Genomic DNA, 117,855 nt, shown 5'->3' with positions numbered 1-117,855 from the left:
GTGTGAGGGGCTGCTGGTGAGCTGGGCCAGCGAGGTGAGGCCCATGGAAAACCCGAATGATATCATCACTGCCGTGGAGCAAGGACAGCACAAGGTCAGTGTTGACAGAGACAGCAGAGCCACGCAACTAACTTTCTGTCAGAGGACACCCCTCAAACCCAGGCGAGCCCAGCAAGTGCGTGAACTGAGGCCGGCCAGGCGCCGGGAGGGCCTGGGGATCCCGAGGACCCAGAAGGGGCGACCCGGGAAGCGGCATCCTCCTGACCATCTGTACAGGAGGACCGAGAAAGGGGCAGGGGCCAAATTACAGAAAGGGCCAATTTCTCATTCACTTGCTTTTGTGTTTTTAAGTGGGGGATGGTAGGTTCCGGTAACTGATAGTCAAGTGAACTACCAGCTGCGGCTGCCTGATTTCTGAACACTCCATGTAGCCGTGTCTACGAACAGAGTCCTTTAACGTTTCCAAGCCTTGCCAGTGGGAGATAAGCTCCATGCACCTGCATCTCATGATGGGCTGCTGGAGATGGAGCAATTGGGGGCGGGGTGCTAGCAAGGATGACACCAGCCAGCTTCTGTAGATGTCTTCCAGTGCCCCCCTCACACCTCACGTCTCCTTCAGCGTCCCGTCTCTGCAGTCCTCTTCCCCACGAAGCTACTTAAAAAGATGATCTCTGTATCTTGCCTCTACATTCTCACCTCCCATTCACACTTTACCCTCCCCCCTGGCTTCTCTTCCCATTTTGCCTCCAAACCTCTCCCACCAACTTTCACTTACCTTCTCTATATCACCAACCCTAAAGCATCTTTTTGGGCCTGATCTTCCAAAACCTCTGGGCAGCAGTCTAAGAATTAACATTTGAGGAGGGGGGTGGAACTGATCCTTAATCCCTTACCTTTACCTTGAAAAATACATGCACATAATTTAAAAATTCAACCTGTAAAAAAAAGTACACAAAAGTTCTCAGGAAGCCGATGTGGCTCAAGCAATTGAGCTCCCACCTACCACATGGGAGATCCTGGTTCAGTTCCCAGTGTCTCCTAAAGAAAGGGAGCTGGCACAATGGGCAGGTGTGGCAAGCTGATGCAACAAGCTGACACAACAAAAGACACAAGAAGGAAAACACAATGAGAGACACAACAAAAGCAGGGAACGGAGGTGGCTCAAATGATTAGGTGCCTCCTTCCTACGTCAGAGGTCCAGAGTTCAGTTCCTGGTGGTTCCTAAAGAGACAAGACGAGCAGACACAGCAAGTGCAAACAACAAGGGGTGAGGAGGAAAAAAAAGTTTTCCCAACCCCGGATTGCAGACCTTTGTGCATACACGAGTTTATTATGAGTCTTCTTTTCCTTGCCTTCCCCACCAGTGGGAGCATATGTATGCAGTTTTGTATTTTGCTTTTCAACTTCATATAGTCTAAGATCATATTCTCTCCTATTTAAAATTCTCCGCCTGGACTTCTGAGGTACTACACTCTACTGTTTTTTTCCTGCCTGGCAGGCTGCCCTTGGCCAGCACCTCCCTCACGCTGACTGGTTGGAGTTCCTCAAACTTCATTCCTGGGCCCTCTTTTCAATTTACTTTAATTTCTCCCTAAGTCACCCCGTTGACTCCCAAGGCCTTAAATGCCACCATATATTTGGACAACTTCTAGCTTGGACCCTCTCCTCTGAGCTGCCAGCTTATACCATATGCCATTTAGCTGGCGCCCTCAAAATTACTTCCAAGTTAACCAACACTCAACTCATGATCTTCCTCCTACATCTGCCTCCTCCTCCTCCTCCTCTCTCCCCACTAATTACCCAGTCACGGAAATATTATACCCTAATCGGATTCTGAATCTGTCCTCTTTCTTCTGTTGGCCAGCCTCCTGACTGGTCTCCCCCATCCACTCCTGCTCCTCTTGAACCCACTTCCCACACGTTGGCCAGAGTGACTCAGAACGTGCAGATCTGATTACATTAGGCCCCTGCTTAAAACCACTTCTTGTTGCTATTAGGATCAACTTTAAAATCCTTACCCTGCCCCTTGAGGCTGGGCTAGATTGGGTTCTCACTCATCCCTCACCCCAACCACAGAGCTCTGGCTTCCTGAGTGCTAAGCCCTCCTTACCTCAGTTTCTGTCTGCCCCAAACCTGCTTTTCCCCTTCTCCTTTCCCTGTGTCCTGACCGCCTTTACTGGCACCTCAAAAGTCACTTCCACAACCCTCAGGACCGTTAGTGCTACCTCTGTAATTAATCAGTGAGAGCCTACTGGTGTGGAGGGCAGAACTGACTGCCTTGTTCACTACACTGGACCTGGCAGCTAGAAGTTGCTCAGTAAAGACTGAAGAATGAATGTTAGTTTATCAAATGACTTGCCATGCTAGTGCCTACCTCTGCCTCTTGGCATGTCCACAGTCCCCTGCCTGGTGCACAAGACAACACAGGGGTTGAGAACTTGGGCTCTGGAGCCAGATGCCTTGGTCTGAGACGAAGCTCTGCCAAATTACTAGTCATATGATCTTGGACAAACTACTCAATCTCTCTGTGCTTTTACATATGTATTCTCATATGTAAAATGGCAATGATTGTACCTAATTCACAGAGGATTAAAGGAAAGATATAAAAAGTACTTAGCACTGAATCCAGCATTTTTCTCAATAGACTCCTCCCATTCGTTTCTGGGCCATTTCAACCTTGCCTTCCTCTCATCTCCTACTGCCCTGTACTCATTAGATTGTTTTTTTTTTTTTTTTAAAGATTTATTTTTATTTATCTCTCCCCTTCCCCCCTCCCACCCTAGTTGTCTGTTCTCTATGTCTATTTGCTGTGTGTTCTTCTTTGTCCGCTTCTGTTGTTGTCAGCAGCACGGGAATCTGTGTTTCTTTCTGTTGCGTCATCTTGCTGTATCCACTCTCCGTGTGTGCGGCGCCATTCCTGGGCAGGCTGCACTTTCTTTCTTGCTGGGCAGCTCTCCTTAGGGGGCGCACTCCTTGCGCGTGGGGCTCCCCTATGCAGGGGACACCCCTGCGTGGCAAGGCACTCCTTGCGCGCATCAGCACTGCACGTGGGCCAGCTCCACACAGGTCAGGGAGGCCCGGGGTTTGAACTGTGGACCTCCCATGTGATAGACGGACGTCCTAATGCTGGGCCAAGTCCACTTTCCTAGATTGTTTTAGGACACACATTATTTCCAGTTAAAGTTCCCTGAGAATAGGTAACTTGTTTTGTCTGCTGCTTCATATTCCCAGATTTTTGGAAGAGTGGACTCAGTAAATATTTCTTAGTGTATTGGGATGAGGAAAGCCTTCCAGTGGCTGGGGAAGCTAGCTTTTATTAATTTTTCCAGGGATAACCTACACGTACAGAAATTAAAGGTGATTTTTAAAATTTTATTGTTCAGATTTCTTAAGTTTGCCCACAAAATCCTCAGATTTTATTTTTTTCTCCATAGTTAAACATGATGGTTACAAAATATAAAGAGCTTTGCCTAGCCTGGCAAAAAGAGTAAAATGTTAGGATAGAAGTTATTAGTGCAATGATTAAAACAATATTTTAAAATAAGGGAGTGGATGTTGTTCAACCAGTTGGGTGTCCTCCTACCACACAGGAGGTCCCTGGTTTGGGTGCTGGTGCCTCCTAAAGATGAACAAATGCCTGCACACAACTGCTCCCCTCTCCCCCCAACAAGCAAACACCTAAACGAGTAGATGCCACAAGCCAGCAGACACCGCAGCCCACAGGGAGATGTGGCTCAGGCCTTTGGGCGCTCCCCTCCCGTGTGGGATGTCCCGGATTGGTTCCCAGTGCCTCCTGGAGAAGGCGAGCGAACAATGAGCAGAGACGGGAGAACCATCTGGGGGAGGGAGACATAAATAAAAATAAATCTTTTTTAAAAAGAGCGATTTTTATAATAATTTTTAAAAATGGAAATTATAAAACTTCTCATTTTATGTATTCTCCCCCTGCCCCCCAGAAACCTAGACTGGAAATCATGACTCCATTTTCTCTTTCAAGTAAAAAAATATTGGAAAAAAAAATTGAGTCTGAGTCTGAAAAGAGAAAAAAGCTCAGAATGGACCCAGGTGTCTGATCCTCAGAGGCCCTGGACTGGGGGTCTGCAGCTGGACGCCCCCTGCACCGCACAAGCACTCTGCACGTTCCAAGTGCCTGGTCTGTGTGGGTAGGATGCTTAACCTCCTTTGGATATGCTGGGGAAATCATGTTTTGCTCAAATTTGTAAAAAGAAATTGCTTTGAAATAACAGAAAATAATGAACTTGATTCAGATTAAAATGTACAATTTCCAAGAAAACCAAATAGTAATAAAATGCCTCTGAAAACTGAAATTCTATAAGGGGAATTCACCTAGAAAACCCCCCAATTCCTAGAGGGAACAATCACTATAACCGAGGACTGTCAGCTACTCTGCTAAAACAGACTGTATCCAACTCAGCACGTTCTATACAAGCCATTTATTTGAAATGCCAACTATATGTAGGATAAAGTCAGTGTTACATGCTCCTCAGTAACAGTAGAAAAATAGAACCAGTGGAAACCTTTGTACAACTATAATGATACTCAAAAGAGAAATGTTATCGTTTTACAATGCTTCACACAGACGAATTCAAGTTTGGAGGTACCTAAATAAAAATACTATATATTTCTTTAAAAAACACTATGTACAATTGAAGCGTAAACAAGTTTTACAAAGTACTGTTTATGCAGGTTGTAGAAAACACTTGCATAGGACATGAAATCATTTTAAGAAAAATTTCTGAGCCTTTAGCATTGAAGGCACTTGACTTTAGACCAGTAACAGCACAACCACAAAGAAATGTAGTGTTATAGAAGATACCACCTCTCTGAAGTACAGATGTGGTATATAAATAGCAAGTAGAGTTCAGGAATCTTTTATCTTTTCAGCCACACCACCCAAGAGCAGGATGCCCAGTCATGTGCAGGTGTATGTATACAATGAAGCTTCCAGAGCCTTTCTGCTCTCTTAGACAGAATCCACGCAAGCATACAAACACAAAAGGCTATTTTCAAGACAAACACTTGGAAGTGTTCTTTCTATGGAAATGGCCACAGCATTATAATATTTAGGAAATGGAAAGTTGATACAATATTAGGATTTTTTAGAGGAAAAAAAATTAAAAGACTTGCCAATACAATAATTACATAACTATTGCAATCTATATGACAAAAAGACAACATTTCATAAAACATTGTTTATACAACAGTGTTAATGGAAAATAGTAAAAATACCTTTTAGCAGTGTGCACAGTAACTCTTTTAGTAAGATTAGCTGTAATGAGGTTTCAAAGTAAATTACTTAGTAGACAAAGTAAACCATTGCAGAACCGGGAATAGCACCCATCACTGCTGTTTGAATAACTAAAGAAAGTTGAAAGTCAACCAAATAATTTTAAAAAGTCAAATGAGCATTTCCCTTTGAATTCAGTCCTAAAATAAAAACCTTAGTGTCTTAGAATTGCAAAACAAATACCTCACAAGTGTTTTCATTACACTCATTTTTCCCTAAAAGGCAAACAAAGGGTATGAAAATACATTATTTGCCTAGTTTAGTTACTGGGAATTGTTCATCCTGCCCCTCCGGAGACCACCACAGGATGTCAGTTCTAAGCCCCATTCTGCTGCCACATTGTGGTATTCCCCTTTACATTCTGCATCACAACCTTAATTCAATAGTACACCTACTATGCCCACTGCTAGAACTTGAACAACAAATCAAAAGAAAACCCAAGAAAGGATAACTGTAATAAAAACAAAGATTTTTTTTTTTTTTTGAGAAAGCTCAAACAAAAATTAGGTAAGTTTCACAGACAGTTCTACAGGAAGACTTTAATATGCAGGACTCATTATAAACCCTTAAAATCTGTTTATCAAAATGTCAGGATAGCTTAGGACTTGTGCCTTAAAAAGCTAAAGGCGGGATGTGAGAAAGGATATGATACACGAAAAATTGAAACAACTACATTTCAGGAACAAATTTTACTTTTGACGCTGCTTTTTTTTCCTTTAGGAGTCACAGGGAACTTGAACTTAAAATTACTCATCAAAATCACAAAACTAAAATATAAGAAAAAGACCAACAGCATCTTTAAGAAACTTGAATTTTCTCTTTCTACTCTACAGTCTAAACGGTAGTTCTCCAACCTCAACACACTTTTAGTGGGTGGGAATGTGGTGATTGTCTGAACAGCCCGATTGTCCAGGGCCTCAGAAGGAGATCTGGTATTTTTGTGATTTGGTTCTCATCAAATTTCTACACCAAGTAAAATGCCAGTTCCTGTGCCCTAAATTTCATATTACATATCTACTTTCTTTTTCTGAGAGCAGTATTACTCAGATTTCACATTTATATTAATACAGCAATAAAAAAGATTTATGAGATGGGTTCGAGGCACATAGCTATTCAACCTATCCTATATTTATACTCCACAAGATACATTAAAAGTCCACTTATACCAACCCAAACACACACAAAAAACCATACCTGTTTTCCTTCTGCAAGTCACGTAAGTCCACAATCCCATGGATCAAAGTAATGTTTCCCTCTATACACATAATTTAGCCAGGTAAACTATTAAACTATTAAAAGCAAACTTCACAAATTAAAATATGAACAGTGGCCACTTATGAATGTGTGGGATCAATAGCTCTGGTCTAACATTTTTAAAAACTAGGTAAAAAAGTAAAAAAAAATAAAATAAAAAACCAACAGAAAACAAAAAATTTAGGTCAGAGATGAGAACATTATTTTTCCTCTCACCCAAATTAGGTCTATTCATGCTTATTTGCAGGATTAGCATAGTACAGTCTGATTCAGAATATAAATTTAAAATGATGTAAAAATAATTCATGTTAGCACACATAAATTCACATTAAGGAATAATGGAATTAACTTTTCTGAAGAGAGACAGGCTGAGATTGGGCTTCAAAAGACATTATCAACTATTACAAGAGGCAACCCTCCTAAAAATGTGAACAGCCTGGTTTTTTTTCTTTAAAAAAGCCTTGAAGGCAATGCTTAGCCACCCTTACAGTAGATTAGCATTAACTTGGGGAGATTGGAGCTCAGTATGCAACATCACCAACATCAACAGATGCACTAGCAGCAACTAACTAGTCTGGCAAGCAGTTTGCCGGTGTATATAGACATACTGACATGTTTCCCATTTGAGACTATCTGCTGTTAGGATTTTTTAAAATGTCAGATTATTCCTGAGTGTATATCCACAGGGTAGAGGAGGAAAAGACTTTAAGAGAAACTACAGTTTCGGAAGAAATCAGAGTTGTTGACACCCAATAGAAACCTATGTACTTTTAAAAGTGCATGTAATTCATTTATATGGTAGCTTATACAGGCTCCCTGGCCCTGCATAGTTTCAGAGAGAGTGATTTATAGTTATATAGACATAAACAGAAAAGAAGTTTTCAAACATCCTTCCTATGAAGAAATGTTCAGAAAAACTCTTTTCTTCTAAGTGCTACAGCTGTGTTTATGTTTGTAAAAATACAAAGTAAATGCTCAAATAATGTTGAAGTGATTTAAAAACTCAAATACTAATATATTTACATTGGAGAGTAAGAAAAAAACAGTCCTTAGCTCATCCATTGCCCTTCCAAAGAGAGAGGATCTTAAAATATCCTGTGTGCTGCAGTGGTTCAGTAAAATGCCCAAACCAGCATCCCCAGTGGAGTTCAAGTAGGACATGTAGTGTTTAACCGGAAAACATTTTCTTCCTTTTTTTTTTTTTTTTTTTTGGTGCATTATACATTTTTTTAATAGGACAGCAAAATTCAAACATACTTTGAGAAACATTTAAAAAAATGCTTTTAAACACTGAATGAGATCCATTAAGACTGAAGCCCTTTTGTTTTTGTTTTTTTGTTCCTATTGAGAGGATGACAACTGAAGGCAGCAGCAGGCATGTCACCTTTCACAGCTGGGGAGTCGATTCACAGAATCAGAAATCCAGGCAGTAAAATCTTTCAGTTAATTTGCTATTTCTAATTCCAAGTAATCTGATCTCTTAGAACCTGACTTAGTGAGACTCTAATCCATACTACCAGAACCTTCAGTGATTCTGATAGAGTCCACACTGTGAAAAAAGCAACAGCTTTAGACTGGTACTACAAGAAAGGTTTTTCTCCTTCCACTCTCTTTACTGAATGAGAAAATTTCAGCATCCTGAGTGGACTCCAGCTGGAGGAATGAAAACCAGCTCCCAAGACTTATTAAAAAAGAATGATATGGGATTAATGGAAATTGAGCAGGAAGATTTCTGAACTAAAATAATTACTGAAAAGAGAGAAGCATTTTGATGTGCTGTTCTTTGGAATTTCTATAATTAAAAAATAAACACAAAACTATTTCTTAAGAAAATACATCTTAGTGTGCAATCCAATGCACATGGAAATTGGGAGAGGAAAAGTAAAATGCAAAAAAGTATGAAAATACAGTTCTTTAAATGTGGCAATAAACTTTAACATACTGATATAAAATCAATAGATAAAATAAATGTACAAGTGCAAACAAATTCCATCATTTTGTAAATTGAAAAAAAAGTGCCAGCTTGCTTGCTCTTAAAAATGCTTCCCCATACAATTTTTCAAACACAAAATAGACAGACGGCAGCATTCAAAATAACCCTCTTAGCATGCTATGTCTAATAAACATATATATACAAAAACTAGAATAAAATAATGTGAAACTGAGTTATCAGCTGGCATCAATAAACTGGTCCATAAGTTGTTGGGTTAGATCATAAAAGGACGTTTCACATCTCAGGCACAGAGGACTTGGAGGTTGCTCTCAGAGGGCAGACTTTTTGTAGAGGAAGTCTGGCTTGCTTGGTGACCTCCTTCCTCTGCTTATTGAATCTTCCCTTTCCAAGTCTGTATTTCTCTGAGCTCCAGGGCCCAGAGACTCACTGTCTGATACTCTCCTACTGGATCTCTCTTCTGGAGCTTCAGGGCTACATGCAGAATGTGAAGGTCTGTTAGGAGTCAGCCCAAAAGTCAAGTCAGTTTCTACTGCTGTTCGACCCCTGAAGTGGGCTGGACCATTACCGGCATTTTCTGGGGCTGCCAAAGGAAAGTCTGATCGCTGGGGAGGTTGTTCAATGACATCAAGATGTATTGACTCATTCCTTTGTTTGTGTAGATGTCCATCAGGAGAAAGTGGATATTCTCTCCTAGCTTCTTCCTGTTTTTTAGGAGAGGCCTGGCTAGGTAGGTAGGCTGACTTTAAGCCACTTGGTGATGCCTTATTGTGGCTATACAAATCGGGACCAAAATATCCACCTTGTGAAGGGGAAGGAGTATGTCTGCCAGGAGCGGGAGTAGAAGGTCTGCAAGCAGCATTTGAGAAGTCGTAGAAATCTGGATATTCCTGATGATTTTCTCTCGCATCTGTTTTTTGCTCTAGTGTGTGTTTTTTTCGAGAAGTATGTGTATGCCTCTGTGGAATACATGACACATGCTGGGGAGGTCCCGGTCCTACGTCGGAAACTGACTGGCTTAATTCTGTGTCTACAGCAAGTTCTGGAAGCCTTCTATCCTTGAGTGACAATGTGGATACACCCATGGCGATATCTGGCATGAGATCATTTAGAACAGGTTGTGTACACTGCAAACAGAGAAGGGGATGGTTAAAAAAAAGTCGATGAAACCCTCTTTGTAAAAATAATGTTCACTGATTGTAAGAATAATTCATGCTTATATTTAAGAATTATAAAAATACAGAAAGCTATTAAGGCAAAAAACACCCCAACTTTTCCCACAGAAATCACTATTAATATTTAGAAGGTATTTTTCTCACCCTTTCTCCTTTTGCATATCTATTAATTTTCAGGAAACTTAGTACGTATATAACTGTCATTAAATTGTCTTTGTAATCACTAGTGTCAATTGCTGTGTAATATTTTGTTGCAGTGATGACCCATGACTTATTTAACCATTTTCTCACTGCTGGGCATTCAGGTTGTTCCTAATTTGTCATTATTATAATCAAGACTGCAATGAACTTACAAATAAATTACCTTTAAAGGGAGTTTTATTTTAAACATGAAATAGCAGAACTTCCATAATTGCAGACCTGAAGTCAGGTCAACAGGAATCTGGTTTATCATATATGTTCAACATTTTTTTTTTTAAGGTACTGGGAGCTGGGGATTGAATCTGGGACATCATATGTGGGAAGCCAGTGCTCAACCACTGAGCCACGTCCGCTCCTGGGACCTCCCATGTGGGAAGCAGGTGTTCAACCATTTGAGCCACATCTGCTCCCTATTCTTTCTTTTTAGGGTTGGTGGGGGGTGCAGGGCTTGTGAGGCAGGAAGAGTAGGTAGCAGAATTTAAGAAGGTGAGAAGGGATCATACTTTGACTCAATGTGTACACTAGTCCATAACTTCTAATAAGCCATATTTGAATGAACCTTCCCTGAACTATAAGTATCTTTATTTTCTTTATATTAAATGCTACCAAGTAAGAAGACTTAAAAATAATTTTTTCCCCTAGAAGTATTAATATAAGAAAGAAATTCTGGGGAGCAGATGTAGCTCAGTGTCTGAGCATCTGCTTCCCATGTATAAGGTCCTGGGTTCATTCCCTGGTACCTCCTAAAAAAAAAAAAAAAAAAAGAAAAAAAAAAATTCAGCCTCCAAAGTGGTATAAAAGCAAGCAAGGACTTCTTTTAATATCTACTAGCACTAGCTACTGGGATTCAAAGCCAAAGAAGGGCTTGCCAGAGAGAGAAACATGCAAGTGGACTGAAAATCTGCCCATTTTCTGAGTGGGACATCTTTTGCCACAATGTCCCTGATGGTATACCTAGCCATAAATACCTTCCCCTTCTTGTCCCATCAAAGTACTCTGTGGAAGAGTGGATTCTATAGAATAGTAGAATTGCACTTAGGCACAGATTCTAGATATGTGCTTGAATAGACCATTATGAAACTGGTATATCTGTCTGTATTGTCAGTAATCCCACTCCTTCCTAATACTTGCAATTAAAATAAGAATAAGGAAAGGACCTCACTACTTCTACCATATATACCTCTCATCTCTCTTCTCCTTTCTTATTCATCTACACTACCTTTTCCATGCTCCTTAAATCTAGACTTTTGTCTTGTCATTAACACTTCTGGGCTCTTGGGACCAAAGGAATTGCTTCTACTAGTCCTTAAACTATTTCCAATGAGTTACTGAAGTTGACTTACCCCTTGTTTCTCAGATGTTAGTGTTGCTGAGGCAGCAGCAGCAGCTGCTGCTGCTGCTACCGTCTGCCTCCCCAGTCCTGTAGTGTTTGTACAATCAGGTGGTGCTGCTTTGACACTGGGTAAATAGATTGGCGGAGGAACAGCTTTAGGAGCTGTTCTGGAGTGAAACAGTGAATGATTACAGGGATAAGAAAATGAACGTGATGGATGCTGACTGGAAGGTCTTTGTTTCCAACCTGCTTTGAGCTGGTTATGAATTGGGGTAGCTGGAGGGTGGTATGGAGGTGGAGGAGGAGGCAAGGGTGGATGGAAGGCCACAAAAGAGTCCAGATCTGTAAACATGGTTTCTGCAGTCGGGGTACTATTAACTCGACATCTCCCAGATTGCCTCATTGTCAAGAGTGGGCTTTCATCCCCAAAACGTTCATCAGGAAAGAATTTGTGAGGATTCTAAAAAAGATTAAAAAAAAAAAAAAAAAAAAAAGTTAGGACATTTTTTATTAGATTTCCTAGATGAAAATTTATAGGCTGAAAGAGTTAAGTAAGCTACCTTTAAAAAAACCACAGTCAGCAAGAATAAAAGGCACCACCTATTTTTCTAGGCCAGAAGCCCAAGAAAAAAATTACCTAAATAATAGTATAAAAGGAAAGAGTGTAACGTAAAATACTGCTATGAAGAGCTTCTTGACTGAATAGTCCAGCAAGCAGGTCAGTAACTTAATGCAAAATTTTGTAATAATGTGAAAACAGGTAATAAAATCTAATAGAAATATGTTTGCTAAGGAAGGGAAATGAACATTAAACATCAAAGGAAGAAAAGTTGTACAACTAAGGATACTCCTAAAACTTTCCAACAAAACATCTGCACACTCTCAGTCTGAAATACATACTATAAAATATTTCTTACAAATTAAATAAGATAATTTGATTAAGTTTGATATTTTAAAAAACGTTATATGCAAATACCTAAATTACAAAACTTTTGGATAATGTAAGATAATCAAATTAAGATATAATTTAGGGAAGCAGATGTGGCTCAAATGATTGGACTCCTGCCTACCATGTGGGAGGTCTGGGTTCTGTTCCCAGTGCCTCCTGGGAGAGATGAGCAAGACAGCAGGCTGACGCGATGGGCTGACACAAAAAGATGACTCAACAAGAGGCACACAGAGGAGAACACAATGAGAGGCAAAACAAAGTAGGGAGTAGAAGTGGCTCAAGTGAAAAGGCACCTCCCCCCCACGAGAGGTCCCAGGTTCAGTTCCCGGTACCTCCTAAAAAAAGAAGACCAGCACACAACAAAGAGACATAGCAAATGCAAACAACGAAGGGGTGGGGAAAAATAAATAAAATAAATCTTAAAAAAAAAAAAGATGCAATTTAGAATGGCAAAGGGATTAGAAAACCAAACTCTATATATTATAGAGATGGAAACCATGACAAAGAATGAAAATAAAGAAATTAAAAATGGGCTGCTGCTTTATCTTAAGAATACCCCAGAATGTTTATCATTTTAAAGACTCAGGCTAAAGGAGTTTGGAGTCAGTGGCTCCAAACCATGCAATCACTTGACAGATGAAAAGAAAATTTATGTTAGGCTATGATTTAGTGCCTATGATCATACTGCTTTACAAATTCTATCTTAACTGCAAAGCCAATGCTATTGCTTTTGTACCTCATAATTACTAGAAATGAGTGATTTTTTTCCCTGCTAGGTTAAAAAAAGCACTCATTCCTTAATTCTCACACTTATAGGGTCTGAATCCTTGTGCAAAAATTTTCTTGTATAAGGGGGAGGATGGAAAATAGAGGGGCATCCTGAAAATCTAGAAGTATGATAGTAGTCCAAAATCTGAAATCTAGTGATGAAACCCAGGAAAGAGTGGAGTCAGAATTTTCTACTTCCTGTCAACTCTTTTGCACATATACACCATGGAACTCTAAACAGTCACCATTTTTATGATTATGTGCTATCAGATACATAGTTGCTTTATACATACCACTACTTGTCTTCACAACAATCCATTTTACAGGTAAGGAAACTGATGCTCAGAGTAGTTAAGTAACTTTGCCCCAAGTCAGTTGACTAGGAAGCAGTGGAGCCAGGATATAAACCCAGTTCTCACTTCAGAGCCTGTGCTCAGTCCCCCTCATCATGCTACCCCTCATCAGGGGGACTTTGAGATGATCTAAGATTCTTGAGGCAGCAAAAGAGCATGTGCTAAGAAAAAGAGGCATGCTATGAGTGCTCCTTGATATATCTATACTACTCCCTGATCAAGCTCCTTATCTTAAATACAGTTAAATGCTATTTCCTACCTGCAAAAGCTCTGCAGCAGCATCTGCAAGACCAAATTCTCTCAATACTCGAATCTGAATTTCATAGCTGACAGTGGCGCCTTCCCCACAGTTAAGCGCATAGGCTCTCTGCACCTGCTCAGTGTGTCGTAGTTCCTGAAGACGCCTGACCATGTCTTTCATAATGAGGAGACGAGGAACTAGAAGAAGAAAAACAGTGTTTTGGCAAAGTTCATGAGCTACACAAAAGACCCCTCAATGAACACAAGGGAAAAGCATGCATTTTGTATCAGAATCTCCTTGCAAAAAATTCTGATAGTACTTTAATTTCTTGGCAAAATAAGAATTTATATACCTCTAATTACTTTTCAAGGTTTTAAAATTTCACTGTGCCAAAAAGGCTCTTGAACATAACCAAACAGTTCCTGAGTTGTATTTTAGTTCACAGTCCAAATAAAATTTTATTTATATACAGTCTCTTCTGAATCTCAGGAATATCATAAGTGTTTTAAATATATGTATTTTTATTCAAGAAATCTTTAAGTCCTGACTATGCACCTGGGATTAGATCAGGTATTAAGAATACACAGAATGGAAGACATAGTTCCTGTCCTCTAAGAACTCAGGCTTTAGTGAAGTAAACTAAGTAAAAAAGTCTATTACAGGGTCATAAATACCATGGACAGAAAGATACATAGGATGTTGAAGGGATTCAGAGGAAGGGGCACCCAATCCAGATTAAAGGCAAGCAAGGAACTGTTCATAGATGAGATGAATCCTCATGGAGTCTTGAAGAAAGAGATGAAACCAGCCAGGGGGACAAAGCGGGTGAAGGCCTTCCAAGCCACAGGACCAGGCATGTGTAAAACATGCATGCGAGAGACAGCATGGTACAAGTAGTTGGCATGGCTAGAGCTTAGGGGTCAAAGGTACAAGCAAGAAGAGTACTGAGAGAGAAGACTAGAAAGATGGGTAAGGGCAGATCCTGAAAGTCCTTGCATGTTACAATAAAGAGCTTAAAATGTACCCTGTGTATAAGAGATCGTCATTTGTGCAGGGGAATGACAGGATCAGAGCTGTGACTTAGTAGGTACAATCTGGCAGAAGTGTAAAGCAGGGGTCAGCAAACTATGGTCTGCAGGTAAATCCAGCCTTCCACCTGTGTTTGTAAATAAAGTTTTACTGGAATACAGCTACACCCATTCATTTAGGTACTGTTTCCAGCTTTTTTTTTCTTTTTAATTTCAAAAAATGTAAAGAACAATCATGCATACCATACAGGATTCCCATACATCACCCCACCACCAATATCTTACATTGTTGTGACACATTTGTTACAAAGGATGAAAGGACACTGTGATAAAATCATTGCTACAACCTATAGTCCATGGCTTATATTTGGTGTATTTTCCCCACACATCATCCTATTATTGACACCATGTATTAGTATTGTATATTCATTATAGTTCATGAGAGAATATTCTTATATTTGTACCATTAACCACAGTTCACCATTCACCACAGGGTTCACTGTGTTATATGGTTCCCTGCTTTGTACAATCTATCCAAAGCAACAGTTGTTTTTGACCACAGTGGCAAAGTAGAGTAGTTGCAAAAGAGACATATGGCCCGCAAAAGCCTGAAATATTTACTATTTGGACCTTTACAGAAAGTTTGCTGAACCTGGAGTAAAGGACAGAATGGAAGCAGGATTAGGAGCAGGAATGCCGGTTAGGAGGCTACTACAATTCCTGAGCCTGGTTATTATTATTTTTGGTGGTGGGGGGGGATGGGGGAGGGGAGGTACTGTTTATTGAGTGCATATTACTCATGGTGTTTCACTAACTCCTTACAACAATCCTAGAAAGGAGATACTAACCCCATTTTGGGGATGAGGAAATTAATACTCAGTGATGTGAGGAGCTTCTCCACCAAGTCACACAAATAAAGTGGTAGTGCCAGGCTATGAGTTTATGAGTTCACTTCAATAAGCCTTTCATCATTACAGAGTGGTGGGCAAGGAAGAGAGAAGGCTAGAATGATACCACAATAAGGCCACACTGGCTAAACCACAGAAAGACAAGTCTTATTTTTCTGAGCATGCTCAACTGTGAATATCTTTGGGCTTTTGCAGTTCAGTTCTAAGATTAATTTGTGGTAATATTCAATTGCATTCAATTGTAGTAACTTAACCCAATAAAAACAGAGCTAATTACCAAGGCTTCAAAATCTGTACAAATCAGCTAGAAATTTTCCTCTTCATACTGTTATCCTATGTATGCTTTAAGTAAACACACAGTGGCCAAATCTAAGGCAACAGCTAATTAAAGACATTAGACTAAGAGTAAAATGTGCATGTTCAACTAAAAGCTCTGTCCGTGTCTTTTATTTATTTTTAAGTGAAATACAGAGGAAATGAATGGAATCTTTCCCATTAATGCTGTAGTTTGTGATGGCAACTGGCAAGAGCTATAAATTTCTGACCACTGGATCATTGTTATTTCAGAAAAAAAGTGGCACTAATGCCCTTTGTGGCTGAAGTTAACATTAACTGTGCTCAGCTACACCTCTGTCTATGGCCAATTTCCTCAAAGTCATGACAGAAGCCTGTATTACAATAAGTTTCGTAGAGCAGATCTTGGGTATCTGCATCTCTAGGAAATCAATGGGAGTCAATATTTTTGGGCATATGTAGATTCAGAGAAGTACCTGACCCAGACAGAAGTTTATATTACCCTACCAAAGGTCTTATAATATGAGAAATACCCTATGGTGGTGAAAAATCTGAGTTCATCTAAACCACTGGTTCTCAATAGGCAATGAAATTGCCCCCAGGGCACATTTGGCAATGGCTGAAACATTTTTGGTTGTCACAAGTTGGGTTGGGGGCTGAGGAGAAGGGGTGCACCTGGCATCTAGTGAGTATAGGCAAGGGATTCACTGAACATTCTATAATGCACAAGACTGTTCCCTACAACGTAGACTTTTCCAACCCTAAATATCAATAGGGCCAAGGTTGAGAAACTGCTCTAAACTGGAAAACAGCAATCATAGCTAAAATAAAGTAGTTATTCTTTATGGAGAAAAATATATAATGGATAGTGACTCGTGGAGAGAATTAGAATATATAAAGGGGTTCAAACATCAGCAATTACAAAAACAATAAAATGAATCATTTAAATATAAATTCCTCACCTGGAATTTCATTGGCTACAACTGAAGGAGGACTTGACTGGTTACTGCTGATCTGCTGGTGGCTGATCATGTGACAACACTGTGGCACAGCATTATTGACCATATAAAGTGTGTCTGGCACATTGGACATTCTAACCATTCGCAAACGCACAAGATCTGTTTGCTCCACCATCATCTCGTCTAGCACTGACTGAAATAATAATTCAGTATTATTAGAATTAGTCAACCTTTCCTATCTTGGATAAATCACATTGGCAAGGGGATTATTACCTTTGTCATATAAAAAGGAAATTAACTTATTGTTCCTAGTTTATAAAGTTTAAACCTCTTATTTATTTTTTTAATCCCCCCCTTGAGGCTTTTTTTGTTTGTGGTCTGCTCTCTGTGTCTGTATTTATTTTTATTTATTTCCTCTCCCTGCCTTGAGGCTTGCTTGCTGTCTGCTTCTGTGTCCACTGTGCTCTTCTGCGTTTTTTGCTTGTCTGTCTTTTTGTTGTGTCACCTTGCTGAGTAGACTCCCTGCAGCGCTTGTGGGCTGGGAGGCACTCCACGGTGTTTGCAGGCGGGGCGGCACTCTGCAGCCCATGCAGGCCAGGTGGCTCTCCTCAGCGTGCAGGTGAGCCTGCCTTCACAAAGAGGTCCCGGGACGTGAACCCGGGGCCTCCCATATTGTAGACGGGAGCCCAACTGATTGGGCCATAGCCACTTTCCAAACCTCATGAGTTTTTAAAGAATCTTTTTAGAACATCTTTGAAAAGAAAGAATCATCTTCTAAAAAGTCTGCTTTTAATTGAAGTATTTAAAATTTGATAGAGGAATATAAAATTAATCAAATAAAATATACATAAAACAACAATGCATGCATGTGTTAAATGTCAGATCCAATGAAAAATGCTCAAAATACAAAATATCAAAGATACAAAATTTTTCAGACCTATAAAAAATTCCAATTTTGTTAAATTAGTTTCAAAAGAATCGATCTTACCAAACTGCAGAATGGCCAAAATGAGATAATGTATAATGTACATTATTTACATTTACTGGGGGCAATTATCTACTTATGTATGAACACGGCCATCTGAGAAACATGGAAGATCCAGGGAGCATTGCCTGATTAGCTTTCTGCTGTCCCATTTTGAGCCAGAAGAATGGAGGTGAGGTCTAGCTTATTACAGATCTTTTATTACCAGACTCAGCGTTTTGTTAAGCCTCAGCTGCTTGAGTGACTTTCAGCACTAAACTAATTTTTAGAAAGACCAGACCCAACCATTCTGTATTGTTCCTATGTTTTAGCACTATTTAAAATGGCAATGGGGAAGTGGATATGGCTCAACAGATAGAGCGTCCACCTACCATATAGGAGGTCCAAGGGTTCAATATCCAAGGCCTCCTGGCTTGTGTGGTGACCTGGCCCAAGCGCAGTGTTGCTGCGCGCAAGGAGTGCTGCCTCATGCAGGGATGCCCCACAAGGGTGCCCCTCATGCAAGGAGTGGCCCCTGCACAAGGAGAACTGCCCTGCACGAAACCGCAGCCCACACACGGAGAGTGGACACAGCAAGATGATGCAAAAGAAAGAGACACAGATCCCCAGTGCTGCCTGATGAGAATACAAGAGCACACAGAAGAACACACAGTGAATGGACACAGACAGCAGACAAGGGGGAGGGGGGAAATAAATAAATCTTAAAAAATAAATAAATAAAATGGCAACAACTCAATAACAGATTATCAGTCTATTAAAAAAATAAGGTAAATTTCCCACAAATCCTTTCATTTATCTTAATTGAGGAACTCTGAAAGTGAAAATGAGAATTTTTTAAGGGAACTTAATGCTACACCCAAACAAATGGTTTTGAATTTAAAATTTGTTTCAGAAACCTTACTGTAATTTCTGACTTTCAAAGACTGTCAATCCCTTAGAACACCAACCCTCTCGCCCCACTGGCAAGTTCCTATGGTTGAAAGCATCTAATACAAATTACAGTATTTCATTTCACAGTACCACATTTTCTAGGAGAGTTCTTTGTTATAATTTACATAAGGCCAACTATTTCCTCAGGTCTGAAACTTTATCTTAGTTATGAGCACATATTCAAAAACTAAACACAATTCCTAACAGTCAACGATTATAGCAGTATGTTACAAGAAATCACAGCATTTTTTTTTAGTTTACTAAGGAAGACAACATGTGTGCTATCTTCTTTTAAAACATTTTCCCCATCTTCAAAACAGTTACAACTCTTTTGGTAAAATGAAAATTTTCTTTCCAAGTTAACGTTTTGCAAGGTAACTTAAGTGAGAAAAATAAAATGCATTTTAACATGATCCAAGCTTTAAAAAATTTGATAATTGAACAGTTCAGAAATGTATTCTGTTGAGTAGACAAATCAGAATTTACTTTCACTTTCCCTATTGGACATTTTGGCTACTTCCAAATATTTAAATTAGGCCACAATAAGCATCTTTGGGAAGACAGTTTGCAATAAAGTAGTCTTAATATCTTAAAATGGATTTTGTTACCTTTGCTTCGTCCACATAGGGAGAGAACAGTCGAGGACGAACATATATACCAGCATTTTTTTGCCGTAACCAGGCATTCGATTTTCCACCTTCTGCTGTAGGAAGCATATCTGATGGAGGAGTGCTAATCAAGCCCCTTTTCATCTTTAAAAAATATATATACACACATATATTTAGAGAAACTACAGATTTGTGTAGCACACCAAACTACTAAAATTAAATTATTTATACTTACATACCAGAATTTCGAACTTTACCATTTAAGTAAAAATTTAGAAATATATGTGGAATTCAAAAATACCCCAACTATTTAATACTATTTAAAGGATTTGGTAATATAAAAATACTATAATTTTCAATTTTCGTTAACAAAGGAATGAATTAAAAAAAGAGATTAATACTTAAAAACTGTAATGAATTGAAATAACTTTCAGAACTCTTAATCAAAATCAGTTTTTATTTTTTTCCTAATTCAACTAGGAACTGATTCCACCTCTGCTCCCCACCCCAAACAAAACAATTGCAGGAACACCTGCTTGGGCCCGTATCTATAGTATGAGGATGCAAGTCAGAAGAGTATGGTAGTTAAGAGCAGGGCTCTAGCAAAAGGCCAACTTGGTTTAGACCGTAACTTTCCATTTAACAGCCATGTGACCATGGCATCTCGTTTTACCTGGGCCTCCCTCAAGGGCCCCTTTATGGTCCTGGAGATGGGACACTGCACAACTATGTGGTGGCCCTCCTGTTTCCTCATCTATAGCAGGTAAATATAAATCAAGGAACTATAACTCATAAGGTGGCTATGAGGATTAAATGAAGGTAACGCAGATAAAAGCCCTTGGCACAGTGTCTAGCACATACTCAGAAAGCATTAAGGTTAATGGTCATTATTAGTGAACCTCTACTGGGGAACTGCATGTTAGGCACAGAATTAAGAGTGGAGATATATACATATATTTCTTCTAAGACTACTAAACCAAAGTTCTAATTTATTTTTCTAAACCAAATATAGGGTTCTATTTGGTTTGAGTCCCAGATTTTGAACAAAACTAAAAGTTGTTTCTCCAATATTCCTCGTTAATAAACATCTAACTGTAGCATCAGATAAAATGATTTGTAACTGATAAAATATAACATTACAAAGTATTTAGAAAATAGAAAAAAAGCCCTCATAACTATTACAACTGTAATAATGTTAATGTATTTCCTTCCATCAAATAAATTTTTACAAAAGTGAATACTATAGTACATATTTTGCATCCTTTTTTTAGTTTTATTTTAGTCATTTCATCATTAGTATTTTCCATGTTGCTATATTAGTCTTTTTAACCATTGCTCAGGGCAACAAAATATTCTGTTGTGTAGTCATATTATAATTTACTTTTATTCCCCGTTATTAGATATTTACATTATTTCTAAATATGTAAATAACAAACATCTTTGTGTACATATATGTATATATGTGTGTATATTTAAAAAAATATATTCGGAATTATTTCTTGAGGGCAGCATTTAAAAGTAAAATGAGCGGATCAAAGAATATGAACATTCTGTTGGCTCTTGATAATCACATTTTGCATAGTTGCTATTCATGTGTATTACTGCAACTGACAATGCTACCAGTGCCAGCTGTACTTGCCCTACAATAGTAATATTATTTCAAAAATTACTGCTTAATAGGTGAAAAATAACTTACTTTTTAATTTTGCTTTTTATGGTATGCATGTTTGTGACTACTAGTGAGACTGACCATATTTTCAAATTAGAGATTCCATAAATATTTAATTGCTTTCTTCTAGTTTTTCCATATTTCAATTTAATATTTAATTCCTTAATCTAACAGGCATTATTAATTTTGTGTACAGGTGAAATGAAGGCTTAACTTTAAACAAATTTCCTCCCTCTCCTGCTAATCAGTTATTCCAGTACTACATTGACTTGTGAAAAGTCTTTTATTACACACTTAATTCTTATATAAGGATCTTTTTCTGGGCTATTTTGTCTTCTCTGTTATGTTAGCATCACAGTTTAAAGGATCAGAGTTTTAAAATATATATTACAGTCTAGAAAAGTTATTCTTCCTTCATTATGCCCCTATAAAAATACTTTTAAAAGTTCTTTATTTTTCCAGATAACTTTTATAATGTTTCTATATGGTTTTAAAAACTATTGTTTATAAGAATTACATTAAATTTATAAACCAATTTGTGAAAAATATTTATTATATTTTTCCTGTGGATAATATACAGAGTATCCACTAATTTGAGAAATTCTGTTAGTTTAAAATAGTCACTGATTTTTTAATATTATCAAAGTAACATGATCAGTTCCACCATTAATTTTTAATAAGGTCTGAAACAGAATCATAAGATTCATTCATCCTTTTTTACATTGATCCAACCTTCCTCCTTCCTGCTCCCTAACAGATCTATTGCAGTTCTTGAAGTTTCCAAATGTATTTTCTACCTTTTCCTCTTTGAATAAGGAACTACTTGTTCTATGCTGGTAAATGACTGAATTAACTTTCCCAGAAATATACTCTTGAAAAGACAGACCAATTCACCCACCGAACTCTCATTCACCAAACATTTGTACATGTGTAAGACACTGGTGGGACACAATATTAAACATAACAGACAACTGTCTCTGTCCTCATGGAACTCACAGTTTTACAATACTCTATTAGCAATAAAATTATGTACAATGATAAACAAAAAACAAGCCTGTACATTTTGGTGTATTTTCTTTTCATGAAAGGAAAAAAAGAAGAAAGACACTTACTGCATCACTTAGGACTTCATTGTTTATGGGTAAGATGTGTTCAATTCGCACAAAAGGTAAGAGAGGGGAAAGGATCTCTCTAAGCTCTTCGATATCCAGATCTCGTCTTTTTACACCTCTTTTGTTCACACTATGAGCAGTGCCACTCAATAAGTTCGGCTCTATGAGACAGAAAATGAAGTCTCCAACCAAATCCAAATTTTCAGAGAAAATTTCTTTTTCTATAGTACACTGTCTATAACACTCTAGTAAACCTAAAGTACATGTTTTGTAAAAGGCTCTAAATTATTTTATATCATAAGAAGTTTAATAGAGAAAAAGAATGGTGTCAACAGTACAGTAACATTCTTTTTATGAATGTTTTGCACTAAAGATAAAGGATTCTTTTCAGTATACTAACTTAAGAGGAGAAAAGATGAGAATCTAATTAAAATCTAGTTTAATCAAGGGTTTTCTGTTAGCTTTCTCACTTTTGCGGCCAGTTTTCAGTACAATAAGAGCATCACAGGACATATGCTATTTCTGGTGACTGTCAGTTACCAGTATACTTACCAAGCTGCTGTATGTAAACAGCAATTTAACAAGACATTTTGTTTTAGGGAAGCTAATCTTTTTTCTAGAGCAGGGGTTCATAACAAGGGGTCTGTGGACTTGAATTGAAATTCAAAAAAACATTCTTGTAGGGACCTGTTGGTGTGGGTATGACATAGTTATTAAATAATACAGAGTATAGTGTGGACATAGTAAGGGGTCCATGGTTTTCACCTGATTAGCAAAGGGGTCTGTGGAACAAAAAAGTTTAAGAACCCCTGTTCTAGAGCCATTTAAAATAAAATTGTTTCAAGTGTGTAGAAAAGGTATTTTCCTCGCTTTGCTATAACTTGGTGTCGTACTTCTATGTTATAAGGCATTACTTTTCAAAAGCTTCTTTTCTTAAAAATAGGAAAGCCCTGTTTTCAAATGAAATCTTAGAGGAACCTCCCAAATACGAAACAGGAAAACCAGTATATATGAGATTCAGTGGGGCAAAGTGTAGCTTGGATTGCTTAGCTTCTTTCTCATTCCCATAGAAGACCCTTTCATTCTAACATAGTCTGAAAACTGTTTTAATGGAAATTTTATCAAGGATGATCATTATTTGTCCAGAATAAATACATTTCACAATTACCAACCTTAAATCAATGAACACACGTATGACCTATAATGACTAAGTAGGGTTATACATATCAACATTTTAAAAACTTTCCAATTGTAGTAATTTTTCTTTTTAAAAAATTCAAATCTGAGAATTGCTAAAGGCTTTTTGCAGATCACAGAGAAATAAATCAGGAGAAATAAAGTAGAAGAACTGCTTATATTCCCTACTACTTGGGTAGTAGCTCATTAAAGGGAGACTATAAAAAGGTTCAAAGGCAGGTTTAGCATGAAATGTGACAGGATAACACTATAAATGTACTAAAAACCATTGATCTGACCTCTTTAAAATAGATGAGCTTCATGGGATGTAAATTACATCTCAATAAAGCAGTTAAAAATTACAGAAAAGGGTTGCCAGGGGGCAGGGGGGCATAAAGAGTTGGGGGGATTAATGGTTAATGGGTGTAGGGCTTCTGTTCGGGGGGGATGATAAAGTTTTAGCAATAGAAGGTGGTGAGGGTACCACAATCTTGTAAATGTGATCAAGCCCACTGAATAGTATGTATGCTTGGGAGAAGTTGAGATGGGAAAGTTCATGCTGTATATATGTTCTCACAATTAAAAAAGCAAAAAGAGCAACTAAAGAGACAGTGACAATTAAATGCAATATGTGATCCTGGACAGTACCTAGTTAAGGAAGGAGAATAGGCTCAAAGGAATATTATTGGGACATATGAAAAAACTGGAATATAGATATTAAGATTATATCAATGTTACATATTTTGAACTTGATAATTACAGTTAAGACATGTATCTGTATGTAAGTGAATATCCTTGTTCTTAGGAAATGTACACGGCAGAATATAATATATACAACCTACACTCAAATGGTCAGAAAATATACCGATCAATAGACAGAATGATATGACAAATGTGAATATTGGTGGATCTGGGTATCTGAGGAGGGTAGAGGTACACTGGAGTTCTCTGTCTGGGGTATGCATTATTTTTGCAATTGTCCTGTAAGTTGAAAGTATTTCAAAACAAAAAGTTAAAAACAAACAAACAAGGCAGGAAAGGGAAATCTGTATTTAATTTTAAAAAATAAAATGTAATATGCTGGGAGGAGGATAAGTAGGTGTCTAACTTTAGGCATAAATAAAACCTGCTGTAGAAGCACAAGCTTTCAAAGCTGAAAGCCTACCTACCACAAGGAATGCTTCCACTTCTGCAGAACACCCAGCTGGAAATCATTTGGAAGTATTGTTTTCCTTCACCCGTCACAAAATTTTAAAATAAACAACAGTATGCTTTTTTTTTGGTATTCCTGTTTTTTTAATTGAGTTACCTCAATATTCACCATTTTAACCATTTTAAATAAGGTGTACAATTAAGTGGCTTTTAGTACATTCCAATGATATGCAACCACAATATTTTAAATGCAGTGTACTTTTACCAATATGCTTTTGTAATATTTTAATCATTATATGAAAAAATTTATTCTGTCTGTGAATCAGTCAACATTTATTGCTAAGCACAGAGAAACATAAGTTCACCTTGCAAAATAGAATTTTCTGATAGGTAGGTTTCTAACAAACTATATCCTCTTCTCTAAAGGATTTCCCTGATTTACATTAAAAGTTCTTATTTGGACCAGGCAATAGTATCTATTTTCAAGACTGATACGCAGCATGCATTTCAGTAAGACTTTGAGAAATAAGAACCAGGTGGCGGACTTGGCCCAGTGGTTAGGGCGTCCGTCTACCACAACCGCGGGCCTCCTTGACCCGTGTGCAGCTGGCCCATGCACAGTGCAGATGCCCGCAAGAAGTGCCATGCCATGCAGGGGTGTCCCCCGCGTAGGGGAGCCCCATGTGCAAGGAGTGTGCCCTGTAAGGAGGGCCGCCCAGCGCGAAAGTGCAGCCTGCCCAGGAATGGTGCTGCACACACGGGAGAGCTGACAAAACAAGATGACGCAACCAAAAGAAACAGATTCCCGTGCTGCTGACAACAACAGAAGTGGACAAAGAAGATGCAGCAAATAGACACAGAAACAGACAACTGGGGTGGGGGGAAAGGGGAGAGAAATAAATAGTCGTTAAAAAAAAAAGAGAAAGAACAACCAAAAACTTATGATGCAAGCTAATATTCTGAGCTTACCTCTGTCTGCAATTCTTTTCATCAACTGATGCTCTCCCCATTTAATTAGATATTTAAGGATATCTTGCTCACTTGCCTATAATAAAAATGGTTTATATTTATTTTCGTGAAATTAGACAGATGGCTAATTTCGTTAATGACATTTCCTAAGTCATAACTGTAAATGAAGTGTGTAACTTACCACTTTTCACTCATTACATTGGCCGCTTGAAATTTCAGTGTTAAATCTGTAATCTATTAACAGCAAATACACAGCACCTCATTAACTTTCACTCTTGGCTCCAAATTTTTATTATTTCCATCTTTATTTTTGCTTTGTTCTGTTCGAGTCACCTATTTTAAACTTATTTTATTTTACTATATGGTTTGTGCATAGCTGTCAAATTTTTTTGGAACAAGATGGAGACAGATAAAAGTAAAAGTATAGGAATATAGATAGAATTACTATGATTTTCTGCAGAACAGAAAAAATAAGCATGGCAACTTGACCATGCCTGATTAACTTGAGTTTTGGCAGAAGAGATTACACTCTCCACAAGATATTCTACTGACTGGTAAAGGACTCTTCAAAGATAGCTTGTGAAATGTTAATGTACCCCTCAGATTTTTGTACTTTTTTTTCTTTAAGGTACCAGAGCTTGGATTTCAACCTGAGACCTCGTATGTGGGAAGCTGGTGCTCAATCACTGAGCTACACTGGCTCCCCTGGGTTGTTTTTTATTTTAGGAGATGTCAGGAATCGAACCTGGGACCTTGTACATGAGTAGCAGGTGTTCAACCACTTGAGCTACATCTGCTCCCCTGTACTTTATTTTAAAACAGAGTAAATCCAGGTTACTCTCCATGTTTTTACTTTCTAAGAAGAAATGCAAAGCTCTTAAAGACAATAATCTTAGTGAATTGACAAATCCTAATTTCCATTAACATAAGACATGCAGTTTAGGTAAAGACAGTGAAACAAGATTAATGAACAAAGATCCCCAATATATCAAACCCAATTATGACATCTGAACTGCAATCAATGCAAGGTAGGAAGAAGCACAGATGCAAGTGGATTAATTAACACTTCACTGAATTTCTGAGATAGTAACTTTTATAATTTTTCTAGCACAAATACAAAGAAAAAGGAAAAGGTTTGATGGGTTTATGTTTTCATAGCATTAAAATTGCTGAGCAATTTTTGACATAAAATTGATATAGCCAATGTAAAAAAATGAGATTGAACATACTTTACCTGAAAATATTTTATGTAACATTTAAAAGCTATTATTAAAGTACCAAATTAGACTGACATGTAAGTTAAGGACACAGCAATTTGCTAAAAACTGCTTCTTATTAAAAATACATAGTTGAAAACATTACTATACTTTGGCAGAACACATACACTGAGTTTTTATAATGATTTATGAAGATCAGAATTTTATTATTATTTGTACTTGTGCTGCTCAAGCAATTATCTACAGTCTACATCTGACACTCTACTAGTATTAAGAGAAAGAGTTCTAGTGACTCTACATTAATGGAAGTCAAGAAAATCGCTGTTGGGGTATGCTTCTGACCTTGCCTACTGCCTCATCCCCTTTGTGGTGTAGTTGGTTGGGGCCAACTACTGTGCTTGTGCATAAGTTGAGTCATAGTAGCAGTGTGAATGAAAGGCCAGTGAACACAGAAGGTATGGGTGGGTTGTTCACAGCCTGTTTCTCACCCCCTGCCCTACCCTAGATGGACGAATAATAGGGTACGGATGGACTGCTTGGTGTACATATGAATGACAATGAATTTGAGAGGTGTATAAATGATTACCTGTAGGTAGTCAGACTGGATAGCAGTAAGCAGATGGTCTTTGCTGAGTTCATAAAAAATCTCCGAAGTCATGACCTGGGAAAATTCCTCACAGAGGAAATGTAAAGCTTGTCGGTGCACCCATTTAGAGCCATATGGATGAGAGCTCCACTTGAGGATGGCAATTAAGGTATCTAAAGAGATGCTCTCAGCAATGATATCCTCACAGCCTAAAAGAGAAGGCAAATACTTCTTGAGATTAATCAAAAATATTTATTGAACATCAGTGTGCTAGGTACTATACTCAAAAGCAGCAATAGTACAAAAGAACTGAGGGAGATAAATAAAATCTCATGGAAATCACCAAGACTTGGTGGGATGGGGTACAATAGATTATGACACCTGTAGGAAATCTGCTGCTCTATAGATACAGATCTGGAGGAAAAGGCAGAGAATCCCACAATTTTTCAAGAAAATAAACTGTGTTTGCAAATCCAGCAACTTTAATAAGATACTATGGTGGGGAGCATTGAACCAAAGGGGGAAAAAGAATACGGTTGTGGGAACTGGCTAGTCAGAGAAAAGATATGGATGAAACTGATGGGTGAGAGAATCCAAACCCAACAAGAAGGTAAGAGGGCTGTCAACTGTGAAGATATCTAAGTATCATCCGAGAGAAAAACAAAACATTTTACACTGTTGATAACTTAACTCCTCAGAAAATAGACAAAATATTCAAATTTTATCATCACCTGGACTTAATTCTAACGAAGAAGAAATAGGCTATTTAACTGAAATGGACCAGGATCTTGGCAAAAATATCTATGGAGTTTTAAGAGCTCAAGAAAGAGAAGAAGAAAATCAGGACAGTCAGCTATGCTCCTTAGAAAAGACCATTTTAAAATATAAAGATAAAATATAAGTAAAACTGAGTGAGAAAGATGGCAAAAGGGAAAATTGCTAAAATAAAGAAATTTTTTATAAGTAAGTTTACTATGAAATAAAAATTTTAAAACCCACAACAATCCTGGGATAGGGGTGCTGTTTAAATAACATTAACAGGGAAGGGAAGCATACGTGGCTCAACTGATAGAGTGTCCGCCTACCACGGGGGGGGTCCAGGGTTCAAACCCAAGGCCTCCTGACCCGTGTGGAGCTGGCCCACGCTCAGTGCTGATGCGCACAAGGAATGCCGTGCCATGCAGGGGTGTCCCCCACTTGGGGAACCCCACGTACAAGAGTGTGTCCCATAAGGAGAGCTGCCCCATGCGTAAAAAAGTGCAGCTTGCCCAAGAGTGGCGCTGCACACACGGAGAGCCAATGAAGCAAGATGACGCAATAAAAAGAGACTCAGATTCCTGGTGCCACTTACAAGAATACAAGTGGACAAGGAAGAACACACAGCGAATGGACACGGGGTGAAATAAACAAATAAATAATAAAATAAATCTAAAAAAAAAAAACAAAACAACACAGCAAATGTTTGATAGGCCTTCATGAGACAGAGGAAAGATAACTAATTTCTCTGTTGTGCTAAGAGCAGGTCTTGAGAAACAAATGCATGTTAAAATAAGAGGGAATTTGACTCAATATTAAGAAATTTCTAACAATTAGAATTGCCTTCCTCTCTACCCCACTGGAAAAGTATAAGAGCAGAGACTGGCTCATCCCATTCGCGTTAGAGTACAAAGAACTCTTACACTGGATGGGGAACTAAGGTCAGCTAACCTCTAAGCTGCTCACATCATGAAGAAAAAATTAGTTTTAGAAAAATAACAGTAAACATGATTTTTTAGCCTAAACATTAAAATGAGATCCTTACAAGCAACACTGAGACTATCACAATGAAATCTGCATGTAAATGACACCCAAAGGCATGTGCTGATGAGAACTGTGAAATATGGAAATGTTAAGAACAGTTTTCATGATTTTATAGTGAGCCTTGAATACCAAGAAGAAAATCAGCACAGGAGGAAAGAACTCATCCAGCAGCCAGTAGAGGACTTTTGTTGGTCTGTTGTTTTCAAACAGGCTTTGGAGTACAGATGATTAAGATGAGTTAATCTGTTAGATGGGTTTGGGAAGGGAGCAGGAGAAATTAGTAAAAGGTGGCTATTTAAAAGAATACAGAATCCTACTAAATGAGGATTTTTTGCAGAAGTGAAGAAAGAATTAAAGTTAAAATTACCATATATTTATACTTCTGATGATTACAAAGGAGGAGGATATGGTATAAAAAATGGGCTTTGAAATCAAGAGAGATTAGAACTTGAAATTCCAGCTCTGCCACTTAGTAAAGAGTCACCTTGGGCAAATCATTCTTTGAGCCTAAAATGTTCTCATCTGTAAAACTGGGAAGCTATTTCCTATCTCAGAGGTTTTTGTTTTGTGAGATTTAAATGAGACAGTACCCTTGACATACTTCTTTCATTCAGATATCTTGGCATATCTATGCACTAAGCACTATGAACACACAGCTTTATCTTTTTACCTCATACTTTCACAGGTGATGTAATCTACCCCCCCCCCCCCCCCCCCCCCCCCCGGGCCTTAACTCCCATAATATCTCAACCCTTTAACTTTCACGTCTATAGTTCCAACTCAGATCTCTCTCCTAACTTGCTGACTCTCCTTCAACTCACCACTGGACGGTTCTACAAAGATATTCCACAGGCATCTTATATACAAAAGCCAATTCATTTTCTCTGGGAAATGCAGTCCCCGAAGGATATCAGATATATCCATCACCAAAGCCTGAGATCTGAGTATGTTATTGATTCCTCCTCCTGAAGTTTATATCTGATCACCAAAACACTGTTAATTCTATTTTTAAATCCATCCCCTCCTTAGAATCTTTACAATACCATCATTTCAGAACCTGATACTTCTCTCTGTATTATTTCAATAGCCTAAAGGAATTCCCAACTCCACTTTCTCCCTTCCAATCTGTTCTCCATGCTATTGCCATAATGATCTTTGAAAACAAATGGTAGTATGGATTTCTCTGTAACAAATTATTTAAGTTTCCAAATTCTTTAAAATGAAATCCTAACTATAATACCCCTGGTGATCTGCCTCTGCCTACTTCTAGAGCCCCATCTTTGCTCATATTCTATTCTTTAACCACATTACATTATATACAATTTCTAAGCACTCCACCAAAATCTTTCACTTCTAGGCCTTTGCAAGATTGCTCCATTTTTCTGAAGTAGTCTGCAGTTTTCAAATGTCTCCCAGGTTTCTCCTGTTCCCCAAAGCCCAAGTCAGGTGCTTCTCCTAAATGTTTCCACCGTATTCCATGTTTCTCTCTAAAACAGCACTAAACTCTCAGTATTATATCTTTCTTATACATTTATCTGACTCTTCCACAAGACTAAGAGCTAATGTGGGATAGAGAGCCTATCTTATCTCTCATCAATTAATTAAAAACAAATACAACATGCTCCAATCAAAGTGGTAGAATGATGTTTTAGGGCTCTGTTCCTCCACAGAAGTTTTCGACATTTGAACAGCCGGAAAGAACTGAAAGACACATCTTTCTCAAAGCTACAGAGTTACTATTAAAGGACTGCAGTAGCAGGGCAAGCACTGAATCAAGAAAAAGTACACTTTAATTAAAAGCAGTAGGATCCTGTGGTGTCCTGGCTGGCTTCTCCGCCAACTCTTTACTAGTTTGGCCCAGAGCTAGCCCATGCTCCCAGGGCAGGATCCTGGTCCCAGTTCCAGAAGAAGAGTAACCTTCATGCACATAATGGGAGCATGTATGTCTGGCTCAATACGTGTGCTGGCAGCCTGAGTGACTGAACCAGGACACTCATCCAGGCTCACCGTAGCAGAACCTGCCCTGAACGCAGAAGGCAGCTCACAGAACTCTCTTACAGAACACTGTGGGAGAGCATTCAAGCCGTGGTTGCTGGGGATGAGGGACTGATTGACGGCTGTAGTACATATAGTACAGTGCCCAGGACCAGAAGGAAACTATATCCTAAGAGGGGACATTTGTATCTGTACAAATGGGGGAATTCCTAGGGCCACAGGTGCAAGCCCCAGGTAAGATGCAAGCAGAGAAAGGATCAGGGAGGCCCCTATGCTTTGGTCTAGAGCTATTCTCTAAACTTATGAATAAGCTCTGAAGAAGAGCACTTACACAGGTCAATCTGCGAAGATTTGGAAAGGTGTTTCCTCTCCAACCCCAGTCCCTTTTGTTGTCATTGTTAGCTCCTAGCATTCAAAGAACATTAGATGCTTCAGTGTCTAAATTCCAGCAGCAACCTATTAAAACATCAAAATGTCCAGGTTTCAACAAAAGATTATAAAACACACAAAGACGATCAATGAGAAGGACCAGACCAGGGACATACCAAACAAAGAATTTTAAAAAATGGTCCTAAATATGCTCAAAAAGCTAAATGAAAACATGGACAAAGAACTAAAGGAAAATCAGGAAAATGAGAGATGAGAGATAAACACAAAGAGAATATCAGTAGGGAGATGGAAATTATGAAGAAGAACCAAACAGAGCTGAAGACCATAGTAAAAGAATTAAAAATTGCCTAGAAGGGTTTATTTTTTATTTTTATTTTTTAAAGATTTATTAATTTATTTCCCCCCTCCCCCGGTTGTCTGTTCTCTGTGTCTATTTGCTGCATCTTGTTTCTTTGTCCGCTTCTGTTGTCATCAGCGGCATGGGAAGTGTGGGCAGCGCCATTCCTGGGCAGGCTGCACTTTCTTTCGTGCTGGGCGGCTCTCCTTACAGGTGCACTCCTTGCGCGTGGGGCTCCCCTATGCGGGGGACACCCCTGCGTGGCACGGCACTCCTTGCGCGCATCAGCACTGCGTATGGGCCAGCTCCACATGGGTCAAGGAGGCCCTGGGTTTGAACCGCAGACCTCCCATGTGGTAGACGGATGCCCTAACCACTGGGCCAAGTCCGTTTCCCTAGAAGGGTTTATAACAGTGAGATTTGAGCAAGGGAAAGAATCAGTGAACCTAAAGATTAAAAAAATTGAAATGATACAGTCAGAGAAGCAGAAAGAAGAATGAAGGAAAGTTAAAAAGTCTGAAGAACCTGTGTGACACCATTAAACATACCTCTATACACACTGTGGGAGATTCAGAAGAAAAGAGAATGGGGCAGAGAGAACATTCAAAGAAATAATGGCTGAAAACTCCCAAACTTAATGAAAGACATGAATATACACAACCAAGACATTCAATGAATGGCAAACAAGATACACCCATACAGATCACAGTGTGACATAATTAAATTTGTGAATACCAAGGTAAAAAGAGAATTCTGAAAGCCACAAGAGACAAGCAATGTGTCACATACAAGGGAGCCTCAATAAGTTTAAGTACTGATCTCATGGGAACCCACGAAGGCAAGAAGGCAATAGGATGACATATTTAAAGTGCCGGGGAAGCAGATTTGGCTCAACAGATAGAGCGTCTGCCTACCATATAGGAGGTCCAGGGTTCAAACCCAGGGCCTCCTGACCCATGTGGTAAGCTGGACTGCGCACAGTGCTGATGTACGCAAGGGGTGCCATGCCACGCAGGTGTGTCCCCTACATAGGGGAGCCCTATGTGCAAGGAGTGCGCCCCATAAGGAGAGCTGCTCAGCGCGAAAAAAGTACAGCCTGCCCAGGGTGGCGCCGCATACATGGAGAGCTGATGGGGAAAGATGACGCAACAAAGAGAGACACAGATTCCCAGTGCTGCTGACAAGAATACAAGCGGCGACAGAAGAACACACAGCGAATGAACACAGACAGCAGACAACGGGGGTGGGGGGGGGGGGGGTTGGGGGGAAGGGTGTGGGGAAGGGGAGAGAAATAAATAAAAAATCTTAAAAAATAAAGTGCTGAATGCAAAAAGTTGCCAACCAAGAATTCTAAATCTGACAAAACTGTCTTTCAAAAATGAGGGAGAAATTAAGACATTGCCAGATGAACAAACGTGAGGGAGTCTATCATCACTAGACCAGCCCTACAAGAGATGCTAAGGAGAGTTCTGCAGGTTGAAAGGAGAACAACAGATCGAACCTGCATGGAAAGGGAAATGACCAGGGTCAATATAAATGTCAGTACTACTGTATTATTGGTTTGTTAACTCCACTTTTTACTTCTTACAGGGTTTAAAAGGCAAATGTATAAAACTTAATGAGAAATCAATAGTTTGGGCTTCAGAATGTATAAACATGCAATTTGTGAAAAGAACTACCAAAAAAGTAGGGGGATGGAGGAGTGTAAGAATGTAGTTTGTGTATACTAGTGAAATTTAGTATCAAAGAAAATGTGATTTTAACTGTTCAATAAGTTTGAAAGTATTTCAAATAAAAGGCAAAAAAAAAAAGAGTAAATTTATAAAGCTTATAAATATAAGCTTATATTTGTATACCAAACTGTGTTTAACTTTGAATATTTAATTTCTCGAAATACTTTGAAGAAGATATTACTACTACTCTCATTTTGCAAATGAGAAAACCGAGACTCACTAAGATTAAATAATTTGTCCAAGGTCATACAGCTGGAAGAAGAAAGTCATAATTAAACACCTTTCTCTTCCCCCCTAAAAATATTTCCTCTTTTTCATGTCTCTAAACTTAGGTCAACGCTTATTACAATGTCTTCATCTAGGACCATTTCTCTCAGGAACAGATAAAGACCTAATAAATATATTGAAGATGGTGATATAAACTCAAAATGTCAAAGGAAAAAAATTAGGCAGAAAATTGGAAGATGGAATATATATATTTTTAAAAGATTTATTTTATATTGTCAAAATTAGTATTTTATTGTGGTAAAATATTTCAGTTAGGGGTAATTTGAGTTTTGTTAAGATTATCAATATATGGAATGAAAATGTATATACAGAAGATAGAAGGCTATGCTGGCAGGGCAAGGCTGGCAAGTGGAATGCCAAGAGGCTTCAAGCAATTCCATTTCCTTGGTAAAGCCTGAACCAGTCTTTTAAGTCCAAAAGCAAAATTACCACACTCAAAGGTAATCAGATTCTTGGTGACAAAGTGATACTAACCCAAATCACAAAAAACCAGAATGCCCAATTCTGTGCTGTGTAGGTATTCATTTTTAGTAAGCAAAATATCACATATATTTATCTCAGCACTTCTCAAACTATCTCAGATCAAGGACAAGTTTTTTGTTTTTGTTTCTTCTTAAATTTTCAATGCTATGGACCCAAGCAATAGTTTAGTAAAATTCAGAAAAAAAGAAATGCTATTTGAATATTGTGGCAATGTCAAATCACTATAAAGGTTTCTAAATGCTTCCTCTCAATTTCTGTACTTTTGTTACGGCACACCCACTTGAATAGTGCTGCTCTATCTAGAGTCCCTTTTACTTTTCTAGTGTCAGGATATAAGGAGGTCAAACTAGTCTCCACTCATTTGGTACTAATTAATTTTGTTCTCCTCAGTGGAGTTTACTGAGTCCACTTTATTTAACTATAAATAAAGTAGTACATATCTTATACTTATTTAAAGACAATTAAATGCCACAATCAGAACTTTTATCTTTTTAAACCAGAACTTTAGAACTTAAGCCATGAATCCATATATGACTGATTATTCAGACATACTCAATACCACCAGACTCCTGACTCTAGACCCCAGACCCCACCCATGGGCAGAGTATACTGCTCCACTCCTATACTTTGGGGTTGGTCATGAGATTTGCTTTAGCCAATGAAATGTTAGCAGATGTGATGTGCAAAAGGCTTGAAAAGTACTTGTGGGAAAAGGGTTTCCTCCTTGCCTTCTGCCAATGCCATGCAAAGAACATACTGTGGCTAGCTTGTTGGTCCTAGGTGAGAATGAGTAGCTTGGGGAACAGAATGACCTCTGCTGCAGTGCCTCAAGGTAATCCACAAAACTGTGAGAATGAAATAAATGCTTATTATTATATACCACTGAGGTTCTCTGGTTGTTTGTGACATAGTAACAGTTGACTAATAATACATCACATAACTTCTTGGATGAACTCAAAAATTTTTATTAACAATTTCACTGGAATAGCAAAACTCTGCCTTTAGACATTTAATGGTCAGTGCATTCTGCTCAGGCAGTATATTTTCAACAATGCTGTTAGGGGGTTGGCAGACAATAAGAAGTCATTTGCTTAACCCTTTCTCCTACTCTCTCACAGTAGAATGTTTTCTTTTTAATTCTTAATGTGGGCAATAATGTTTTGTTTTGTTTTTAAAGTTAAGTTATACACCCAAAATGAATGATCAAAGTGGACTATACACAGAGTTCAGATAAAAAGGACTAAATCAAATTACTTTGAAATTTAATAACAAATGACTGTTTTTGCCATGTTAAATAGGATCACTTTCTGATTTCATTATAAAAATTGTCTTCCTTTATTTCTGTGGTAAAATAAGCCTCAATGTTGATGGATTTCCTGTGTAAATTGTCAGGATCTGTCTTTATTCCTACCCTTATATTTGTTTCACTAATATCAGTAGGGAACCTTTTTTTTTCTTTTTTAAAGAATTTATTTTTTTATTTATTTGTCTTCCCCCCCCACCCCCCACCCCCTGTTGTCTGCTCTCTGTGTCCATTTGCTTTGTGTTCTTCTGTGGCCACTTTTATTCTTGTCAGTGGTACCGGGAATCTGTGTCTTGCAGTGTCAGCTCTCTGTGTTTGGGGCACCACTCCAGGGCAGGCTGCACTTTTTTCGTGCTGGGCGGCTCTCCTTATGGGGCGCATTCCTTGCATGTGGGGCTCCCCTACACAGGGGACACCCCCTGCGTGGCACGGTACTCCTTGTGCACGTCAGCACTGCACTTGGGCCAGCGCATCACACGGGTCAGGAATCCCTGGGTTTGAATCTTGGACCTCCCATGTGGTATGCAGACACTCTTATCTGTTGAGCCAAATCCGCTTCCCAGTAGGAAACCTTTTGACTGGCTTATGTTCATCAGGAAATGTATAAGAAGCTTTCTGGAGTCAGTTTTGTGTTAGGGCTAGGGTAGAAAGAGGAGGAAGCAAACAGGCAAAGGGGGGAGGGGGAGGGAAGGAAAGGAACTGTGGAGGGAGATTACAGATTGCCAGGCAACTTAAAACAGTGTATCAAGTTTAGGGCAAAGGCTGGCCTTAGATCAGACACTGACTACAGTGGCACCATAGTTAGAAACAAGACTTCAAATGCACACAAACTTGATATAAAGGTTGCTTCAATTCTTATCCACTAATCTGTATGTGACTGATCCCAAATCCTGAGGAAAGGAATTATGAAATCTGGAGGGAAGTAAGGACAGCATGATGTAGTAGGAGCATGGGCTTTAAATTCAGGCAGTTATATCACTAACCTTTGATATTCTCATTTATTACCCTGTAACAGATCACAGCACATTTGCTGTCTCACATCTTCACGTACAGGCTAAAACAATGTTAAATAATATTGTGGAGACAATATGTCCACTAAGACCACTATTTTTCTAGGCTAGAAATCTGGGATCAGCTGTGCCTGCCTTTAGCCTCTGTACCTAACTAGTGACTTCAAAGTCAATGTGTCCTACTGATTCTTCAAAATGCTCTTGAATTAGCCCCTTCATTTTCCATTCATAATAACACCTTTGTCCAAATCCTCAGCACTTCACACATCAATTACTGAAAAACTTCCTATTTGTCTTCCTTGCTCCAGTCTTCTAATACATGCTGAACACACTGTTGACAGAACAGCCTTTCATTTTAAAACACTATCATAACATCATCCCTGTAGCTCAAGTTTAAAAAGGCAAACAAGAATTCCAGATTCAAGGCAGAAATGGAGTGTCAGACATACAGGTTAGAAGACAAGTAACCCTATGCCTCAGAGTTTTTAATTGCCAGTCCTTGAACTCTGCTAATTCTGAGAGCTGATTGGATAAATGCTCCTCTCTACTATTCTTCAGGGGGACAATTCTGAAGAGCATTCTACACAGCTCTTCAAAGGATTCTGGCAGGGTTGAACTCCAAGTGCCTCCAGTGACCAGCTTTTGTACTGCTTTCCCTCCTTCCCTATTATACTTCTCCCAATTCCCACTCCTGTCACGGGATTACTTACCAAATAACTAACTGCACACAGCCCTTTGTTGTGGGCTATGCCTTCAGCATGGGAAATAGGGGAATGGGTAGGGGTACCCAAAAAAAGTTAACTAAAAACAGAAGTGGCCTTAGAAAACAAGACTCTCAAATGAGATTCTGGGACTACATCACTTGCCGGTCAGATGGTAAAAAGTTTCCCATTCCTAATGGTAAGTGCAGTGGTCATAACCCCTGCATGCAGAAGCATGACAACATGACAATACTAAGAGTTTGTTTTTTGTTTTAAAGTCAGCAGCAGACTATAATGAGATGCAGGTGGAAGGTGAAGTAAAAGCTGAGCAGTAGTGGGGGCACTTGAGTGGTATGGGAGCATTAGTAATTATAAGGACTGTGATGTTGTCTGGCTTTAGTTAACTGCTATAGAATGCATAAAAAAAGAAAAGTGGCTTGGGTTAGCCAAGTTTCAAGTCAAGGCATTCTGTCAAAGTCAGAAGATTTCCAGGTCAGTATTTAAAGAAACTTTTATTTCCTGCAGCTGCAGGGCAGACTGTGCCAAAATTCAGGCTCAAAATTTAATTTTAAGGATATGAGAACTTACAAAGAAACCTGACAAGCCTTCTGTGATAAAATTTGGGTCCTGATGGGAACAGATGGACAAAGAGACCTGAATGGAGATATTTGGATAGATGAGCTCAGGATGTTAAACCACAAGAGAACAGCAAGTGTCTGAAAAGATAATGCTTGTGCTTACCAAAATCTGCTCCTCCTCCTCTCATTACCTCCAAATCAATAATCAGGACCAGGTTCATGGCACAGTCTGAGAGGGAAAATACAGTTCCTATTTCCAGGAGGAAAGAGAGTACACACACAAATAATTGTATAACCTGGCTATATTGTACTAGCAGGTACTGGTGAAACACATATGGAGTAGATCTTGAAAGTGCTGGCAATGCAATGCAATGCAATAGAACAGGAGGGAGGTTCATTCGGAATCCAGGGATTTACTAGGGCATCTTTTGATGCTGCTGTGGCCAATGATAATGGAGACTGGGCAATTGTAGCATCCATGGATAAAGAAACTAAGAGATCAGGTACCTCTGGTGTGAAGGTATGCCACCTTAGCTGACAGGCAACCTAGACATGCTGAAATGTTGGCAAAGAGTAACAGAAATCTAAGTTGGATGACCAAAGAGGGAGATTGCACCGGTTTGTACTCTGTCAATTTGCTTAAGCTAGATCTATGTTTCTCGCAGTCTCCATCCCTGTATGGCTCCAAGTTAGAGTTGGCCAAAGAGAAATGTGTCAGATTTGGAAAGTGGAGGTGAAGCAGTAGCCACTACTCTCTCACTCCTCACAGTCCCACTTCAGTGGCTGACTGTGCTTGGTTTGTTGGGTTGACTGGTTGACTTTGGATTCTAGCTTCTCTCCAAATTGTATAAGGTCTAATTCCTATAATAATTTCTTTATTTTATAACTCAGAGTTGCTCAGCTTTTCTGAATGAACTCTGACTGACAGTTATGATGAGAACAACAGTTAGCGCTTCCAACTAGTTGTAATAGCTGGGACTATCTCTAATTCCACCATTTTAACTGATTTAGGTCTTTTGTAGAGATGCAGTTGGCCACCACCTTTGAAGCCTCAGTGACAAACTGGACTTAATGAGAATACAAACTAATTGGGAGGATGCAAAGGGTAGGGTGAATTAAGTATCTCTTGTGCCTACATCACATCCTCCTTGCCATTTACTGTAGTTTCACAGGTGTAACCTAATAGTACCTTGCCTCACGGGTACTTTACACTCTTGCTTTTTGCTGTGGAAATTGTGATATCTTGGAGTAGGACACCTCTTGTACATTTGCAAACATTGAATACAAAGGAGCTAATATCCTAAAAGGAACATTTCCATTGGGGGAATGGGAGCTGGTGGATAAATGTTCTTTCTTCTATTCCTCATGTGGACAGTTCTGAAGTGTATACCATATAGGTCTTCAGAGGGGCCCAGCAGGATTAAGCCCCAGTTGTACATAGCAGTGATAAGCTCAGCTACACACCTGTATTGACTCCCTCTCAATCCATTTCACCATTCCCAGCACTCCACTCCTGTTTTATGGAAGTACTTCCCCACATAAATTATGTGCATGCAAGCAAGTGTCCCAGTCTTCTCTTTCTGGAGGAAACCCAGGCTAAGATAGAGCAGACACAAAAATTTCCAGACTTGAGACTGGTCTACAAGAAATAGATGACATTATATTTAATTACCATTCTGGATTTTGGTTAAACCAATGGGCCATCCAGACCTGGATTTCAGGTCTCCTCTGTAGCCCTTCATTAAACAAAACAAAACAAAAATCATGCTTAGGACTAGATGCCGAGAGATACAGTGATAAGCAATAGTTGTTTTTTTAGTACTTAATTCCTTTTATTGTAAATTTCACATAAAATTCACCATTTTACCATTTTAAAGTGCAACAATTGAGTGCCATTTAATACATTCACAGTGTTGTGTCACCATTAACACTATATAGTTCTAGACCATTTTCATCACCCTAAAAGGAAACCTTGTGCCTTTTAAGAAGTCAACCCCATTCCCCACCTTCCCTCAGCCCAACTATTAATCATTTTATGTCTCCACAGATTTGCCTATTCTGTATACTTCATGTAAATGGAATCATGTATGTGGCCTTTTGTGTCTGACTTCTTTCCATTAGCAAAATGTTTTCTAGGTTCATCCACGTTGTAGTATATATCAGAACTTCATTACTTTTTAAGGCTGAAAATTCCACTGTATGGCTACACCAATATTTGCTTATCCATTCATTAACTGATGGACATTTAGATTGTTTCCACTTTTTGGCCTATTATAGTGAATAATGCGATGTACATTTGTACACAAAATTTTGCATTAACCTATTTTCAGTTCTCTTTGGGATAGATCTAGGAGTGGAATTGCTCAATCATATGGTAACTCTATGTTTAACATTTAAAGCAGCTGCCAGAATGGTTGCACAATTTTACAATCCCACCAACAATAGATGAAGTTTCCAATTTTCCCCATTCTCATTCACAGATATTATTGTCTGTTTTGATTAGAGCTATCCTAGTGGATGTGAAGTAGCATCTTATTGTGGTACTGATTTGCATTTCCCTAATGTCTACTGAATTTGTGCATCTTTTCATGTGCTTATTGTCCATTTTCATATCTTCTTTGGAAAAATGTGTATTTAAATCCTTTTCTGTTTTTTAATTATTTGTTGAGTTGTAAGAGTTCTTTATATATTCTGAATACTAGACCATTATAAGCTATGTGTTTACAAATAATTCCCCCATTCTATAGCTTGTCTTTCATTTTTTTTAAAGATTAATTTATCCCATACACCCTGCCCTCGGCATTTGCACCATTGTCTCCTTGTTGTGTGCTGTGTCTCCTTGTCTTCTTTTTAGGGGGCACTGGAAACTGAACCCAGGACCTCCTACGTGGGAGGGAGGCATCCAATCAATTGAGTCACATTCGCTCCCTGCTTGTTGTTTCTCTTGTTGTGTCTCCTCAGTTGCGTCATCTTGTTGCATCAGCTTGCCCGTGCCAGCCTGTCGCTGTCAGCTCGCTGTCTTACTCATCTTCTTTAGGAGGCACCAGGAACTGAACCTGGGTCCTCCCATATGATAGGTGGGTGCCCAATGGCCTGAGCCACATTTGTCTCCCTTTTCACTTTGACAGTTTTTTTTTTAATTTAAAAAAATTATTTTTATATCAATATTACTCAGTTAATACAAGATAGTAACTACAATAGCAATGAATCTGCTTTGGTCAGGGGTTACAATCCCCCCCACCTCCAACAATACAGTTCTTGATTTCAAGAAGATAAACATCTCCTAGGGGAGGAAGAAAGGAAGTGACCTCAACTCTATGCACTATGTGCTGTAACAGGAATATAAAGGGGGCTACAGTAGACAATAGGGAGCAGCCATCCAAATTCTCAGGTTGGGTGGGAATGGTAACCTGATGGCTTTTCAGTTGAGGTGACACCTAAAATAAAACCTTTAAAAGAATGGAAAAGGAACAGTGTTTCAGGCAGAGTGAAGAGCATGCATCTGTGTAGGGGCTGCTGAGGGTAAAAATGATTATAAATAGAGTGAGTGGTTTCAAAAAATGGTTATAGAAAAAGAATACTCAATACAATTTGGTTCCATCACAAACTGTAGTTGCCTGTAATCCATCAGTATGATAAGATTTGTCATGCAATGTTTCAAATTTGAGCCAAATCTAGAAACGAGGTCATCAAATTTGCTCTAAAAAATCAAAGTGCTTGTTTTAAATGTTTGGTCACATTTCTGTTTTTCCCAGTTAAATCATATGAAACTGTGGATATCCAACATTTTTTAACTTATGAAAATAATGTTAGAAGATGAAATAATGTATTAGTTTATTGCTACATAACAAATTACTACAAATAGTGGCTTAAAACAAACATTTATTGTATCATATTTTCTGTGGTTCAGGAGTCTGGGCAGCAGTCAGTTGGATCCTATTCTTAGGGTTTCACAAGGCTGTAATCAAGGTGTCAACTGGATTTGCATTCTCAGCTGGAGGCTCAAGTGAGTAAGAATTTGCTTCCAAGCTCATTTGGGTTGGTGACAGAATTCATTTCCTTGTGACTCTCTTGACTGAAGGACCCGCCTTCTTGCTGGCTGTTGGCTGGGGGTCATGGTCAGCTCCTAGAAGCTGCCTGCAGTTCCCTTGCCATATGGATCTCTCCATAGGCCCTTTCACAACATAGCAGCATATTCTCTAAGCCAGTAAGCAAAAAAAAAAAGTCTCTAGCATTATGTGTGCTATATCAAGATGATGGCACAAGTTTTAATTTAAGGTAATGATGGAAATGACATGTCTAACTTTACTACTCTGAAGAGTGATAAGAAATACAATCAATATTTTAGGTAAAGATGAATCAGTTTGTGGGAAAAAAGGCGGGGTTTTCTAGGTTTTATTTCTCATACACTTTTGGCCAATGCTCAGAATTTGGACGTCCCTACTGGGTATAGAGGCATAATGTAGAGAAGTGTCTTAAAATTATAATTTATATTTATCCATGTGGAAGTACATCTCTTAAGTTCCCCCCTTTTAAAGATTTACCTTTTATTAATTTCTCCCTCCCCACTGTTGCCTGCTTCACTGTCTGCTCGTCTTCTTTTTTTAAGAAGGCACCAGGAACCCAACCTGGGGCCTCCCATGTGGAAAGGGGTGCCTACTCACTGAAGCCAGCTCCACTCCCTGTTTGTTGAGTCTCTCATTGTGTTTCATCACCATGTCTCTTGGTTGCATCATCTCACTGTGCCATTTTTTTAAAAAAAGATTTATTTCTCTCTCTCCCCTTTCCTGCTCGCCCCGCCCCCCCCCCCCCACAATTGTCTGCTCTCTGTGTTCATTCGCTGTGTTCTTCTGTGACCACTTCTATCTTTATCAGCGGTACCCGGAATCTGTGTTTCTTTTTGTTCTGTCATCTTGTTGTGTCAGCTCTGTGTGGGTAGCACCATTCCTGGACAGGCTGCACTTTCTTTCACGCTGGGCAGTTCTCCTTACGGGGCGCATTCCTTGCGTGTGGGGCTCCCCTACATGGGGGACACCCCTGCATGGCAAGGCACTCCTTGCGTGCATCAGCACTATTCATGGGCCAGCTCCACATGGGTCAAGAAGGCCAGGGGTTTGAACCACAGACCTCCCATGTGGTAGGACGACGCCCTATCCACTGGGCCAAGTCCACTTCCCTCACTGTGCCATCTTGTTTTGTCAATTCACTGCATCAGCCTGCTGAGTCAGCTCACTGCTTGCTTGTCTTCTTTAGGAGGCAGGAGGAACCCAACCCAGGACCTACCATGTGGTAAGTGGGAGCCCAGGTGCTTGAGCCATATCCACGTCCCAGTTTTTGTCCTTTTTAACATCTCACAAGATTTTCTTGCAATGGCTAAATCCCAAAAGGCATTACTATTAGTGTAGAACAAACCTATTTTAAGTATCTTTGCTCCTTTTCAATATATTTTAAAATTTATGTTCTGAGATAATCTCTGGAAGGATATACAAGAAACTATTAACACTGGTTCCCTCTGTGGAGGAGAAATGAGTGACTGAGGCATAATGTGAAGGGCAGGAGACTTGCTGAACACCCTTTTGTATCTTTTGAATTTCGTTCCATGTGAATACATTTTCTGCTAAAAAAAAATTTTTTTTTTAAAGACAAAGAAACAGGAGGCTATGGAAGTTTGTTGGGAGTTCCTTCCCTCAATGCTCAGTATAAAATAAATCACTGATCACAAAATCCAAGCAAATGCTAGAAAGGAAATGAGAAGATTCTCTACTTCAAGAACATTACTCCTTTCCAAGAGGAAAGGCAATCACTGAGATTCATGTTGCTGGTGTGTGAGAACATATACTGAGTGTTTGTATTCCTTATTCTTATATAAATTTTGCCAAGCTGTGTAAGAAGGAAAAGTAGGTAGAGGGAAAGGAAGCTGAAAACTTTTAGGGAAGAACTTTAGTAACTTAGTAAAAGAGGAGGCTAAAGAACACAATTGATAAGATAAAGAATTTAAGACTTCCCTTTAAGCCTTTGAAAAGGAAAAACAGTAGGATTAAGCTTAATCCTATTTTTAAATAAGCCCTTAAGTATATTCAATGCTTAATTGAATGTAGGTTTATATTTCTTTAATGCTTACTTTATAAATTAACCTTCTCTAATAAAGCATTTTTAATGTTCATTCTTAAGTGGCTTTTTTTGGAGTGAGAAAAGAACAGTAAAAAGGAAAAGCATTCAGGGGGATATCAGTTCTGGAAATACACATCATACAACCCTCTGCTATGTTACAATGCAGGGGGATCTTAATTCTGGGACCTACAGGATGACAAACTCCCTGAAATTGAACACATTCTTATGTGCAGGAATCTTCCTGGAAGGGACATGTAAAATACAGTACTAGAGTCAGATTTAGTAGAGATTCCATTTCAAATCACATGATGTGAGAATTCTGCCCTGAGTTTTTTACTCAGCTAAAAAACATAAATAATACCATCAACCTTATCAGGTTAGTTTGAGGATTAAATAATATACAAACATAGCCCTTTGTACACTGATTAATTCATGGTAAACATTAAGTGAATGGCAGCTATTACTGTAATTAAGTTTCCTTGCAAATGGTATCCACTGTACCAGTGAATTCTAATTCAAAAGCAAACACTACATTCCTTACACCTTTACTACTACACCTAAACCATTTTCCCATCAGTGACAAACAGTAAATTGGTATCTTTAATTCATTATAATAATAAAGAAAAAGCCTGAAGCTTTTAGGGTAGAGCTATATAATTTTGATTTTAGAAAACTTTTCAATACCTACTGGTTGGTTACCTCTTAAATATTATCATATGTACCCTTTTGTGGTGCTTTGGAACTGTATGCACCCCAGAAAAGCATGTTCTTAATGCTAATCCATTCCTATGAGTGCACACCTATTTTAAGTAGGTTTTCATGAGGTTACTTCAGTTAAAGTGTGGCTCAGGGTGGGTCTTAATCTTAATGGAGTCCTTTATAAAAGGGATGAATACAGGCAGATAGAGAAAAAGTCACAAAAGCAAGAGGCTGAAAGCAAGGAAACACAGACGGGAGAGACCAGCAGATGCAGCCACGTGCTTTGCCATGTGACAGAGGAGTCCAGGACTGCCAGCAGCTGGTCTTTAGGAAGAATGTATTGCCTTGATTTGGACATTCTCACAGATTTAACTGTAAGCATGTAAGCTAATAAATTCCCATTGTTAAAGTCAAGCCATTTTATGGTATCTTCTTGTAGCAGGCCTAGCAAACTAAAACACCTTCAAAATAATGCAACTTATAAATGATTTCATCTCACAGAAATCATATTCCCTCTTCCCCCTAAAGGGGAAAGAATAGATCTGATAACCCTGGGTAAATGACAAATGTTTTCAAACCTCAGTTTATCTGTAAAGGAGATAATGCCTACCATAGAAGATAATGTAAGTTAAGTGCTTAGCACAGTGTTGGCAAATAGGCACTCAATAAATTCAACAGAGTAAATGAATAAATACAGGATGAAACTGTGGTAGACTGAATTATGTACCCCAGTTTGGACATAATTTTAATCTTAATCTGCATCCTGTGGTTGTAAACCTACTGTAAATAGGACGTCTTAAAGATGTTATTTTAAATTCAGCTGTGGCCCAGTTGACACTGAGGGTGGGTCTTAATCTAGACTACTGGAGGCCTCGTAAAGAGGGCAGGGATTTCAGAGAAGGAAGGAAAGGACCTTGTCATGTAGCCAGAGGCAAAGCTATAAGCTAAGGAAACCCAAGGATTGTGGCAAGACAGCACCAGAATACTACCAACCCGAAGAGGAAGAAAGCCTTCTAGCCTCCAAAATTGTAAGACAATACACTTTTTAAATTTTTTTTAAAGATTTATTTATTTATCTCTCCCCTTCCCCCTGCCCTAAGTTGTCTGCTCTCTGTCCATTCACTGTTCTTCTGTGTCCACTTCTATTCTTGTCAGTGGCCCGGGAATCTGTGCCTCTTTTTGTTGCGTCATTTTGCTGCATCAGCTCTCCTTGTGTGCAGCACCACTCCTGGGCAGGTTGGACTTTCTTTTGCGCTGGGCGGCTCTTCTGACGGGGGGCACTCCTTGCACATGGGGCTCCCCTACGCGAGGGACACCCCTGTGTGGCATGGCATTCCTTGCGTGCATCAGCACTGAGCGTGGGCCAGCTCCACACGGGTCAAGGAGGCCCGGGGTTTGAATCGCGGACCTCCCATGTGGTAGGCACTTTATCTGTTGATCCAAGTCTGCTTCCCAAGACAATAAACTCTTGTTTAAATAAATCAATCCATTGTGAGGTATTTGTCATAGCAACCTGGCAAACTAAGAAAGTTTTAGTAAGTTTTTGATCTGTAATTTGTAGCTTTTATCTGCTTAGAGATGTTTATTTTTTTTAAGAAAATCCCACCATATCCATATGGTCTCTGGATCCTGCAGCCAGATCTTTCAGAAGATACAATGAAGTCACATAACTTGTTATGAGCCCTGCTTGCCTCTTTAGCTTCATTTCTTGCCAAATGTCTTTTATCTTTGCAATCCCAGTCCTCCCTCACTAATGTTCCTTGCTCTCATTTATCTCTAAGGCCTTTGTACCTGCTGTTATCTCTAATTCCCTTTACCTCCAACCTTTATTTACTTAATTCCTACTCATTCTCCTGATAGCAGCTTCTCTGGAAAGTTCTTTTTTTTTTTAAAGATTTATTTATTTATTTAATTTCCCCCCTCCCCTGGTTGTCTGTTCTTGGTGTCTATTTGCTGCGTCTTGTTTCTTTGTCCGCTTCTCTTGTTTCTTTTTTTTTTTTTTTTTAAAGATTTATTTATTTATTTAATTCCCCCCCCCCCCCCCCCCCGTTGTCTGTTCTTGGTGTCTATTTGTTGCGTCTTGTTTCTTTGTCCGCTTCTGTTGTCGTCAGCTCTGTTGTCGTCAGCGGCACGGGAAGTGTGGGCGGCGCCATTCCTGCAGGCTGCACTTTCTTTTCACGCTGGGTGGCTTTCCTCACGGGCGCACTCCTTGCGCGGGGCTCCCCCACGCGGGGGACACCCTTGCGTGGCACGGCACTCCTTGCGCGCATCAGTGCTGCGCATGGCCAGCTCCACACGGGTCAAGGAGGCCCGGGGTTTGAACCGCGGACCTCCCATATGGTAGATGGACGCCCTAACCACTGGGCCAAGGTCCGTTTCCCGAAAGTTCTTGATAATGTCCCCTCTCCCCCACTCCCTGTATTGGGGCTTAGGGCCCCTCTTCCTCCTATGTGTTCCCTCAGCATCTAGTACTTTTCTCTGGTAGGGCATGTTATACCGTAACTGCCTACTGGTAATTACCACTAGACTATCAATTCAATCTCAGGGCCTTGAATACAATAAAAGCTTAATGAGTATTACCAGGTTATATCTTTTCCCTTTAATAATGTGCCATTTTTGTGCCTTTATTTGCTTGAAAATTCAGGCAGCTGGTAGTCTCTCAGTTTTACAGACTTATTATGATGCTCAGTCTTACTATACTGTATCCCATTACTTCTAATTAATTTAGTACCTCTGAAAAATTGATATAAAATTATATTTCAGGAGTGGTGTTCACCAGTGAGGACCTTTCCATCTCTCCAGCAAGACCAAGACAAATAACTTATCCCTAAGCACATTAATCAAGTGGTCATACTCAATCTATATTGATAGAAAAAAACAAAAAACAAAAACTTCCTAAAGTCCAGTAAACTAGTGTTGAATTAATATTTGCAGGTCATACAAAAACAAAGAATCTAACCTTTCACAAAATGAAATAAAATAAGTGTAGGAACAAATAGGCAAATCATAGAAAACAGTTCCTTTCCTTACCAAGATTTTTATACTCTTTTCTTTGAATCTCAGTTTAAAAATTTAAATGTAGGGAAGCGGACTTGGCCCAGCAGTTAGGGCATCCGTCTACCACATGGGAGGTCCGCGGTTCAAACCCCGGGCCTCCTTGACCTGTGTGGAGCTGGCCCATGTGCAGCGCTGATGTGCGCCAAGAAGTGCCGTGCCACACAGGGGTGTCCCCCGCATAGGGGAGCCCCACGCGCAAGGAGTATGCCCCGTAAGGAGAGTCGCCCAGCGCGAAGGAAAGTGCAGCCTGCCCCCTAATGGTGCTGCACACACGGAGAGCTGACACAACAAGATGATGCAACAAAAAAAAGAAACACAGATACCCATGCCGCTAACAACAACAGAAGAGGACAAAGAAGACACAGCAAAGAGACACAGAGAACGGACAATGGGGGGGGGGGGGGAAGGGGAGAGAAATATATAAATAAAACAAATCTTAAAAAAAAAAAATTAAAAAAAATTTAAATGCACCACCACCTTAGCTCAATAAACCAATACTCAATTTAAAACATCATACTGCAATAAGAAATGAAGACTTTAGATACTTAATATTTTTATTGTTTACCCTTATAAACACAAAAAACCATCATTCCAGGGTTTAAGATGAGTTATGAAATATGAATTACGAATTTTAAAAAAGCTAATTATACAGTTTAACATAGAAAATTTTCTGAATCTTCCATAATTAGAGAGATAGAAGCTCAGATGTCAGTAGGCTTAAAAACCAATGTGTGGGAAGCAGATGTAGCTCAAGCCATTGGGTGCCTGCCGATCACATGAGAGGTCCCAGGTTTGGTTCCCAGTGCCTCCTAAAGAAGACGAGCAAGACAGTGAGCTGACCCAACAAGATGATGCAACTAGATGATAGAACGAGGAAACAATGAGAGATACAACAAGCAGAGAGTAGAGGTGGCTCAAGCAGTTGGGTACCTCCCTCCCATGTGGGAGGTCCTGGATTTGGTTCCCACTGCCTCCTAAAAAGAATATGAAGAGAGAGCAGAAAATGGGGGTTGCGAATAAAAAAATCTGTTTTAAAAAGAAAAAGAAAACCAATGTGATGCCCATGTACTTTTGAAATAAATTACTTCAAATTTAAAAAGGCAGTTTTGGCACAGAGTTGTTAGAGGGGATGGTTTATTTATAAATAATACTGGGTATTCAAACATACTATCTAAAAATCTTCTAAAGTACAAAGTATACAAAGAAGCTTGATTATGGAGCACAGAGTAGTTGCTATGCAAATGCTTATTGTTTAGAAGTCCATGTTTTGAGCAGAAGTGGCCTGAGAAGATAACAACCTAAATATTTTTTGCTTCATGTGGTGGTTTGAAGCTGTATGTACACTGTATATACACTAGAAAGACATGTTTCTTAAAGTTAATCCATTCCTGTGGGTCCTGTAAGCAGGACGTTTTAGTGAGGGTACTTCAGTCAAGGTGGACCCACCTCATTTACGATGGGTCTTATCCCATTACTGGAGACCTTAATAAACACAATGAATACAGAGAGAACAAGCCACAGAAGCAAGAAGGTGAAAAGCAAGGAAACCTGGAAGGGAAGGGAGAGACCAGCAGATGTAGCCATGTGCCTTGCCATATGGCAGAGGAACCAAGATCACCTGTAGCTAGTCTTCAAGAAGAAAATACCACCTTGATTTGGACATTTTCTCAGTCTCAAACTGTAAGTGAATAAATTCCCATTGTTTAATATGAACCACTGCATGGTAATTTGCTTTGAGTAGTCTAGGAAACAAAAACACCTCATCTGGGAAGTGGACTTGGCCCAATGGTTAGGGCATCCGCCTACCACATGGGAGGTCCACAGTTCAAACCCCGGGCCTCCTTGACTCGTGCGGAGCTGGCCCATGTGCAGTGCTGATGCGCGCAAGGAGTGCCGTGTCATGCCACACAGAGGTGTCCCAGTGTAGGGGAGCCCCACGCGCAAGGAGTGCACCCCATAAGGAGAGCTGCCCAGAGCGAAAGAAATGCAGCCTGCCCAAGAATGGCACCGCACACACAAAGAGCTGACAAAACAAGATGATGCAACAGAAAGAAACAGATTTCTGGTGCTGGTGATAAGGATAGAAGCGGTCACAGAAGAACACAGTGACCAGACAACCGGCGGGGAAGGGAGGGAAGGGGAGAGAAATAAATAAATCTTTAAAAAAATAATAAATAAATAAAACGCCTCATCTTTAAAATGGGAATAACGGCTACCGCATAAATTACTGAAAGGATTAAGTAGGGTATTCCACTTAATACCCCAGGTTACTCCAGTGTCTTGCACACAATAACAGCTAAATAATATCATTTCTAGTCTCTAATTCTTGCATTAATTTCCTTCTAGCCACTTTCAAAATAAGTAGTAGATAGAATGCTTGTCTGGTCAAAGTGCTTCTAATCTGGATATTTTAGAAGATCAGAGCAATACTGGTTTTAAAACAGAAACTTCATATATCCCAATAGCGATTTTGAAAATTAGGATGTTTGTACAATGTAGAGGTTCTTCCTTCATCATTTTTCCCTCCTCAATCACTATGCCATGCCCAATCCTATTTTCCTTATACCAAATAACCTGCACCCTTGAATGCATTCATTTTTGTATCTGATGGTGGAAGACGTAAATGGAGTTGTCAAAACATGACTGTGGCTGAGTTAGAAAAAAATAAAAGTTGGGACTTTAGGAAAATACAACAATCAAAACCATTTCTCTTAGTGTTCTAAAGAGAAAAAGGGACTATAATTAAATCAAACTACAATGGAGTAGGAGTTTTACCAAATAGCCTACCATGGAAAAGCTCAATTTATGAACCATCTTTTTATGATCCTGTTTTGCCACCTAATGTGGACTGTTCCCTGTAACTCTAATCATATGGGTGCTGAAGCTGAATATGAAATATAATATGTATCACTGGTTTAAAAAGTCTGAATTTGGTAATTATTTTAGACTTTGGAAACTTGCAACAGTGTTGTGAAATGATGCATAAGAGAAGTAAATGCAGTCTTACCTTTAGAAATTTCCTACTAATGAGTTAACACAATCGAGTTTTAAAAATATTCATTAAGGGCCTCTGAACTGTGAGCCAAGCATAGAGCTTGGTGCTGGCACACATAGGAAGAGGAGTAAACAAATTCAGGTTGAGAAATTTATATGGTTACCATGTGGCAGAGCCAGGAATGGAAGAGATTTAAGTCCAAAGTTCATATTTTAAAAATACCATTAAATTTGGGCATTGTTATGTATCTCTGTACTTTGTGAAAAAGAGAAACCCATTCTCCATGCTTCACAGGGTTATTGTGATGATGAAAAAAATATATGTTGAGTGTTTACCCCGAAGTTAGTACATAGGGGCAGCCAAATAATGATAGCTTCAATTCTCTTCTCCCTGGTATAGCATCTTGTATAGCAATGGTGTTCAATAAATGCTAAGCCAGAATAAAAGAAATAAGTTGTTAAGATCTTGAGAAGACTATATATGTCTTATTTTAGGTCTACTGGTACCAAAAATTTGGATCAACTGATGCAATTAACTACCCTATTTTACTCTGAAAGTCATATACAACTGGTGATACATGCAGAAATACAGTGACAAAAAGATATTTCAATAATGCAAACTAAATATGATACCATAAGTTTACAAATCTTTTTTTTTTTTTTTAAACTGAAGTGTTCAATCCCTTTATTTTAGTTTTGAGAACAAATAATGTTATCACCCAAATTCAAGTAAATAGATTAGTCCCAGAATCAGGACTATGTCTTCCTTCTTAGATTTGTGTTTTTCCCACTTTTAACAGTGGGCAGGTAGGGAATGCCAGGGGGGAAAATGCAGTGTAAAGTTTTCTATATCCTTAATGCACTTTTTCACTCCTCCCATCCTTGGGATTTCAGGATTGCAGAGAAAAGGTTTTGCTTAATGCTGAGAAAAGGCTTCTAGATGCAAATACCACATAATTTTAAACAAAAAGGAGATGATATCCAATAGACTATATTTCAAGTGAACTGTATATATTTTAGAAAGAACATTTTTGCCTGGCTGCAAAGTGTCTGATACAACCAACCATGATATTCATTTCCACCCACTGTCTTAAAAGTACACAAATAAGGGAAAATAAACAATCTACTTTCAATCATTTTCTTTGTTTTCAAGAAATAAATATTGGTAATTCCTTACAATTTTATTTTCTTTAATAAATCGAACAGGACAAGAATATTTTAAATTTAGTAATACTTTATATAAATGGACAAAGAAGCAGTGAGTTGAGAAAGTTTTCTTTGAAATTTAACTTAAAACCATGAGTTTAATGGTAGCGCCGATAAACTGTTTAAGCCATTGCCAAACTAACTTTTTTTACTATCACTTTTTTTAAAAAGGAGGCACTGGAAATTGAACCTGGGCCAAAACAAGGGAAGTAGCACATAAATTTGGCCTTGAAGGTTAGGGCAGAATTTGGCCATCTAGTAATCTAAATTCCAGGCAAAAGAACAGTGTGAGCAGAGGGTCAGAGGTGAAAGACTTTGTAGTCCATATGAGAATGGTTCAATTTCTAAAATAAAATACGTAATGAAAGTATGAGTAGAATTCTAAGGTATAAAATTTAGAGTGAAAACTGTTTTCAAAATGCTAGATTTCATTGATTAGAAGTATAGAACCTGAGAGTAATTAAAATTACCATTCATGAAATAGATTAATTCTTCGCCTGTATTTTGTGCTCAACTGAAACTTGCATTTACTATTCTTGATCTGTTGATAATGGTCTTAAGCTTGGCTCTGTTATTTTCTAGCAAGTCCATTCAGACTAATGTGCTAAAGAGGAAACAATTACAGACAGAAGAAAAATGAACTGCCAGAGCAACTGAACTGAAGCAGAAGGAAGAGTGCCAACATGGGACAATGAAAAGGATGGGAAAAGGGAGGAATGGATTAGTGGAGACAGTTTAGTTTTTGCTATTTTGCATTTGTTTCAAGTTACACATTCTTGGAAGCTAATCAAGTTGCTAAGGAAAAAAAAAGTAGGCCATAGCTTTAATTATGGTAGATTTTTAATTCAGTAAAATATAATCACATGCACTATGACCAAAAATACCGACAGTGCATTACATTACAGAGTCCATTTTGAAACTAAAGTCATAAACAAATTTCCTATTTCAGAGATTGGAAAAATAAAATCTGTAGTGTAAAGTCTACTTTAAAATGCTTTGCAATGGTATTATATATGTAGATGCTGGTGCCAATTTTGGGCTATTTTGTTCTGATGTCAACAGTACTTATGGCATGGAAACATATATTTTTATGGCAGATGCCTGAGTTGTTAAAGTTCATGAGAAAACTCATATTTCTTCTGAAGAGTGGATTTTTCCTCAAAAAACTATCAATCAATAATATACTTTCATTATTGTTCTCACATTTTCAGAGCTGCTTTATTTTCAATTGATAGTGGTTCCCTGAAATTTCCTTTGAGAGGTATTAATACTAATATTGGCTTCAGATTTTCCTACTATTTAATCTTTCTCTGTAAATGATATTCCTTTATGAGGACATCTAGTTAAAGAAACCCAAGTAAAACTTCGTAGTGAAAGAATTATTTCAAAACAAAAAGTTACCATTTAATTAATATTCAATTATTTAACAGCTATTTACCCAGTATAGTCTAAGGTCATTGTGAAAAGTTACAGTGATCAAACACTTGGTTCTTCTTTTTGAGGCTTTTCCAATCTAGTAACCTATTTGGGAAGTTTGGATTTTTATACGCTAGTCTTTTTAACATGGGTACTTTTATCAATCAGGTTTCTATGCTCCAACTGCAAAAAGCTACTCTAACTGGCTTAAAGAAAGGAAATTTATTTGAAAGATATTCTTAGTCCATATAGTTGCTGGGAAAGTTGGAGACTGGGTTCATAAAATACTCAAGAACAAAAGGCGGCTGAAAATTGAGGGCTACTCCACAGAAAAAGCCTGGAAAGTACCTTGTGCTGTCGCAGAACCCTGGCCACTATAGCTTGTGCTTCTGTCCCTGGATAGTGAATGCCATCATTTGCACTACTCTCACTAACTTCACTTCTTTTCTACTAGGTGTTCCTGTCCCAACTTATTTCTCTATAGTCCCTGCTTCTCTGTGTCACCAGCTCCCAATTCATAGTCTAGGGTGGTAGTGTCTGGTTGGCTGAGTCCTTGGTTACATGCTGAAGCCTACTCATAGAGAAACAAGAAAGCAAGTATTTGACCGTTCAGGCTTTTATACTGAGAGGTGGACTCTGCCTTCAATGAAGACCTATTGTGAGGAGTTCCCAAAGCTAGGAAGAAAGTCCTAAAGCTGGGCTGCCAAAAATGTCAAATGACCAATACAGTAACATTGGTCTATTCAGCAAGGAATGGTTAAAACAATACAAAGCTCTGTATTTCCCAGCTAAGTACTCTGAAGCAAAGTCTGAGTGATGACTTACGTCCCTGCCCCGTAAGGAGATCCGCCCAGCATGAAGGAAAGTGCAGCCTGCCCAGGAATGGCGCGGCACACACAGAGAGCTGACGGAGCAAAATGACGCAACAAAAAGAAAGGCACACACCCTGTGCGTGGGGCTCCCCTACGCGGGGGGATACCCCTGTGTGGCACAGCACTCCCCGCACGCATCATTACTGAGCATAGGCCAACTCCACACGGGTCAAGGAGGCCAGGGGTTTGAACTGTGGACTTCCCATGTTGTAGGCAGGCGGACGCCCATTCCATTGGGCCAAGACTGCTTCCCCACATTTTTTAAACCTCCCATCTGGGTCCACATTTTCCCCACATGTGCTTAGCTCCATCCCAAGCAGTTATCAACAAATCAGGCTCAAGGCTAAGACTCCCCTTGATCTGACATTTCAATCACTAGTCTTCTGTTTTTTCCTGTAAGTAGGCCATAACCTTTGACCCTTACTCCTGGACCTTGGATCTAATATTGCTTCCTTCTCTCATCATGCTCAAATTCTTAAGGCTTTGAGTCAGAACTAGTATGAGTCACAATTTCATCACTTACATGTTTGGCTAGCTATTAATCTTTGAGTCCCACCATATCCACAGGCTATCAGGACAACCAAATGAGGAAATGTAAAGCCCTTTGCAAACTGAAATTATAAGCAAGATCTCAATGGTTAATATCCTGAAAAAATAATATGATAAAATAACACAGTTTTTTGGGATTGTGACCTCATCCAGATCTCTCTGATTCTTGTGGGCACTGAAGTCTTATCTTTATTTTATTCTAAAAAAATAATTTTGTAATCAAAGCAGCATATGCTTATAGTTTAAAAAGTCTAGTAGCAATAAAAAGAGATTACTTTAAAAACAAACGAGGGAAGCGAACTTGGCCCAGTGGTTAGGGCGTGCCTCTACCACATGGGAAGTCCGCAGACCCATGTGGAGCTGGCCCATGCGCAGTGCTGATGCATGTAAGGAGTGCCATGACACGCTAGGGGTGTCCCTGCCTAGGGGAGCCCCATGCGCAAGGAGTGCGCCCCCTAAGGAGAGCCACCCAGTGCAAATGAAAGTGCAGCCTGCCCAGGAATGGCACCGCACACACAGAGAGCTGACGGAGCAAGATGACGCAACAAAAAGAAATACAGATTCATGTGCTGCTGACAACAACAGAAGCGGACAAAAGAACACGCAGCAAATAGACACCGAGAACAGACAACTGGGGCTGGGGGAGAAGGGGAGAGAAATAAATAAATCTTTAAAAACAAACAAATAAAAAAAAAAAACAACCCCCGGCCTTCTCTATTCACTTCCAGTCCTGTTCCCCAAAGGTAACTAAATTCTTCTGTTTCTTCTGCTATTTACCTTCCTGTATTTATAATTTTAGTAAATCAATATTCAGTGTTCAATTTATGATGACTATTTAAATGCTGTTCACTGCTGAGTCACATTGTATACTAGAAATACATTTTCATTCACATGTAATTTTAAAAAAATTTTACTGTATTTATTGCATGACACCCTTCCCCCAGACAGTTCGCTTGTCTGCCTGTTTGCTCGCCTTCTCCAGGAGGCACCAGGAACTGAACCTGTGACATCCCATGTGAGAGGTAAGTGCCCAATGGGCTGTGCCATATCTGCTCCCTGCCAGCTGCTGCTTCTAGTTCTGTTGTGGTGAGAGGTGACACCTGCTCGTCTTCTTTTAGGAGGCACTGGGACTGAACCAGGACCTCCCATGTGGTAGGTGGGTGCCCAAGTGGCTGAGCCACATCTGCTTCCCTGCAATTTTTAATTTTTCTTGTAGGTATTTTCCTTTTTTCTCATTTCCTTCATTTTCCATAAACCTATTGCTAATTCTTCAAAAATGCATCAAAATATTCATAAATGCTCTATCAATGTGATTGATTTCTTTCTATTACTAGATACCTCCTTCTTGGGAGACTTTCACCCTTCTAGTCTAGATGGGTTGTCTATTAGACTTGCTGCACAGCTGTTACCTAAGATTTCCCTTTGCTTATTACTTATGTTGGACTCCATTTTCTGGATCCTACCCTGCTTCTTTTTGTGTGTATGGTACCTGGACTTTGTATGTTGGAAGCTGGTGTTCAACCACTGAGCCACATCAGCTCCCCATAAGTTTTTTTTTAGGAAGCACCAGGAACTGAACCAAGGACCTCTCTTGTGGGAAGCAGGTGCTCAACCATTTGAGCCACTTCTGCCCTCCCCCCGCCCACCACTCTTCTTTATTCTTGGATTACTTCATCATTTTATGGGACACTTCTTCCAGGGGCTTCCTCAGTAGGGATGCAGGGGAGTTAAAAAAAAAGCTTTAAAAAAAACACTTTTATTTCCTTTACTTATACTTATGCATGATTGACAGTTTGGATAAGTACAGAATTATGTGTTTAAAGTAATTTTTCAACAGCTTTTGTAAGTACTACTCCACTGCACTGTAGTATTCAATGGCTACTGAAAAGTTCGGTATCACTCTGATTCCTATTTCTTTGTATGGAACCTAATTTTCTTCTCTTTGCAACATTTAGAATCTTCTCTTTTTCCCTAGTATTCTGAAACGGTTGAGCTTTTAAAAGATGGAAATGCCTTTTGTGCTGGCAATATCTCACATTACTCCTTATATAATTTACTCCCTTCCTGTTTGTCTGTTATATATTTCTTTTTTATTTTTAAAGGTTTATTTATTTATTCCCCACCCCCTTGTTGTTTGAGGTCGCTGTCTGCATTCTGTGTCCATTCACTGTGTGCTCTGTGTGTCTGCTCAGCTTCTCTTTAGGAGGTTCCAGAAACCGAACCTGAGACCTCCCATGTTGGAAAGAGGCGCTCAGTTGCTTGAGCCACCTCAGCCCCCTGGTTTGTTGTGTCTCTCATTGCCTTTCCTTTTTGTTTCTCTTTGTTGTGTCATCTTGTCACACCAGCTTGCCTTCTCCAGGAGGTACTGGGAACTGAACCTGGGACCTCCCATTTGGTAGGTGGAAGTCCAACCACTTGAGCCACATCCACTTCCGCCATATATTTCTAAAACTACTGTTTGTTAAGATACTAGACCTTTTGGATGAATCCTCTAGTTTTCTTTCATTTTAAAAAAATGTCCATTTCTTTATTTACTTTCTAGATTTTTTTCAACTGTATCTTTTAATCCTTCTGTTACATTTTTTTAATCTCTGCTACTTTATTTCCAAAAGGTTCCTTTAAAAACTTAATAGCATTCTATTTGTCTCACTGATGTAATAAAATGTCCTTTTATCTAAGAATCTACTGATTTTTTGAAGCCTTTTTTTTTTAAACAAGGTGCCGTATCTTTTAAGATTTTATTTATTTCTGTCCCCTCGTTGTTTTTTGTGCTTACTACCTATTCTCTGTGTCTTTTTGTTGTGTGCTCGTCATCTTCTTTTTTTTAGGAAGTACGGGGAACCAAACCCAGGAGAGGCACCCAATGGCAAGAGTCACCTCCACTCCCAAGAGCTTCTGTTCCCATTTATTATCTGTCTCTTTGAATATTTTGTTCTTTTCATTTGACTTATGTTGCAATTTGGAAGTTTTTTTCAAGTGTCCAGGGATCCCTGCATGTGTTTTCACATTTAAGAGATGGCTATTTGGAAGCTCTATTGCATAAAACAGGCTTACTGACTGTCTTTTCTGAGGAACAACTAGAAGGCAAGCTGGATTTCCACTGTGTAACTCCTGAACCTAATTTCATTGTAGAACCCTGAAATATTATTATCTATAGGTCTATATATCATTTCTAGAACTTGAATTGTATATGGCTATATGGTATTAGAGCATTTAGTTTGCAGACTTTCACTTAATTCCAGATTTAAACCTTCAGTAGAAGTTATTTTCAGATTTGAAACCTCTGTTCAATTTCTTTAGAAAATAAACTGTAAGTCTTCTGTGCTGGGGGTGGGGAAGGTGTAGTAGAGTGAAGAAAACTGGACAGGGGGACAGGATTTGACACCTGGCTTTAAGTGATATTTATGCAAGTATGGACAAAGGGACCACGGACAAAAAATGGGTAATGAGGATTCAATTATGTTTAGATGGGAATTTTAAAAAGGATGTGCTATCTTAGGGGGAAAGGGAATGTTTAAAAGAGAGTTCTCAGAAAATGAGCTCGTTTTATGGAGAAAAATAAGACCACATCCCTTTATAATACTACATATAAAAGTTAAGTCTAGGGTAGGAGAAAGGGTCCAGCTGCTCAGAGTTTAGACTTAAAATTAAATCCTCCTTTTAGGCTGTATACCATGCTCATCCTTGCTTTCCAGAGTACCTGGTATACCCATGGCCTGAGCATTCTGGAGTTCCGAGGACTCTCCTCAGTAGCTCCCTTTATAGGTTATAGAGTTAAAAATTTCTCCTCTCTGTTAATACAATAATCAGTTCTCTGTTTTTCATCTTCCAAAAATGTCAATAATACTTTTTCCCAAATATTTTTTTTCAGGTATCTTTGTCCTTGAGGGCTTATACTTATTTTATTCCTTCACTATATTAGTAGGGCTTTGGAGGAAACAAATAAGCATGTGTTTAATTTGCTATATGTAAAAAGAAATCAAGTCAAGTTAAATGCCAGCCTGTAGTTGAGGCCCCATTACCTACTAATTCACCTCCTTAAGTAACTGCCTACCTCTCTGAAAACAACACATTCTTTTTGTAGGTCAAGCACTTTCTCTTTTATTCATTTGCCGAACTACTCTGCCTGCCTGCCTATATTACCTCTTTTTATGATGCTCTTGAAACTATTAAATTATCTTCTCTACCTTGAAGGGCATAGCTAGTGTCAGGGTCCCAGCCTTCCTTGATAGAATTGGTTTCACTCTCAAACTAGGCTTTATCTTTAAAGTTAAATCTACTTTGGAATAAAAGATTACAGTCATTAAATCAAAAACATTTACTGAGCCCCAGGCATTGGAGGCACAAAGATAGGAACAATATGGCGCTTCCCCTAAAGTTACCCAATAGCCTAGCCTCACAGCCTTTCTTATCTGTCTCATCTGAGTCAAAGAACACAGAAAATGATTTCAGTGACTGTGGTCACTTAAGAGTTAGGTACCCCAGAAAATCATGTTTTTAACCTTAATCTATTCCTGTGCATGTGAACCCATTATAAATTAGGCATTTTTCAGATGTTATCTTTAGCCCAACTGAATCCATTTGGACTTTAATTCAGATTACCACAGTCCTTTACAAACAGAATGAAATTCAGACATAGAGGAAAAAGGTACAGAAAACAAGCAGCTTGGAGTCAATGGAACCTGGAAGAGAAAGCAGAAGATGCCACCCTGTGCATTGCTGTGTGACAGAAAAACCAAGGACCAAGGATTACCAGAAGTTAGTCCCAGAATGGCAAAGTCTGCTGAGAAAAAAACATTGCCTTGCTAATGCCTCAAATTTTGGACTTCTCCTAGCTTCAAAACCATGATGCAATAAATTCCCATTGTTTAAACCAACCCACTGTATGGTGTTTTAGCAATTAGGAAACTAACACAGTGGTCATTTTCTCAATTCTCCCAAAAATGATACACAATTAGTAACATGCTAGATGCAAAGGAAAGAAATTAATTAAATTTAACATAATGATGCCTCAGGGTATTACAGAGTATAAAGCCCCTGCAGAACTGCTCAGAAAAGCCGACTGTAAAGTGACAAGTACCCAGATACTTAAAGTAATTTGATAAGTGAGTGATAAGAGATATATGCAACAACTTACTAAAATGATAAAACTACATGAAAATCTTAAAAATCAATACAATTATCTAGCAAAAAAATCCTAAAATCTCTTTAGTACTGTGTTTAATCAGTATACTTATTAAAATTATTTTCTAAAAACAAAGTTGGTTTTAGAAAGACTATGGAGAAAGATTTATACTGTGATGATGATTATCACTTAGCAGCTAACATCTATTGAACTATGTATCAGATGCTATTCAAGTCACTTAACATATGTTATTTCCTTTAATCCTCATAATCCTACCTTACAGGGTTACTATTCTTCTATTACAAATGAGAAACGAAGGTCTAGAGAAGTTCAGTGACTTGCTTAAGGTCAAACAAATTAAGACACAGTAGAGAAGAATTCAAATCCAATCTCTCTTCCAGAACATGAGCTCTTAAGATTTATGATATAAAGTATATCCCCAAGTGACCAAATATCTCTCTCTCATGGAAAAAAAGAGATAAAAATTCTGTTAAAGTTATGTTTGTTATGAACCCTAACATGAGCATGGGTATGGTGGAAAGAAAAGGCCTACATAAACACAAACAAAAAACCCTAAACCCTGCCTTTTTAAAAACAAAAGGAAAAAGAAGAGCTATATATACCCAAACTTAAGAGAATATTTGTAGGTTCTTTTTCTTCTTAAGTAAACAAGACTTAGGTAACACGTTTTATATCTTTAAGTATAATGAACTAAATACAATTTCTAGCTAAATGATGAAAAAATTTTAGCTCACTTGGATAAAAGAACTCAAGTAATTATTACCAAAGAAGCAAGAGCAGGCCCACAATTTTACTTTTCATTAAAAACTTAAAACAAAATAAAATTATATTAAAGATTTCTCAATTTTTTAAAACAGCAAAATTTTGTTTCTTATTTAAATATGTCAAAAGTAAAAACAATCCAAGAAAATAAAATATTATGCCTTTTTTTTGGTAAACTGCAACCTTCAAATTTTTCTTCAGAGGCATTTTATGGTAGCTGAAGCTATTAGGTTATTTTTTATAACATTTTCCTGTGTCTGACAACAAAATATTCTACTATTATTAATAGAGTGATTCTTATTTTAAAGTAATAAGTAAAGAAAATATCCTAATGACATTTTGATTATGGTAATAAAACAAACCTAGTACTATTACTAGAAAAGATAACGGTAAAATAAAATTTGAAGAGATTCTTATGTAAAAGAAATCTCAACTTTTCCTCTCCCATGTTTATCAATGCTTCTTTTTAACTCTTTGCATTTTACTACTAACATTGTTATTTAATTGGGGCTTTATTTTCTTCAAAGCCCTATTAATTTGTTGATTGAGCAATAAAATACACATTATTCTCAAGTTCGAAAAATGTGCTTGGGGAGTGGATGTAGCTCAAGTGATTGAGCACCTGCTTCCCATGTACTAGTTCCCAGGTTTGATCCTTCGTACATCCTACAAATGAAATAAACAAAAAAACTCAACCCTCACTGGGGAGCAAATGTAGATCAGTGGTTGCTTCCCATGTACGAGGTCCTGGGTTCAATCTCTGGGACCTCCTTTAAATAAATAAAAATTTTAAAAAGATGTCCTTAGTTTTCCTTATTTAAATCCATGTCTTTTTATCCAAAGCATTAACATTCCATTCTAATCGGCAACTTCGAACGTGTTTTTTAAGCAAATACGCATTAGTTAAATTTCTCAAATAATCCCATGTGATATAGTTTGTTTTTATATAAGACCATAGAAAACTCAGTATGCATTCTGTCAAAACAGTAAACTCTCTTAGCTCTCCCACAAAAGGTCTCTTTCCAGCTCTGAAATGCTATGATTCTGGCTTTTACTAACAGATACTTATTTTAATGTAACTTTCATGTATTCATTAGCCTATAACACAAAAGATATGCTATCCTACTTAAATTTTTGTTTAAATTAAATGAAGAAAGCACATAACCCTAGCATTCACTGTGTCACTCACTGTAGGATATTCATGATTTACAAGTTGAGTCTAAAAATAAGATACAGGACATTTTAAAATTTAAATCAGAAGTCCTACCCAATTCTCTAATTCAAATAAATTTGTATTCATTGTGACTACCTTCATTTTTAAACGAATATTTCTTATTCTACACCTTTAAGCATCAACAAGGCACTAAATGTAAAAATGAGAATCTAAGTTACTCAAAGAGCCCAAAATCAAGAATAAACTTAAAATCTGGGCAACCTGGTTAATCCAAAGCTTGGGTGAAGATAGGGTATAGATGAGTGTTAGGTAGCATACCTATCACATTCCATTATGGAGGAAAGAGGTTCATCTACTGCTGTTTAGTCACTAGTTTTGAATCCTTGGTTTTAATACTCAATGAAGAGCCTCATAATACTGACCTTCATTTCAGCCTCAGATGACATAATTACAAGTTAAAAAAAAAAACTTACCCTGTCACATCCAAAACACTGAAATCATACATGTCAGTTGTGTTTTCAATTTGGAAGACAAATATGTAATTTTGGAAAACAAATTTTAAAATCAGAATTTCATACCTTGTGCAAGCATGTTAAATTCCAAGAAGAGTGCTATATGGTAAAGTTCCATGGCTTCTTCTGCCCTGGTCATGTTTGGCTTCCCTGCGACGAGAGCCTGAACTTCACTGAGGCTCCCAACAGAGGGACTACAGTGCAAAACTGAGAGGTCCACCACGTCCGTATACATACAGTGTAATATAACTTTTGCATATTTTTTTGGTATAATGGACTCATCTAGTATAATTCTTGTGGGAGTTCTCAAAGTTCGGTCTGTGATTTCTTCACCGGTCCGTATTCTCCTTTGTAATAAATTTCGAAAAAATGGGGACCTGGCTGAAATAATAGCCTTGTGAGCTTTCAGTTCTTCATCTAAGCAGTTTTGATTTCCGCCAAAAGCTTCAACCAGTTCAGAGTCTGAAGAAAAACTAAGGACAACATCATAATAACACATGTAATCAAATAGTCCACGCATATCTACATCAAGGGAATTTGGTGTTCCAAATTCTTCACTAAGCTGAACGAGGATATCGACATTTTGAAACCTTGAGTCCTCCATTCCAAATTCTCCTGTATAAAGGTAGTGTAATAAAGCAGAAAACATGGGCATATCTATACCAGCTGTATTGATATCCATTATTATCTCTGCTCCATACTCGGGTGAGGAAGAAAGCAGTGTTTTAAAAAAAGGACACCTTGCCGCCAAAATAGCCCGATGAACAGGAAAACAAGTTTCTTGAAATATCAAGTCTACATCAGTACAATACTTGTACTCATAAAGATCGGCCATATCTTTCTGCAATGTCTGGGCTTCTGGTCTAGCCAAACTGGCTTGTAGAGAAAGCTCCTTTAAGGCTGAAGTTCCCTCATATTCCTCCACTAATGCATTGACATCTCTAACATCCCACCCAGAGAGAAGTTCTCGCATCTGCTTGGCATGATCAGCAGACCTATTAGATTTTCGACGCTTAATAAACTTCTTTTTGAGGGTGGCAAGGCTAGAGGTTCTCTTTTTTTTGTCTTGTGGTTTCTCGTGGCCATGGTCAAGGCTATACAATTTTGATTCACAACCATAGCCTTGCTGAGAATAGGATGATGTTCCTAAGAAGGAAATGAAACAAATGAAAATGTTTCTTTTTTCTTTAACATTCATTTTCAACATTAATGTATTTCATGATAAAAGATTTTGCAGACAGTCATGAACCATACAAAGGAAACTGACTTTTGTTTTTATAAAGGAAGATAAAAAGTTTGAACAGCCCAAAATTTTATATTAAATAAGAAATAATGACGAATATAGCGAATTACTTGAATTAAAAAACGCTTGTTTCTCTGGCTATCAAGGACTGTAGATATTTTTGTTTTGTTTTGTTTTTAAAGATTTATTTATTTTACTTAATTCCCCCCCCCCCAGTTGTCTGTTCTCTGTGTCTATTTGCTGCGTCTTGTTTCTTTGTCCGCTTCTGTTGTCGTCAGCGGCACGGAAGTGTGGGTGGTGCCATTCCTGGGCAGGCTGAGCTTTCTTTCGCGCTGGGCGGCTCTCCTTACGGGTGCACTCCTTGTGCGTGGGGCTCCCCTACACGGGGGACACCCCTGCATGGCAGGGCACTCCTTGCGCACATCAGCACTGCGCGTGGGCCAGCTCCACACGGGTCAAGGAGGCCCGGGGTTTGAACCGTGGACCTCCCATGTAGTAGACAGACGCCCTAACCACTGGGCCAAGTCTGTTCCCCCCAAGGACTGCAGATATTAATCATGAATTTTTAGGATATAAGAGCTAGACAGATTTGTAAATTAAGATTATTTTTATATAATTGGGAAATGTTTCTTTCACTTCTTTCTTAACTACATCAAGGCTGCATTGTATGGGCTATAGAGATTGGTAAGGATAAGTATCATATTAAGTCAGATCTATATCTCCTGGGGGCAACACCTAGATGCCACAGCATTATTATCTATAATAACTTTTCACCAACAAAGACCACTGAAAACAAAATTCTATTTATATTCACAAAAGAATATGAAGTTAGAAAAACAGAAACAGTTACCTATAAAAGTTTGTTGGGCTTGTGAATTTCCCCCTACCCTCGGGGAACATGAATGAGGATAGTTAGATGCATTAGCACCCATTTTCTTCAGTCACTCAGGCATTCCATCTGCTGATTCTTCAGAGTATAATTCCAGAGGCCTTTATGAACCTTCAACCCTGGATCCAGCAGCCTCTTTTCATTCATTTCTTGATATGAAACAAAAATAATTTTAATAGTTTTTCCAAATATATCTCAAATCACATAGTTAACAAAAAGCAGCTACCAAAAACTGATTTAACTTGCAAATAATAACATACTGTTAAAATCACAATAACCAGAAAATGTAAGAAATTTTAAAAATTGACTTATATATCCATGTCAATTTCAATTTGGGGCACAAAATGTACCAATTACATACTTTCAAAGACAGTAAGAAGTAACATGTCAGATGAACTTAAATATACAGTTATAGAAAGGGTATTTTAATTCACAAGGAAAAGTATTTGGACTTTAAAAAATGCTCTAACTTTTTAAAAATCCTTAAAATCCAACCACCAGCCATTATAATCTAATGTTCTAAACAATTTACAAACGCTTAAGAGATTATCAGTACTACATACACTGTGAAAATGGAAGGATAAATGGTTTTACTAACCATCTTGATTTGCTTGAGTTTCCATTTTATCCAGGGAATTATAAAGAAGAAACAGAGGTTAACTGAAGCAGGCTGACATACCAATAATCTTTTGCAGTGCTGATAAAACCCTCTACCCCAGCCTGGGAGGAAGAACTGTAACAGTGTTCAAGCTGACACTAGCAAGGTCTGCTGATGGCCACAACCTTACATTAACATCTTGCTTGCTAATTAGCCAGCTGGGCCTCAAGGAGACCCTGCTCGAATAAACCCTAGCTAGCCCTGTTAGTACATGGATGCATGTACCAAGCATAAATCATGTCCCCTTTATCCTGATTCCCCCAACACCTTCCCTTTGTCTCAAGCAGCCATAAAAGCTGTTTGTCCAACTCAAACTTCTGAGCAGAAACCTCTTTTGGTGCTGTTCCTACATTAATACAACTTTAGCTCAACAAACTTGCTCTGTGCTCCCCCCCCCCCTTTTAAGTCTGTTTATTTTACAAGCACTTAGGTTGATATTAGTACTATACATACAAAGAACAGATGATTGATTGGTTGTTTTCTGCCTTAGATATAACTGCTTAAATTGATCTTCAATCTTTATAATTGGGCATTTTACCAAAAGGTAGACAGTTAAAATTAGGTATCTTTAGGCTAACTGTTCTATAGTAACTTTGAAATGTTATTATAAATAGAGTGAGCACAAGGAAATCAGAAAGTTTTATCCATCCTCTTCATAAAGCCCTGAAACAAAAATACTGTTTTCTATTACCTGATGATATGACTTAACATGGACAGGGCAGCATATAATTAAGAAATAATTTTAACAAAAATAGATTAAATTCTGTACCATAGAACCTTAACTCTCAGAGATGCTAGCAGTAGGGGGGGGGAAAAACACTTTGGGTCCTAACAGAAAAAACAGGGTTAATAAGAATACTTCTAAACCCTTATACCATCTGGATAGATCTGTCTAAAAGGGATACTGAGGGATAATAAGAGAAAACACAATTTAAAATCTATTATTGGGGGAAGCAGACTTGGCCCAATGGATAGGGCGTCTGCCTACCACATGAGAGGTTTGCAGTTCAAACCCTGGGCCTCCTTGACCCATGTGGAGCTGGCCCATGCGCAGTGCTGATGCGCGCAAGGAGTGCCCTGCCACGCAGGGATGTCCCCCGCATAGGGGAGCCCCATGTGCAAGGGGTACGTTCTGTAAGGAGAGCCACCCAGTGCCAAAGAAAGTGCAGCCTTCCCAAGAATGGCACCACACACTGAGAGCTGACACAAGAAAGATGACACAACAAAAAGAAACACAGATTCCCTGTGCTGCTGAAAAGGATAGAAGCAGTCACAGAAGAACATGCAACGAATGGACACACAGCAGACAAATGGGGGTGGGGAGGATGGAAGGGGAGAGAAAAAAAAATCTTAAAAAATAAAATCTATTATTGGAATTGTTAGGAAACCAATTAATAGGCACTTCATCTAGCCTCAAAATGAAGGATGAAGTGTTTTAACAAATAGGAATTAAAAACACATATACACCTTATCACAAAAAACCTGCTAGAAAACAGACCTTGTGTCAAGTTTCTTGGACTTTATTTTCATCTCCATGACTGACACTGCATAACCTTTGGAATTAAAGTTTAAGAAAACCACTCAACATTTTATGTCTTCTCCAATCTTTTTTCACAATGATATGTGAAAATTTATCTATGCACATAAATATCTACCTACAAATGTTCAAGAGAAGACTGGGAAACTTTTAAACTATGCATTTCTTCTCAAAATTATCAGGGAATACTTTCATTTATTTCTCAGGTAACCAAAAATCTATGCCAAATGGAGCACAGTACCATATTATTGATTTCTTAATCTAATCCACTGCCTTTAGAGATGCTGGAAATGGCAATTATTCTAATCTCTCCAGGGAAGTTTTCTTTCCAGATGGGAGGGGCGAAAGGGGGAAAGGAGGAAAGATGGAAAAAGGGAGAAAGGCGGAAAGGGGGAAAAGTGGAAAGATGGAAAGGGTTAAGGGGGAAAGGGAAAGGGAGGGCTTAAAGGGCTTGGAGAGGCCTAGAGGAAAAAGGGGGACTAGAAGATTGACAGATCCTTTTTTCTAGAATCATCTTTTTTTTTTAAAGATTTATTTATTTAATTTCCCCCCCTCCCCTGGTTGTCTGTTCTTGGTGTCTATTTGCTGCGTCTTGTTTCTTTGTCCGCTTCTGTTGTCGTCAGCGGCACGGGAAGTGTGGGCGGCGCCATTCCTGGGCAGGCTGCTCTTTCTTTTCACGCTGGGCGGCTTTCCTCACGGGCGCACTCCTTGCACTCCTTGCGCGTGGGGCTCCCCCACGCGGGGGACACCCTTGCGTGGCACGGCACTCCTTGCGCGCATCAGCACTGCGCATGGCCAGCTCCACACGGGTCAAGGAGGCCCGGGGTTTGAACCGCGGACCTCCCATGTGGTAGACGGACGCCCTAACCACTGGGCCAAAGTCCGTTTTCCCTAGAATCATCATTCTGAGGAGCAACCCTGTCTATAGTTCACATGGCCAACCACAATCCAATGATGTGACTGGCTTAAAATAAGCTTCAGTGATTGCAGCAGAGACAAGAAAGAAACAGAACAAAACTGAATGCAATAGGGAATAACCCACACCATGAGGAATTAAACAACAACAACAAAAAAACCCTACTCTTTCCCATATTCCCACCCCCAAATCTAGGCTAGAATTTTCCAAAGAGTTTTCCCAAGTTTTCCCAAGATTTAAACAAAGCCACAAAGGTTTCTTTACTTTAGGACATTTTACTACCTTTAACATGCATTGTGGGGAAGCAGATGTGGCTCAAGTGATAGGGCTTCTGCCTACCATATGGGAGGACCCGGGTTCGATCTCTGGGGCCTCCTGGTAAAAAAGGAAAAAAAACAAAAGAGAAAGCGTGCCTGTGTGGTGAGCTGAGTGCCCACGCAGCGAGCCGAGTGCCCGTGTAAGTGAGTCACATGGCAAGATGAAGATGCAACAAGAGAGAGACGAAGGGGAGAGTCAAGGTGAAGCGCAGCAGAAACCAGGACCTGAGGTATTGCAAATGACAGGGAAACTCTCTCCACATCAGAGGTCCCCAGGATTGAATCTCGGTGAAGCCTAGAGGAGGAAAAATGAGAAACCAAAAAGAGAAACAGATACAGAAGATCACACAGCAAATGGACACAGACAGCAAAAACAGGAGGGAGGGGGAAATACTTAAAAACAACAACTACAACAACAAACAACGTGTACTGCGAACCTTAGTGCATTGTAAACCTCCAAAAGGAAGTATCTGGCATAATCTAAGGGAGTATCTTTGCTCCACAGAGCATTAAAGGAATAGACTTGTGTAACACACTTTGGAAAATGCTGATCTTTGCCATAAAAACACTTTACTGCTTTATGTAGTAGCGAGAACACTGGGAATCAAGGTATCTGAGATAGAGTTCTCTCTGTCACTAGTTCATCATATTTACGGAGGAAATCATACTGAACTTCTATGGGCCTAACTTTCTGCAACTATAAAATAAGGGACTAAAACAAGGACCCTATAATTCAACAAAGTTGTATATGACTTTAATTTGAGAAGTAAAAATGAGGAATGGAGTTATTTCTATATTATATGTTCACCTAGAAAGGGGAAAAAAAGACAAACGGGGAGCATAGGGCAAGAGAGAAGAGAACAAACTTCAGTTAAAAACAATGTCCTTGGGAAGGGAATGTGGCTTAAGTGATTGGGCTCCCATCTACCATATGGGAGGTCCCAGGTTTGGTTCCTGGTGTCTCCTGGTAAAGGAAAGCTGGCCCATGTGGAGAGCTGGCTTGAGCAGAGAGCTGACACAAGATGATGCAACAAAAAAGAGACACAGAGGAAAGACAATGAGAGACATAACAAACCAGGGAGCTGTGGTGGCTCAAGCAACTGAGTGTCTCTCTCCCACATCGGCAGGTCCCAGGATTGGTTCCCAGTGTCTCCTAAAGAGAAGACAAGACAAGCAGACACGGAGGAACAAATGGACAGAGCAGACAGTGAGTACAAGCAGTGGTGGGACAGGGGAATAAATAAATAAAATAAATCTTTCAAAAAAAAAAATGTTCCTTCTCATATGCAATGCATGTTTTACCTAACATGATGATATTTATGGCAGGTTTGCTACATGCCAGACTCTGTTATAAGAGCTTTTACATGTATTAACTCATTTAATTCTCCCAATAACTTTTTTTACTAATGAGGAATCTAAGGCTGAGAGATTGGTAACTTGCCCAAGGTGAAGGAGCCAGGATTACTTTGTTTCTTTGTAAATCTTCAAGTTCTATTCTTAGACACAATTCAAGACTCAGCAAGACACACTGCCTTTTGAGGGTATCTTTAAAAGATGAGACCAGACTGGAGGGGAAAAACCCCCACCACCGAGACCAATATGGCCCTTGAGAGTCATCTAATACAGAAGCAAAAGACTTCCATCCAGCACCAAAGACCCTATCCATTCCTACGGCACAGAACAATAATGTTTACGATAGCAGCAACTCACTAGGGCAGGCAAAATTATGTTCCATTAAACATGTTTATTAAAGCAGGGAAGTTGCAATCAGCTGGAAAAGGCCTTTAAGCTTATTTTGGTCAACACTTTTAAATATGAATTAGAAATGACTTATAGGGGAGCGGATATAGCTCCAGTGGTTGCAACACCCGCTTCCCATATACGAGGCCCAGGTTCGATCCCTGGTACCTCCTAAAAACAAAGCAAAACAAAACAAACCAACTAACCCAACTCTCATTGGGGAGCAGATGTAGCTCAGTGGTTGAATGCCTGCTTCCCATGTATGAGGTCTTGGGTTTAATCCTCAGTAACTCCTAAAAAAATTACAAATATTGGCATTAAAAAACCATTAAAAAGGAGAGTAAAGAGCTCCTAGAGTCAACTCCTGCTACAGGGCAATTAGTAAATACCCAGAGCTATCTGAATCTAGCTGAAGCACCTGTTTGGGGGCTCTAGGAGAGCAGAAGAGCATCCTGCAATATTCTTGAAGGAATGGAAGGAGAAGACTGCCCATCTGCAGAGAAGATTCCTAAGTAGAGTGCTCCACGCCACAGAGGCCAGTGCCCATACTCCACTGGAGGCAGAAGCTGCCTTGGGAGCTGTTCCGCGATTGGAACTGAAAGCCGCACTGCCCAAAAACGGGGGAGGAAGAGACGGTTGGGCACCAACTTCAGCTACAGATGAGTAAATTTAGCAGGCTAAAGTATAATCCTGAGAAAAGCTAAAGTTTGAATCTGTCCAAGTCAGACAGAGGTCAGCAGCCGCCAACTTAACTCCATGCTTGGCATGAGGCGAAGAGGAGCGGACTGAAAATCACAGTGCTGGTGGGGACTGGCTTCTTTCCATCCAGGTCAGATCACAGCTCTAGCCTAAGCCCCCAGGCCAACCTCCAGCAAGGGGGAACCTGAGGGGACCCATGCTAGCCTCTCTGGGAAATTACCAGGAAGCCGTGGAGGCAGATAATTGTCCTACTTTGGAAGCATAAGCTGCCCCAGGAGCTGTTCTGTGCTGGAATTGGAAGCTTCATTTACCCAAAATGGGGGAGGAGGAGATGGTTGGCCACTGATTTTGGCTACTGATTAGTAGACTCAGTTGGCTAAGGTGTAATCCTAGGAACAGCTAGGGTGTGAATCTGTCCATGTTGGAAAGAGGTTAGTAGCCGTCGTTTTGATCTGCCCCCAGCCTGAGGGGAACTCAGAACCGAAAATCACAGTGACAGGAGGAACAAGTTTCTTTCACCTAGATCAGCCTGCAGCCCTAGCCTATGCTTCAGCCTCACCTCTGGCAGGGAGGAGGCTGGCGGGCCCTGCACTAGCCTATTGAGGTAAATGCAGATACCTTTGGATGGCACAGATTGAAAATCAGAAGTCTACTGGGGCAAGTGCAGTACTCTTGGACCAGTGCTGCAGAGCCTGTTACCTACACCTGCAGCTCCATCCCTGCCCCAGGCAGGGGAAAAAGGGGTGTGAAGTCTCATCAGTCTCACTGGGCAACTACAGTCTAGGCCTGCACAACTTGGATTATTCTACACAGCTGTGACTCTGTCTTACCCCTGGACAAAGGAGAAAGTTGGGAAAAGCTTCACTGGTCCCTGGGGCAATGAGGGCAGCTTGAGCCTCCACAGCTTACAGCGTCAACTACTTCCTTGGCTCTTACAACACAAGCAGCAAGGGAAAAAGGGCAGGAAGCCCTAAACTAAAGAGAAAAATTACACCCAGAATAAATACTCTAGTAAGCCAGATGCCAAGACACCAACAAAAAATTACAGTCCACACCAAGAAACAGGAAGATATGCCCAGTTACAGGAATAAGATAAGCCTTTAGATGACATAAAGGAGTTGAGAGAACTAATCATAGATGTTCAAATAAATCTCCTTAATAAATTCAATGAGATGGCTAAAGAGATTAAGGATATTAAGACGACACTGGATGAGCACAAAGAAGAATTTGAAAGCATTCACAGAAAAACAGATCTTATGGGAATGAAAGGCACAATAAATGAAATTTAAAAGACAATGGAGAGAAGCAGACTTGGTCCAGTGGATAGGGCATCTGCCCACCACATGGGTGGTCCACGGTTCAAACCCCGGGCCTCCTTGACCCGTGTGGAGCTGGCCCACGCACAGTGCTGATGAGTGCAAGGGATGTCCCCCGCGTAGGGGAGCCCCACGCGCAAGGAGTGTGCCCTGTAAGGAGAGCCACCCAGAGCAAAAGAAATTTCAGCCTCCCGGGAATGGTGCTGCACACACGGAGAGCTGACGCAGCAAGATGACGTACAAAAAGAAACACAGGTTCCCGTGCCGCTGACAACAGAAGCAGACAAAGAACACGCAGCAAATGGACACAGAGAACAGACAACTGGGGGTTGGGGGGGAGAGAAATATATAAAATAAATCTTTGAAAAAAAAAAAAGACAATGGACTCTTATAATAGATTTGAGGAGGCAGAAGGATTGGTGAGCTTGAAGAAATGGTCTCTGAATGTGAACATACAAAAGAAGAGATGAAGAATGGAAAAAACTGAACTAGGTCTCAGAACTTAAAGACAGCAAAAGACGTACAAACGTATGTGTCATGGGTGTCCCAGAAGGAGAAGAGAAGGGAAAAGGGGCAGAAGGAATATTTGAAGAAATAAGGTAGAAAATTTCCCAACCCTATTGAAGGACATAGATATCCATGTCCAAGAAGCACAATGTACCCCTATCCAAAAAAAAAAAAACCAAATAGAAAAACTCCGAGACAAAAACTAATCAGAATGTCAAATGCCAAAGACAAAGAGAGAATTCTGAGCATAGCAAGAGAAAAGCAATGCACAACATAGAAGGGATCCCCAATAAGATTAAGTGCTGATTTCTCACCAGAAACCAGAGAGGCAAGAAGACAGTGGTATGATATATTTAAGATGCTATAAGACAAAAACTTCCAGCCAAGAATCTTATATCCGGCAAGACTGTCTTTCAAAAATGAGGGTGAGATTAGAATATTCACAGATAAACAGAAACGGACAGAATTTCTAACCAAGAGACCAGATTTTCAGGAAATGCTAGAGCCTGAAAAGACAAGACAAGAGAGAAAGGCCTGTTAGAGAGTCTAGAAATAAAGTTTATATCCATAAAAGCAACCAAAAGTGTCAAAAGAGTGGGGAAAATAAAATATGACAGATAAAACTCAAATAGGAATAAACTTAACCAATGATGTAAAGCACTTGTTTTCAGAAAACTGCAACTCAATGTTAAAAGAAATTTTAAAAGGCCTAAATAACTGAAAGAACATTCCATGCTCATTGGTTGGAAAACTAAATATCATAAACATGTCAATTCTACTCAAATTGATACACAGATTCAATGCAATCCCAATAAAAATTCCACCATCTTTTTTTACAAAATTGAAAACACAATTATCAAATATATTTGAAGGAGTAAGAGGTCCTGAATACCCAGAAACATCTTAAAAAGTAAAAGTGAACTCTTATCTCCAGACTTTAAATTATATTACTTAGCTATATTACTTTACCACTTTTACAGTGGTAAAAACAGCATGGTACTATTGGCATAAAGACAGACACATAGACCAATGGAACCAAACTGATGGTTCAGAAACAGACCCTCACATGTATGGTATTTTTGACTAGCCTGTTAAACCCACACAGCTCGGGCAGAACAGTCCATTCAACACATGGTGCTGAAAGAACTGGATATCCATAACCAAAAGAAGGAAAGAGGACTCCTATCTCACATCTTATCCAAAAATTAACTCTAAATGGATCAAAAACCTAAATAGAAAAGCAAGAACCATAAAGCTACTAGAAGAAATTGTACGAAAATATCTTCAAGCCCTGTTGGTAGGTGGTGGATTCTTAAAGAAGATAAGAGGACGACTGAGATGGACCACTGATGTTTAATGTATGTAGAAGTTTTAATTCCCTTTAACACAAAAGTGTGGAAATGTATAGAGTGGATGGTAACAAATAGTAACAGCTAGTTTGTAAATGGGGATGTGGCTGAAAATGGCAGTCTAGGGACGTAAATACCAACTGACAAGATGCTAGAGAATAATCTAGGAACTGAATAGCACAGTAAACCAAGAGGTGGATGAGAACTGTGGTTGACAGTACAGATGCTAGAGTGTCCTTTGTGAGCTAGAGCAAATGTACATCATTACCACTGGGTGATGGGAATGTAGAGAAGCATGGGAAAAATACAACTTGAGGGACCTATGTACTGTGGTTAGCAGTAATAATGTAATATGCTTGCATCTACGCCAAAGATGTACTGTGCTGATAATGGGGCAGTATGGAGAATGCATGCCAACTGTACCCTATGGATGTGGTAACAATCAGATGATATTATTTTACCTGTAAAAATGTTCCACCACAGTGTGGTATGTTGATAGTTGGATGCTGTTTGGTAATTCTGCACATGTGCAAGATTGTTTTATAAGCTTACAACTTCTTTCATAAAAAATATATTTTAAAAATAATATTTGTGTTGTATATATCTTCAAAAAAATACAATTTACAAAAATGATTGGGTAGGGGGTGGGGAGTGGGTTATATGGGAAAAGCTTATGTTTTTTAATGTAATGTTCTTTGTGATCTATTAACTTTAATTTAAAAAAGTGTAAAAAAATAATAGAGTGGGTTGCGGGAAAAATACACCAGATGTAAGATAAGGACTATAATTAGTAGTAAGATTTTGACAGTATTCTTTCATAATCTGTAACAAATGTCTCAAGACAATGCAAGGTGTTAGTGGAGGGTTGATGTATGGGACCTCTGTATAATGTTATGCATGCTTGCTTTCTAAGTCCACAACTCTTACTATACACTTAGTGTTTATGTATGTTCATATATAAAAGATATAAAGATAATAACAATAGGGTGGGTTGGGGGAAAATACTTTGATTAGTAGTAATATTTTGACAAAGCTCTTTAACCATTAGTTTAAAATGTTTAACAACAATACAAGGTTGGTGGTAGGGTGAGTTATGAGAGTCCTGTATGATGCTATGTATGTTTGTTTTGCATTTTCACAACTATTAATATACATTAGTTGTTTATGTATGTTTATGTGTGAGGGATATACTTCAATAAATTTTAAAAATTAAAAAAAAAAAGCCATTAAAAAATGTAAAGCTTTATGGTAAAAGTTCAAAATTTATTCATCTAAGGAAATCTCCTTTCCAGGTGAAATAATATAGATCATGAGTATTGAATAAAATGTGTCTAAGGGAAACGGACTTGGCCCAGTGGGTAGGGTGTCCGTCTACCACATGGGAAGTCCGCGGTTCAAACCCCAGGCCTCCTTGACCCGTGTGGAGCTGGCCCATGTGCAGTGCTGATGCGCGCAAGGAGTGCCCTGCCACGCAAGGGTGTCCCCCGCATAGGGGAGCCCCACGCGCAAGGAGTGCACCCGTAAGGAGAGTAGCCCAGCGCGAAAGGAAGTGCAGCCTGCCCAGGAATGGTGCCGCCCATACTTTCCGTGCCTCTGACAACAACAGAAGGGGACAAAGAAACAAGACGCAGCAAATAGACACAGAGAACAGACAAGGGGGGGGGGGATTAAATAAATAAATAAATCTTAAAAAAAGAAAAAAATGTGTCTAAGGCCTAAGGAGTGCATGCATGTCTGTGTGTCTGGGTAGGAGCCAGATGAAAAAGACTTGAGACAGTGGATGTAAAGTGGTTGAGAGCCTGCTTCTTATGTATAAGGTCCCGTGTTAAATCCCCAGTACCTCCTATTAAAAAAAAAAAAAAAGACTCAAATACCATATGAAGGCATCTAGTCTTTATTCAGAACACAATGGGGAACTATTGACACAAAGCACAGCATAGGAAAGAAGCAGCAGTGTATGTTTTAGAGAGATCACTGGATGGCTTGAAGGCAGAAGACACCTGATGCAGGAAGAATCTATAGAGGATTACCAGAAAAGGATTAATTAAGACCTGACTTTCCGTATCTCTAAATTGGTAATAATACCACTTAATTTACAGGTATTAAACAATATAAACTAATATTGGAAAGCAAAGGAGGCAACCCATCACAGGTGTATTTTTTTTTTTAAGACTTTTTATTTTTATTTATTCACCCCACTTCGTTGTTTGCATTCACTGTCTGCTTCTGTGTCCATTAGCTGTGTGTTCTGTCTGCTCATCTCTTTTAGGAGGCACCAAAACCGAACCTGGGTCCCCTCATGTAGGATAGAGGCGCTCAATCGCTTGAGCCACCACTGTTCCCTGCTTTGTCCTCTCTCTCATTGTGTTTCCTCTGTGTCTCCTTGTTGTATCATCTTGTTGCATCAGCTCACTGTGCCAGCTCACTGTCTTGCTCATTTTCTCCAGGAGGCACCAGAAACTGAACCCAGGACTTACTGTGTGGTAGGTGGGAGCTCAATCACGTAAGCCATCCATATCTGCTTCCCAGAAGTCTTTTGTTCTGAGAGGTCTGAGCTTATGTTAATTCTAGCCTGACCTAGATGAACTACATCTTAGAGATATGCTCTTGAGGTATTTTGAAAAATGCAGTTTCTGGACATTTAAAGCTGAGGACCAATTCCTGGAATACGGTGAATAAAGGACCTATCTGGCTGTACTGTGAAAACCTGAATGGAACTCTCACCCTGCCACCTTTATCCCCAGAGATCACACTCAAAATACTTCATCCTGACCCATAACTTCAGAATAAGATCCTCCTGAAGTAATCAGTGGAAGAATAGGAATAGAGGCCTGGAAAGGCTGTCCCCAGAAGGAAGCTTCTCCCTGGTCCATGGGCTTTACCACCCTCATTTGGGCTAGTGTCAGGAGTAACTAAGACCTGGCAGAACATCTTGGGCTGGAGCAGTGATACCCACAGCAACCAAAGCAGAAACAGGGATTGCCTTGGTCCAACACCAAGGCCTTTGCTATCTTTTCCTAACAGCTGTATACCCAGTAATTTATATGACTCTGAAAGGAGCAAGTTTTCTCTGTCAGCTAGGAAAAACAGCCCATATACAGAAGGTATAGAATGATTTTGAGGTCCTTCAAGATACACCGTAGACCTTCCCCAATAAACTGTCTTATAAGATAAGGGTGCCATTTGGAACCCTTGTGTTGACAGGAAGACCAGTATTGAGCTAGGAACACAATATTTGAGTAAATCAATGAAGTCACTGTTCTACTTAAGGACAACTGTTTTCACTGTTTAGCTCAGTGGTGCATAGAAAGGCAGCTCTGGATGTCTAGAGAGAGCAATGAGACATGAGTCTAGATTTGAGTTTAGAGGATTTATATGGGACAGCATAACTACAATCTCTGCCTCTCCCTTCATGTGACCATCTTCCTTACGTGTATGCATGTGCCCAAATTTCCCTTTCTTACAAAGATATAGGTCATACTGGATTTAAGCATACCCAATGCCAGTATGGCCTCATTTAAATTGATTAAACCTGCAAAGACCCTATTTCCAAATAAGGCCACAATGACAAACTCTAGGTAGACAAGAATATTGGTGGGGCCACTATCCAACCCAGTACATCGCAGCACCAACTATCCTTAAAGGAACAGATTTTAAATTTCTTTAATCTCTCTACTGTTCGGTCGTGTTGGTGAACAATAAAGTTTCTTGATCATAGATTATATGTCATAAATATCAAACCCTAGCATTCAAATACTAAAGACAATTATGACTGTCCTCTCTATTTAACTCCTTCCTATTGTTTTTCCTCTCCTTTGCAAGAGATACTTCTGTAGTTTCTGTAATAAAACAAAAAATATAGAAAAATGAAGAGAATAGTAAAATGAACATCAAATTTCAACAATTATCATCAACTTGTAGCAGTCCTATATTATCTATATCCTAATGTACTCTCTGCCCAATCCCTCTTCATTACTTTTTTAAAAAAAGAGTTATTTATTTATTTTCTCCCTTCCCCTCCTCCCACCCTGCTGTTTTTGCTGTGTTGCTTTCTCTTCTCATTTTCTCTCCTCTAGGATTCATGGAGATTCGATTCTGGAGACCTCTGACAGGGAGAGAGGTTCCCTGTCAACTGCCCCACCTCAGTTCCTGGTTTCTGTTGCACTTCACCTTGACTCTCCCCTTGTCTCTCTTTTGATGTGTCATCATCCTGCTATGTGACTCATTTGTGTGGGGCACTGGCTCACCATGCAGGCACTCATGTGGGCACTGCCTTGCTGTGCAGGTATACCTTCTCCTTTTTTAGCAGGAGGCCACAGGGATCGAACCCAGATCCTCCCATATGGTAGGCGGAAGCTCTATCACTTGAGCTTCCCACTATCCATTATCTTGAAGCAGATCCCAAGTAGCAAATAATTTCTACTGTGACTATTTCAGTATCTCTAAAAAAAAGGTTTTTGGTTTTTTAAAAAGATTTCTTTCTCTCCCCCCACCCCCGTTGTCTGCTCTCTGCGTTCATTTGCTGTGTGTTCTTTTCCGTACCTGCTTGTATTCTCATCAGGCAGCTCCAGGAACTGATCCTGGGACCTTCCAGAGTGAGAGAGACAATCTTTCTCTTGTACCACCTCAGCTCCCTGTTCTGCTACGTCTTCTCATTGTCTCTCCTCTGTGTCTCTTGTTGCATCATCTTGCTGTGCCACCTTCCTTGCGTCAGCCGGCATTCCTGCGCAGGGCGGCACTCCCGCACGGGCCAGCATTCCATGTGGGCCAGCTTGCCTTCACCAGGAGGCCCTGGACATGGAACCCCAGACCCTCCATATGGTAGAAGGGAGCCCAACTGCCTGAGCCAGATCCATTTCCCAAAAGAATGCTTTAAAAAATATCATTATCACATCTAAAAAAATTAACAGTTAAGTCCTTAATATGAACTTTCCAGGAAGTATTCATAATTGTCCAATTTGGTTCTTTTCTTCTGTTTGAATCAAGATTAATACATTGTGACTGGATGATTATGTCTCTTAAACCTCCTTTAAGAGGTTGCTCCTCCTCCTCTCTTCTTTTCCCTCTTGTGGTATTTTTTGGTTGAAAAAAGCAGGTTGTTTATCTGGTAGTTTCCCATAGTCTAGATTTTTGCCAAATGCAGCAACATGATATAGTTTAGTATATTCCTCTGACCCCACTATTACTGTAAATTGAGTTACATATAGTAACATGACTGGATTCAGAATCACTTTTTAATTTTTATTTATATTTTGCCAAGGCTGCTTCACAGGTAATGGTGTATACGTCCATCAGTAGGTATATAATGCCTACACAATTCTATTTTTGTGATCTTAGGAACTACTGATGATCATTGACTAGTCATTAATTCATTAGGGCATGTAAAATGGTGATATTCTATCATTATTAGCTGGAATACTTCTGTAAGTCTAGATGTATAGTTTACATAAAAAGTGCAGGAAAAAATGAATGATTCTTTCCCTTTATTAATTTTCAAAACAATGAGTTTGCCAGCATCCTCGATAAATGGTCAATGACTTTTAAATATATTATTATGGGCGGCGGACTTGGACCAGTGGTTAGGGCGTCCGTCTACCACATATGAGGTCTGCGGTTCAAACCCCGGGCCTCCTTGACCCGTGAGGAGCTGGCCCATGTGCAGTGCTGATGTGCGCAAGGAGTGCTGTGCCACGCAGGGGTGTCCCCCGCGTAGTGAAGCCCAACGCGCAAGGAGTGCACCCCGTAAGGAGAGCCACCCAGCGCGAAAGAAAGTGCAGCCTGCGGAGAGCTGACAGAAGATGATGCAACAAAAGGAAACACAGATTCCTGTGCCACTGACAACAACAGAAGCGGACAAAGAAGGCGGCGCAGCAAAGAGACACAGAGAACAGACAACGGGGTGGGGAGGAGGGGAGAGAAATAAATAAATACATAACATAAGATTATTATGAAATCAAGATTTAAACTTATTTGATGTATTTAAATCCTTTGTAGTTATCCTTGCTGAGGCTCAAATTGCCCCATTTCTGAACACGAGTTTATTCAAATTGGCTCCTGAGGCCTTATGACAATCTTAGTTGTCTTTGATAGCTTTCTTTTTCTAGAATTACATCTTATTCCAGGGTTAGCTTGTATTTTTCTTGCCTTACACCTAGAATCAGCCATTTCTTTAAAGAAGCCTTACTTCCTTTAAGTGGGAAACGGTATTTAGAAATGACAATCTGGGCCCTAGGGGTGCTCACTGACTTTTCAGTGCACAGAGGTAGAAAATTTTACACACATAAACCTACACATACATGTATATACATGCATACACACACCTATGAGTTTATACTCATGCTTCCAATTCAAATTCAAGTTTATAGTTTTTACTTTACCTCACTGATCTTACATGTTTCTCCTTTCTCACATGCGAAAACCCTCTATTCTCAAAGCTACCCACGTAATTTTTCATTTGCTTTATCTCACAATATACATACCATCAACATTATGATAAATGAAATCACTGTTTTCTTTTGACCCTTAGGATATACCTGATTTGGGATAGACAAATTATTATACATTTAAATCACTTGAAATGTTGCTCTGCTTGATTATATCAACATCTGATCCAGAATACTTCATAAGTTTTATTCTACTTTTGATTTTTAGGCAATACATTTTAAAATTTAACTGTTTATAATTATGTAAATATTTATATAGGCCTAAAGTCAACCCTACCAATCTAGTTTCTTTCCTTGTCCACTCAATCCTAGTTCCTCCCTTACCCATAGGTAACTTTACTAATATTTTTAAATAATACCCCAAATTCCCTCTCTTTTGGCTATTAGCTATTGGTTTCCAATTATGAGCAATGCTTATATTAGCTAGTAATTTCTTCCTTCTGTCCCGTTACTCCAGGATCTAATTTTAAGTAATATCTTTTTATTTACAGTTACTAATTATAAGTTAATTTTCAAGCTTATTCTATTAATACTGTTCATATATTCTCCCGTTTTTCATAGTTAAATTTTTTCTAAAGAATTAAATTACAAAGTGATTATACACTATACTTATCTTAGTTCTACCAATAAAAATATATATTTAAAATTCATCACCAGTTTAAATTACCAGTTTGTGTTATTAGAACTACATACTCACTATCACTATCTCTTTGAGCCAGGTATGTTCTAAAAGCTGGTCTTTCTTCCTCCCGCCCTTTCTTTCTCTTCTGACTAGAAAGTAATGTTATATTAGTTTCATAGGTTTGCTAAAACAATGTACCACAAACTGAGTAGCTTAAAAGAACAGAAATTTATCATCTCACAGTTCTTGGATACTGAAAGTCCAAAATCAAAGGTATTGGCATAGACATGCTTCCTCTAAAATTTGTAGGGAAGAAATCTTTCTTGCCTCTTCCTACTACTGGTCACCAGCAATCCTTGGCATTTCTTGGCTTGTCCTTGCACCTGCCTCTTCACATGGCCTCTGTCTTCTTAACCCTAATCCAGTTAGGCCTCATTTATTTATTAAATATTTTAATTTCATTATTATTTTTTAAGACACATAGATCACAGAAAATGTTACATTAAAAAATATAAGAGGTTCCCATATGCTCCATTCCCCACTGCTACTTCTCCCACACCAACAACCTTTTTCATCAGTGTGGCACATTCATTGCATTTGATGAATACATTTTGGAGCACTGCTACACTGCATGGATATAGTTTACAAGGCCTCATTTTAAGTAATCACATTATCAAAGACCCTATTTCCAAATACATCCATATTCATGGGACTGGGGATTAGGACTGAACATGTCTTTTTGGGGGAACACAATTAAAAATTCAACCCAAAAGAAATGGGAATATGTAGCATTTACTATATACTATGTTAACATCCCAATGAGATTTGGGACAGCAACACCACAATCAAATCAGTATTTTGCAGTATAAAAAAAAAATATATATATATATATATATAATATCTAAACTAAACTGTGTTAGTTCAGGTCATGTCAGTGCTTACTGACAAATGAGTTATCCACTCTCCCCCCGACCCCCCCAAAAAAAAAACGGTTTTCAAAATTTTTGGGATTTCCAATTTTAATAAGAGCATGTAAAGACCATGTAGAAGGATAATTGTTTCCCTTACCCTCATAACCAAAAATTTTTTTACTCATATTTAATGGAGATATCTTTTAACTTGACATTTTTGTATAAAATTCCTTTGTGTTACTACAAATGGATGGCAATTACTTGTTAGAGTTCTGTTTAAGAGAATCTTAAGCCCAGGTGGGCTTTTTCTAATGTAACCTATTAATTTAAAACAGCTGCCAAAACCCTGCTGCTACCTTTTTCCTATTAAGAATGCAATATGTTAGGGAATATAACAGCATATCACATTCCATTAATCTATGCAATAATCTTTTAAGTGCAACCATTAGAATTTTTAAAACTGGAAAATGAGGGGGAAAAAACAGAAATGAGGCAGTGAGTCTGGTTCTTAGAAATATGGTTGTAGTGAAGATTCACAGTTTAATTTTGAGGGTAGAGAGGTATGTGAATTTTTTATTCACTTCTCATAAAATGAAAATGATATATTCTTAGTACACTCTTAGCATTTCTAATTATGACATATCTCTTAAATAAAATATCTGCTATAAATGCATATCTAGCATGGTCTGAAATTTGTTATTGCTTAACTGTTGAAATGATTTTAAAAGAAACTCTCCTATGGACAATAGTTAACAGCAATACTATAGTATTCTTGCATCAATGCCAAAGATATAATGTGTTAACAATAGGGGGGTATGGAAAAAATATGTCAAATGTATGCTATAGACCATGGTGGTAATAGTCTGATGATACTATCTCATAATCTGTAACAAATGTTCCACAACGGTGTGGTGAAAGGCTATTATATGGGAATTTTACACATGTGAATGATAGTTCTGTAAATTCACAACTTCTTTAATAAAAATATAGTTTTAAAAATCTATAAGGAACTTTAGGAACAAAATAATATGAATATTTTTTAAAAATGAGGATAATCTCCAAGTAGCCATGAACAACTTAGTCCCAGTCCCTGGGGGAATCTTTTATACCATCATTCTTCCTAGGCTAAGAAAACTCAAACCTGTGAAAGAATCAGACACCAAGAACAGACAACCAGGGGAGGGGGGAATTAAATAAATAAATAAATTAAAAAAAAAAAAAAAAGAGAGCCTCAGGGGAGCGATGTGGCTCAGCTGGCTGAGTGCCTGCTTCCCATATGGAAAGTCCTGGGTTCAATTTCCAATGCCTCCTAAAAACAAAAAACAAGCAAAACAAATGAAAAAACCAATTCAGGGGAGCCTGTGTGGCTCAGTGATTGAATGCTGGCTTCCCACATCTGCGGCCCCAGGTTCAACCCCCAGCTCCCAGCGCATCAAAAAAAAAAAAAAAAGTCCTCAGAAATGGAACTATTTTCTCATTTATGAAACTTAAATTTATATTTGAATATAAAACTATTATGTATTCAGATGCATACTAATATTTGAAATATATCAGTACTTAAATAAGTTATACAAGAGTAGAAAAGGCTAATATTTGATGTAAATAGTAAATAAAATCAAACAAAGCGAGTCATTTTATAAATGTTTCACTCCTACACATCAAGCATGCCAATCAATTTGAAATTAAGTACATTATTTTAAGGGCTATTTCCTCCCATAGGCAAAATTTGAGGATTAGTTACAGGCTCTCAACTATTAAACTAATAATATTTTTCTCTACACCCACCCATTTCTTTTATGTAAAGAGTGCGGACTATTTAGTTTGTTGAATTTTAAAACCCTGAATAATTAGATATTCAAATTTTATGGTTATTATATTTCTGAGGAAAACTCATTGTGATCTTGGGAAGCGGATGTGGTTCAAGCAATTGGGCTCCCTTCTACCATTATAGGAGATCTAGGGTTTGATGCCCTGGGTCTCCTGGTGAAGGCAAGCTGGCCCATGTGGTGAGCTGGTCTGCGCGGAGCACTGGCCTGCACAGAGTACTGCCCCACGCAGGAGTGCTGGCCTACGTGGAGAGCTAGTGCAACAAAAAGAGACACAGAGGAGAGAAAATAAGAGACGCAGCAGATCAGGGAGCTGCGGTGGCACAAGAGAATGACCGCCTCTCTCCCACTCCAGAGGATCCCAGGATGGATTCCCGGAGCCACCTAATGAGAATACAATCAGACACAGAACACACAGAGAATGGACACAGAGAGCAGACCGGGGGGCGGGGAGGGGGGGTGTGGTTAGAAATAAATAAATTTTTAAAAAAGTAATTGTGATCTTAACATTTTCAGATGGGTTACCTAATCTGAACATAAAAGTAACTGTATTCTTTGATGGCACTACACTTGGACAATTCTTCTTCCCTATCTCAACTCCTAAAAGCTTTGCAAAGTGCAAAATTAAAATGTAATTTTCTTATTAAAAAATCTGGAAAAAGGTAATTTTTAGCATTTTTCTTAATGGTCTCTTACTGTTTTTTCCTTTTACGCAGAAAAGTATTTGCCTACAACTTCTAGAGAGTTTGAAAGGCTAGGATTTACACAGCTGAGTCTTTAATGCATTTTAAAGGTTACATGACGAATCAAACTATGCAAAAAGCACAGTTGCTAAATCTTTTCTCCACCCACCCCAGAAATGAGAATTTTTATTTTCCCCCATTTGTTTATGAGAACAATATATGTTTGTTTCTGTGGTAGTGTGAAGCTTTTGTGGACCCCAGAAAACCCAATTCCTAAAGCTATTCAATTCCTATGCTTGTAAACCTATTGTATGTGGGAACTTTTGATTGACTTACTTCAGTTAAGGGTCTGTGGTTACACTACGGGGTGCAGGATTGGTCTTAATCCTCTTACTGGAGTACTTTATAAATGGAGGGGGGGCGGGGGGAAGCCACAGGCATAGGAAAAAAGCTGCAGAGACAGAGGAGAACCCAGAAGCTGAGAGGGAAGACCATGGTAACTAGAAGCTGGAATCAGGAGCACGCAGAGACTGAGAAGAAGCCACATTAGCCAGAAGCTGAAAACAAGGAGGCCTGGAGAAGAGGAGAGAGACCAGTGGACACTGCCATATGCCTGATCTCCCACAGCTGCAGCTTGGAGGGAAAGTATCTCTGATGATGCCTTGACTTGGACACTTCCACAGCCTCAGAACTGTAAGCTTTTAACTAGTAAGTCCCCACTGTAAAAAGCCAACCCCTTTCCTGCATACTGCTGGCAGCAAATATATATATTTTAAACATACAGGAGAGTATAAAGAAGAAAAGCAATTCCCTGAAATCTGCTTCCTCCCCACGAAGTTAACAGGTAACAATCTGATTTTTACCTTTCTAGGATTTATTACATAAATTAACTTTAAACAGTTTTAAATAGGTTGTTTTAAAGAAAATTCTGTAAAATACTATATCAGGGTTCTAGACACATACAAAATTTTACTATTTAAAAAGCCTAACAGAACTGCATTGTGTAGCTCTATATCAGTATGTACTAATCATCATTTCCAATTTTCTGATAGTTGCAATTTACATTCCTACCAACTCTGCACAAGAATGTCAAAAACACTGGGCATTATTAATCTTCGCCAATCTGATGGAGGAAAAGTTATCTTGTATTTTAATCTGTATTCAAAAATTATTACAGAAGCTGAATCTCTAATATATTTATTAGCCTGTGTTTCTTGATAGCACCCATTTTTCTATTTGACTGTTCGCTTCATTAATTAGTATTTTATATTTTACTTTTTATATCAATGTTAAAATATCAAGAGAATATTTATACCAGCCTTTTAAAACTACATTGGCTTTTATCACAAATGTTTAAAAATTTTATATAGCCAATTCTGTCAGTCCTTTCCTGTGTAAATTCTGGGTTTCATCCTTCTTGCTGTAAACACTTTTACTTCGGAAAACAATTTATAACTATGTAAGTAGTTAGGGCAATATTTCAGAAAACTCTAATTTCCATTGCAATCTCCAAATTAGACTATGTGGGATAAATGCACTCTCCAATCAGAGCAGAAAGGTAACATTAGATAGTTACAGAATTTACAGCACAGTTATTATTAAGTAATTCAATGTGCTAATTTAAATTTTTAAAAATTCAATCCTAAATATGAAGATAATTCAATTATCTAGTTTTGTTGGGAAATAAGATGGGAAAATTTTCCAGATCACTGGAGGATGCTTCTGGTAGACAGGATTCCAGATCACTGGAGGATGCTTCTGGTAGACAGGATGTTGTACAGTATTGGGCTTGTCTTTTTTTATTGAATTTCTCTTTGCTATTCTAATTCATGGTTCTTTCCCTTACTATTTGTAGGTACTTCTCTTTAACTATCAATAGGTTTGATTCTAGAGTACTATATTAACCCCTTCTAAACTGTTTTCCCTAAGCTTTTAGTTATTATCTTTCTGTTCTCTAATCACAATCTAGAACATAAATGAATGCTGCAAAACAAAACCAGATGGTTGAACCCCATGTCAAAACAAGTAATGAAATCTCCATCTTTAAGAAGTGATAAAGTATACAAACTTTGTCATAACTATACCTTTGGGATTAATGTTTTTTAAACTTTAACAATTTTACTTTCTTGTAGTTTTGCAAACATTTATTTACGTTGTGGTTGCCAAAAGTTTGGCAGATAAGTGGCCTCAAATACTAAGAAGTGGAACAGTGCAAATGAGTGCTGGCCTATGACACAAAATCTAAGAAGCTAATCCAGTTATCAAATATTGATAAATTTTAAACACATTTGACAAAGAAAAAGTATACTACACTAATTTCTCACTATTTTTTTAAATTTTTATTTATTTCTTTCCCCTTCCCCCCTACCCTGCCCCAGTTGTCTGTTCTGTGTCCATTTGCTGTGTGTTCTTCTGTGTCCACTTGTATCCTTGTCAGCGGCACAGGAATCTGTGTTTCTTTTTTGTTGTTGTTTTTGCGTCACCTTGCTGTGTAAGCTCTCCGTGCGTGCGGTGCCACTCCTGGGCAGGCTGGACTTCCTTTCACGCTGGATGGCTCTTCTTACAGGGCACAGTCCTTGTGCATGGGGCTCCCCTACGCGGGACACACCCCTGCGTGGTGGGACACACCCCTGCGTGGCACGGCACTCCCTGCGTGCATCAACACTGTGCGTGGGCCAGCTCCACAAAGGTCAAGGAGGCCCTGGGTTTGAACCATGGATCTCCCATATGGTAGGCGGATGCTCTATCCATTGAGCCAAGTCCACTTCCCTTTCACTATTTTAATTAGTCTTCCTCATATTACATTTTATTCAACATATGCCACACTTTAAGCTTTAATTCAAGTATTAGCCAAAACTGTTTTGACTCCATTTTTAATGTAAACAAAGAGTTTTAATAAAGTTAGGCAATTTCCAATTAAAACACTATTAAATTCCTTCCTAATATCTTTCTTAACATAGGCAACTCTCAGCTCTCCTGGTTTAAAGGCACAAAGCAATATAAGAATTTCCAGATGGCAAATATAACAGCTAAATCAAGTTTACCTTGGAATATACTATCTCTTTTTTCCCCCTAATACATGTGTTCTCAAAATTATATGATGCTCATGTAATAATTTCTTAACTCATCTCCTTTCCCTCTTCCTTGCCCACTCTGCTTTGAACACCAGCCTCCTTGCTACTCTTAAAACATATCAAACATTCTCTCACACCAGAGAGAATCATCTTATAAACTGCTATCCCTTCTGCTTGGAAAACTTCACACAGATATCCAAATACAGTAGTTCATTTCCTTGCTTCCTTGATGTTCTGTCACCTTACAGGAAGCCCCTGATAGTCCTACATAAAATAACAATCTTCACCCTTACCCCTACTCTAGCACTCTGTGCTCTTTACACTGTTCTGTTTTTTTTATGTAGTACTTAGGAGAATGTGACATGCTTTCTTTTTGTTTTTGAGACATGTATACATTTAAACTTTCACAATTCGTTCTTGCATATTTGATTCAATAATTCCTTACCTTGAGGAGTGGCAGGTTTGTTTATTTCTAAGGAACGTCTAACATTCCCTTGTGCTCATCTAAGATACTGACTCCCACAGTTAATATAGTTTCCCAAAGATTCCTTACATCGTTTTTCTTAATTTGTCTTGAGAGGAAATGAAATCAATTGGCACCAAACCTCTTCTAAACAAAATTAAGTTGCTATTAAGCTTTCTCTTTTCTAGTCAACATGATTTCAGTTCTCTCGACTTCCCTCATTTTTTTTAAAGATCAAGGAATTTTTAAAAAATAATTCAGTAGTTTTTAGTATATTCAGAGTTATACAACTATCATCACATCAATTTTAGATCATTTTCATCATCCCAAAAAGAAATCCCCTACCCATTAGCAGTCACTTCCCATTTCCCCGTAATTCCCCAGCCCTAGGCAACTACTACTCTACTTTCTATCTCTATACATTTGTTTATTTTGGATATTTTATATAAATGGAATCATAGAACATGAGGCCTTTTGTGACTGACTTCCTTCACTTAACCTAATATTTTCAAGGTCCATCCGTGCTGTATCAGTATTTCATTCCTTTTTATTGCTGAATAATATTCCACTGAATGGAAAGACCATATCTTACTTATCCATTCATCAACTAGTAGACATGGATTGTTTCCACTTTTTGGCTATTATGAAAATGCTGCTATGAATATTCAAGGACAATTTTTTTGTGAACCTATGTTTTCATTTCTTTTTTTTTTTAAGATTTATTTTATTTATCCCCTCCTTCCTGTTTCCTCCGTTGTCTGCTCTCTGTGTCTGTTCACTGTGTGTTCTTCCGCATCTGCTTGTATTCTCATTAGGCAGCTCCAGGAACTGACCTTCTGGAGTGGAGAGAGGCAATTACTCTCTTGCACCACCTCAACTCCCTGTTCTGCTGTCTTATTTTCTCTCCTCTGTGTCTCTGGTTGCGTCATCTTGCTGCGCCAGCTCTCTGCATCGGGTGGCACTCCTGCATGGGGCAGCTTTCCCGCACGGGGCAGCATTCCCACATGGGCCAGTACTCTGCGTGGGCCAGCTTGCCCTCACCAGGAGGCCCTGGGCATCCAACCCTGGACTCCTATATGGTAGACGGAAGCCAGCAGGTTGAGCCACATCCGTTTCCCTTCATTCCTCTTGAATTACATAAACCTAGAAGTGGAACTGTCTTTTTTTTTTTTTGGAAGGGGCTAGGGATTGAAGAAACCAGCACTAGTATGTGGGAAGCCAGCACTCAACTACTGAGCCATATAGGTTGGTTTTTTCATTTGTCATGCTTGCTATTCTTCTGTTTTTCGTTTTTTTTTTTTTTTCGGGAGGCACTGGGAACTGAACCCAGGGCCTCCCGTGTGGGAGGCGGGAGCTCAATGGCTTGAGCCACATCCACTCCTGACATGTATTTTAAATTTTTTCCCATTCCCTTTGTTCCTGCTTATTGTAATGTAAACTCCATTAGGTCACTTTTTTTTTTTTTTTTTTTAAACATTCAATGTTGTACCCCGAGTGCCCACAACTGTGTCTGGTACATAGCAGGTAGTCAATAAATTTTGTTGAATACATGAAAGGAATAGTAAAATAAGTTTGCCTTCTCTGAACACATGTGTTGAGCAGGGTGGTTCATACGCATGATGGTAAATGGATAACTTTGCTGTGGCAAACTGAGAAAATGCCTAGGTAATATAGACAACCAAGACTTTATAAAAATCATAATTAAGTTTTAATCCTTAAGATTAGAGACATTGCCATTATTTTAATTAGATCTCAAACAAGATCTCATTTAACTTTTGTTTACTCTATTGCCTTTCTTCTACAGTTGTCCCAAATCTTTTCCAGACTTCTGCTTCCCCTGCTCCCTTACTCACCTCCCTCAGCAGAAAACCTTGTTTCCTACTTCACTGAAAAGAACGAAGCCAAACAATTATTTTCTGTCTTAATACTTATTTTTCCATTTATGGCTCCAACTTTTTTCACCACTAAAACCTAGGTTGTCCCAAGGCTTGATTTTCACTTCTTTCTTTGTAATCTTTCCTTTCAACATCATTGGTTTTATCTATCATTTCTACAAGAATAAATTCCTTGACAATTACTACACCTCCAGCTCCATCTTCTCTCTCAAGCTTCAACCTTAAATCTTTAAATTCCAGTTGTGTATTTATCCCTGGATGCCTCATCAGAAGCTCCAACTCAAAATGCCAAACCCAAAAAGGATGTTTTCGTAAAGCACTTGGCATAAAGTAGGCTTTCAATAAATATACTTGTAAAGATAAGTGAGGGTAGGAGAGAAAACTAAATTAGTCCTATCCAAAAGTCTTGCCTTTGTTAAAGACACCCTGGACATCCAGGGTCAAAACTGCAGGCATCTCTCCCATTTCCCTCTTCCCTATACAAAATGGTTCAGGGAAGCGGATGTGGCTCAAGTGACTGCACTCCCATCTACCATATGGGAGTTCCAGGGTTCGATTCCCAGGGCCTCCTGGTGAGGGCAAGCTGGCTTGCACGGCAAGCTGCCCTAAGCAGAGAGCTGGCCCAAGCAGAGAGCTGACCCATGCAGAGTGCTGGCTGACACAGAAGTGCTGGTGCAGCAAGATGATACAACAAAAAGAGACACAAAGGACAGACAATGAGAAACACAGCAGACCAGGGAGTTGAGATGGCATAAGAGATTGGGCATCTTTCTCCCACTCCAGAAGGCCCCGGGATTAGTTCCTGGTGCTGCCTACAGAGAAGACAAGCAGACACAGAAGAATACCCAGTGAACGGACACAGAGAGCAGACAATGAGGGGGTAGGGGGACAAACAAATAAATAAATCTTTAAAAACAAACTGGTTCACCAATCCCACTGTGAGCAACTTGGAACAAGTCATCACTACCTCCTTTCTGAATTGTCACAAAAACTAAACTTGGATTCTGCTTCCAGTCTAATTCATCTAGCACACCAATATCAATTAATCTTCCTAAAAATAACAAAGGTTCACTCAAGAATACAGAGAACAAACCCCTACCCACAAATTCTATTTTCTAATCTTTTCCTGTTCACTCTCTACACACATTTTACTCATTCAATTCTATCAGTATTTCCCGAAGTATATTCTATAGAAGTCTAGTCCTGCAAAACATACTGAAATGAACTTTTAAAAAGAAGGAATCTCGGTTAGTTTGGAACACACCATTCAATACAGGCCAGTTTTGTAGAATTATTCATCGAACAAATATCTGAGTACAAATTATGTGCCCAGCACTATACTAAGTGCTGCAAATTACAGTGGTGAATAAAATAGTGTTGGTTCTCATGTTGCTTACAGTCAATATAGAGAAAAAGACATTTAAACAAATAATTACATAAACAAAATATACACTGGGATAAATGCCTTGAAAGAAAAGTATAGGCTATTATGAGAAAGAAGGAGAACTGATTTATTGACAGTGGAGGTGGTGCTGTTGGGGATATAAGGCAGAGTAAACAGTCTGGCAAATTGTAGGAACAGAAAGAAGGCTAAGGTAGCTGGTGCAGAGTAAGCAAAGGGGGGTGGGGTTGGGAAGATGGGAAGAACCATGTGAGATGAGGTAGGACAGGCAGGTAAAAGCCAGGTCATGCACATTATTGCAAAAGACTCAGAGTTCAGCAGTTAAAAAACCTGTTTAACTTTCTTAATCCAGGGTCCCCAAATATATTTAATCATAGAAACCTGTGACAGTTTTGAGATTATTTTTGTGAATTCCAAAAAGAAAAAGATTATGTTTATAAATTAATCTATCCTTCTGGGTGTGATACCCTTTAATTATATTGGGTTCAGTTAAGGAGATCTTGATTAAATTACTTGTTAAGATTAGGGCTTTGATTTGACCAGGTCAGCAAGGCGTGACTCAGGTTGTATCCCCCCACAGGGCTGATATAAATGGACTCTCACTCAAGAAGACAAACAGTGGAGAGAACTTTGCCATTTTGATCCTGCCATGTGACAGAAAGGAGAAGGCTCAAACAGCTAAAGCCCCAGGGAGAGACTAGCCATTTGCCTGACAGTTTACAGCTGACCTTGGGAAGAGTGGAGACTGATATAGAAAGTCCAGAAAGAAATGAGCAGAGAAAGGAAGCCCTGAGAGTCAAGCCCTATACCAGCCTATAGTTGAGAGAGAGGAAGCCTAAAGGGGAAGGCTGAACCCTCCAGAAATCAGAGACCATCTTGCTCCAACATGTGGCAACTGACTTTGGTAAGAAAGCAACCTTGAGTTGGACTCTTTAGGGCCTTGAAACGGTACGTTTTTACCCCCAAATAAACACCCTTTATAAAACTCGGCAGATTTCTGGTACTTTGCATCAGCACCCCTTTGGTAGACTAATACAAGACCTTTCTAAGAAAAACAATAAGAGATCATGTACTTAATCCATGGAACACAATTTGAATCATATGCTAGTAATCAAGGTATAAAGAGAGGGAGATTTGCAGTGGGCTAGTGTTGATACAATTTGAAGGAAAATAATGTGAAAACTAATTTTTATTTACTCAAAATTGGGTTAAAAAAATCAAAAGCGTACTGTGCAGAAAAGAAATTAGCATAGCAAGCCTGGGACTGCTATCCTTAGACCAGCTTGTAAGGTCAGACCTGGCTAGTGTGTAGGAGCTTGGATTTCAGACGTGTTCCTGCCATTCCTTAACTGATAAGTGTTGTTTACTGTTCCTAAACTGTTTGTGTAAACTGTATGCTTTATGCTGAAGATATGCATTCCTTCTGGGAGTCTAGAATTTTTGTACATACCAGGCAGAGGCTGCCTATGTGACCAGCCTCCAATAAAAACCTTGGGTGCTGACTCTAATGGGTTTCCCTGGTAAAGAACAATTTTGGCATAAGACAATGCCGGAAGAGTTGAGCACATCCTGTGTGACTCCACTGGGAGAAGACTCTTGGAAGTTTGTGCCTGGTTTCCTCTGGACTTTGCCCCATGTGTCTTTTCCCTTTGCTGACTTTGCTTTTTATCCTTTTACCATAACAAACTTTAACCAAGACTATAATAGTTTTTCTGAGTCCTGTGACTCCTTCTAGTGAATCATTGAGCCTTAGAGTGGTCATGAGAACCTTCAACACAAACTTTGAATGGTAAACAACCTAAATAACCATCAACAGAAAAGATAAACTGCAAAAATGAACAAACTACAGTTATATGCCATAACATGAATTAATCTCAGTCAATATTGAGTGAAAATGAAAGTCACAAAAGAGTATCTGCCACATGATTTAATTTACAAAGTTTGAAAAAGACAAAATAAAACGATAGTGTTTGAGAATGAATGACTATTTAGCTGGTATTTAGGTTAAAAGCCAGGAAGAAATTGGTTGTGATTGGCAAGAGTCATGAGGGGGCTTTTGGAGCGCTTACAATGTTCTATTTCACAACCACGGTGGTGTTAGCTTTAAAATACTCTGTTAAAAAATTTTATTAACTTAAATTTATATAATGTAGTTCCTTGTGTATTATTTCACAATTTAAAATGTTTTGTTGCTGCTAGTATAGATTTGAAAGTTGTCAGCTGAAACCCTGGAACTAAATCCATTTCCTAAAGAAAAGGAAATAGAAGAATCTACGGAAGGCTAAGTGCTGAGCCACAGGAAATGCTGATGATCTGGCAGCTTAAAGAGAGAGAACTGAATAAAGGAAAATGTGGAAAACGCTAATCAGGATGGTTGGTAACGAGTATGGAAGAAGTGGTATTTGAATAAGGTTTACTCCATATTGAGAAATCTTCCCTTTTGTCTGTGCTATCAGAGAGTTTTGGTTATACTACTACAGTACTTATTGCTCTGTAAGAGCAATTAATTGTTAAGCTTTCTATGCCTTCAAAAAGATTACGTTCCTAAAATACTGAGTCTCTGCCCTATTTTAGTAACTATGTATTCCAAGTACTTTAAAGAGTGCCTGGCTCAAAACAGACTCTCAATAAGCAAGATGCTTAGAAAGGGAGAAGGAAAACAGGAAAAGTCCATATCACAGAAGCCAAGTGTAGCAGTTTGATATGGTTATGAATTCCACAAAATAGATATTGGGGAAAGTGGCTGTGGCTCAATCAGTTGGGTTCCTGTCTACCATATGGGAGGTCCTGGGTTCGCATCCTGGGGTCTCCTTGTGAAGGCAGGCTCGCCCGCAAGCACCGCAGAGAGCCAACTCAGCAAGCTGAAGCAACAAAAAAGGGAGACAAAGCAAAAACAGAAGAGCGCGCAGTGAATGGACACAGAGAGCAGACAGCAGGCAAAAAAGCCGCAAGGGGGGGAGGGGAATAGATATTGGATTATGTTTGTAATCTGTTCTGTACCTAGGCATGATTGAGTTATGACTGGGGCTTTGACTGGGCCATGCCATTAGGGCAGGGCATTAGGGCATGGCAAGGTACAGAGTTGGGGGCTTTTGACATTGGAGTTTGATGCTGAAGCTTTAAGCCAGAGCCCCGGGAAGTAAGCCCATAGAGGAAAGAGAAGCCAGGCCCAGGAAGAGAGGAACCCTGAGCCCTGGAAGAAACAAGTCCTGGGAAGAAAGGAACCCTGAACCCAGAGAGAAGTAAGACCCTGGAAGGGAAAAACCCAGGAAGCCTGAACCCTCATAGCCGTCAGCAGCCGTCTTGCTCCAACACGTGAAAATAGACTTTGGTGAGGGAAGTAACATGCTTTATGGCCTGGTATCTGTAAACTCCTACCCCAAATAAATACCCTTTATAAAAACCAACCAATTTCTGGTATTTTGTATCGGCACCCCTTTGGCTGACTAATACACCAAGAAAGGAGACAATGTAAAGAATCCCATGTTCGGTTTTGAATATTTTTCATTTTTCCTCTTTATTCCTCCTATCTTTAGCAACTTCTCAGGTCACCACTATTTTTTTTTTTTTTTTTTTTTTTTTGCGAAAAATAACATAAAGAAGATATGAATAAAGCAATGGAATTAAAGGAGGATGGTTAGGAAAGGCTTTCCTGGAAAGATGACATCTGTTCATATCCTTAACGGTTGCTAAAATTTAAACATCAACAAATAAAGGTAAGTGCAATTCAATAGAATGAACAGCTTAAGTAAAGGCATAAGAGTGGGGAATTAATAGGTACAAAATATAAGTGCTAGGAAATGAGGCAAGAAAGGCAGACTTGAGAGTAGATTAAATACTACAGAAATTAAAATGATGCCTAGGACAGAAAAGATAATGCCATTATCCAACGAGGTAGAGCTGATAGAGGACTACAAAATGGGGCAGCCAGAGAGAGAGGGGAAAACCAGAAAACTGTGATCTCAGAGAAGTTAAGAGAAGCCAGGAGAGGAAACTGAACTGCAAGTGAAAAATTTGGAGAGAGTAGGATTTCTAAAAAATTCTTTTTAGAAGTTTGGTTCTGAAATGGTGCAGAGAAATGAGGCAATAGTAGAGGAGAAGTAAAGAGGTCTAGAAAGGTATGGGGAGATACCAGAACAAATAAGTGGATAGGAACAATGTAGTAGAGCAGTTTTCAACAGGAGAGATTTTGTCCTCTAGGAGACATTTGCAATGTCTAGAGACATTTTTGTTTGCCACAATTGGGGAATAGGGGGTGGAGGGAGGATGGAGGATGGGGATTAATACTGGCATCTAGTGGGCAGAAGCAAGGGATGCTGCTAAGTACTTTAAAATTCATAAAACAGTCTTCTACAACAAAGAATTAACCAGCCCAAAATGTATACAATGTCAAGGTTGAGAAAGACTGTAGAAGAGCATAAGGGATGCAGGAGAGAGAAAGGTTAACCAGAGAAGCAAAGCCTTTGATAAATAACATTTGTGGAGCAGGAAGACTTTTCTAGTTCTCTACCTAGTGACATGTTTGAGAATCACGGCATGATGCTAGAAGCAGCGTCAAGGCTTTATGTGAAAAGTCTACTGAACGATAAATACATTTCATCTTCTCCCATAAACAAATGAACACAACATGTATGCCTTCAATCGTTATCCACCCTGTAACTATTTCAGATAAACTACAGTATTTACCTTTTGGGATAGAGTCAACATTTAAAATGTGGGACGCTTCTAATTTTTAAAATTTCATATATGCACAGAAATTGCATCCATTAAAATGTCAATATTTATAAATTATCAAAATCCATCTCCTAGTTAATTTACTTTATAAACGTTCCTAAGTATCTTTAGGAGACTAATTACAAATGATCTGTATTTTAACAGTTCACACAGTGAAAAGGAGCCCTACAAAGCACTAGTTTTTAAAGTTGGAAAGTGATATTGTTATATAAGGCTAAACAGAGTTAACTGGTTATGAAAGTGGGATTGTAACTACTTTTTTACATGGTAGAGTCAGCACAAATTAATGAAGATGAACTCTAAAGCTAGAAAGCCTAAATTTGGATTCAGCTCTGCCGTTTCTAAGTCAAGTGGTCTTGGACAAATCTTTTACCTTCTCTGTTTGATGATAACAAGAGTATCTAATTTACAGGGTTGCTGAGAAAGTGACATCTGAGATGAGTTCTAAGATCAAAACAGAAAGTGTAAAATTTCCGTTTTCGGTAGACGTAATGAGGTGAAGGAGGTAGAATGCCAAAATATATGCTCTGAAAACTGACTGTGTCAAGGCCAATCTATCTTTTTGCTACAAACTCATCTAGTTATGCCACAAAACTTTTTGCTTACCAGAAAATTCTCACATCTAGTCTTGAACAAGCAACACATATTTTGGGAAAGTCAAGATAAGAATAATTAATTAAGTCTTATGAAGACCATTATAGAATTTCTCTCTAAAGAATAATGTAAATGAATCCCAGATAAAACTGACCTAAACGTAAATTTAAAAAATAGGGAGGGAAAAAACACATATTATATTTGAAGTTAGTTCTGGCATTTATGTCTCCCCTTAAAAGAATGAGGGGGGATAGGGTAGGGGAAAAGGACGGGAACAAGGGAAAGAGGAAATAGCACAATAAAAGCACAATTCATTATTGCGCCTTTCAAGATTCCTGTTTTAGCAGGTAAATTTTTCATGAAATTTAAGGAACTCTAGTCAGAAGAAACTCGCACATTTTATTTAAGTGAAAATTTCTAGATAGTAATAAAGGTCAAGCAAAGAATAATTTGCATGTATGGTCTCACTGATTTTTTCCATTTTCATTTAAAAGACAATAATACACCTTATATTTGCAAATATTTACAAATCACTTTTTTATATTATTGTTTCATCCTAATAATTCATACTATGCTATGTCCTATATGCTTTGTTTTAAACAAGTGATCATAGTACATTGCCAAAAGGGCTGGGAAAGAGGTACAAAATACTAAGTATTATGATTATTGTTAACGGTAACATTTGAATCAGGACTTGAAGAATAAGAGGACTATACTGATAAGGAGTTTTTGTTTGTTTGTTTCTAAGGAAAAGTATCTCTAAAGAAGTGGCCTAAATAATAAGAAATGTATCTCTCATGAGATGTCCAAGTGGTAGGGTAGGCTCCAGGCCTAGTATATAATATGTGGCTAAATGATCTTATCAAGGACTCAGGTCCCTGTTTGGCCATCTTCAGGGCAGGTTTCCAGTGGCTTTTGGGGTACACACTTCCTTGTGCATACACAATAATGAAAAGAATTATCTCTCCCAGATATAGAATGTCTCCTTCCCTTTAATCTGACTGGGACAAATAACATTTTATGGGGAAATGCCATGAGCTATCTGGTTCAGACTAAGTGAAATCTATACTAACAGGTGGTGATGTCACCTTCTATGAGTGTCCCGGAAACATAAACAAAAACAGATTTTTGACAGGAAAGAAGAGGGAAGTAAGTGCATACTAGTTGGGTAGCTGACAGTTGAAGACAACGAATAAGGGGAATTCCAAACACGGGGATAAACACATGAAAAACACAGAAGCATGGGGTAAAAAGCAGCCTGGTATGTCTAGAGTAATAGGAAATCGAAGGCTGGACCCAGACTATAAACTCTTTTGAATCTGGACTTTATCTTATAGACAACAGGAAATTAGTGCAAGTTTTTAAGTAGAGAAGTAACACACTTCAACTGGGATTTTTGGAAACTAATTGTGGAAGCAATATAGCCCACAGGAGGAGGAGAGTGGGTGAACAAATGGCAGACTTAGCTAATAGGCTGTTCAAGAGTCCACACTATTAAGGTACTGGTATTGGGGAGGAAGAGGATGAACTAAAAAAGTATTCACAAGACAGAAAAGCTAAATATGTAAGACAATGCTATCCCTACTTTTTACTGGTGAGGACAATGAGTCTCAGGCAGGTTAAATGACTTATTTAAGATGATAAAGCTATAAGCAGTCAGAATCTGACTGGAAGTTTGATTCCCAATCCAATGTTCTAATATAGCACAACTTTATCTAAAAACCCAACAATGCTCAAAAAGGACTGTTCTGAGTCTTGAGATTTAAAGGATGTTCTATGTGTTGGATTAAAGTGACTCCCATTTATTCCAACATTATTAAAGTCATATTCACGGATTTAATGTCAATTTATAAAAGTTAGTACATCATATTTCTAAAGTTTCTATGTTATTTGAGATAATAAGGACAAAGTAAAATATCAATTTCTAATGTCAAATTTAGACTGTCAAAATTTTAAAAATAAAAAAGCCACATTTTGCCTAAAATAAAATTTGAATTTGATTTGCAAATATGAGGTACTGAAAATTTGTTTCATTATAAATCTTGAGTCAGCAGGAACTTGAAAAATTTCTTCTAAATCATGCCTCCCTTTGAAATTTTGTATTCTGATAACTAACTTCCACTAGCATCAACTTAAGAGGAAAAATGTTATCTCGTTTTAAAAGAGATACCTGGGAAGTGGATTTGGCTCAATTGATAGAAACCCAGGGCCTCCTGACCTGTGTGGTGAGCTGGCCCATGCACAGTGCTGATGCGCACAAGGAGTGCCGTGCCACGGAGGGGTGTCCTCCCTCCCGTAAAGGAGCCCCATGAGCAAGGAGTGCGCCATGCAAGGAGAGCCACCCAGCACACACACAAAAAAGCACAGCCTGCCCAGGAATGGCACCGCACACACAGAGGGCTGACGCAGCAAGATGACACAACAAAAAGAGACACAGATTCCAGGTGCCATTGACAGGAAGGCAAGCGGACACAGAAGACCACACAGCAAATGGACAAAGAGAGCAGACAACGGTGGGGAAGGGGAGAGAAATTTTAAAAAAAGAGAGATACCTACTTTAGAAAAAAATCACTTGCCTGTTTGTTTTTTAACCATTGTATCAAGACTGGGTGAACAGGGAAGATGGTTGAAAACAATAAAAGCAAAATAAAAATAAGCATTTTTCATTTATTTATTTATTATTTATGAGGTACAGGAGCTAGGGATTGAACTGGGGACCTCATATGTGGGAAGTCAGTGCTCAACCACTGAGCCACATTGGCTCCTCTGGGTTGATTTTTTCATTTGTTTGCTTCTTGTTGTTTGTTTTTGTCTTTAGGAGGCACCCACGAACAAACCCAGGACCTCCCATGTAGGAAGCAGGGACTCTACTGCTTGAGCCACATCCGCTTCCTAAACTACATTTTTTAGCTTATTGGGTTAAACGTTAGACTTCTGCTTCTTGGTTCAATTAACGCTTTAGTGAGCACCTATGTGCCAAACACTATACTAGGTGCTGCAAATGCAGTAGTGAGTAAAACTGATAGTTTCTGCCCTTACAGTGCTCATAGGTTTGTGAGACAATCAAATTATTATACAAATAAATGCCTATTCAGTGCCTATAGCACTAATTTCTTCAGCTTGAAAAACATGACTTCCAAATGTATAAAGATAATGCCTAAAACATCAATATGTTATTCTGTCAACACCAGAATTTTCTTATTTAGCAAGTTAGGAACTTTCTCCTCTAGCCCCCAAAACTGAAGGTTTTTTTTTCCTTTAAAAATATCTGCTATGAAATCCTTCCTACCAACTCTATCCTAGTCTACAACCTCATCTTTTCATTTCATATTCAGGTAACTGCACCAGCTACTAACCCTTAGCACATTCCATTCTCTTCTCACTCTAAATCAACCTTCCTGACAGGTTCATCTTGTTAGTTTATCATATTAATCCCTGGCCTCCACACTTGGAATGGCTTCCCATACCTTTCACAAGAGATAAAAATAAAAATCTCCTCAATCCAACACTCAATCCCTTTTACAGTTAACTCCACTGTCTACGTTTTTCTTTTTAGTCTCTCAAGGAAATTCAGTTTTCAGCTCTTTCTAGTCTTCTCTCATCCACCCCCCTTCCCCAAAGCTAATTTCTACTTTACACTTTTGCTTTTTCCTAACAAAGTAAACGCTCCAAACTCTATAAATCTAAACCCTCAAGGGCCAACTCAAGGCCTAACTGTCTTAAGTCCTCAGTCTTCTTCCTCTACCTTGAACATCTACAGTATTCTTTGTATTGTCAGAACTCACTAGATTATGATTTAGAGTCGTGGGGGTCCTTCTAATCTTTCCAATAACAACCTGAAGACAAAGTTTACAAATCACACTTCTTTCCTTTCTTCTACAGCATCTTACATAATGGAAAACACAAAGCAGATCTTCAATCACTTTTTTACCTAACTGAACACAAGGTTCAATTTTGGATGTGTGAATTTCAGTGACTAGAACATGAAATCTGAATTATTTGGCATTATTGTTCTTCTGCAGGTTAATCTGTGACACACTACAAAGATATATTCTGTGACTCAATAAGAAGATACACGGAAGCTCAGCAGTATAACCTGGCAAATACAACACAGGTGTTATAAATCCTAAAATTAGAGTGTGACACAAAGAACTTCTTTAAAGTACTGGTGTTAAGACCAAAGCAGTGTAGTAGTTTTGTGATTTATGGGTTTTACTGAATTCGTGCAAGAATGAACCATACTATAACTGAGCTAAAATGTTATCCTGGGCCTATGAACACTCTAAATGAAATGCCATTCAATTTTTATTAAATTCAGGTTAGGAAAAAAATTTTCATCAGTCATTGGGGTAACTGACTGTAGCTGTCAAAATCAGAGGGAGGCTTTCTCAGTTTGGCTTTCAACTTTATTACACAAAGGCCTAGGGATGGGGATGGGGAGTGGTGGTAGAGAATGCAATCAGGGAAGAATAAGAAGCCCAGAAGTGTAGTGAAGAGTTCTCTCAATGGGGCATAAAAAGGCCTTGGTCTTATTTTGGCCCAATCCCTTTCCAGTTGTAGGACCTTAGGCAAAGCACTCACCTTTCTGGGCCTAGTTTCTCAGTTCCAGAACAACAGTCACACGAGATTTCTAAAGGATTTTCTAACGTTAAAATTCCAGGACAAGTCTAATCAAAACTGCCATTAACATGTAGAATTCTTGCAATGCAATCTCAAATCTTGCTTTTCTTCCACATTTCTGGAAGACAGTTATTTATTTCCACAAGAAAATAAATGGATGCTACTCAGAGACAAATGACTGTTAGTTGAAAAGGCTAAGGGATTCCCTTAAATGCCTATTTCCTCATTACAGTAAGATGTCTTAGCACAGGAAACTGTGTTCTAGTAAAGATAATCAAGACTGCTTCTGTAAATTAGGCCTAACCCATGGTACTGATTATCTGTGCTGGTTTGTGAAAAGGTGCTACTGTAGTTCAAAGCAGAAACAACACTCCTCAGAGCTTCTCCAAAAATGGTGACAAAGTTCTCGTTCTCGGGGTAAGGCCAGTAAATAGCTGTGCAAATGATACGGCAGTGAAAAACGCACGTTTTGTCATCCAAGTACTTCCAAGCACAGCCTCCTCTTCATCAAACACCCGGTATTGTCTCCTCCCCCACCTGTCAAAGCCCAACTCTAGTTTTACCCCCAAACTGTAACTTACCCGGACAATCTAACTTCTCCCCTCGGGAGTAGTTGTTTACAGGCCCTTCCCAAACCCCAGACGGTAATTCTCAAGCCCACCCCGGGGTGGTCTCAGCCCCGCACCCAGGAAAACACACGCCCGAGTCTCGGGAGGGGGTTCTCCGAGTCCTGGGAGTGCCGGGTCCCGCCCCTCGGAGCCCGGAGCCGGCCCGGCAGCAGCTGCGGCCACCTCAGGCCGCTCTCGCCGCGCGGAGCGCCACACCTCACGCCTCTGCCCCGGGGACCGCCGCGCACAGCCCAACCCGCCCCTCGGAGCGGAGAGGAACCGGCCAGTCCGGCGCCGCCTCAGCCCCAGACGGACGACTCCACCTTCTCCGTCCGTAGCCCCAGCGCCTCCCGCTACTGCCCGGCCCCAGTTCGGGAACCCCCACCACCCAGGGACAGCCCTTCTTCGCCGGGACGCCCCGCGCCGCACCGCGCGGAGCAGAGCTTCAGCTCCACAGCCTGAGGCACCGAGGGACACTCACCCCGGAGGCTCCTCCTGCCGCTGCTGCTGCTGCCGCCGCTGGGACCGCTGCTGCCGCCCCCGCCGCCGCTGCCGCCGCCAGCACCGCCGTCCGCACCAGCGCCAGCACCCCCGGCCATCCTCCTTCTGCCGCTGCCGCCCTCTCCGCTCCTGTCAGTGGCTCAAGCTCCAGGACCGCTCCATGTTCCCCCCGCCGCCATCTTGACTCCTAGAGAGAGCAGGAGGGGCTCCGCTCGGCGCCGCCCTAGGGCGCCTGCGCGGCGCTGCGGAGCGGGCTCAGCCCCGCCCGCCCCCGCCGTCGCCGCGCCCGTATCACGTGGTCCGACGGCGGCGCGCGCGCCGAGGTGGGCGGGGGAAGCGCGCTCGAGAGTCCCGGGAGCGGTCGCAGTCGGGTGCGTGCGTATTATTCCGGCTGCTAGCCCGCTAGCGGGGGCGGGGTTCCTCAGAGTTTGAAGATTTTGGGATCATCTTGCATATTCCAGGGAATTGTGATGAATTTTACATAAAACAGAATGGAATTATAATAACATTACTGTGTAGTCAATTCTACCAATTCATGTTTCAGTTCGGCGTCGCGTCCAGAGCTGCGTCCTTTGATTGTTCAGAGAGAAGGCTGAGCTTCCGCGGAAAAGTCTTTTTTCACAACCTTGGCGTTTCGGTGGCTGCTTTTTGGCAGTTTATCTTAAGCACCTGCTTGCGTAGCACTTTTACAGGCAACACCGTGCTAATTGTATGTATAATAGGACAAAAAAAAACCAAAAAAATCTTTAAAGACATTGAAAAGTTTTACTCAACGAGATACATTCATAAACAAAGGTAAAAAATTTATGAAAACACCTCGCATTCTCGTGGGAAAGCCAAATCGTTGTTCCCTCCGTGCCTCTTGTCTGGGAGTTTGCAATAATTTCAGCGATGCCATAACAAAAAGACCCAATATTTATGGAGCACTGTAAGGTTTTCAAAACACTGTTAAATACATGGTTTCGTTTGAAGTCTTCCACCACCCTTTGAGGTAGTAGAACAGGTATTATTATCATCGTTTTACAGCTAAAGAAACAAGCTCAGCAATACTACGTCGTTTGCCCAACGGTAGACACGCAGTTTTAATAAGTAAGCAAGCCCAGACTGGAACCAGACGGTCTGACCACCGGGCACCAGTACACGACGCTCTCCTTTAGTGGGCTTCAGCAATGTGTTAGGTATTTGTCCTCTGGGAATTTATTTAAAACTCTCTTCACCGTATTTTTCATTTTAAACATCTCTCCCTTTAAGAAACAAGTTTCCTAAGTTACACTGAATCCTTTCTGTTATTGTCAAACCACCTTCATACCTCAAAGGAAAGGAGCAATTTGGAATTTTGTGATTGTTTTTAATCATTTCTTAACCCTTTATTGTTTCATATGCTTTGATACTAGGTTCTGGCATAATTTTTTTTTTACATCGTCGTGGTTGCTTTTCTCTGAACTTTCTTTAGATATGTTTATATCTTTCTTGTGCTCATTCATCACTTCCTTACATCCTTGAAAAGACACCTCTTTTCAGTTTGGCTTCCTTCATTTTTTCTTTTCACCCTACGTATGTCTCCTATCCTAATCTTTGAAGGTTTGCTGATTGTAGCAAAGATTGTAATAATCCTCTGTCTAAAAAAGGATTCCCCTTTAACTGGTAAGATTCTATTCAACTGAGGACACAGTTGTGGGTGGTTGGCAGGAAATGCATAGAAAAGTGAAAATAAGGAAGTAGGCCCAGCTAGGTGGAGCAAAGTGTTGGCTCTGGATGCCTACTTCATATTCCCTTACACTATTATACTTTCCCTAGTTGTATAATTTAACCATATCTAAATTGAAACCGCCTGCCATTATTTGCCCTTTATCTTCATCAGCCAAATACTTCATTAACTGTTATATGCAAACTAAAAATTCCATTTTCTTGATAATTTATTAAAAGATCAGTCTCCACTCTTAAACTTTCTAATTTATTTTAAATATTTACTACTTGGCTTTGGCTCTTTTTCCTATGCATAATTTAAAAAATAAAACAATACCAACCTTCTAAAATAACACCAAGCATTCTAAGTAACCCCAGAGTAATGCTATTCTTCTAAGAACCTTTGATGTGGAAATCTTTCAAAGGCTTTTTGAAAAACCAAGTAAGACCTGCTGGTTCTACCTTGTCCTTTTGTCTATCTGCACATTCAGAGAACTCTTGTAGACTAGTTGCATATGATTCTCCTTCAGAGAAACCATGCATTGATATTCCATGATTCTTTCCAGTCTCTACTTAATTCACTCACCTTGATTTTCTTATTACATCACTTAGGAGCTACATTATCAAGATACTGAACTTACTAAAGTTACACATTCACCAGAGTTTAAGCTCTGAGCCTTAGGTTTGTCTATTTCAGTTCAGTCCAACACATTTTTTTACCCCTTAACTATTTTTTTATATTGGAGAAGTTGTAGGTTTACAGAAAAATCATGCAGAAAATTCAAGTGACATATACCTACCACACATACACAGTTTTCCCTATTATTAACACTTGCACTAGCCAATATAATTTTTTAAAGCATCCTATACCATGTTTCAAGCAAGGTGTTAGATGCTAGGGATAAAATGTAAATGGTTCCTTGCTCTTGAGGTGCTTAGCCCCAAGATTAAAAAATGATTGAACAAAAAGATTGGGGACAGAAAAAGTTAGAAAAAAACAACAACAAAGAAAATTTAAAAAGAAAGAAAAGAAGATATTGGGCATATTATTTGGACATAAAAGGATAGGGATGAGATAATATTCAGTAGTGGTAAAGGTACAAGTTTGGAGATGGACGGATCTGGATGGATGTATGATACAGCCAAGCCAATCAGAACCTTTTCTGGAAATTTCTATCAGGTTATCAGGGAAGATGTTTTCCCTTTCTTTTTCTGGGAATTATGAGTTTAAAGGACAATATAAATGGTCTTCCCAGCTATGAAGAGAAAGCCATCAGCAGTTGAGAAAGAAGGAAGAACACAAGCCAAAAGAAACATAGAGATTTTGAGAGAAATTGAGAGAATGGGAAGCCATGGTATCATTTCAGCACCTGGACCTAACTGCTCCTGAAACCAATTTATCCCTGGGCTTTTCATTTTTATGAGCCATTAAGTTGCCCTAGTTCCCCTTTTTATCTTTAGCTACTTGGAATTGGGGTTCTGTTCCTCCCTTGGTACCCCCATTTTCTACTATATATAACCATCCACTGAAGCCCCTCCCTGGGCTCATCTTCCTAAAAATACAGTATGGAAAGTAGGTTTTTGAAACCACGAGGAAAAGTAAAATTGTATTTCCTTCCATTGCTTTGTATCACATGATATTATTTCCATGTATTTTTCTGAATTTCCTGGAATCTAAAAGGTAGAGAGGAATAAAAATTTATGGGTCAAACTTCCCAGAGCAGTGATTAGTACCTTGTAGGTGCTTAATGTAATTAAGTGATAAAAAGTTAATTATTAAATTAATAAATCATAAATAATATTAAAACCAATAACTAAACCTTTTAGAAAATAACAGGATATCATCATAACTTCAGGGGGAAAAAGACTTCTTAAGCAAGACACAAAACACATTAACTCTGAAAGATGAGATTAATAGATTTGATTACATTTAAAATATGATCTTCAGTTCATCAAAAGACACAATAAAAAGAGAAAGACTAGCCTCATACTGGGTAACGATACTTGCAGCACAAATATCTTTACCCAACAAAAGACAGATTATGAATAGCTAGAGAAATCGTACAATCAATAAGAAGAAGACAGGCAACCCAATAAAAAATGGGCAAAAGACCTGAACAAAGAAGGGAATCTTCTTTCCAACTGAAACAAATGGAAAGATGCTCAACTATGTTAACATAACATAACGCTGTTAACATAAGTACAAATTCCAGCCACAAAAGGATAAACTACTGACCTACTGACTTATCAGATTGCTAAGAATGAAAAAAAAAAAAAAGAAATTTCAAGTATTGATGAGGAAGGGACTAATAGGAAATCTCTACTCTTGCAGTGGGAGTGAAATAAGGAATAACCACTTGGGAAAGCAGTTTGGCATTGCCCTGGAAAGATGAAAATTCCGCTATAGGATAGATAGAGAAACAAATGCCCACATATACGAGGAGCTCTGAAAAAGAATGTTAATAGAAGACTATAAGTCAAAAGCTGGAAATATATGAAATAGCCATCAGCACTAGCTTGGATTTTTAAAATGTGGTATATTCATACAATAATTGAAGGATTATAAAGAAAAACATGGATGAATCTTGCAAATGTTATTAAGCCAAAGAGACAAGACATAAAAGTAATCATACAAGATACTTACATGTATTTTATTCATTCTAAGATACACTTTTTAAAAAACATTTTTTTAACATGCTGAAATTGTGTTACATCTTATAACTGATTACTTCTTAGCATAAGGTCATGACTGAATTGACAGATTTTTTTCTTTCTTAGACATTAAAAATGATGTGTCTTACCACCTATGGCATCTTAAATTGTATAAAATACAAAAAGTGGCGAAAGTAAACCATTTGACTTATACATGAAATTACAAAGAAACACAAGGATGAGTATTGGTGATACAATCCCAGTTAGTTAACTTTTCAGAGGTCTCTTCTCATAATTCCTTTTTTATCTAATCAAGTGGTCTGAATGGGATCTATCCCATGTTTTCTACCTGGTTGCCTGATTGGACTAAGATTATCAGTAAATCCTATCCCCCTGGCTTCAGAAATTGATTTGGCAATTAATCCCATCAAAAGCCAGGATGTGGTGAAATGTTTGCTGGAAAAGTAAACCTTCTCTTCCACATAGAATACCAAAGGAGATTCTCCTTTTCCATAGAATATAACTAAAAAAAGATGTAGCCTGTGGTGGTTTGGAGCTATGTACCCCAGAAAAACATGTTCTGTAACTTAATCCATTCCTGTGGGTGTGAACCCATTGTACATAGGACTTTTTGATGAGGTTACTTCATTTAAGGTATGGCTCAACTTAATCAGGATGAACCTTAATCCTATTACTTTATAAATGGAATGAAATTGACACAGATAGAAAGCTATGGGGGGCGGCGGACTTGGCCCAGTGGTTAGGACATCCGTCTACCACATGGGAGGTTCGTGGTTCAAACCCCGGGCCTCCTTGACCCGTGTGCAGCTGGCCCACGTGCAGTGCTGATGCACGCAAGGAGTGCCCTGCCACGCAGGGGTGTCCCCCGTGTAGGGGTGTCCCCCGCGTAGGGGAGCCCCACGCACAAGGAGTGCGCCCCGTAAGGAGAGCTGCTCAGCGCCAAAGAAAGTTCAGCCTGCCCGGGAATGGTGCCGCACACACGGAGAGCTGACAAGATGACACAACAAAAAGAAACACAGATTCCCATGCCGCCGACAAATAAGACCCAGCAAATAGACACAGAGAACAGACAACCGGGATGGGTGGAGGGGGAGGGGAGAGAAATAAATAAATAAATCTTTAAAAAATAATAATAATTCTTAAAAAAAAGAGAAAGAAAGCTATGGGAAGCAAGAAGCCAAAGCGCAATGGAACCTGAAAGAGAAGAGGCTGCCAGTGCGTTGCTGTGTGACAGAGGAGCCAAGGAGCAAGGATCACTGGCAGCTAGACCAGGAATGCCAGTCTCTGGGAAGAAAGCATCACCTTGATGACACCTTAATTTGGACTTCTAGCCTCAAAACCATGAGCTAATGAATTCCTGTTGTTTAAGTCAACTCACTGCATGGCATTTGCCTCGGTAACCAAAGAAAACTAAAACATAAACTAGAAGCTCTTGGCAACCAACTCACTATATGAGGGGAGTCTGTTATAGGGTAAAGCTGATATGGCAGAAGTCAGAGCAAGGAAACCAAAAGAAAACTGATTCCCTGGTGAAGTCACTGGAGATGCTTAATCAAGCTTCACCTGAAATCAGTACTACCTCTAGATTCTCAATTGTGTGAGCCAATTAACTTCCTTGATTATAGAGTCTCTTTAACAATCATCTAAAGCAGGTGTTCTTAACCTTTTTTGTTCCACAGACCCCTTTGCCAGTTGGTGGAAACCACAGACCCCTTACTAAGTCCACATTACACTCTGTATTATTTAATAAATATATCACATCTGATGAACATGTCCCCACAAGAATGTTTTTTTGAATTTCAACTTAAGTTCACTGACCGTTGTTAAGAACCCCTGAAATGAAGTAAATTTAATGATTTATATTATCTCATTTAATCTCCTTATCATATCACTTTATTTGCTTGAGGTTATGCAGTCAGTAAGGGATGAACTGGGATCTGATCTTTGATCTGCCAATATCATTTGTAATAACAGAAATCCTTTCAAGAATTTCTGGGCATTTAGGAAAGGAAGAGCAATGTCAAATTTAAAAATTAAAAGGTGGGAAATGGACTTTGGCCCAGTGGTTAGGGCGTCTGTCTACTATATGGGAGGTCCGCGGGGTTCAAACCCCGGGCCTCCTTGACCCGTGTGGAGCTGTCCCATGCTCAGTGCTGATGCGCGCAAGGAGTGCCGTGCCACCCAAGGGTGTCCCCCGCGTGGGGGAGCCCCACGCGCAAGGAGTGCGCCCGTGAGGAAAGCCGCCCAGCGTGAAAAGAAAGAGCAGCCTGCCCAGGAATGGTGCCGCCCACACTTCCCGTGCCGCTGACGACAACAGAAGCGGACAAAGAAACAAGACGCAGCAAATAGACACCAAGAACAGACAACCAGGGGAGGGGGGGAAATTAAATAAATAAATAAATCTTTAAAAAAAAAAAATTTTTTTTAAAGGTGATAAGAAAACAAACTGTTTCATATGTAATTTTTTTCAAAGAAAAGATTGATTTTTTTCCCTTTTATAATGTTGCACAGTCTAAGAACAGTTAACTTGGAACACCAAGATTATCTTTTGAACAGGACAATTCTTTCTCAATATTCTTTGTAATAATGGACTGCAAGTTTTGTTGAATCTTATATTACAATTGTGCTTGCAATTCAAAAGTGTGTTACTGATGTTACTGGTTGCATAATTTGGAGGATTTTTCCATCTATCCAACTCTTCTACTCCTGAGTTTCTCTGCCATTGCATTCTTGCATTACAATGAGAGACAAAAAGAAGTACTGCATTCCTCAAAGGCCTTTGGACCTTTAACAGCAGTTGAATGTGTTTCTCTATAGATGAGAGAATTCACGGTGTTTGGGCCTGAGGAACTATGGCCTTGATTCATTATATAACTTTCTAAAATCCTAAAATCAGTTTAGAGAATGAACATTTATAAAAATCATATTGAAAAGAGTTAAGTGGGCGAGAGTATCTTTCTTATTGTGTACATAAAGCTCAAAAACCTGATCTTCAGGATGAAGTTCTAATTATGCCCTTTTATATAACTTCCCAAGGAAGGGCTGGCATTGTAAGTCACTGAAAGTACATTGAATCCAGGGCCTACTAGGCCTTTTATTGAAAATTGTAGAGGTTTGAGTTAACAGTGTTAGTCTTTTGTGACTTGGAGAAATTAAACTGTAATTTGAGGAGCTAAAAGTGCTATCTCCTGGGGTGGGGGTAGTCGGCAGAGAGTCTAATTGTGTTGTGGCTGAATTTGAGTTAGATTTACTGACACTGTCAAAAGCAATTTCAGGTTTTTATCACAGAAAAAATCCTAAAATGTTTGATTCTCACACCATCTGCACTCTATTTTAGGCTTTTAAAGATTTGAGATTAGTTCAGCCAGGCTTGTCTTCTACTGAACTCTTTCCTAGTTTACTTCAGCATATTTTTACCTTTTTACTAATTAATAAAGGGAAATGGCTTGAGGAAAAGAGACTTGACTAATATAGTCTTTGTTAAGATCGTCTTGATTGCAAGTGATAGAAACCCAGCTTCAACTAATTTAAGCGAAAGAAGGATTTATCCTAAACAAAATAGGGTGTGGTCTAGAACTCAAGGATAGAGAAGTATCCCAGATTCAGGAACAGTGATAGCCAGAGCTAGGGTGTTGGACACCGTCAGGATGTTTGTTCTGTCTTATCTCTGCTTTTTCATCAGCTTGACTTTAATATTAATACACAATGGAGGGGCTTTTTCCATGGGGCAGGAAAAACATGGCTCCCAAATTATACCATCCATTACAACAAAAAAGATGGATTTCCAGCCATCTGGTGCCCAGCATAACATCCTTGAAGAAGAGCTCATAGTCCTAGTATTTGAACCAGGAGCCCCTCCTTAGACCAATCAACTGTGGCCAGGGAATGAATGGGACAATGTTCTACAAAGATATCAGTTCTTATAAGACTCACTGCATAACTCAGTGGTGTTCAAATTATTGTCTGAGGATCCCTGGGAGTCCCCTTGGTCCTTTCAGGGTATCTGCCTCATCAAAACTATTTTCAATAAAACAAAATTTTTAAAAAACATTTTCACAATAATACTAAGTGGTTATTTGCCTTTTTTGCTCTTATTCTCTCAGGAGTGTACAGTAGAGTTTTCCAGAGGCTGCATGATATGAGATATTGCAACAGATTGAAAGCAGAGGCAGATGTGAGAACCAGAGAGGTTAATCTTCTAGTAATCAAGATCTTAAAAAGGTTTAAAAACGTTAAACAATGTCTCTCATAAGTTTTTTTTGAAAAACAAAATATTTTTTGTTTGTTTTTAGAAGGTACCAGAAATTGAACCTGAGACCTCATACTTGGGAAGCAGGCGCTCCAACCACTGAGCTAAACCCACAACCCTGAAAATGTGTTTTATAAAAATATATTATTTATGTTAGTATGTGATAGGTTTGTTACTGTTTTTTTTTTTTTCTTTCTTTCTTTTGTTTGTGTTGGAGAAACAGCACTCACTGGGACATGGAGACTGATGATTGCAGGCGGGAAGTTTATTGAGAAGCTTTCCCAACAGAGGGGGGTCTGAAGATTAGACTTCAGCCTGAAAGGGGTAAATTATTAATTTATACAGTACATCAAAAGGTGGGGAAATGTGGGGAGGGGATTAGAGACTGTGTACAGCCCGAGGCCAATAAGGGACTATAAAATCAAATTCCTTCCCTTATATGTCTAGGGGGTAGTGGGCTAGAAGGTAGGGCATTCTTGGAATGAGGGAGGGTTTGGTGGCACCTGGGCCTGGAAGGGATGAAGGTCCTTATCTGTTCCAGTCCCACAGTGATCTGGCTCCTTTGTTCATTCTTGGGGGGAGATGGGCTGCCTCCACACATGTAGGCTGTGGCTTGCAATTGATCGGAATTGAGTCATGGCCTTATGACCTGTTAATCATTGCAAACCTTGTAAGGAGGAAGCGCTAGTTGTTTGTTTGTGTGTGAGGTGCTGGGACTGGGGATTGAACCCTGGACTTATATGTGGGAAGTTGGCACTTAACAACTGAGGCACATTGACTCCCTGGTACTGTTTTTTAAATGAATTAATAAATAAATATTTTAAACATTTGTTAGTTTTTTTCCCTAATACAGTAAACATTGATAGGAATCACCACATACACAAAAGCACTTTAGAGTCATCAGCAATCTTTCAGGGGTCCTGAGATCAATAAGCTTGTGAACTATTGATATAACTATGGGCAAATTACTTAATTTCTCTGTGCCTCAGTTTCTTCATCTACAAATGGAGATAATAACAATATTTATCCTCATAAGGGTATTGTGAGGATTAAGAGAGTTATTAATAATACAGCGAAGTGCTTAGAGAGGTACCAGGCAAAAAGTAGATGGCTTAGAAGGATTAAATAATAATATCATCAACAATGACAATCATATGGCTAGAGGGGAGGCAGGTTCCTAGAAAAGAGAAACTCACAGCCCAGGCCAGATACTGACACACTGGAACCCAAAATGACCAATTGGATAAAATTGTAGGGGAGTATTTAGGATTCCTGTGTTAAGGTAGATACTGCATAAAATGAAGTGAAAGAGTAGAAATTATGTCAAGACTTGGGCTTTATCTTGTAGATCATTCAGTGCTTTGGGTTTCTCTAATAATCATATGAAAACTGATTCTGTTTCACGTGTTAGCAATGTTTCCTGCATTGCTCCTTTCCAGGGTTACTTCAACTGTTTATTGCTACTATACTCAAAGCCATAATTTGTCCACCTGTTAGTGAGACATGGGTAAATAGGATATTCCATTGTTTGATATTGTATGTGCCAAAATTCTATTTGATCCTTTCAATATTCCTGCACTATAGGTATTATTAACTCAATGTTATAAGTGAGGAAACTGAGGTAGAGGAAGGATGAGTAAGTTGCTCAATGAGACGTAGTTTAAAAATAACAGAGCCAAGAATTGAACCTAGATTTGTCTGATTGTATGGTCTACCATTTTTGCAGTATTCCATGTGGTTTCCTATCTCATCTAGATGAAAGGAGGGAAAGTGTTTAATAAGAAGCAGTCTTTCATTTGACAATTGGAGATAAAGGGCTTAAACGTGTCTTCTTTTCTAATACAGGCATTAAAATGTCATAAGTTTCCCTCTAAGCACTGCTTTAGCTGCATCCTCCCCCCACCCCCCAAATTTGGTATGTTGAGTTTTAATTTTCATCCAGTAGAAAATATTTTCTAATTTCCCTTGGGATTTCTTCTTTGACTCAGAAGTATGTTGTTTACTTTTCAAATATTTTATTTCCAGATATCTTTCTGTTATTGATTTCCAATTTAGTTCCTTTGTAGTCAGAGGATATACCATGTATGAATTCAATCCTTTTAATTTTATTGAGACTTGTTTTATGGCATAGAATATGTTCTATTTTGGTAAATGTGTGTGGACTTGAAAAGAATGTGTATTCTGATAAGTTAAATGGGTGTTTTGTAAATGTCAATTAGATCAATTTGATAGTATTATTCAAATCTTCCATATTCTTTTCTGATTTTTCTGTTACATGTTTTATCAAGTATCAAGAGATGGGTTTTGAATTCTCCAACTATAATTTTAGACACCTTATTTCCTTTTGGTTCTATCAGTTTTTGCTTTAAGTATTTTGAAATTTTGTTATTAGGTGCATATGCATTTAGGAATTTTATATTCTTTTGATGAATTCATTGCTTAATCATTATGAAATGTCTCTCTTCATCCATGCTAATATTCCTTGTTCTGACTTTTAATTGTCTGGTAGTACAACCACTCTAGCTTTCTCTATTTGCCTCATGTCTTTTTTCCATTGTTTTACTTTTAACAGATCTTTAACTTCATCTTTTAAAAAATTTATTTATTTCTGCCCCTCTCCCTTGTTTTGCACTCGCTGTCTGCTCTCTGTATCTGTTGTGTGATTGTCTTCTTTTTAGGAGGCACTGTGAACCAAACCTGGGACCTCCAAGTGGGAGGTAGGCCCCCAATGGCTTGAGCCACCTCCGCTCCCTTTAACTTCATCTTTCTTTTCTTTTTTTTAATCTAAAGAGTTTTATTTATTTTATTTTTAAATTTGATTAAAGGTAATAGATCACAAGGAACATTACATTGAAAAAAATAAAAAAAACACATAAGAGGTTCCCATATAACCCACTCCCCACCCCCACCTCATCATTTTTGTAAATCGTATTTTTTGAAGATACATACATCACAAAAAATTACATTAAAAAATATAAGAGGTTCCCGTATACCCCCTACTCCCCCACCCCACTCCTCCCACACCAACAACCTCCCCCATCATTGTGGCACATTTAACTTCATCTTTAACGTGGGTTTCTTTTAGACAGTATATAGTTGGATCTTGCTTTTTTAAATCAAACCTGACAATCTCTGCCTTTTTTTAACTTATATTTATTTACATTTAATGTAAATGCTCTAAATACATGTAACTTTTATAAAGTCATCAACCATGTGGTCCAGGCTTACAGCAGAATCAATCAAGACATATAATTTACTACTCAAAAGCAATTTAAAAATTACAAGTTTTTTATTGAAAAATTTCAGATACCTTTAGAGGGAATACATAGACTGCAACAACCCTTCTAAAAAATTCCCTTCATTCTTCCTTTTATTTTCCTTATGTAGTGCAATTGTTCCCATTCCTTTCTCTACAACTCTCCAGAAAATTGATACCTCTTGAGCCTCTTGTTCATGCCCCCCTTATGTTCAAAAAGATACTTAGGACCCCTTCCTCCATCTTGGAGGATGAAGATGGGAAAGAAACTGAGCAGGTAAAATTAGAGTTCTCTTTGGTCCATAGAAGGAGAGAAGTGTTTGGGAACAATTATGCATTGATATATTTTATCTGTTTTTGCTCTTCACTGCCTATTTTCATTGCTGAAAATATGAACAATATTTAACTGTGTTACAATGTCTTTCTCTCTTCACAATCCACCTCCATTGCTTATTTTGTCAGCTTCTACCATGTGGGAGGGGGTAAAATTCCTCTCAGCATGTAATTATCCACTCTCTTCAAACTGCATCTTTAGTAGGGGAAGGAAAAGGGAAAATAGGGTGTGAGCATTCATTCATTGATTCATTCAACAAATATTAATTGGGTGGCTACTATGTGTGAGATTCTCTACTGGGTGCTTAGGCTATGGGGGGTGAATAAGTTAGACAAGATTCTGCTCTTGCAGTGCTAACCTCTTAACTAAGGAGATACATAATTAAATAAAATATATATGTTCAGATAGGTCTTATGGGCCATGAAGAAAATAAAGCAAAGAAGGGGAAAGAGAGTAATGGGAGAGGGTGAGGGCTGTTTTGTGCAGAGTTGTTTGATAACTAAGCCGTGTGAATGTTTGGAGGAGATTTCCCAGACAGGGACCAGCAGGTGAGACAGAATGTAGCTGGGCAGAATCAAAAGCTCTGTGTGGCTGGGACATGGTGAACAAGGGGAAGAGTGAAGACAGGAAGATGAGTTCAAGGAGGTAGCCTGGTATGATTCATACAGGACCTAGTAGGCCAGGGTAAGACTCCAAAGCAGCACTGTTAATAAAAATATAATTTATACCACATATATAATTTTTTAAGGGTTCACTGTTTGTATTGTAGAGTCTGTATTTTTTTAAAAATTTTTACTCTGTAACATACAAACTAAAATTTCCCATTCCAGGTTTATTAGTCAACGAAAGGGGCGCTGATGCAAAACACCAGAATCTGTTGGCTTTTATAAAGAGTATTTATTTGGAGTAAAAGCCCACAGTTACCAGGTCACAAAGCGTAAGCTACTTCCCTCACTAAAGTCTGTTGCCATGTGCTGGAGCAAGATGGTTGATGACATCTGCAAAGGTTCAGGTTTCCTGGGTTCCTTTCTTCCTGGGGCTCATTTCTCTCTGGGCTCAGCTCCTTTCCTCTCTCCACAAGGTTAGCTGTAGACTATCAGGCAAATGACTTGTCTCTATACTCTGGGCCTCTGCTGTGTCCAATTGAGCCTTCTCTCCTTCCTCACATATCTGCTTCTCTATGTGCTTACTTCCCAGACTCCAGGATCAAAACTCCAAACTCCCTTCTCTGTGGCGCAGTTTCTCTGTGAGTCTCCATCCACCACGGGGGTAGGGAATCAGCATCCTACTGAAGTGGCCCAATCAAAGCCTCAATCATCACTTAATCAAGTAAAAGTGAACCCTCTGAATCCGATATAATCTAATATGCCCAGAGGAACAAACCAGTTTACAAACATAATCTAATATCTATTTTTGGAGTTCATAAACCATATCAAAATTCTACACCAGGGAAGTTTTTTTAAAAAATTTAATTCCCACACTATGTAATCCATCTGAAGTGTACAGTCAATAGCTGTCAGTACAATCACAGAGTTGTATATTCATTATCCCAATCAATTTAAAACATTTTCATTGCTCCAAAAAAGAAAAACCCCTTACCCCTTATAAGCCCCATTACTGCCACTTAGCATTGGTGAGGTACCTTTGTTACAACTGATGAAAAAATTTTAAAATATTACTGGTAACTATATTCCATAGTTTGAATCAAGTGTATTTTTCCCACATGATTCTTTTTATTTCTGTGGGGTCTGTTTTAACTTCCTCCCTTTCATTTCTGATCGTACTTATTTGCATTTTCTCTCTTTTTTTCTTTGTTAGTCTAACTAGGAGTTTGTCAACTTTATTGATTTTCTCAAAGAACCAACTTCTGGTTTTGTTGATTTTCTCTATTGTTTTTTTTTTTTGTTCTCAATTTCATTTATTTCTGCTTTAATCTTTATTATTTCTTTCCTTCTGCTTGCTTTGGGATTGGTTTGCTGTTCTTGATGTAGTTTCTCTAGTTGTTCAGTTGAATCTTTGAGTTTAGCTGGCATTTCGGGCTATAAATTTCCCTCTCAAGACTGCCTTCACTGTATCCCCTAAGTTTTGATAAGCTTTGTTCTCATTTTCATTTGTCTCAATATATTTACTGATTTCATTTGCAATTTCTTCTTTGACTCTGATTATTTAGGAGTGTGTTATTCAGCATCCACACATTTGGGAATTTACTTTTTTCCTGTCTATTTTGATTTCCAGTGTCATTCCATTATGATCTGAGAAGGTGCTTTGTATAATTTCAGTCTTTTATATTTATTGAGAACTGCATTGTGCCCTAACATGTGGTCTATCCTGGAGAAAGACCATGGGCACTTGAGAAGAATGTATAACTTACTGAGTTTGGATACAGTGTTCTGTATGTTTATAATGTCTAACTTGTTTATCGTATTGTTCAAGTTCTCTGTTTCCTTGTTGATCTTCTGTCTAGTTGTTTTATCTAATGATGTGAGTGGGGTGTTGAAGTCTCCAAGGATTATTGTAGAGATGTCTATTTCTCCCTTCAGTTTTGCCAGAGTTTGTCTCATGTAATTTGGGGCACCCTGTTCAGGTGCATAGTTATTTATGACTGTTATATCTTCCACTAGGAAGATATATGTATATCTTATATATATATTATATATAATGGCCTTCTGTATCTCAAAACTTTTTTGCATTTAAAGTCTGTTTTCTCTGATATTAGTATAGATACCCTTCCCTGTTCTTTTCTGGTTACTATTTGCATGGAGTATTTTCTTCCAACTATTTCATTTTTGGCTGATTTGTATCCCCGGGTCTAAGGTGAGTTTCTTGTAAGCAGCATATGGAGGCCTCGTGTTTTTTTATCTATTCCGTCAGCCTGTATTATTTGATTGGTGAGTTTAATCCATTCACATTCAATGATATTACTGTAAATGCACTATTCAACCATTTTATTCTTTGGTTTTCATATGTCATATCATATTTTGTCTATCTTCTTATTCTTTTGGTTATCCTTTCTGCTATTCTTTCTTCTATATTCTCCTCCAAGCCTCTCTCTCCTGTCTTTATTTCAGGTTCTAAGGCTTCCTTTAGTATTTCCTGCAAAGGTGAATTCTTTTTTGCAAACTCTCTTAGTTTCTGTTTGTTTGTGAATATTTTATACTCACCTTCATATTTGAGGGACAGTTTTGCTGGACAAAGAATTCTCGGTTTGGCAGTTTTTCTCTTTCAGTATCCTAATTGTGTCACACCACTGTCTTTTTGCCTCCATGGTTTCTGAAGAGATATACACACTAAGTCTCAGTGGGCATCCCTTATATGTGATGGTTTGCTTCTCCCTTGCTGCTCTGAGAATTTTCTCTTTATCGTTGACATTTGACATTCCGAGTAGTATGTGTCTTGGAGTAGGTCTATTTGGATTTATTCTGATTGGTGTATAGTGCACTTCTTGGACATGTAAGTTCATTTCTCTCATGAGAGTGGGGAAATTTTCAGCTATTATTTCCTCAAATACTCTTTCTGTTCCTTTTCCCTTCTCTTCTCCTTCTGGAACTCCCATGACACATACGTTGTTGCATTTCATGTTGTCATTCAATTCTCTGAGCCCCTACTCAATTTTTCCATTCTTTTTCTGTTTTTTTTCTCTCTTCAATTTCAGCTGTTATTCTTCTGTATCACTTATTCTGTCTTCTGTCATTTCAAGTCTGCTCTTGTATGCCTCTAACTTTTTTCTAATGTGTTTTTTTAATCTTTTATTTTTTTATTTTTTATTTTTTTAACACATGTTTAAAATTAAAGTTAATAGATCACACAGAATGATACATTAAAAAAAAGTAAGAGGTTCCCATATAACCCACTCCCACACCTCACCCCC

The 117,855-nt window shown here is 38.9% G+C and overlaps 1 protein-coding gene and 1 long non-coding RNA gene across 2 annotated transcripts; one reads left to right on the top strand and one right to left on the bottom strand.

Annotated features, from left to right (window-relative positions):
• Window positions 1–7,729: 7,729 nt before the first annotated feature.
• On the bottom strand, window positions 7,730–102,056 carry BTBD7 (BTB domain containing 7). Its single transcript, XM_058292356.2, has 11 exons — window positions 101,770–102,056; window positions 64,336–64,523; window positions 62,309–63,388; window positions 27,127–27,335; window positions 25,324–25,399; window positions 22,027–22,187; window positions 19,246–19,389; window positions 16,726–16,915; window positions 13,552–13,730; window positions 11,233–11,682; window positions 7,730–9,640 (listed from the first exon to the last, which is right to left on the bottom strand). The coding sequence occupies exons 2-11, from the start codon at window positions 64,415–64,417 to the stop codon at window positions 8,825–8,827; spliced, it is 3,387 nt and encodes a 1,128-aa protein (XP_058148339.1). The 5' UTR covers window positions 64,418–64,523; window positions 101,770–102,056; the 3' UTR covers window positions 7,730–8,824.
• Window positions 102,057–102,119: 63 nt separating this feature from the next.
• On the top strand, window positions 102,120–102,491 carry LOC139438634 (uncharacterized). Its single transcript, XR_011648275.1, has 2 exons — window positions 102,120–102,160; window positions 102,334–102,491. It is a non-coding gene; the product is annotated as an uncharacterized lncRNA (long non-coding RNA).
• Window positions 102,492–117,855: the final 15,364 nt, after the last annotated feature.

The sequence above is a fragment of the Dasypus novemcinctus genome, chromosome 3, assembly GCF_030445035.2.
Source record: "Dasypus novemcinctus isolate mDasNov1 chromosome 3, mDasNov1.1.hap2, whole genome shotgun sequence".
NCBI lineage: Eukaryota > Metazoa > Chordata > Mammalia > Cingulata > Dasypodidae > Dasypus > Dasypus novemcinctus.
The sequence above is the reverse complement of the archived record's forward strand: the minus strand, read 5'-3'. Positions and strand labels throughout refer to the sequence as shown.

What these genes read in the sequence shown, in the direction of transcription:
- BTBD7 (XM_058292356.2), bottom strand. Translation starts at nt 64,417, where the DNA reads ATGGGTGCTAATGCATCTAACTATCCTCATTCATGTTCCCCGAGGGTA. An exon ending in AGCCCAACAAACTTTTATAG is followed by an intron (nt 63,389 to 64,335) that starts GTAACTGTTTCT and finishes TTTCCTTCTTAG; the next exon opens with GAACATCATCCTATTCTCAG. An exon ending in TAACATCTGAGAAACAAGGG is followed by an intron (nt 9,641 to 11,232) that starts GTAAGTCAACTT and finishes CTCTGTTTGCAG; the next exon opens with TGTACACAACCTGTTCTAAA.